This window comes from Ctenopharyngodon idella, chromosome 19, assembly GCF_019924925.1.
Source record: "Ctenopharyngodon idella isolate HZGC_01 chromosome 19, HZGC01, whole genome shotgun sequence".
Lineage (NCBI taxonomy): Eukaryota > Metazoa > Chordata > Actinopteri > Cypriniformes > Xenocyprididae > Ctenopharyngodon > Ctenopharyngodon idella.
This window is the reverse complement of record NC_067238.1, coordinates 19016563-19118888: the sequence shown is the minus strand read 5'-3', so window position 1 is coordinate 19118888 and position 102326 is coordinate 19016563. Positions and strand designations below refer to the sequence as shown.

General features: G+C 35.8%; 3 protein-coding genes, 1 long non-coding RNA gene and 2 other non-coding genes across 18 annotated transcripts; 4 read left to right on the top strand and 2 right to left on the bottom strand.

Moving 5' to 3' along the window:
* Nucleotides 1-3891: 3891 nt before the first annotated feature.
* On the top strand, nucleotides 3892-4082 carry LOC127501706 (U2 spliceosomal RNA). The gene has a single exon (XR_007926687.1). It is a non-coding gene; the product is annotated as a U2 spliceosomal RNA (small nuclear RNA).
* Nucleotides 4083-7266: 3184 nt separating this feature from the next.
* LOC127501704 (U1 spliceosomal RNA) lies at nucleotides 7267-7430 on the top strand. The gene has a single exon (XR_007926685.1). It is a non-coding gene; the product is annotated as a U1 spliceosomal RNA (small nuclear RNA).
* Nucleotides 7431-8395: 965 nt separating this feature from the next.
* Nucleotides 8396-28030, bottom strand: LOC127500461 (glutathione S-transferase A-like). Of its 6 annotated transcripts, none has more exons than XM_051871541.1 (6): nucleotides 27776-28022; nucleotides 12261-12326; nucleotides 10582-10687; nucleotides 9429-9547; nucleotides 8988-9076; nucleotides 8396-8876 (listed from the first exon to the last, which is right to left on the bottom strand). In XM_051871541.1, the coding sequence occupies exons 1-6, from the start codon at nucleotides 27941-27943 to the stop codon at nucleotides 8744-8746; spliced, it is 681 nt and encodes a 226-aa protein (XP_051727501.1). In that variant the 5' UTR covers nucleotides 27944-28022; the 3' UTR covers nucleotides 8396-8743. The 6 variants fall into 6 exon arrangements, with proteins under 6 accessions (XP_051727501.1, XP_051727500.1, XP_051727497.1 ...); XM_051871540.1 differs by lacking the exon at nucleotides 27776-28022 and adding an exon at nucleotides 19828-20051; XM_051871537.1 differs by lacking the exon at nucleotides 27776-28022 and adding an exon at nucleotides 12463-12728.
* Nucleotides 8501-16199, top strand: LOC127500463 (uncharacterized). The gene is made up of 2 exons (XR_007926346.1): nucleotides 8501-8749; nucleotides 16125-16199. It is a non-coding gene; the product is annotated as an uncharacterized LOC127500463 (long non-coding RNA).
* Nucleotides 28031-38193: 10163 nt separating the features above from the next.
* Nucleotides 38194-42238, top strand: gstr (glutathione S-transferase rho). Its single transcript, XM_051871543.1, has 6 exons — nucleotides 38194-38501; nucleotides 38655-38720; nucleotides 40086-40191; nucleotides 41205-41323; nucleotides 41559-41647; nucleotides 41754-42238. Exons 1-6 carry the CDS (start codon nucleotides 38334-38336, stop codon nucleotides 41884-41886), a joined length of 681 nt encoding a protein of 226 aa, XP_051727503.1. The 5' UTR covers nucleotides 38194-38333; the 3' UTR covers nucleotides 41887-42238.
* Nucleotides 42239-43502: 1264 nt separating this feature from the next.
* fhod3a (formin homology 2 domain containing 3a) lies at nucleotides 43503-102106 on the bottom strand. 8 transcript variants are annotated; one of them, XM_051871529.1, is made up of 29 exons: nucleotides 101686-102105; nucleotides 92678-92790; nucleotides 87884-87948; nucleotides 75308-75375; nucleotides 75070-75175; nucleotides 73755-73849; nucleotides 73563-73674; nucleotides 72262-72356; nucleotides 71893-72036; nucleotides 71604-71818; nucleotides 71075-71107; nucleotides 69113-69208; nucleotides 67381-67647; nucleotides 65977-66030; nucleotides 65738-65872; nucleotides 65596-65646; nucleotides 63354-63544; nucleotides 61766-62095; nucleotides 59618-60471; nucleotides 59350-59508; nucleotides 56801-56983; nucleotides 55869-55988; nucleotides 55525-55686; nucleotides 54012-54202; nucleotides 53667-53871; nucleotides 48203-48226; nucleotides 46864-47062; nucleotides 46616-46774; nucleotides 43503-46543 (listed from the first exon to the last, which is right to left on the bottom strand). In XM_051871529.1, exons 1-29 carry the CDS (start codon nucleotides 101848-101850, stop codon nucleotides 46464-46466), a joined length of 4671 nt encoding a protein of 1556 aa, XP_051727489.1. In that variant the 5' UTR covers nucleotides 101851-102105; the 3' UTR covers nucleotides 43503-46463. The 8 variants fall into 8 exon arrangements, with proteins under 8 accessions (XP_051727489.1, XP_051727488.1, XP_051727491.1 ...); XM_051871528.1 differs by having other exon boundaries at nucleotides 59618-60474; nucleotides 101686-102103; XM_051871531.1 differs by lacking the exon at nucleotides 48203-48226 and having other exon boundaries at nucleotides 101686-102106.
* Nucleotides 102107-102326: the final 220 nt, after the last annotated feature.

The following is a 102326-nucleotide window of genomic DNA, read 5'->3' as shown; positions in this document are numbered from 1 at the left end:
CAAAATGATCCCGTTCACACTGATCCGCGAAAAAGACTAAAATCGCTGTATTCTGCTGCCAGGCCACTAGATGGCGATGTCACTTTGTAAAGAGAAACATACGCCTATAGACTAAATACATAATATGCATGCACATGACGTCACCGTTTTCACAAATTCATGTTTTTTTAGTTTATATGGAGATAAAAACGTTATCGTTTTCAAAAACTTGCACTTTGAAACACGTTTTCAAAAGTTTGCATTTTCAGGCCACAAAAACGCTGTTGTGTAAATGAACGGCCAAATGCATAAAAAGTTGTTTTCTGTTTCTAGTTGAAAACAGTGTTGTGTAAACGGTCCCTTAATGCTAGTGTTACGAGCCCCTGCTCAATCTCTTGGACTACGTTCACACTGTCAGTCCAAATCCGATTTTTGTGCATATCCGATTGAAATCCGATCAGATTTATCAAGTGTGAACGGCAAAATATCTTATGAAATGCGATTTTTTTCAAATCCGTTTCGAGCTACATTCATCTATATTGCAAACCCCTCCATGTTGTGGCTGTTGTTGTTTTTGTGTATTACCAACACAACGCCTTTGCGTAAGAAAGCAATGCAGATATTCTGGAAAACAAAAGAGCGGCATAGGACACAAATCGGATCTGAACAGTTGCGATACACAATGTGGACAGTCAATTTTAGATAAACAAATAATCGGATTTGGCCTGACGGTGTGAAGGTAGCCTTTTTCTGAGCAGAGTTGTTTGATGGAGTTTAAGACTGATTATTTCACCTGAGGCCTCTAAAGTTTTGTATATGTTTTTAAGTTCTTTGTTTGGTTGGTTATTTTTACTGCCAATAAATTTGATCTTTTTCTTGCGATTTATTTTGCATTTTTTCTGAACGGCTTTTAGTGTAATCTGGGTCGCTTATTTCAAACGATTTCCATCCGTTCTTCGATGATATACTGTGGAACATCGTTATTTTGCTGTAGCCTAATTAGAAATTAAAGACATAAAGACACAATAATGGCGGTTTCCAACGTATGAAGATGTGATTTTCTGTAATATTTTACTAAATGTGTAGGCTAATTGAAGCGAACATATCGTCCACTCATTCATAACCTTAAATGTTTTTCCACACTTACTTGTCTTTTATTGTTCCTCGTCCTTCGTCAGTAACGAGTTTGAGGTGATTTTGAAACGTATCTGTATGTTACACGTTTGCAGTTTCTGTAAAGATACAAATTTTGTGTGTGTGTGTGTGTTTTAAGAGTCTTGTCCACAGATTTAAAGCTCTTATCGTCGTTTTTTGTGCTGTTCTGGTTTGAAACGTCAGTTGGATATACAGGTGCTGGTCATATAATTAGAATATCATCAAAAAGTTGATTTATTTCACTAATTCCATTAAAAAAGTGAAACTTGTATATTATATTCATTCATTACACACAGACTGATATATTTCAAATGTTTATTTCTTTTAATTTTGATGATTATAACTGACAACTAAGGAAAATCCCAAATTCAGTATCTCAGAAAATTAGAATATTGTGAAAAGGTTCAATATTGAAGACACCTGGTGCCACACTCTAATCAGCTAATTAACTCAAAACACCTGCAAAGGCCTTTAAATGGTCTCTCAGTCTAGTTCTGTAGGCTACACAATCATGGGGAAGACTGCTGACTTGACAGTTGTCCAACAGATGACCATTGACACCTTGCACAAGGAGGGCAAGACACAAAAGGTCATTGCAAAAGAGGCTGGCTGTTCACAGAGCTCTGTGTCCAAGCACATTAATAGAGAGGCGAAGGGAAGGAAAAGATGTGGTAGAAAAAAGTGTACAAGCAATAGGGATAACCGCACCCTGGAGAGGATTGTGAAACAAAACCCACTCAAAAATGTGGGGGAGATTCACAAAGAGTGGACTGCAGCTGGAGTCAGTGCTTCAAGAACCACTACGCACAGACGTATGCAAGACATGGGTTTCAGCTGTCGCATTCCTTGTGTCAAGCCACTCTTGAACAACAGACAGCGTCAGAAGCGTCTCGCCTGGGCTAAAGACAAAAAGGACTGGACTGCTGCTGAGTGGTCCAAAGTTATGTTCTCTGATGAAAGTCAATTTTGCATTTCCTTTGGAAATCAGGGTCCCAGAGTCTGGAGGAAGAGAGGAGAGGCACACAGTCCACGTTGCTTGAGGTCCAGTGTAAAGTTTCCACAGTCAGTGATGGTTTGGGGTGCCATGTCATCTGCTGGTGTTGGTCCACTGTGTTTTCTGAGGTCCAAGGTCAACGCAGCTGTATACCAGGAAGTTTTAGAGCACTTCATGCTTCCTGCTGCTGACCAACTTTATGGAGATGCAGATTTCATTTTCCAACAGGACTTGGCACCTGCACACAGTGCCAAAGCTACCAGTACCTGGTTTAAGGACCATGGTATCCCTGTTCTTAATTGGCCAGCAAACTCGCCTGACCTTAACCCCATAGAAAATCTATGGGGTATTGTGAAGAGGAAGATGCGATATGCCAGACCCAACAATGCAGAAGAGCTGAAGGCCACTATCAGAGCAACCTGGACTCTTATAACACCTGAGCAGTGCCACAGACTGATCGACTCCATGCCACGCCGCATTGCTGCAGTAATTCAGGCAAAAGGAGCCCCAACTAAGTATTGAGTGCTGTACATGCTCATACTTTCATGTTCATACTTTTCAGTTGGCCAAAATTTCTAAAAATCCTTTCTTTGTATTGGTCTTAAGTAATATTCTAATTTTCTGAGATACTGAATTTGGGATTTTCCTTAGTTGTCAGTTATAATCATCAAAATTAAAAGAAATAAACATTTGAAATATATCAGTCTGTGTGTAATGAATGAATATAATACACAAGTTTCACTTTTTGAATGGAATTAGTGTAATAAATCAACTTTTTGATGATATTCTAATTATATGACCAGCACCTGTACATGCCTCAGTATCACTTGGTAAACGTGCAGTACCGCGTTTAACCACATGAGGCGCATCAAGGGAATGAAAGTGTATTTTTATTTTAGTTGAATTTTTAGTAAATTTTTTCCCCCCATTTTATTAGTTATCGTTTTTTAATAGTTCTATATAGTTTTTATGAAATGTAATTACCCTCAGAGAGTAGTTGAGAAACTTGTATATCAAAATACGTTTTTTTTTAATTATTATTATTTTGGTCTGTGCAGCTGCCTAACCATAAAATATACAGGTAAAACATCACAGTCATGATAGACATTTCACACATTCTGCACTATGGAAGCACATTTCTACAAGTCATAATTATGACGTAAAAAGTTGAAATTGTGTGTGTGTGTGTGTGTGTGTGTGTTTTAAGAGTCTTGTCCACAGATTTAAAGCTCTTGTCGTCGTTTTTTGTGCTGTTTTGGTTTGAAGCGTCAGGTGGATTTAAACGCCTCAGTAACTCGATAAAAGTGCAGTACCGCGTTTAACCACACGAGGCGCATCAAGCGAATGAAAGTGTAAAAATCTTCGTTTCTTCTGCGTTATTTTCTGAATCTGGTGTCTGAACTCGAGCAGAAACACTTTCATGAATGTTTCGTTATTAACTGAGACTATTAACAGAGATAAATTAGTCTTTATTGTGCTCTAAATCTGTGCTCGTGTTTGATTGGACGATGGACTATAAGCTCGTGTTTGATTGGACGATGGTAAACTCGAGGTAACGGTTGAAGAAGAATCCGCATGATTTGAGGAGGTTTTCAGCTTCATACTTGTGAGAATCTCAGAGTTTCTCTCAGTCTCTGAGCGGGACATTATTTCTCGAGTGTGTGTTTGTAGTTTGAAGGGTTTCTCGTGATCTCAGACCGCGTGACCGTCATCGAGATGTGTAGCGGGCTGAGTGACTCCTTTAGCGCGGAACATTTCTCGGTATCGCTTCTCGGCCTTTTGGCTAAGATCAAGTGTAGTATCTGTTCTTATCAGTTTAATATCTGATACGTCCCCTACCCGGGGACCATATATTAAATTGATTTTTGGATCAGGGAGATGGAATAGGGGCTTGCTCCGTCCACTCCACGCATCGACCTGGTATTGCAGTACTTCCAGGAACGGTGCACCCCCACCGGGGAAAAACATGGTTAAAAAAAAGAAACGTGGAATAAAAGTTATGTGTTTAAGCGAATCTAAGTTATGTTTATTATAGAACTTTACTTATTAAACATAGTGATATATTAGAAGGATTGTGGAATATAATCCGCGGGAAATATCAAATTATAGAACAATGTAGATGTGTTTGTTGAGGAGCAGAAATGTCGCCAGCCTTTCTGTCAGCCTAAACAGAGTAAAAACCCACCGAAAAGGCATTACGGTTTTTTTTTTCCCCATAAAGAGCCTTACATTTTTTATTTTATTTATGCTGTTTTAAATTTTATTTGGATGAATTTAGCTGAGCTGGTTTATATGTAGTATGTGCATATCTCATTATTTAATCTGTATTGTGTAGCTCTTAAGGTACTAAATCTTTATATAAATACGTTTTTAAAAATTTTTTTTATATTTTTGAAGCTCTTTGCATGATGAATTATGTGAGATAAAATATTTTATTATATACTTATTTAAATATTTCATATATTTATTTTAAAATATATTAAATATTAATTAATGTTAAAACAATACATATATATCTGTTTAATAAACATGTTAAATATATTACAAATATATTTGATATTTTCATTTAATATATATTTAATATATTATATACATGTATTAAATAAATATATTTAATATATAAATTTCATATTAAAACAATACATATATATCTATATTTAATAAACATTAAGTAGATAATATATTTTATATTTTTATTTAGTTATATATTGTATATTTTCTCATACATTTTTATTTTAAAAAATATATATTAAAACTAAACAAGTAAATTAATAAATATATTAAAATATGTAACTTTATATTTTTGTTTGAAACATCACAGAGAGCAACTGTGACAGTGTTCTGTGTAGTTTTCATTAATTTTTATTTTAGTTTCATTTTTAGTAAAAAAAAAAAAATAATTTTCTTAGTTATTGTTTTTTAATGGTTCTATATAGTTTTTATTAATTGTTATTTTAGTTTCAGTTATTTTAATATCAAAAAAGTCTATCAAATGCATAAATGTAAATGTAATTACCCTCAGAGAGTAGTTGAGAAACTTGTATATCAAAATACAAATTTTTTTTTTTTTTTTTAATTATTTTGGTCTGTGCAGCTGCCTAACCATAAAATATACAGGTAAAACATCACAGTCATTATAGAAATTTCACACACAGTATGGAAGCACATTTCTACCACATACTAAGTCAAGATTATGACATAGAAAGTAGAGGTGCACCGATACTAAATTTCTCTGCCGATACCGATAGTTTGGTTTTTCTTAAGGAAAAAAAAATCTCTCCCAAATAATGTTGTAAACTATACAGGGAACCCTCTCATTTGGTACACTACAATATTAGAGGTTACAATTAACAACAAAGGTATTATATTCAGCTGCTGTTTATTTTCAGATATAATAATTACACTAAAAAAAACTGAAACGTTTGTATAAAACTTAGTATCACATCAGGTAGTTTTCATAAGCACTTGCTGTCTTCATGGCAAATTTACACAAACATAATTAACAGTAAATAAGCTCCTCTCTAGTGTTTGGGACTGTGAACATTGGAAAAAATTCCTGAGGTAAATGTGACATGATGCGACATATTGTTCACAAGCTGTTTTATTGACGTCTTTCCGCGGTTGAAACACAAATAAAGTGATTACATGAGACGTGATACATTCCGGTAAGTTGTACTATATCTTTCAACATACCTTTGATGTTCATGCATGTTTTTCGAGATATAACTTGTATTGAAGATGAAGAAAAGACTCGCGCTCTGAGCTGCCGCCTGAACTGAGGCATTACAGCGATCTGACACGTCACATTTAAGAGCGTCAAAACGGCATTTATTATTTGAATTTCATGATAAAATGGACAGAATTTGAAAACTGAAACTTTTGCGCAAAAAAAGCACAAAGCCTTTTGCGATTATTGGATGGGAGGCGCTACAAATAATATTTGATGTAGCAAAAAATAAAGATGCAGACCTGGCAACCCTGGCTTGAAATAGGGTGATTCACAGGGTCAAAAAGAGACTGCTTTAGCGTCACTATTTTTAAACTGTTAATGTGTTAAAATTCCACACAAAAGCTGATTTTTCCAACCGCCAAGAAGAAGAAGAAATTCAACACAAGAGAGATTTTCTTTACATACAGTATGAGTTCCACTCTGAACACGTTTTTCCACACCCTTTTGATTGACAGGACATAATCGGCCCTGATAATCGGCTGTTTTTAAACAATACCAATTTTTGGCCGATACATCCGTGCATCTCTAATAGAAAGTCATAATTATGATAAAAAGTACAAATTATGACCAAAAAAAAAAAAAAAAAACGAAATTGAGACACAAAAAGTCAGTTATTATATATAAACATGACATTCAAAGTTGAAATTGACGTTCAATGTCATAATTATGACGTAATTAAGTCATAATTACAGCATAAGTCAAAATTAAGTCAAAACTGATATACTAAGTAATAATAATGACAAAAAGGTGACTTTATGACAAAAAAACCTCTACATATTAAGTCCTAATTCTGACATTCAAAGTTAAAATTCGAGATCTGTTTGGTAACTGACATTCTTCCAAATATGTTTCTTTGTGTTCAGCAAAACAAAGAAATTAATACAGGTTTGGAACTATTTGAGGGTGAATAAATGACAGGATTTTCATTTTTGGATGAACTATCCCTTTAAAAATTCTGGTGTGGGCGAAACTCGCGTAAATCTCTAGCTTGTGACGTGACGTCAAACGCGTCTCTCCTTTCTTCTTTCAGGTTTTCAATTCATTGATCAATACACATTATTAGAAGGATTTTCCATCATGTATACAAATAAACTTTCGGCGGCTCTATACTTCTCAGAATCGCTGCTGGCAACACCGGGTTTATATTGTTGTCACGTCTCTCTAGATTGGCTGTGAAACTAAAATTTAAAGACGCGCTGCCGACGTCACATGTGACGTATTTCGTTATTTTTACACTTATGAAGCCTTGTATCGTTCCTGACATTCATCCGATTCACGACTCGGTGTAATTTAACTCGTTATAACTGGACTGTATGTTACTCGTGAATAACGTGTTGATGTTTGTTAGTCACCGTTGATGTGAACGGTGGCGCGCGGAATGAGCCTCTGATCGGATCTCTGAAGCTTCATACTTACCTGGCAGGGGTGACACCATGATCATGAAGGTGGTTTGCCTTGAGTGAGGATCAGTTATTGCACTTCGGCTGGTTTGACCTCAACGAATTCCCCAAATGTGGGAATCTCGACTGCATAATTTGTGATAGTGGGGGACTGCGTTCGCGCTCTCCCCTCATAGATTGGTTAAAGACAGAACAAAGAACTAAAGTAAAACAGAGTTTCAAACATAATTACCAAGAATGCAATGGTTACGTTTATTATAGTAAAATATAGTAACATGGGTTAATAATAGTAAAGGTGCATTAACTATATTTTACAATAGTAACAATGTAGTAACCATTGTTTTATTATAGTAAAAGTGTAGTAACCATAGTTAGTGTAGCAAAACCATGGTTAATTTGCCATCACCATGGTTTAACTATATTAACCATGTTATTTTATTATAATTTGTAGTAAAACCATGGTTAATAATATTATAATGCACATTATAATAAATAATGTGGATATTTGAACTTTATAATTCCACTATGGTTTATTTAAGAAATTAAAGCATATTTCTACTTTTATAACTGGATTGCAACAGATGAACCATTCAAAATGATATGTATTTGTCCCAGTTTCATCTCCACTTTAAACTCTTTTCTTTCTGTTCGGGGTAGATTCGTGTTTCTTTTCATAGTCGCTTCATCAGAATCAAAACCACAAAGAAAAAATTATATATATATATTTCCACAAACTAATTTTGTCTCTATTGATTAAAACATCTAATTCATACAATGACTTGAACACGGGTCTATGAACGTATTCAGCTTACAAATCATTTTTTATTTTTGGTGATAAATTATATTTGAATATGTTCAGTGAAATGGGACGTGTTTTTCACAAAGACTCTTTAATGATGATTTCTCCATACTTCAAAACTGGAACCAGCAAAAAAGTTTTAAATCAATTTTAAAGCAAAAGTTTTGTCATTGAATTCAGTTGCACACATGCATGAAACAAGATGTGAAACGTAACCTTTAATTTAATTTGAAATGAATCTGCTAAAATCTAAACAATTAAAGTCCTATTTCAATCTACTAATTTAAAACTGAACCATATTTTTATTTTTTGTAATGATGGTAAATATTTTCCTCATCTTGACTGAACAGGACAAAGCTTTATTAATCCCAAACAACATCTTCATCTTCCATTACAGACAATAACAATGAGCTTCATCTTTAGAAATTGTTCAAAATAAAGTGCACAAATTAAGCGTTTGCTGTATCAAAGTGACAGAAAAAATGCTAAAAACATCAGACATATTAAAGCTGCCGCAATCTAAACAAGACAAGAGTTGTGATTTAATAGCTGTAGGTGTAAATTGATTAGTAAGAAAGATGTCTGTGTTGGTTTCTTCATTAGGAAACACAGCATAGGCAATGACTGAATACATCAAAGCTGATTATTAATGTGATACAGCGGTGTTGGGGACGTCTCGATGTTCCTCACAGGTTCTTCAGCGTGTCTGGACCAACAGGATTGTCCAGCCATTCCAGAGGCCAGCTGGCTTTAATACTGGGACGATCCTTCAGCATTTCATAATACTCCATCAGTCGAGGACATTTCTCTTTAGGACAGCTGCCAAACAGAAACAGATCAAACATTAAACCAGCCTCTAATCCGAACCTTAACCTGACATTATGATCAAACATGGTGTCATGGAGAAGGATTGATTATTAATCCACTCACTGAAGTCGTGGGAAATATGCGATGACGGGGAAACAAACCACGTCCGCCATGGTGAAGTTCTTGCCAGCGAGGTACGACCCTTTACCCATCTATGAATGAGGAAAACAGAGGAAGGTTCAACAGACTGAGGTTCAATTTTTATCCTAACCAGACATGATGTAGGCATTCATAATCCATTTGTAATGCAATTAATCATAAGTTAATTGTGTAAATGCAAATGGGAAAAATAAAATAAAGGACGAGATTTTATCCATTGTGAGTTTTACTGCGTTACCTGCTGACAAGATCTTTTTAGAGCTGCTTTACAGCTGAATTTGTCTCATATTTGATGAAGTTTGCATCACTGATTCTGTTATTTTCCAGTTTATTACTGTGAATCTGCTTTGAAACATTCTGTATAAAGTGATATAGAGATGAAGCTGACTTGACTTAAAACACAACCTTCTCCAAGTATCCGTCCCACAGTTTCAGCTCGGTAATTAAATTCTCTTTATTCCTCTTCAGGGCCGATTCGTGTCGCTCTCCTTCAGGTACGTACCACTCATAGAAGGCCACGTCATCTGCACACACAAGAATTCAACACAAAATAACTGGCTGATCATCGTCTGCTCAGTGTGAAACAAAACTGCTTTTTCTAGACTGCTGATATGGGTCGTACAAATGTACTGTTGATTTCTTCTTTACCGTACAGAGCCACAGCTGAAACAGCGCTGGAAGATAATCAGTCATCCAGGATCTTATTACTTGTTACTTATTCTATGTAATTATAAATATTTTTATGCTTTGTGGCGTATGCTTATGTTCAGTAAAACACTCGGATCAGGAGGTTTGGAGAAGTTTTTGGACTTCTGATAAAAATGCTACCAAACTCCATAACTTTTGATTGATTTGAGATATCAGCACAAACTGTGGCCCAGAAGCAGTTAACATGACTGAACAAGCCCAAACTTGATTTTATGACCCGTCATATGTACTGTCTAGTCATCATGACAATCAAGAATAGTAACAAATCAATAAATTGCATCACTTTTTCTGGGGTTTTCTCAGCAGTGATGTAACATAAGAACCTCCAAACATGATCAAAATCTATTTTCTTCAAAAAAAAAATTCTATCAAACAAGACCATGTTTTTTTTTGTTGAGTTATGAAGTATGCCACTTGAAATCACATGAAATCATTAAAAATGCCTTCAGGGTGTAAGGGGTTCACAGTGACAGTCAACAGAGAGATTAAATATCACTTATATAAAGCTTGAATGATCAGGATCGGCCGATCATGATGACAAAAAGAATCAGTAGTTTGTCTCGGCTGCAAAAATCCTGACTGGAGCATCCCTAGTTATAATGTTGCATGTTCATTTATAACGTGTTATTTTGCCTTTTTATCAAATACAGAACGAATCATGTTATTTTAATGTTTTACATGTAAGAGACATAACGGTTGCAAACATCAGGCTGTCAGTTAATAAACACTTGTTGTCATGAACTATTATTTTCAATGGTCACATAAACCACGAGTGCTCGAGTAACTCTGGTATTGTAAGTTACAGACTAGGAGAAATCAGCTTTAAATGTTCATGATTTAAATCTCTTACACATTTTCTGCTGCAGGTTGTTGGTCTCAAACATCCGCTGGTAGACGAGCGCCTGTTCAGCTGGATCATCTGGGATCAGACGGGTTCCTTGAGACTTGAACGCACTCTAGAAACCACAAACATTTACGAGACGCTCATCTTTGTGTTTGAATCTGTTCATTTATTACGAAAAATCTATTATTATTACTATTACTCGAGCTTGAAATTCAATTTGAAAAGTCGTTTTGATATTTTTCTTGGAGTAAAACAATAAATCCATGTATAACCATTCTAAGATTGTAATGAAGAAAAGCACATCGAGACATCGAAGCACAAAAAAACTTCCCATCAAGCAATATAAACTCTTTATACATTTCTGTCCTGACAACTCTGAGATTTGAGAATGCATGCAAAAACATTGAAATATATATTTTTGTATATTATTGTTAACAAATGTTGATATGTTTGGTCTTGGCGGAATAGATCTGCTATGACTCTGCTGCTGTTATTGCTGCTGTTGGTTATTGCTGCTAATATTTCTGCTGCTTCTGTTATTGCTGCTGCAGAACAAGTACGGGACTTGCTACTGCCAATGCATACATGACACGCTGCTCTGAGCAAGAAAGACATGCTGCTGCTGCACAATATAGCTTACATGAATTACCCATAGCAGATCTATACAGGTGGAGCTGGGGAAGGTGGAGGGTTTCTGAAAGCGCGCTGAAGGTTGAGCACGCATGCTCACTGGCTTACTGATACAGCAGGAACCAATCAGCTGTGCCCTATAGAGAATGATGTGATTACAAGCAGGTTGAGTTTAGGACCTATCAGCCTGCGCCATCTAGAGTTTCATGACAGAACCTTGTATAACATATACATGCAATATAAGCATATATAAACATGGAAAGACTACATTGGAACGGATAAAATTCAATTTGAATTCTGAACAAATATAATTTAATTTGATGCACCCTTGAAAATAAGTACAAAGTGATTATTTGTAACTTTCCTATCCCAGTTTGATAGACAATATTAATATTATTGTTTATTTGGACTGTAATCCATTGGGTTGCTGCGAGATGTCGCTGACCGAAGAGAAACCGAGAGAAACAAATGAATCACTGATGTTTTCGTCATATTTTGTTTTTGTTATAGAGCCCCTAAACTGACACAGGGATTGAGAAATATGATGGGAGTTTAAAATATATTTTAACGTTTTTGAGTTCGGGTTCCGCTAGAAATTTTGCATTCACTCACAAAACCTTTGTGCTCTTTTGCGAGCGAACTCATTTCTTGGGGGAACACACAAGATTTGAGAATGTATGCAAAAACATTGAATTACATACTTTTTGTTAATGGCCTTTAACATAAAGAGCTGAAATTATGACATATTAAAAATTAGGACAAAAAGTCAGTTATGACGGAATCATAATTTCGACTTTTTGTCAATGTCTCATACCTTTTAATCATAATTATGATTTTTACTTTTTATCTCAATTATGATTTTGTACGTCATAATTATGTCTTTTTGTCATAATTTCTACTTACTGTATCATGATTTTGACTTGTGTGGTGGGAATGAGTTGACAGTCAGGCTTAATTTCCCCGCATGGATTGTGTGAGTTAAAATTGGGCACAGAATTATTTCTACGAACGCTTAACGATTCTCGCCACGCCTTTCTTTAATGACACAGTTTTACCTCCAGATACAGACACGCGGCGAAAGACTCGTTCACGATGAGATCTCCGTGCTTGAAAGTTGGAACCTGCAAATAAATAAAAGTGCAATATTAAAGCAAAAGTTTGACAAATGTTTTGTCGCTTCATTAAAGTTGCATATGTATAAAACACTTAATGCAATCATAGGAAATCACATCATTCTTGAAAAGCAGCTGAACGCACTTGAGCTCTGGGATTGAGAGCCTTCACTTCTGCACACTGGTGCTCTTTCTTTTCAAACGACAGATGTTTGTGTTTGTATCCCTGCAGCTTCTTCTCCTCCAGCGCGATCATGACCCTCCAGCACGGCGGAGAGCCCGAGACCCAGTAAAGCATCATATTCTGCGCCATGACTGTTAATGTCGAGTTTCAACCGTGAAATGTTGCTGTAACTGTGCGGACACTGGATTTTGCTCCGTCATCCGTCGTGGGCTGTGACTAAAATTCGCCATCTGCTGGCGGGAGATAGAAGGGTCATTCTACAGAAACGTCCACTTTTGGTATGACAAAATGTCTTAAAATGTATTTCTTTTTCTAACATTTAATCTTAGACCACATTATTATATTACACTTTGACTTTATGATGCAATCCTTTACATCTTAATTCTTGAGTGTAGCAGAATTCAGTGAATGTAAAATTATTACCATGTCACATATGACACATTTTATTTAATGTGACAGACAAAAAACAGACACAATGAATCACCAGTGACGTATACATAGGACCAAAGATCCTTATTCTTCAACTATAATTAAGTAGATGGGACTAAATTTTTACATTTGGTATACAATCAAAGACTTATCATTGACACTTATCAGTCAGTAAAAGATCATAAACAACATTTTAAAAATGTCTGTAAAATACGCTGTCTGTAAAGTCGTTGCTTCTCAGCTGCACTCAATTTAGCCATACCTGCCCAAAGGAGGATTAACAATGAGAAAGAAAAGTTAGAATCATGTAATCTTAGTGCTATTTTATGCAAAAGAACTTAATGAATAGCTTTAAATAAAGTTTATCTATAAATGGGTAACACCAGTGACAATTTTCATGAAAAATGCATTTTACAAAATGGCTGCTGCAAGGTATCAATCCACATGTTGTCAATCATGGTATATTCACTAAATTAAGTACTCCATTTATATTCTAGTTTTTTTTTACAAACCTGATTCCAAAAAAGTTGGGACACTGTACAAATTGTGAATAAAAAAGGAATGCAATGATGTGGAAGTTTCAAATTTCAAGATTTTATTCAGAATACAACATAGATGACATATCAAATGTTTAAACTGAGAAAATGTGTCATTTTAAGGGAAAAATAAGTTGATTTTAAATTTCATGGCATCAACACATCTCAAAAAAGTTGGGACAAGGCCATGTTTACCACTGTGTGGCATCCCCTCTTCTTTTTATAACAGTCTGCAAACGTCTGGGGACTGAGGAGACAAGTTGCTCAAGTTTAGGAATAGGAATGTTGTCCCATTCTTGTCTAATACAGGCTTCTAGTTGCTCAACTGTCTTAGGTCATCTTTGTCGCATCTTCCTCTTTATGATGCGCCAAATGTTTTCTATGGGTGAAAGATCTGGACTGCAGGCTGGCCATTTCAGTACCCGGATCCTTCTTCTACGCAGCCATGATGTTGTAATTAATGCAGTATGTGGTCTGGCATTGTCATGTTGGAAAATGCAAGGTCTTTCCTGAAAGAGACCACGTCTGGATGGGAGCATATGTTGTTCTAGAACTTGGATATACCTTTCAGCATTGATGGTGCCTTTCCAGATGTGTAAGCTGCCCATGCCACACGCACTCATGCAACCCCATACCATCAGAGATGCAGGCTTCTGAACTGAGTGCTGATAACAACTTGGGTTGTCCTTGTCCTCTTTAGTCCGGATGACATGGTGTCCCAGTTTTCCAAAAAGAACTTCACATTTTGATTCATCTGACCACAGAACAGTTTTCCACTTTGCCACAGTCCATTTTAAATGAGCCTTGGCCCAGAGAAAACGCCTGCGCTTCTGGATCATGTTTAGATATGGCTTCTTTTTTGACCTATAGAGTTTTAGCTGGCAACGGCGAATGGCACGGTGGATTGTGTTCACCGACAATGTTTTCTGGAAGTATTCCTGAGCCCATGTTGTGATTTCCATTACAGTAGCATTCCTGTATGTGATGCAGTGCCGTCTAAGGGCCCGAAGATCACAGGGCATCCAGTATGGTTTTCGGCCTTGACCCTTACGCACAGAGATTGTTCCAGATTCTCTGAATCTTTGGATGATATTATGCACTGTAGATGATGATAACTTCAAACTCTTTGCGATTTTTCTCTGAGAAACTCCTTTCTGATATTGCTCCACTATTTTTCGCCGCAGCATTGGGGGAATTGGTGATCCTCTGCCCATCTTGACTTCTGAGAGACACTGCCACTCTGAGAGGCTCTTTTTATACCCAATCATGTTGCCAATTGACCTAATTAGTTGCAAATTGGTCCTCCAGCTGTTCCTTATATGTACATTTAACTCTTATTGCTACCTGTCCCAACTTTTTTGGAATGTGTAGCTCTCATGAAATCCAAAATGAGCCAATATTTGGCATGACATTTCAAAATGTCTCACTTTCAACATTTGATGTGTTATCTATATTCTATTGTGAATAAAATATAAGTTTATGAGATTTGTAAATTATTGCATTCCTTTTTTATTCACAATTTGTACAGTGTCCCAACTTTTTTGGAATCGGGTTTGTAAATTCCCTAAAAATAAAGTAGGTCATACCAGTGACTTTAAGAAATTCTCTATCCTCTTGGTCTATTGTTGGTAGACTACAGCTGTTTAAAAAATTCTCCATAATTGAGGGGTCGTCAGTTGTATTACTAGTGTACAGTGATTCATAAAATTGTTTAAATCGATTGTTAATTTCTGTAGGGGATAATAAGCTCCGGTTTCTGATTTGATTCGATGAATTGTACGGTCACTTCCAGCTTTCGTAGCTGTCTAGATAAGTTTGTGTGGCTTGTCACCGAATTCAAAATATTTTTGTTTCATAAACATTAAAGATCTTGAAAACTTTTTAGATATAATCTGATTGTATTGGTATCTAAGATTTAATATTTTCATGTGCAATTCTAAAGAAGGTTTTATAGCATTCTCGTTATCTAATTTACTAAGCTGTCTTTCTAAAGGTTGTAAAGCAGCTATATGCTCAGTGAAATGGGACATGATGTGTTTTTGTTTCCTCTGGCAGACAATGACTCTTTAATGATGATTTCTCCATACTTGTAAGTTGGAACCAGCAAAAAAGTTCAATTTTAAAGCAAAAGTTTTGGCATTTGTCATTGAATTCAGTTGCACACATGCATGAACCAAGATGTGAAACGTAACCTTTAATTTGAAATGAATCTGCTAAAATCTAAACAATTAAAGTCCTATTTCAAACTACTAATTTAAAACTGAACCATATTTTTATTTCTTGTAATGATGGTAAATATTTTCCTCATCTTGACTGAACAGGACAAAGCTTTATTAATCCCAAACAACATCTTCATCTTCCATTACAGACAATAACAATGAGCTTCATCTTTAGAAATTGTTCAAAATAAAGTGCACAGATTATGCGGTCTGCTGTATCAACGATAAGTGACAGAAAAAAATGATAAAAACATCAGACATATTAAAGCTGCCGCAATCTAAACAAGACAAGAGTTGTGATTTAATAGCTGTAGATCTAAATTAAGAGAGAATGATTATTCTGAAACATTAGGAAACTGCATAGGCAATAACTGAATACATCAAAGCTGATTATTAATGTGATACAGTGGTGTTGGGGACGTCTCGATGTTCCTCACAGGTTCTTCAGCGTGTCTGGACCAACAGGATTGTCCAGCCATTCCAGAGGCCAGCTGGCTTTAATACTGGGACGATCCTTCAGCATTTCGTAATACTCCATCAGTCGAGGACATTTCTCTTTAGGACAGCTGCCAACAAGAATCAGATAAAACATTAAACCAGCCTCTGATCCGAACCTTAACCTGACATTATGATCAAACATGGTGTCATGGAGAAGGATTGATTTCCCACTCACTGAAGTCGTGGAAAAAATGCGATGACGGGGAAACAAACCACGTCCGCCATGGTGAAGTTCTTGCCAGCGAGGTACGACCCTTTACCCATCTATGAATGAGGAAAACAGAGGAAGGTTCAACAGACTGAGGTTCAATTTTTATCCTAACCAGACATGATGTAGGCATTCATAATCCATTTGTAATGCAATTAATCATAAGTTAATTGTGTAAATGCAAATGGGAAAAATAAAATAAAGGACGATATTTTATCCATTGTGAGTTTTACTGCGTTACCTGCTGACAAAATCTTTTTAGAGCTGCTTTACAGCTGAATTTGTCTCATATTTGATGAAGTTTGCATCACTGATTCTGTTATTTTCCAGTTTATAACTGTGAATCTGCTTTGAAACATTCTGTATAAAGTGATATAGAGATGAAGCTGACTTGACTTAAAACACAACCTTCTCCAAGTATCCGTCCCACAGTTTCAGCTCGGTAACTAAATTCTCTTTATTCCTCTTCAGGGCCGATTCGTGTCGCTCTCCTTCAGGTACGTACCACTCATAGAAGACCACGTCATCTGCACACACAAGAATTCAACACAAAATAACTGGCTGATCATCGTCCGCTCAGTGTGAAACAAAACTGCTTTTTCTAGACTGCTGATATGGGTCGTACAAATGTACTGTTGATTTCTTCTTTACCGTACAGAGCCACAGCTGAAACAGCGCTGGAAGATAATCAGTCATCCAGGATCTTATTACTTGTTACTTATTCTATGTAATTAGAAATATTTTTATGCTTTGTGGCGTATGCTTATGTTCAGTAAAACACTCGGATCAGGAGGTTTGGAGAAGTTTTTGGACTTCTGATAAAAATGCTACCATGGTTCCAAACTCCATAACTTTTGATTGATTTGAGATATCAGCACAAACTGTGGCCCAGAAGCAGTTAACATGACTGTGAACAAGCCCAAACTTGATTTTATGACCCGTCATATATACTGTCTAGTCATCATGACAAGCAAGAATAGTAACAAAATAAATCAATAAATTGCATCACTTGATCAAAATCCATTTCCTTTAACAATTTTAAAGGTTTTCTATCAAATGAGACAAAGTACTTGATGATACCTTGTTTTTTTTTTGTTGAGTTATGAAGTATGCCACTTGAAATCACGTGAAATCATTAAAAATGCCTTCAGGGTGTAAGGGGTTCACAGTGACAGTCAACAGAGAGATTAAATATCACTTATATAAAGCTTGAATGATCAGGATCGGCCGATCATGATGACAAAAAGAATCAGTAGTTTGTCTCGGCTGCAAAAATCCTGACTGGAGCATCCCTAGTTATAATGTTGCATGTTCATTTATAACGTGTTATTTTGCCTTTTTATCAAATACAGAACGAATCATGTTATTTTAATGTTTTACATGTAAGAGACATAACGGTTGCAAACATCAGGCTGTCAGTTAATAAACACTTGTTGTCATGAACTATTATTTTCAATGGTCACATAAACCACGAGTGCTCGAGTAACTCTGGTATTGTAAGTTACAGACTAGGAGAAATCAGCTTTAAATGTTCATGATTTAAATCTCTTACACATTTTCTGCTGCAGGTTGTTGGTCTCAAACATCCGCTGGTAGACGAGCGCCTGTTCAGCTGGATCATCTGGGATCAGACGGGTTCCTTGAGACTTGAACGCACTCTAGAAACCACAAACATTTACGAGACGCTCATCTTTGTGTTTGGATCTGTTCATTTATTACGAAAAATCAATTATTATTACTATTACTCGAGCTTGAAATTCAATTTGAAAAGTCGTTTTGATATTTTTCTTGGAGTAAAACAATAAATCCATGTATAACCATTCTAAGATTGTAATGAAGAAAAGCACATCGAGACATCGAAGCACAAAAAAACTTCCCATCAAGCAATATAAACTCTTTATACATTTCTGTCATGACAACTATCTGAGATTTGAGAATGCATGCAAAAACACTGAAATATATATTTTTGTATATTATTGTTAACAAATGTTGATATGTTTGGTCTTGGCGGAATAGATCTGCTATGACTCTGCTGCTGTTATTGCTGCTGTTGGTTATTGCTGCTAATATTTCTGCTGCTTCTGTTATTGCTGCTGCAGAACAAGTACGGGACTTGCTACTGCCAATGCATACATGACACGCTGCTCTGAGCAAGAAAGACATGCTGCTGCTGCACAATATAGCTTACATGAATTACCCATAGCAGATCTATACAGGTGGAGCTGGGGAAGGTGGAGGGTTTCTGAAAGCGCGCTGAAGGTTGAGCACGCATGCTCACTGGCTTACTGATACAGCAGGAACCAATTAGCTGTGCCCTATAGAGAATGATGTGATTACAAGCAGGTTGAGTTTAGGACCTATCAGCCTGCGCCATCTAGAGTTTCATGACAGAACCTTGTATAACATATACATGCAATATAAGCATATATAAACATGGAAAGACTACATTGGAACGGATAAAATTCAATTTGAATTCTGAACAAATATAATTTAATTTGATGCACCCTTGAAAATAAGTACAAAGTGATTATTTGTAACTTTCCTATCCCAGTTTGATAGACAATATTAATATTATTGTTTATTTGGACTGTAATCCATTGGGTTGCTGTGAGATGTCGCTGACCGAAGAGAAACCGAGAGAAACAAATGAATCACTGATGTTTTCGTCATATTTTGTTTTTGTTATAGAGCCCCTAAACTGACACAGGGATTGAGAAATATGATGGGAGTTTAAAATATATTTTAACGTTTTTGAGTTCGGGTTCCGCTAGAAATTTTGCATTCACTCACAAAACCTTTGTGCTCTTTTGCGAGCGAACTCATTTCTTGGGGGAACACACAAGATTTGAGAATGTATGCAAAAACATTGAATTACATACTTTTTGTTAATGGCCTTTAACATAAAGAGCTGAAATTATGACATATTAAAAATTAGGACAAAAAGTCAGTTATGACGGAATCATAATTTCGACTTTTGTCATAATGTCTCATACCTTTTAATCATAATTATGATTTTTACTTTTTATCTCAATTATGATTTTGTACGTCATAATTATGTCTTTTTGTCATAATTTCTACTTATTGTATCATGATTTTGACTTGTGTGGTGGGAATGAGTTGACAGTCAGGCTTAATTTCCCCGCATGGATTGTGTGAGTTAAAATTGGGCACAGAATTATTTCTACGAACGCTTAATGATTCTCGCCACGCCTTTCTTTAATGACACAGTTTTACCTCCAGATACAGACACGCGGCGAAAGACTCGTTCACGATGAGGTCTCCGTGCTTGAAAGTTGGAACCTGCAAATAAATAAAAGTGCAATATTAAAGCAAAAGTTTGACAAATGTTTTGTCGCTTCATTAAAGTTGCATATGTATAAAACACTTAATGCAATCATAGGAAATCACATCATTCTTGAAAAGCAGCTGAACGCACTTGAACTCTGGGATTGAGAGCCTTCACTTCTGCACACTGGTACTCTTTCTTGTCAAACGACAGATGTTTGTGTTTGTATCCCTGCAGCTTCTTCTCCTCCAGCGCGATCATGACCCTCCAGCACGGCGGAGAGCCCGAGATCCAGTAAAGCATCATATTCTGCGCCATGACTGTTAATGTCGAGTTCAGCCACTAACTGTTGCTGTTTCTGTGCGGACACTGGATTTTGCTCCGTCACACGTCGTGGGCTGTGACTAAAATTCCCCATCTGCTGGCGGGAGATAGAAGGGTCATTCTACAGAAACGTCCACTTTTGGTATGACAAAATGTCTTAAAATGTATTTCTTTTTCTAACATTTAATCTTAGACCACATTATTATATTACACTTTGACTTTATGAATACACATAAGTGACAGCTTAATGATTTTTTTTTTTGTGTGCATTTATTTAAAGACCGCATGTACCCATTTTTTTGTCACTGGTGTTACCTTACTTCTCTGGCATTTTTAAACGTTTTTATGAAATATTATTTCTCAATTTTTTCAGCACATGCAGTCAGAGTTACAGAATAATAATGATAATGCAAAAAATAAGGAGATTATGTGTTTTTTTTTTATTTTAATAAGGTTAGTTAAAAGTGTGATTGAATAATGTTAATTCAATTGCGCAACCATGTATTTGCTATAACAATGAAAATATTTGAAAAAACAAGTAATGATGCAATCCTTTACATCTTAATTCTTGAGTGTAGCAGAATTCAGTGAATGTAAAATTATTACCATGTCACATATGACACATTTTATTTAATGTGACAGACAAAAAACAGACACAATGAATCACCAGTGACGTATACATAGGACCAAAGATCCTTATTCTTCAACTATAATTAAGTAGATGGGACTAAATTTTTACATTTGGTATACAATCAAAGACTTATCATTGACACTTATCAGTCAGTAAAAGATCATAAACAACATTTTAAAAATGTCTGTAAAATACGCTGTCTGTAAAGTCGTTGCTTCTCAGCTGCACTCAATTTAGCCATACCTGCCCAAAGGAGGATTAACAATGAGAAAGAAAAGTTAGAATCATGTAATCTTAGTGCTATTTTATGCAAAAGAACTTAATGAATAGCTTTAAATAAAGTTTATCTATAAATTAGTAACACCAGTGACAATTTTCATGAAAAATGCATTTTACAAAATGGCTGCTGCAAGGTATCAATCCACATGTTGTCAATCATGGTATATTCACTAAATTAAGTACTCCATTTATATTCTAGTTTTTTTTTACAAACCTGATTCCAAAAAAGTTGGGACACTGTACAAATTGTGAATAAAAAAGGAATGCAATGATGTGGAAGTTTCAAATTTCAAGATTTTATTCAGAATACAACATAGATGACATATCAAATGTTTAAACTGAGAAAATGTGTCATTTTAAGGGAAAAATAAGTTGATTTTAAATTTCATGGCATCAACACATCTCAAAAAAGTTGGGAAAAGGCCATGTTTACCACTGTGTGGCATCCCCTCTTCTTTTTATAACAGTCTGCAAACGTCTGGGGACTGAGGAGACAAGTTGCTCAAGTTTAGGAATAGGAATGTTGTCCCATTCTTGTCTAATACAGGCTTCTAGTTGCTCAACTGTCTTAGGTCATCTTTGTCGCATCTTCCTCCTTATGATGCGCGAAATGTTTTCTATGGGTGAAAGATCTGGACTGCAGGCTGGCCATTTCAGTACCCGGATCCTTCTTCTACGCAGCCATGATGTTGTAATTAATGCAGTATGTGGTCTGGCATTGTCATGTTGGAAAATGCAAGGTCTTTCCTGAAAGAGACCACGTCTGGATGGGAGCATATGTTGTTCTAGAACTTGGATATACCTTTCAGCATTGATGGTGCCTTTCCAGATGTGTAAGCTGCCCATGTCACACGCACTCATGCAACCCCATACCATCAGAGATGCAGGCTTCTGAACTGAGCGCTGATAACAACTTGGGTTGTCCTTGTCCTCTTTAGTCCGGATGACATGGCGTCCCAGTTTTCCAAAAAGAACTTCAAATTTTGATTCATCTGACCACAGAACAGTTTTCCACTTTGCCACAGTCCATTTTAACTGAGCCTTGGCCCAGAGAAAACGCCTGCGCTTCTGGATCATGTTTAGATATGGCTTCTTTTTTGACCTATAGAGTTTTAGCCGGCAACGGTGGATTGTGTTCACCGACAATGTTTTCTGGAAGTATTCCTGAGCCCATGTTGTGATTTCCATTACAGTAGCATTCCTGTATGTGATGCAGTGCCGTCTAAGGGCCCGAAGATCACTGGCATCCAGTATGGTTTTCCGGCCTTGACCCTTACGCACAGAGATTGTTCCAGATTCTCTGAATCTTTGGATGATATTATGCACTGTAGATGATGATAACTTCAAACTCTTTGCGATTTTTCTCTGAGAAACTCCTTTCTGATATTGCTCCACTATTTTTCGCCGCAGCATTGGGGGAATTGGTGATCCTCTGCCCATCTTGACTTCTGAGAGACACTGCCACTCTGAGAGGCTCTTTTTATACCCAATCATGTTGCCAATTGACCTAATTAGTTGCAAATTGGTCCTCCAGCTGTTCCTTATATGTACATTTAACTCTTATTGCTACCTGTCCCAACTTTTTTGGAATGTGTAGCTCTCATGAAATCCAAAATGAGCCAATATTTGGCATGACATTTCAAAATGTCTCACTTTCAACATTTGATGTGTTATCTATATTCTATTGTGAATAAAATATAAGTTTATGAGATTTGTAAATTATTGCATTCCTTTTTTATTCACAATTTGTACAGTGTCCCAACTTTTTTGGAATCGGGTTTGTAAATTCCCTAAAAATAAAGTAGGTCATACCAGTGACTTTAAGAAATTCTCTATCCTCTTGGTCTATTGTTGGTAGACTACAGCTGTTTAAAAAATTCTCCATAATTGAGGGGTCGTCAGTTGTATTACTAGTGTACAGTGATTCATAAAATTGTTTAAATCGATTGTTAATTTCTGTAGGGGATAATAAGCGCCGGTTTCTGATTTGATTCGATGAATTGTACGGTCACTTCCAGCTTTCGTAGCTGTCTAGATAAGTTTGTGTGGCTTGTCACCGAATTCAAAATATTTTTGTTTCATAAACATTAAAGATCTTGAAAACTTTTTATATATAATCTGATTGTATTGGTATCCAAGATTTAATATTTTCATGTGCAATTCTAAAGAAGGTTTTATAGCTTTCTCATTATCTAATTTACTAAGCTGTCTTTCTAAAGGTTGTAAAGCAGCTATATGCTCAGTGAAATGGGACATGATGTGTTTTTGTTTCCTCTGGCAGACAATGACTCTTTAATGATGATTTCTCCATACTTGTAAGTTGGAACCAGCAAAAAAGTTCAATTTTAAAGCAAAAGTTTTGGCATTTGTCATTGAATTCAGTTGCACACATGCATGAACCAAGATGTGAAACGTAACCTTTAATTTGAAATGAATCTGCTAAAATCTAAACAATTAAAGTCCTATTTCAAACTACTAATTTAAAACTGAACCATATTTTTATTTCTTGTAATGATGGTAAATATTTTCCTCATCTTGACTGAACAGGACAAAGCTTTATTAATCCCAAACAACATCTTCATCTTCCATTACAGACAATAACAATGAGCTTCATCTTTAGAAATTGTTCAAAATAAAGTGCACAGATTATGCGGTCTGCTGTATCAACGATAAGTGACAGAAAAAAATGATAAAAACATCAGACATATTAAAGCTGCCGCAATCTAAACAAGACAAGAGTTGTGATTTAATAGCTGTAGATCTAAATTAAGAGAGAATGATTATTCTGAAACATTAGGAAACTGCATAGGCAATAACTGAATACATCAAAGCTGATTATTAATGTGATACAGTGGTGTTGGGGACGTCTCGATGTTCCTCACAGGTTCTTCAGCGTGTCTGGACCAACAGGATCTTCCAGCCATTCCGGAGGCCAGCTGGCTTTAATACTGGGACGATCCTTCACCATTTCGTAATACTCCATCAGTTGAGGACATTTCTCTTTAGGACAGCTGCCAAACAGAAACAGATCAAACATTAAACCAGCCTCTGATCCGAACCTTAACCTGACATTATGATCAAACATGGTGTCATGGAGAAGGATTGATTATTAATCCACTCACTGAAGTCGTGGGAAATATGCGATGACGGGGAAACAAACCACGTCCGCCATGGTGAAGTTCTTGCCAGCGAGGTACGACCCTTTACCCATCTACGAATGAGGAAAACAGAGGAAGGTTCAATGATGTAGGCATTCATAATCCATTTTGCTTTTGTAATGCAATTAATCACAAGTTAATCGTGTAAATGCAAATGGAAAATAAAATAAAGGAGGATATTTAATGCTTTACAGCTGAATTTGTCTCATATTTGATGAAGTTTGCATCACTGATTCTGTTATTTTCCAGTTTATTACTGTGAATCTGCTTTGAAACATTCTGTATAAAGTGATATAGAGATGAAGCTGACTTGACTTAAAACACAACCTTCTCCAAGTATCCGTCCCACAGTTTCAGCTCGGTAATTAAATTCTCTTTATTCCTCTTCAGGGCCGATTCATGTCGCTCTCCTTCAGGTACGTACCACTCATAGAAGGCCACGTCATCTGCACACACAAGAATTCAACACAAAATAAAAGAAGTTTTTGGACTTCTGATAAAAATGCTACCATGGTTTTAAATGCCATAACTTTTGATTGATTTGAGATATCAGCACAAACTGTGGCCCAGAAGCAGTTAACATGACTGAACAAGCCCAAACTTGACTTTATGACCCGTCATATTTACTGTCTAGCCATCATGACAAGCAAGAATAGTAACAAAATAAATCAATAAATTGCATCACTTGATCAAAATCCATTTCCTTTAACAATTTTAAAGGTTTTCTATCAAATGAGACAAAGTACTTGATGATACCTTGTTTTTTTTTTTGTTGAGTTATGAAGTATGCCACTTGAAATCACATGAAATCATTAAAAATGCCTTCAGGGTGTAAGGGGTTCACAGTGACAGTCAACAGAGAGATTAAATATCACTTATATAAAGCTTGAATGATCAGGATCGGCCGATCATGATGACAAAAAGAATCAGTAGTTTGTCTCGGCTGCAAAAATCCTGACTGGAGCATCCCTAGTTATAATGTTGCATGTTCATTTATAACGTGTTATTTTGCCTTTTTATCAAATACAGAACGAATCATGTTATTTTAATGTTTTACATGTAAGAGACATAACGGTTGCAAACATCAGGCTGTCAGTTAATAAACACTTGTTGTCATGAACTATTATTTTCAATGGTCACATAAACCACGAGTGCTCGAGTAACTCTGGTATTGTAAGTTACAGACTAGGAGAAATCAGCTTTAAATGTTCATGATTTAAATCTCTTACACATTTTCTGCTGCAGGTTGTTGGTCTCAAACATCCGCTGGTAGACGAGCGCCTGTTCAGCTGGATCATCTGGGATCAGACGGGTTCCTTGAGACTTGAACGCACTCTAGAAACCACAAACATTTACGAGACGCTCATCTTTGTGTTTGGATCTGTTCATTTATTACGAAAAATCTATTATTATTACTATTACTCGAGCTTGAAATTCAATTTGAAAAGTCGTTTTGATATTTTTCTTGGAGTAAAACAATAAATCCATGTATAACCATTCTAAGATTGTAATGAAGAAAAGCACATCGAGACATCGAAGCACAAAAAAACTTCCCATCAAGCAATATAAACTCTTTATACATTTCTGTCCTGACAACTCTGAGATTTGAGAATGCATGCAAAAACATTGAAATATATTTTTGTATATTATTGTTAACAAATGTTGATATGTTTGGTCTTGGCGGAATAGATCTGCTATGACTCTGCTGCTGTTATTGCTGCTGTTGGTTATTGCTGCTACTGTTGCTTATATTTCTGCTGCTTCTATTATTGCTGCTGCTGTATTCCTGCTGCTGCTGGTTATTGTTGCTACTTTTGCTGCTGTTATCACTGCTTCTGTTATTGCTGCTGCTGTTGGTTATTGTTGCTGCTGTTATTTCTGCTTCTATTATTGCTTCTGCTGTATTCCTGCTGCTGCTGTTGGTTATTTTTGCTATTGCTGCTTATATTGCTGCTGTTATTACTGCTTCTGTTATTGCTGCTGCTGCTGTTGGTTATTTTTGCTATTACTGCTTCTGTTATTGCTGCTGCTGCTGTTGGTTATTGTTGCTACTGTTGCTAATATTGCTGCTGCCTGTATTGCTGCTGTTGGTCATTGTTGCTACTGTTGCTTATATTGCTGCTGCTGTTATTCCTGCTGCTGCTGTTGGTTATTGCTGTTACTGTTGCTTATATTGCTGCTGCTGTCATTGATGCTTCTGTTATTGTTGCTCATATTTCTGCTGCTTCTGTTGCTTATATTGCTGCTGTTATTACTGCTTCTGTTATTGCTGCTGCTATTATCATTGCTACTGCTGTTATTGTTGCTGCTGCTGCTATTATCATTGCTACTGCTGTTATTGTTGCTGCTGCTGCTGTTGGTTATTGCTGCAACTGTTGCTAATATTGCTGCTGCTGCTATTGCTGATGTTGGTCATTGTTGCTACTGTTGCTTATATTGCTGCTGTCATTGATTCTTCTGTTATTGTTGCTACTGTTGCTCATATTTCTGCTGCTGCTATTATTGCTGCTGCTGCTGTTATTATTGCTGCTGTTGGTTATTGTTGCTGATGTTGCTTATACTTCTGCTGCTTCTGTTATTGCTGCTGCTGTATTCCTGCTGCTGCGGTTGGTTATTGCTGCTGCTGGTCATTGCTGCTGCTGCAGAACAAGTACGGGACTTGCTACTGCCAATGCATACATGACACTCTGCTCTGAGCAAGAAATACATGCTGCTGCTGTACAATATAGCTTACATGAATTACCCATAGCAGATCTATACAGGTGGAGCTGGGCAAGGTGGAGGGTTTCTGAAAGCGCGCTGCGACTTCTACAGAAAACGCTAACCAAGTATTTAAAGTATTTGAATCAGCTGTGCCCTATAGAGAATGATGTGATTACAAGCAGGTTGAGTTTAGGACCTATCAGCCTGCGCCATCTAGAGTTTCATGACAGAACCTTGTATAACATATACATGCAATTTAAGCATATATAAACATGGAAAGCCTACAATGGAAAGGATCAAATCCAATATCTACTCTGAACCGGAATATAATTTAATTTGATGCGTTTAGCTTTTTTTAAACCCTTGAAAATGAGTACAAGGTGATTATTTTTTAACTCACCTATCCCAGTTTGATAGACAAAATTCTATCATAAAAAGCCAAAACTATGACATGAAAAGTTTGTTTATTATGACAGAACCATAATTTTGACTTTTTGTCATAAAATGACAATTATGACTTAGCATGTTATTATTTAGTATGATTTAGTATGTCATAATTATGACTTTTTGTCATAATTTCTACTTTCTACTATTTTATCATGATTTTGACTTAAGTATGGCATCGTATGTCATAATTTCGACTTTTATATCATAACTTTGACTTTTTTTGTCATTAAGATTTGCCAAAGAGTGATGGATTCTAGGATTGTTTTGGATTGTGTGAGGGAAAATTGGGCACAGATTTAATTCTACAAACGCTTAACTAACATTGGATTCTCGCCACGCCCTTCTAACAAATGACAGTTTTACCTCCAGATACAGACACGCGGCGAAAGACTCGTTCACGATGAGATCTCCGTGCTTGAAAGTTGGAAGCTGCAAATAAATAAATAAAAGTGCAATATTTTGGCAAATGTTTTGTCGCTTCATTAAAGTTGCATAAATAGAAAACACGTAATGCAATCATAGGAAATCACACACAACGTAATGAAGCTGAACACACTTGAACTCTGGGATTGAGAGCCTTCACTTCTGCACACTGGTGCTCTTTCTTGTCAAACGACAGATGTTTGTGTTTGTATCCCTGCAGCTTCTTCTCCTCCAGCGCGATCATGACCCTCCAGCACGGCGGAGAGCCCGAGCCCCAGTAAAGCATCATATTCTGCGCCATGACTGTTAATGTCGAGTTTAGCCACTAACTGTTGCTATTTCTGTGCGGACACTGGATTTTGCTCCGTCACACGGATGGCTGTGACGAAAATTCCCCATCTGCTGGCCGGAGGTAGAACTGCTGCTCGCGAAATAAAATAACGAATAATAATAATGCTAATAAAAATAAACAAATAACAATAATTAATCAATAAAAAACAAAAATTATCTATTTTGCACCTTTGACATAGCCTACTGACAAACACCATGACAAAGTAAGAAAGATAATGTCGAGTATGTCTTTATTATTGATTAACATTATCAAGTGAAATAAATTACATTCAATCTATTTTTATTATGCACTATATCGTAAGCTATACATATTTTAAATTAATAACGTTTGTATGTACTTAGTAGGCCTATAATCATTAACTGATAGTTAGAGACACAATTTCGAGGGAGGACCCGATTTGTCATAACACCGGAAGCCAGTGAGTTTATATAGTTTTAAATATGGATGTTTTTCTTACAAAAACCCATCGCTTCACTTCAGAATTAACCCACTGTAGTCGTATGGATTACTTTTATGATGGAATGCACTTATGGAGTTTCAAGAAGTCACTATTTAAAGGTGCACTATGTAGTTTTTCCATCTGCTAGGGGGCGCCTATTCAAAACAAAGGCGTGGCTTGATTTGTGTAGCCAAGTTTGAGCGCGGAATCTTGGGACATGTGGTCTTCATTTCACAGCCGGTGGAAATAAATCGGGATATGACTCATGTTCATGGATGCGATTATTAACCTTACTGTAGTATGAAGCCGAGCAGGACCGAGTGTTGTGGGAGCTGAACGATCATATTAGATACATTTGAGTGTGTTGAAAATGACACTTGTTTGAGACACACTGCAGTAAGATTTTAGAATATCATATTAAATGCTGGATGGCTTGTGTTGATAAATGGCATGCAATTAATTTTAAAACGTATTGTATGATGGAGAAAATGCTGTATTACTGTTACTAAAAATAAAGCTGCATCTGATTATGCTATGTTAGCTACTTGACAAAATAGTGTTTTTTCTGAGGCGTGGTAAAGCATGGTACTCACAAAAAATCAAGAAAATTAGATTTAAACAATAAGACTAAACATGTTGAGCTATATAACAATAATTTGTTTTCTGTCTATAAACATAACCAAACAGTTGTCTATTAAAACATGTAATATATTAAAGCGTCTTTGGTGTTTCCATGGTTTCTACAAAATAAAACCGGAAACCGAGGGTAACGCAGGGTATGACGCAATTGACAGGCGACTCCTCACACGCCCCGGAGCCTTGGTTAAAATTGCTCACTATTTACAAATAGTTGGAAACATTTGAGATATTGTAAGTACTCAACTGAACAAAATATAAAACACTGGCTTAGTGGTTTTGGGATATTTTACAGCAAAAAAAAATTCATATTGCACCTTTAATGCCATATTATTCAATATAACTCCGATTGTGTTCGGCTGAAAGATGAAAGTCATATACACCTAGGATAGCTTGAGGGTGCGTAAATTATGGGGTAATTTTTAATTTTGTGTGAACTATGCCTTTAAGAACCTACGTGATCTTCACCGTTTAGGCGCGCGTCTTCACATGGACTGCGCATGCTCCCTGCACCATGAGTTTGAGAACAAACCACGCCCACGTGTTTTCAGACTCGAAACGCCAAGTGTTTATTCTGACGCAGCAAAAATCTGGTGTCCACACACACAGTTACAGCCACATTTCCTGATTAAACTCGACATTAACAGTCATGGCGCAGAATATGATGCTTTACTGGGGCTCGGGCTCTCCGCCGTGCTGGAGGGTCATGATCGCGCTGGAGGAGAAGAAGCTGCAGGGATACAAACACAAACTTCTGTTCAGATGCTCAGCAAAAACTCCTTGACCATGAGAGTTGTTGAAGTCATAATTGAGATTTAAAAAGTTGAAATTATGACTCATAACTGACTTTTTAATGACTTTTTTCTTCTCATAATTATTAGTTAGTTTGTCATCATTTTGACTTTTTATGTCATAATTATTATTTACAAAAGTTTTTTCTTATGTGGCAAAAATGGGCTTTCATACTAGTCAGCTAAGGGCAGTCCACAAAAATATAAAAAATATGTATTTCAATGTTTTTGCATGCATTCTCAAATCTCAGATAGTTGTCATGACAGAAATGTATAAAGAGTTTATATTGCTTGATGGGAAGTTTTTTTGTGCTTCAATGTCTCTGTGTTTTTCTTTATTACCATCTTAGAATAGTTACACATGAATATTTTTTTTACTTAAAACTCCAAGAAAAATATCAAAACAACTTTTGAAAACGAAACTGAATTTGTGCTTTTCAAGGGAGAGTAGTAGTAATAATAATAGATTTTTTTCGTAATAAATGAACAGATCCAAACACAAAGATGAGCGTCTCGTAAATGTTTGTGGTTTCTAGAGTGCGTTCAAGTCTCAAGGAACCCGTCTGATCCCAGATGATCCAGCTGAACAGGCGCTCGTCTACCAGCGGATGTTTGAGACCAACAACCTGCATCAGAAAATGGTGAAAGAGATTTAAATCATGAATATTTAAAGCTGATTTCTCCTAGTCTGTTACTTCAAAACAATACCAGAGTTACTCGAGCACTCGTGGTGTATGTGACCATTGAAAAAATGAGCATAGAACATTATAACTAGGGATGCTCCAATCAGGATTTTTGCAGCTGAGACAAACTACTGATTCTTTTTCGGCCGATCCCGATCATTCAAGCGTTATATAAGTGATATTTAATCTCTCTATTGACTGTCACTGTTGACCCCTAGGCACCTATTGTAATAGCTGGCGTTCTTCTTATTCCGTTTCCACTCTGAATGTCTATAGCAGCCCATAAAACAGCTTGCGGTAAAGTTATGAAATTTGGCAGTCTGACCTGTCAACAAATTTGGAGTCTCTAACTCAATTCCTCTAGCGCCACCAACTGTCCAAAGTTTCACTCACGTTTATGCTAATAACTTTTGAACCGTAAGGGCTAGAAACAAAATAATTTTTTTTCGCCGTTTTGAATTTTCCGAAAAACCTACTTTTTCTAACTCCCCCTTAGGCCGTTGCTACGATTTCACGAAAATTGTACCAGATCATCTTCAGACCATGACGACAAAAAGTTATGGAATTCAAGTCGATTTCTCAAACCGTTTTCGAAAAACGCGTGACCGAATTTTACGCAGTGCTTGTGAAAATAGACATAAGGCTGTATCTCCACAATGCTTTACTTGGTAAATGTCATCACAAGCATGACCCGAGGCAACATGCAGCGTTTCGGCGCAGCGCCACCTACTGGTCCGGAGATACGAATAATTGCTGTTTTTACTTATAACTTCTTGTTAGGTTCTCGTTAGATTCGGGGCAACATGCTGAGTCGAATGATATCCATTTTGGCCATTTTGAATTTTGTGCTAAAATGCTGTATTTTATGAATGCATTAACGTATCGTTATGAAACTCGAATTTTGTGCTAAAATGCTGTATTTTATGAACGCATTAGTGTATCATTATGAAACTCAGTATGGGTCATCAGCACGATGCCCTTAAGGAGCCTGAGAAGTTTCGGACCAGCGCCACCTAGTGGAGGAAAAAAATCATTTATATGCTTATAACTTTGGATGTGGTTGACTTTTCAATGGAGTCATCTCCTTAGACTCCTGAATCCTTGCCGAGTCCAACGATCCCAAACATGCTAAGATTCACCTTATGCTTTGTGCAACATAGTAATTTAGTGCTTAAAAAACTTTTGCGAATATCTTCGAAAGCGTTAGTCCAATCGAGATGAAACCAGAGTAGGAAACACAGAACCATAGTTGGTTAACTACATGTTAAAGCCAAAATGTCAAAACTTTGATAGGAAGTGACAAAAAAAATCATATCAAAGTTGCCCATAGGTCATTTTTTATGCGCTCATACACATAAATGTCTATAACTCCAAAATGAAAAGAGATATTTTCACCAAATTTGACACAGACATGTATGGGCTCACTCTGAGGACACATAAAAAAAGTAGTGGGATTGTGCCTCTTGGTGGCGCTATAATTGAACAAAACATGAAATTGCCATTAACTACAATACAGTATTATGATATAAAATGTATCGATGTACCATTACGAAACTCAGTATGTGCCATTTTACCATAGTCAGCCAAACTTCCTGTCCGCTATTTTGATTTTTTTTTAAAATCATACTTTTTCAAACTACTCCTGGACCGATGGTCCAATTTTCACCAAAATTGAATCGTATCATCTTCAGACCATGCCGGCAATATATATTTTAATGTCATATGCCCCCCCCCATATGACATTAAAAAACACTGTCATGATCGTGACATGATCGGATCCTGGAAGTCCTATAGCTTTAGCGAAGCAGCATGTCAATGTCCCTCTGTGAGGATTTTCTCAAGATCTACGCATCATGTTATGTTGTGTGTGGGCTCGTTTGAATCAAGACAAACTGCTTCAAATAAATATGTGTGATTTACTATGGTTTACTAATGATTTAATATTTGGCATTAATATATAAACTATGATTTAATATTTCGCAAAGTTACAAAATGGAATGTGGCGCAAAACGCTCATTATACTGTTTACAATTTTTATGCTTTTACATCATCAAATTGCGTTCAATTTGTGAGATCGGCCAAATTTATCGAGTCATAGAATGTGATTATTGGCAATGCTTCTATCACTTTCTGCTTCTTCTTCACCCGTGTTTTGATCCGGATTGACTGAAAAGACTTCCAACTGGATCGTTCATGGCACAATGATTCTCTTGTTTGTCAGTGCAGTTGAGAAAATCAGTGCTGGCTTTAAATTAGTTTAATCTCTCACAGAGACATTTGTGTTCTTCGCTGAATTCAAGTGTTTCTCACAGCGTTGTTTAGTGGTCACATGATCGAGACAGATCTGATAAGCACGTGCTGCACTGCCGTTTGAGGCGAGTGGATAAATGGTCCGTGTGGCGAACGTTTATCGAACTTTTGTTAAAATTGTATTGAGGAAAATTATAGGGGACAGTGATCAGCCAAATAAATTTTGTGTTGAATTCTTGTGTGTGCAGATGACGTGGCCTTCTATGAGTGGTACGTACCTGAAGGAGAGCGACACGAATCGGCCCTGAAGAGGAATAAAGAGAATTTAGTTACAGAGCTGAAACTGTGGGACGGATACTTGGAGAAGGTTGTGTTTTAAGTCAAGTCAGCTTTATTTCTATATCACTTTATACAGAATGTTTCAAAGCAGATTCACAGTTATAAACTGGAAAATAACAGAATCAGTGATGCAAACTTCATCAAATATGAGATTTAGTTCAATTTAGTTGTAGTTTTATTCTCATCTGATAGTGTCAGTGCAGTCAAATCAATAATATTACTGAATGTCATTTGTTTATCAGATGGGTAAAGGGTCGTACCTCGCCGGCAAGAACTTCACCATGGCGGATGTGGTTTGTTTCCCCATCATCGCATATTTCCCACGATTTCAGTGAGTGGATTAAAAAATCAATCCTTCTCTATGACGGCATGTTTGATCATAACGTCAGGTTAAGGTTCGGATTAGAGGCGGGTTTAATGTTTGATCTGTTTCCGTTTGGCAGCTGTCCTAAAGAGAAATGTCCTCGACTGATGGAGTATTACGAAATGCTGAAGGATCGTCCCAGTATTAAAGCCAGCTGGCCTCCACACTGGCTGGAAAATCCTGTTGGTCAGGACACGCTGAAGAACTTGTGAGGAACACGAGATGTCTCCAACTTCCAAAAACTGTACATTTATTAGTATTTTAGTGTAAAATAATATGAAATGTAAGGTTAGTTTCAAAGGTAAGTGACAGAACGGATGCTGAAAACGTCAGACATATTAAAGGTGCCGCAATGTAAACAAGTTTTAATAGCTGTAGGTGTAAATTGATCAGTAAAACACATGTTTGTGTTGGTTTCTTCTGAAACATTAGGAAATATAGCATAGGCAATAACTGAATACATCAGAGCTGATTATTAATGTGATCCAGCGGCATTGGGGACGTCTCAATCTTCCTCACAGGTTCTTCAGCATGTCTGGACCCTCAGGATTGTCCATTATAAGAGAAGCGAACAGCTGAAACAGTGCTGGAAGATCATCTCTCATCCAGGATCTTATTGTTACTTATTCTATGTAATTATAAATATTTTTATGCTTTGTGGCGTATGCTTATGTTCAGTAAAACACTCAGATCAGGAGGTTTGGAGAAGTTTTTGGACTTCTGATAAAAATGCTACCATGGTTTTAAATGCCATAACTTTTGATTGATTTGAGATATCAGCACAAACTGTGGCCCAGAAGCAGTTAACATGACTGTGAACAAGCCCAAACTTGATTTTATGACCTGTCACATGTACTGTCTAGTCATCATGACAAGCAAGAATAGTAACAAAATTAATCAATAAATTGCATCACTTTTTCTCTGGTTTTCTCAGCAATGATGTAACATAAGAACCTCCAAACATGATCAAAATATATTTTTTTCAAAAATGTAAAGGTTTTCTATCAAACGAGACCATGTTTTTTTGGAGAGTTATTAAATATGCAACTTGAAATCACATGAAATCATTAAAAATGCCTTCAGGGTGTAAGGGGTTCACAGTGACAGTCAACAGAGAGATTAAATATCACTTATATAAAGCTTGAATGATCAGCCACCGGAAGGCAAGCCTACAACCTTTAGCCAAAAAAGCCTAACAGCTAATGCTAACGCCCCGCCCCTGGTGGTACGCAAGGAAGAGGCTGTTTTTTGAATGGATGTCAATGGATGAGAGGCTTCACTATGCTGATTAAACAGCTTTTGTGGGGAAATAGCTAATCATTTAATTAATTGACAGCCTGTTTGCTAATCTTCAGCATGTTTTACACTAAACAATACTTTCGTTGGGAACTATATGTAGATTTTAGCTTGATAAAAATGTATTTTTTCAAGAGAAGGCAGACTAGGGAATGTTGCGACTGATGTCACTGCCATTACATGATAGGCTGAGAGGAGCCGCACGTGATTAAGTTAGCCGTTACGCTTTCCCCAATAGTAAAAGATATACAGGTGCTGGTCATATAATTAGAATATCATCAAAAAGTTAATTTTTTTATTATAAATTATTTTTAAAAATGAAACTTTCATATATTCTAGATTCCCTACATGTAAAGTAAAACATTTCAAAAGTTTTTTTTTAAATTTTGATTATTAGAGCGTACAGCTCATGAAAGTCCAAAATCCAGTATTTCAAAATATTAGAATATTTCCTAAGATCAATCAAAAAATGGATTTGCAAAACAGAAAAGTTCAAGTTCTTTAAAGTATGTTCTTTTGTGCACTCAATACTTGATCGGCAGGACATATTACAGCAAATGACTTGCTCCTAGCACAAATTACTGCATCAGTGAAGTGTGGCATGGAAGTGATCAGCCTGTGGCACTGCTGAGGCACTATTGAGCCTTCAGATCATCTGTATATTGTTGGATCGACTGTTTCTCATCTTTCTCTTGAAAATATCCCATAGATTCAGGTCAGGCATATTGGCTGGCCAATAAAGCACAGTAATATCATGGTCAGCAAACCACTTGGAAGTGGTTTTTGCACTGTGGGCAGGTGCTAAAGTCCTGCTGGAAAAGGAAATCAGCACCTCCATAAAGCTTGTCAGCAGATAGAAGCATAAAGTGCTCCAAAATCTCCTGGAAGATGGCTGCATTGACTTTGCACTTGATAAAACACAATGGACCAACACCAGCAGACGTCACGCCCCCCCCAAATCATTATTGACTTCAGAAACTTCACACTAGACTTCAAGCAGCTTGGATTCTGTGCCTCTCCAGTCTTCCTTCAGACTCTGGGACCATGATTTCAACATGAAATGCAAAATTTACTTTTATCTGAAAAGAGGACTTTCGACCACTGTTCACTGTCCAGTTCTTTTTCTCCTTAGCCCAGGTAAGATGCTTCTGACATTGTCTCTGGTTCAGAAGTGGCTTGGTAGTCCTTTTCCTGAAGATGTCTGAGTGTGGTGACTCTTGATGCGCTGACTCCGGCTTCATTCTACTCAATGTGAAGCTCTCCCAAGTGTTTGAATCGGCTTTACTTGACAGTATTCTCAAGCTTGCGGTCATCCCTGTTGCTTGTGCACCTTTGCCTACCCAATTTCTTCCTTCCAGTCAACTTTGCATTTAATATGCTTTGATATACACTCTGTAAACAGCCACCCCATTCAGTAATGACCTTCTGTGACTTACTCTCTTTGTGGAGGGTGTCAATGATTGTCTCCTGGACCATTGCCAAGTCAGCAGTCTTCCCCATTAGTGTGGTTTCAAAGAACAAAAGATACCCGGAATTTATACTGTAGGGATTGTCATTTAATGAAACTCAAATGTAAATATTCTAATATTTTGAGATACTGGATTTTGGACTTTCATTAGCTGTACGCTCTAATCAACAAATTTTAAAAAAAAAAAACTTTTGAAATGTTTTACTTTACATGTAGGGAATCTAGAATATATGAAAGTTTCATTTTTTAAAATAATTTACAATAAAAAAAACTTTTTCACGATATTCTAATTATATGACCAGCACCTGTAGACCCTCTTATCTCCCTATTGTATACAATCTGCTTGTGTCGAGCATAAATGGGCGTGCCAGATGAAGCCCCAATTCGAGGCTTGTGTTGGTAATGTAGAAATCACGTGACCAATGACAAACGAAGCCTCACTTTCTGTCCAATCACGTGCGCGATTCACTTTGAGTGTCGGAAAGTTCGAACCCTCAGATCTTACTTTCATGTGTAGGTTTTCATTTAGACTTATTCAATTACATTTTTAAATAATCAGTCATACAAGTAATATGAAGAAAACAAATTATTTCAGGAAAATAAAATATTTGCCATATGCAATTCATATACATGTACATTTATTCTTCTGTTACATCATACTGATATTCATACTGGCATTAAATGCCACAGTTTAATGGGTACATTAATTTATCACAGAGACAAATTCAACATGCGCACGCACTATTAGGCTTTATTTGAGCACGTAACATGAAACAGAGGTGGTTGCTTCGTCCGACGAAGCTTCTTTCACAGGGTTTTGCCTGCTTTATTTTTTAATAAACACCAGATGGCGCTGTTTTCGACACTCTTGAAGCTTTGAGCTTGCTGCTTAGTTGGGGACACTTGACATTTGATATTCAACAGTGCTTTGATCTGCCTGCATTGACACTATTCTTTTAAGAGCTGCTGTGCAGCCAAATAATGTACCAGTTATCAATGTAAAGCTGCTTTGACACAATCTACATTGTAAAAAGCGCTATATAAATAAAGGTGACTTGACTTGACTTTGAATCTTTTCCCGAAACAATGAGGGGAAAGCCTCAGTGCTTCATGAGGCTTCATTTGCCCATCACTATCCACAGCACGAAGAGAAACATGAATCTATACTGAAGATAAAGAAAATATTGAGTTTAAAGCGGAGATAAAACCGGGTCAAAGTTTCTTTATAAGCCAAAACATACTACAATTTACTCACCATGTTAACCACTGTTTAACCATTATTGCCTATAACTCCAACTATAAAAAAACACTTCTCAAGAATCCATGTATCTTCTTATTAACCAGTATACGAGGGAAAAGCGCAAACGCAGTCCCCCAATCTCACCAATTATGCAGTCGAAATTCCCACATTTGGGGAATTCGTTGAGGTCAAACCAATCCAAGTGCAATGACTTGGATGCACTATATAGTAAGCTATATACATATTTTAAATTAATATCGGTTGTATGTACTTAGTAGTATAATCATTAACTGATAGTTAGAGACCCGATTTCGAGGGAGGACCCGATTTGTCATAACACCGGAAGCCAGTGATAGTTTATAAACTTTTAAATATGGATATTTTTCTTACAAACACCCATCGCTTCACTTCAGAATTAACCCACTGTAGTCGTATGGGTTACTTTTATGACGGAATGGATGCACTTTTGGAGTTTTAAAAAGTCGGACACTATTAAATGCCATTAAAAAGCAAGAGCCAGGGTATTATTTAATATAACTCCGATTCTGAAAGATGAAAGTCATATACACCTAGGATGCCTTGAGGGTGAGTAAATTATGGGGTAATTTTCAATTTTGTGTGAACTATTCCTTTAAGAACCAACGTGATCTTCACCGTTTAGGCGCGCGTCTTCACATGGACTGCGCATGCTCCCTGCACCATGAGTTTGAGAACAAACCACGCCCACGTGTTTTCAGACTCGAAACGCCAAGTGTTTATTCTGACGCAGCAAAAATCTGGTGTCCACACACAGTTACAGCCACATTTCCTGATTAAACTCGACATTAACAGTCATGGCGCAGAATATGATGCTTTACTGGGGCTCGGGCTCTCCGCCGTGCTGGAGGGTCATGATCGCGCTGGAGGAGAAGAAGCTGCAGGGATACAAACACAAACTTCTGTCGTTTGACAAGAAAGAGCATCAGAGTGCAGAAGTGAAGGCTCTCAATCCCAGAGCTCAGGTGTGTTCAGCTGCTTTACAAACGCGTGTTTGAATTGTGCGAATTCCTATGTTTGCATTAAATGTTTACTATGTATGCAGCTTTAATGAAACGACAAAACACTTGCCAAACTTTTGTTTTAATATTGCACTTTTATTCTATTTATTTTTACAGCTTCCAACTTTCAAGCACGGAGATCTCATCGTGAACGAGTCTTTCGCCGCGTGTCTGTATCTGGAGGTAAAACTGTGTCATTAAAGAAAGGCGTGGCGAGAATCGTTAAGCGTTCGTAGAAATAATTCTGTGCCCAATTTTAACTCACACAATCCGAAAGCGTCATTTAGTCTTATAAGAAAATAAGATGCTCAGCAAAACCTCACTTGTCAGCCCATTCCCGCCACATAAGAATCACAGTTTGGTAAATCTTAATAACAAAAAAGTCAAAGTTGTGATATAAAAGTAGAAATTATGACATACTAGCCATACATAAAAAGTCAAAGTCGAAAATCAAATTATGACAGTCATCATAATTATGACATACTAAATCAGATATGAGATAAAAAGTAGAAGTCATAACATGACAAGTCGTAACAGATTTAAAAAACAAAATTGACAAAAAGTTGAAATTATGACTCAATAATAATCATTATGATGTCATAACTGACATGTCGTTATTATGAAAAAATCAAAGTTTTGACTATTCATCTCATAATTATGAATTAGCATCTCATCATTTTGGCTTATGTCATAATTATGATTTACAAAAGCATGTTTTTTCTTGAGCGGCGAAAATTGGCTTTCATACTTGATAGTTAAGGGCCGTTCACAAAAATATAAAAAAATATTAGTAGTATACGTTCCCCCGAGAAACTTTAGAAAGTGTTCGCTCGCAGAAGAACGCAAAGTTTTTGTGAGCGAATGCAAATCGTCTCACGGAACCCGAAAGCAAAAACATTAAAATATATTTTAAACTCGCATCATATCTTTCCATCACTATGTCAGTTTAGGGGCTCAATTACAAAAATAAAATATGATTAAAAAAAAAGAGAGCGATTAATTAGTTTCTCCTGGTTTTATACAAACACAGTGCACTGCGTTTGAGTCAGCGACATCTCGCTGGATTACAGTCCAAATAAACGACAATAATATTAATATTGTCTATCAAACTGGGATAGGTGAGTTAAAATAATCACTCTGTACTAGTTTTCAAGGGTTTAAGACAAGCTAATGGCATCAAATTAAATGATATTTTATTCCAATTCAGAGTAGATATTGAATTTTATCCATTCCATTATGACCAAACATCAACATGACCATGCCAAACACTCTTGAGTTGTCATGACAGAAATGTATTAAGAGTTTATATTGCTTGTTGGGAAGGTTTTTGTGCTTCGATGTCTCGATGTGCTTTTCTTCATTACCAGAATATTTACACATGGATTTTTTACTTAAAACTCCAAGAAAAATATCAAAACGTTTTTTTGGAATTGAAATTAGATCCATGCTTTTCAAGCTCGAGTAATAGTAATAATAATAGATTTTTTGTAATAAATGAACAGATCCAAACACAAAGATGAGCGTCTCGTAAATGTTTGTGGTTTCTAGAGTGCGTTCAAGTCTCAAGGAACCCGTCTGATCCCAGATGATCCAGCTGAACAGGCGCTCGTCTACCAGCGGATGTTTGAGACCAACAACCTGCAGCAGAAAATGTGTAAGAGATTTAAATCATGAACATTTAAAGCTGATTTCTCCTAGTCTGTAACTTACAATACCAGAGTTACTCGAGCACTCGTGGTTTATGTGACCATTGAAAATAATAGTTCATGACAACAAGTGTTTATTAACTGACAGCCTGATGTTTGCAACGTTATGTCTCTTACATGTAAAACATTAAAATAACAGCATTCGTTCTGTATTAATCATAAACACAAAATAACACGTTATAAATGGACATGCAACATTATAACTAGGGATGCTCCAATCAGGATTTTTGCAGCCGAGACAAACTACTGATTCTTTTTGTCATCATGATCGGCCGATCCTGATCATTCAAGCTTTATATAAGTGATATTTAATCTCTCTGTTGACTGTCACTGTGAACCCCTTACACCCTGAAGGCATTTTTAATGATTTCATGTGATTTCAAGTGGCATACTTCATAACTCAACAAAAAAAAACATGGTCTTGTTTGATAGAAAACCTTTAACACAAAACACAAAGCATAAAAATATTTATAATTACATAGAATAAGTAACAAGTAATAAGATCCTGGTTGATTGTTGTTTGAGATCCTAGTTGTACACATCGTCCCTACCCGCCACACCTGAGATCCAGTTGAGATCCTGTGTAAATCCATGGTAAATGATGGTGATTTGTTGATTGAAAAGACTTCCAACTGGATCGTTCATGGCACAATGTTTCTCTTGTTTGTCAGTGCAGTTGAGAATATCAGCGCTGGCTTTAAACTAGTTTAAATCACCGAGACATTCGTGATCTTCACTGAATTCAAGCGTTTCTCACCAGATCTCACAGCGTTTTTAGTGGTCGCGTGATCGAGACAAATCTGATAAGCTTGTGCTGCACTGCCGCTTGAGGCGAGCGGATAAATGGTCCGTGTGGCGAACGTTTATCAAACTTCTGTTAAAATTGTATCGTGGAAAGTTATAGGGGACAGTGATCAGCCAAATAAACCAGCTATTTTGTGTTGAATTCTTGTGTGTGCAGATGACGTGGCCTTCTATAAGTGGCATGTACCTGAAGGAGAGCAACAAGAATCGGCCCTGAAGAGGAATAAAGAGAATTTAGTTACCGAGCTGAAACTGTGGGACGGATACTTGGAGAAGGTTGTGTTTTAAGTCAAGTCAGCTTCATCTCTATATCACTTTATACGATTGTTTCAAAGCAGATTCACAGTTATAAACTGGAAAATAACAGAATCAGTGATGCAAACTTCATCAAATATGAGACAAATTCAGCTGTAAATCAGATCAATTCAGTTGTAGTTTTATTCTCATCTGATAGTGTCAGTGCAGTCAAATCAATAATATTACTGAATGTCGTTTGTCATTTGTTCATCAGATGGGTAAAGGGTCGTACCTCGCCGGCAAGAACTTCACCATGGCGGACGTGGTTTGTTTCCCCATTATTGCATATTTCCCACGACTTCAGTGAGTGGATTAATAATCAATCCTTCTCCATGACACCATGTTTTAACATCAGGTTAAGGTTCGGATCAGAGGCTGGTTTAATGTTTGATCTGTTTCTGTTTGGCAGCTGTCCTAAAGAGAAATGTTCTCGACTGATGGAGTATTATGAAATGGTGAAGGATCGTCCCAGTATTAAAGCCAGCTGGCCTCCACACTGGCTGGACAATCCTGTTGGTCCAGACACGCTGAAGAACCTGTGAGGAACATCGAGACGTCCCCAACACCGCTGGATCACATTAATAATCAGCTTTGATGTATTCAGTCATTGCCTATGCTGTGTTTCCTAATGAAGAAACCAACACAAACATCTTTCTTACTAATCAATTTACACCTACAGCTATTAAATCACAACTCTTGTCTTGTTTAGATTGCGGCAGCTTTAATATGTCTGATGTTTTTATCATTTTTTTCTGTCACTTATCGTTGATACAGCAGACCGCATAATCTGTGCACTTTATTTTGAACAATTTCTAAAGATGAAGCTCATTGTTATTGTCTGTAATGGAAGATTAACATGTTTGGGATTAATAAAGCTTTGTCCTGTTCAGTCAAGATGAGAAAAATATTTACCATCATTACAAGAAATAAAAATATGGTTCAGTTTTAAATTAGTAGCACAAAATATTAGTAGTTTGAAATAGAATTTTAATTGTTTACATTTTAGCAGATTCATTTCAAATTAAAGGATTATGTTTCACATCTTCAGTGTTTTAAAAAAAGGAAGCGTTGGTTCATGCATGTGTGCAACTTTGAATTAAAACAACAAATGCCAAATGTTTGCTTAAAAATTAAAAAAAAAATTTCTTGCTGGTTCCAACTATGGAGAAATCTTTATGAAACAAATACAAAACCGAAATGTACATAAATGTTAACAAAAACCAAAACAATTACAGTTAAAAACATCAAATGTGAAGTGTCACAGAATTGCGGTAATGTAAGTTTCCAGTTTTTCACTGTAAATTATAAGATGATTTGTTCTTTTTTCACTTCCAAAAACAGTACATTTATTATTATTTTACTGTAAAATGACATGTAGGGTTAGAGCTATTATAGTTTTCCTTGTATATAGTACCAAAGACTTATATAGATATACAAAGATGATGCACTCGTATAACTTATGGAGGTAAAATAAAAATAAAAAACTTACCTTATTCTAAGCAAGCAAGGCTGTGAGGGATAGACTTGCCGTGTTTTAAATGGCATCCGATGTAAAAAGCTGTATATTATAAAGCTCCTAGATCACTTATAATTGTCTACAATTGGAGTTTTTTGTCTGCTGAATTTTCTTGGAAAAGATGGCGTTGCTATGTGCACCGCTCAATATGACGTAAAAAGTCCCGCCTTCTATATAAAAGAGCCAATCGCGTCACTGCAGCTGCCGTTAGAAGCTCCGGTTGCAATAAAAACGCGCGCAAAGGACTGCACATGCGCATGGGCTGCTCTTGCCTACGAAATAAGCTTTTCAATGCCATTTGAGCATAAGAAATAAAATTTATGGGACATTTTATGTCAGATTTTGTTGCTGATTTGAAATATATTTAAATGCGAATTTGTCAAGCAGTTTTTAAGATTTCAGGATTCGCACATTGAAGTAGATAGGACTTGTTCTAAAGGACTTTGATAGTACTTACTGTTTACCAATTAACAGGTTTTTACTTCAGCATTTTTTAACAGTTACAATTACAATCATTTCTTAAAGTGAACAAATAAATAAAAAAATATATATATTCATACAAAGTTCATATGATCTCAATAACACTGCAGTTGATTTTTCACCCTCTTCAGGTGTCAGAAACAAACAAACACAGAAAGCGTCTTACTTCAGAAAGGGTTTATTGCCAGCTGTGAACACATGCGGATCAAAGTGGAAAAATGTTACAGTACAAGGCTTTCAATTCTGCAAAGTGAGTTCCCTACTAAACATTACAGGCTTTAACAAGGTAAAACAGAGTGGTGTGGATCGTGCAAGTCTGTGTTTTGTGTTCTGAAAAACTCAAGTTTCTGTTCAAACACTGTAAACTAAAAGCTAGGTTTTTTTTTTTGCTGACAACATCTGAGCACGTCCTCTAACACTGTGTGGCGTTCATGGCTTCAGTTGTCTTTCTTAAATTAACATGTACAGGAAAAACTATCAGACAGCAATCTACAAAATAATAAAACAAAAGGGCATTAACATTTTTACAGTCTTGTTCATCGTCAAAAACAGTTTGACCGTTCTGTACATTTAGAATAATTTTTGGAGATAGAATGCATCTGCTGTAGATTTCATAAAAATCTTTAGTTATTTATATAAGTCTTGTTTTCTCATAAAAACCCCATATTAATGGATGTTAAGGTGCAACATGATGGTTCTCATTACAGCTTGAACCAACAAAAACATCTTGCAAACACAGACAATCAGAAGCAGGACCTGGAGAATGTAAGAATATACCATAGAGCTGCACGATTCTGGATAAATTGAGAATCATGATTATTTTGTTCCAAATAGAGATCATGATTCTGAACAGACAGCTAAATAAAATAACAAATTACTAGAGGTTCTGATAAAATATTAATTGCTGCAGTCTATTTAAAAATGTTTACTTAATTAGAATGAATATTTTAAAAAATTGGTTTGAATGAATGATTCAATCCTTCACTTGTTTCATTACTGGATGAATCAGCGTTTCTGAATGAATTTCTTGAGCAAATGATTCAATGACTCACTCATAAATACTTGTTTCATTACTGGATGAATCAGTGTTTCTGAATGAATTTCTTGAGCAAATAATTCAATGACTCACTCATATAGACTTCACTTGTTTCATTACTGGATGAATCAGCGTGTTTGAAGGAATCTCTTGAGTGAATTATTCAATGACTCACTCATAAATACTTGTTTCATTACTGGATGAATCAGCATTTCTGAATGAATTTCTTGAGCGAATGATTCAATGACTCACTCATATAGACTTCACTTGTTTCATTACTGGATGAATCAGCGTGTTTGAAGGAATCTCTTGAGTGAATGATTCAATGACTCACTCATAAATACTTGTTTCATTACTGGATGAATCAGCGTGTTTGAAGGAATCTCTTGAGTGAATTATTCAATGACTCACTCATAAAGCCCACTTATTACTGAAAGAATCAGTGTTTTTGAATGAATCTCTTGAGTGAATGATTCAATGACTCATTAAGACTTAACTTGTTTCATTACTGAATGAAACAGCGTTTTTGAACAAATCTCTTGCGTGAATGATTCAGTGACTCACTCATAAATACTTCATTTGTTTTATTACTGTAAGAATCAGTGTTTTTGAAAGAATCTCGAGTGAATGATTCAATGACTCACTCATAAATACTTGTTTCATTACTGAAAGAATCAGCGTTTTTTAACAAATCTCTTGTGTAAATGATTCAATGACTCACTCATAAATACTTGTTTCATTACTGAAAGAATCAGCGTTTTTTAACAAATCTCTTGAGTGAATGATTCAATGACTCATAAATACTTCACTTGTTTCATTACTGGATGAATCAGCATTTTTGAACGAATCTCTTGAGTGAATGATTCAATGACAGATACATTTTTAACAGTCACTTGTCGCCACCTACTGGTGTACTGATGTTATCGATACAATCTTTATTTGAAGCGCCAAGTTACTTTCAAAAGGTGATTTGCTCTATTTTAATTGCTACCGTAGACATCAGTGTTTATCCGAACTATAAACTTTTACCCCGTTTCTGTGATCATTTGAATTATTGTGAGAGAAATAATGACACTGTGTGTTTGAAAAGACTGTTTATGAAGCTGAAACATGACAACGGCTCTCTCTGGCTGAATGTTTGATGTGATTTTATCAAAGGTTTAATAGACACAGCAGAATCATTGTCATTTAGGAATCAGATGGCATGGGTGTTTGAATCAAGATCGCAATCTTTTAATTATTAATCGTGCAGCTCTACCGTACGATGCAACGAATCCTTAGATTTGGCCAAACCACATGAATGAGTTTATTATTCTAGTTCCTTCTGTGTCAAAGGCACATTGAAATCTACTATAACACACTCTCAACCGAAAGACGCCTACAGAAACCGGAAGACCAAAACAAGAAACGCCAGCAGTGGATTCGTAGCATTTTGCTGTCATGAAACGGGTCATTTTTCAAAAAGCACAGACCCACGTCATTTAAACATACCAGAATATGGCAAAATATGGCAAAAGATATAAAACTTTTATAAAATCCGATGGTGGAAACGTCTGAGTCTGTGTGTGTCTTAAAGCTGTTTCACGGTCCGAAACCGGAAAAATAAACATATTTAATGCTCTCATCTTATACATTTTACAATAAATAAACCAAAGTATCAGACCACAGCCTGATTAAAACAATTTTACTGATCTGACTGATGCAAACAAAGTGATTTAAAGCTTCATTTCATCACTCTTCTGTGTTTTCTATTTGAGACGAGTTTTAAATAAAAATAATTAAAATACAGTCAAAACCCTGAGTTAGTGTTCAGTCGGGGGTAAAAACATATTCTCACCTTTTGTTTGACGTCTTTTTTAAAAAGTCACAGTGCAGGCCTGTGATTGGCTGGTGAGGTGTGATGTAATGAGAGGGCGTGGCTTAGAATGAAATGCATATAAAGAAGGCGGAGCAGAGGGAGTGTAGCTCTATATAAGATCAGCTGTTTCATTAGACAGATGTTACTCTGGTATCTTGGGTATTCTGTTGTCCTGAGGTGAGTTCTGCTGAAGGCAAAAGCGTCAGTGTGGTTCAGTCGGGACGTCCCGTTACACCGGCATCTCTGACGTGTCGAATCCCAGTGCCTGGGCTTCTTCTGGGGTCAGACCGCCCTTCAGAGTCCTTCTCACTGAGACACAAGAACAACCACAATTAGTTTTAGTTAATAACAGTTGCTACAGTAATTAAGAGATTAACATACATGATTTTCGGTTTGCCCGCGAGCGTCGTCGTTCACGGGGTTGCGCTCTTTCTCTAGGACTCTGAGTTGCTGAACGCACAATCCTCTCCATGATCTCATCGGCAGCGTCGTCTGTCACACACTGGGATTCTTCGTTTGCAGCAGCTAATGGAGTTCGGCCTACAGAGAGAGAGAGACGCACATGAGGATGCAGGTCTGTTTTATCTGAGCGTGATAATGCTGATGTGATTCCTCCGTGTGCCGCTCACCTCTGCTGGCTCGTGTGCGTGTGCGCGTCCGCAGGCCCGGCACCACGGTGCTGTCGCTGTCGCTGCTCTGTAGGCTGGTCTTCAGCACGGCCTTCATCTGCTCGTGTTCGGCCGCTTCTTCAGCGTGACTCAAACTCTGCGGCTCCGTCTGCGGCCCTACAGGAGGAGTGCTGCTGCTGCTCACACACACACGACCTGCCTGAACACACACACACACACATCAGTCAGACACACTGACCCGAGTGAAGAACATATTTAGACATGATTACAGCTGCCTGATGTTTTGGAAAAATGAGAATCCTTCCTGTAATATTTAACAGCGTTTCCCAAACTGGGGTTCGTGAGGTGATGAAAATAGTTAATAAAATCATAAAAATGTCAAGTTAAAAATAAACAATTTTAAAATAAAAGCAATCAAAAGACTTGGAAAAAATTGATAAAATCATGAAAAATTATAAATAAATAATGATAAAATAAAAAAACTAATTAACATAAATAAATCACATTAAAATAAAAACAATAAAACACTTAGTAAAATGAATAAAATCATAAAAATGTTAAGTTAAAATAATTTATAAATTACATTACAAAAAAATATCAAAAATCAAATTAAAATAAAAAAGCAATAAAAGTACATTAATAATAAAGAAAAGAATAATAAAAAAAATAAACATCAAAAACAATCAAAATAAAACACTTAATAAAAATTAATTGCATCACAAAAAATAAAATAAATAAGTAGTTAAAATAAACAATAAAAGTAAATTAATAATTCTAAATCAAAAACAATCAAAATAAAACACTAAAAAATATATATACTTTATTAGTTTACCTACATGTCATGTGACCATTAACTAACATCAGGAAACCATGAACATGTGAATGTGTTGATAAATAAATATTAATTTAAAATCTTAGCATGGCTTCAAGAAAATATTATAGGTCAAAGGGGTTTGGCTGACAAAACCCCCTGACTGGAAATTTCTGTTATAAATAATCTGTTCTGTAAATAATCATTTGCACAGATAGACTGCAGTTTACAATCTATAATCTACACAACAGACAGAGGTTTTGTCATAAACCTAAAACTCTCAAGATAAGACACACACACACACACACACACACACACACACACACACACACACACACACACACACGGCGCGCGCCAGACCAAATCAAGACTAAAACACTGCAGAGCATTTCCAGGTTAGCAAATCTGTACAGGGTTATACAGAGAGACTCAATCAGTGACGCTGTGAGCTTTAACAAGCATCAAGTTATTAAGACATTAATGGTTAATATCTGCCAGACAGAGAGCAGAACAAACACACCCTCATACCTCACTGTCCTCTTCATCATCCGTCTGTGTGAGAAAGAGAGAAATGAAGAATGAACAGACGCCTTACACTCTCAGGTAGTGTTGATTCTGGCTGACCACTGAATCATCAGAACATTAGCTCCACCCACACCAATAATCAGAACATTAGCTCCACCCACACCAATAATCAGAACATTAGCTCCACCCACACCAATAATCAGAACATTAACTCCACCCACACCAATAATCAGAACATTAGCTCCACCCACACCAATAATCAGAACATTAGCTCCACCCACACCAATAATCAGAACATTAGCTCCACCCACACCAATAATCAGAACATTAGCTCCACCCACACCAATAATCAGAACATTAACTCCACCCACACCAATAATCAGAACATTAGCTCCACCCACACCAATAATCAGAACATTAGCTCCACCCACACCAATAATCAGAACATTAGCTCCACCCACACCAATAATCAGAACATTAACTCCACCCACACCAATAATCAGAACATTAGCTCCACCCACACCAATAATCAGAACATTAGCTCCACCCACACCAATAATCAGAACATTAGCTCCACCCACACCAATAATCAGAACATTAGCTCCACCCACACCAATAATCAGAACATTAGCTCCACCCACACCAATAATCAGAACATTAGCTCCACCCACACCAATAATCAGAACATTAACTCCACCCACACCAATAATCAGAACATTAGCTCCACCCACACCAATAATCAGAACATTAGCTCCACCCACACCAATAATCAGAACATTAGCTCCACCCACACCAATAATCAGAACATTAACTCCACCCACACCAATAATCAGAACATTAGCTCCACCCACACCAATAATCAGAACATTAGCTCCACCCACACCAATAATCAGAACATTAGCTCCACCCACACCAATAATCAGAACATTAGCTCCACCCACACCAATAATCAGAACATTAACTCCACCCACACCAATAATCAGAACATTAGCTCCACCCACACCAATAATCAGAACATTAGCTCCACCCATGGCAATAATCAGAACATTAACTCCACCCACACTAATAATCAGAACATTAACTCCACCCACACCAATAATCAGAACATTAGCTCCACCCACACCAATAATCAGAACATTAGCTCCACCCACACCAATAATCAGAACATAAGCTCCACCCACACCAATAATCAGAACATTAGCTCCACCCACACCAATAATCAGAACATTAGCTCCACCCACACCAATAATCAGAACATTAGCTCCACCCACACCAATAATCAGAACATTAGCTCCACCCACACCAATAATCAGAACATTAGCTCCACCCACACCAATAATCAGAACATTAACTCCACCCACACCAATAATCAGAACATTAGCTCCACCCACACCAATAATCAGAACATTAGCTCCACCCACACCAATAATCAGAACATTAGCTCCACCCACACCAATAATCAGAACATTAACTCCACCCACACCAATAATCAGAACATTAGCTCCACCCACACCAATAATCAGAACATTAGCTCCACCCATGGCAATAATCAGAACATTAACTCCACCCACACCAATAATCAGAACATTAACTCCACCCACACCAATAATCAGAACATTAGCTCCACCCACACCAATAATCAGAACATTAGCTCCACCCACACCAATAATCAGAACATTAGCTCCACCCACACCAATAATCAGAACATTAGCTCCACCCACACCAATAATCAGAACATTAACTCCACCCACACCAATAATCAGAACATTAGCTCCACCCACACCAATAATCAGAACATTAGCTCCACCCATGGCAATAATCAGAACATTAACTCCACCCACACCAATAATCAGAACATTAACTCCACCCACACCAATAATCAGAACATTAGCTCCACCCACACCAATAATCAGAACATTAGCTCCACCCACACCAATAATCAGAACATTAGCTCCACCCACACCAATAATCAGAACATTAGCTCCACCCACACCAATAATCAGAACATTAACTCCACCCACACCAATAATCAGAACATTAGCTCCACCCACACCAATAATCAGAACATTAGCTCCACCCATGGCAATAATCAGAACATTAACTCCACCCACACTAATAATCAGAACATTAACTCCACCCACACCAATAATCAGAACATTAGCTCCACCCACACCAATAATCAGAACATAAGCTCCACCCACACCAATAATCAGAACATTAGCTCCACCCACGGCAATAATCAGAACATTAGCTCCACCCACACCAATAATCAGAACATTAGCTCCACCCACACCAATAATCAGAACATTAGCTCCACCCACACCAATAATCAGAACATTAGCTCCACCCACACCAATAATCAGAACATTAGCTCCACCCACACCAATAATCAGAACATTAGCTCCACCCACACCAATAATCAGAACATTAGCTCCACCCACACCAATAATCAGAACATTAACTCCACCCACACCAATAATCAGAACATTAGCTCCACCCACACCAATAATCAGAACATTAGCTCCACCCATGGCAATAATCAGAACATTAACTCCACCCACACTAATAATCAGAACATTAACTCCACCCACACCAATAATCAGAACATTAGCTCCACCCACACCAATAATCAGAACATTAGCTCCACCCACACCAATAATCAGAACATAAGCTCCACCCACACCAATAATCAGAACATTAGCTCCACCCACGGCAATAATCAGAACATTAGCTCCACCCACACCAATAATCAGAACATTAGCTCCACCCACACCAATAATCAGAACATAAGCTCCACCCACACCAATAATCAGAACATTAGCTCCACCCACGGCAATAATCAGAACATTAACTCCACCCACACCAATAATCAGAACATAAGCTCCACCCACACCAATAATCAGAACATTAGCTCCACCCACAGCAATAATCAGAACATTAACTCCACCCACACCAATAATCAGAACATTAGCTCCACCCATGGCAATAATCAGAACATTAGCTCCACCCATGGCAATAATCAGAACATTAACTCCACCCACACCAATAATCAGAACATTAGCTCCACCCACACCAATAATCAGAACATTAGCTCCACCCACGGCAATAATCAGAACATTAACTCCACCCACACCAATAATCAGAACATTAGCTCCACCCACACCAATAATCAGAACATTAGCTCCACCCATGGCAAAAATCAGAACATTAACTCCACCCACACTAATAATCAGAACATTAGCTCCACCCACACCAATAATCAGAACATTAGCTCCACCCACACCAATAATCAGAACATTAGCTCCACCCACACCAATAATCAGAACATTAGCTCCACCCACACCAATAATCAGAACATAAGCTCCACCCACACCAATAATCAGAACATTACCTCCACCCACACTAATAATCAGAACATTAACTCCACCCACACCAATTATCAGAACATTAGCTCCACCCACACCAATAATCAGAACATTAACTCCACCTACACCAATTATCAGAACATTAGCTCCACCCACACTAATATTCAGAACATTAGCTCCACCCACACAATAATCAGAACAATAGCTCCACCCACACCGATAATCAGAACATTAGCTCCACCCACACAATAATCAGAACGCTAGCTCCACCTACACCGATAATCAGAACATTACCTCCACCCACACCAATAATCAAAACACTAGCTACACCCACATTGCTAAATAACCCAAACTCTAGCCCCGCCCACCTCACTGAATAGTCAGAACTCTAGCCCTGCCCACATCACAGAATAATCAGAACTATAGCCCCACCCACATCACTGAATAATCAGAACTCTAGCCCTGCCCACATCACTGAATAGTCAGAACTCTAACCCCACCCACATCACTGAATAATCAGAACTCTAGCCCCGCCCACATCACTGAATAGTCAGAACTCTAGCCCCACCCACATCACTGAATAATCAGAACTCTAGCCCCGCCCACCTCACTGAATAGTCAGCTGTCACATGATTCAGAGCTCATTATGCACAGCAGCTCTGTCTCTCTCCTCTCATCACAATCCAACATTTGTTCCCAATTATGGGTTTTGCCCATTTCAGGGACCTTTAACTCGCTGAAGTGAAGCAAACGCAGAGGTTAAACTGAAAGGAGCTGCTCAGAGACACCGAACACAGCGCTGTTCCTCCATGTGACACGCATGATTGTTATTTCAGTGCCGACTCGCTCAAGTGAAGCCGGGTTAAGTCATATCTCATTTGGGATCTGAGCCCACGAGTCTGCGGTTAAACCATCAGCCGTCTCCACCGCTAGAAACCACTGAAATGTCAAAGTGTGAATCGAGCGGCGAGTGAATAATGAGCTGAAGAGGCCCAGAATAAACGCTGTGAATAATCACTGTACAGCTTCAACATTACAGTAACTGACAGGAGAAGTGTGAACTGTTACACAGACATTATATTCCCCTGACACAGGATCAGGATCACTGCTCCTGCTATCAACACTCAACACACGAAAGAAAACACTTCTAATCTGAAGTGACAGGGTTTAGGGTGGGGTTTTGAAGAGGGTTCATGAGCTGATCAAATTATAATAATCAATGACATCATAAAACAATAAAAACTTATTAAAATGTATTAAAATCATAAAATTAAATAATTTTAAAATAAAAAAACAATCAAAATAAATAAGAATGCAAATGAAAATAAATCATTTTAAATTTAAAACAATAAAAATAGATAATTAAATCATAAAAAAAAATCCTTTTAAAATAAAAACCTTCGAAGTAAAACACTTACTAAAATTAATTTAAATAATATGGTTGTAAATAAAAAATAAATTATTTTAAATGAAAAACAATAAAAATAGAACAATTACTAAAACATATTTAAAATAATATTATTAAAAATGAATCCTTTTAAAATAAAACAAACAAAATAAAACACTTAGTAAAATTAATTAAAATCATAAGAATGTAAATTAAAAAGAAAATTAAAAACAATAAAAATAGAACAATTACTAAAAAATAATTAAATTTATATAAATAAAAAATAAATCCTTTAAAAACAAAAACAATCAAAATAGAACAATTAATAAAACATAATAAAAATAATATTAATAAAAATAAATCCTCTTAAAATAAAAACAAAATAAAATACTTAGTAAAAAAAAAAAATGATTAAAATCATATAAATAAAAATAAATCATTTTAAATTATAAACAACCAAATTTAAACTAATAAATTAATTAAAAGCACAGAAATGTAAAATAAAAATAAATCATTTAAAAATAAAAATCACAATAAAAAACTACATACTAAAATTCATACAATTAAAATAAATTAATTAATTAAAAGAATAAAAACAATCAGAACAAAACACTTGATGAAATACGTTATTTGTTTTCCTGCAGGTCATGTGACCATTAACTGCCATCATGTGAATGACTGCAGTCTGAAGGTAAACCCGTGGTCTGACGCTCACCTGTGTGTTGATGTCCGTGATCATCTTGCCGCGCGTCTTGTTCCTCTCTCTGTGGTCGGCCCGTTTCTGTTTCTGCTGCAGGACGCGGTCGCGTGTGGTCCGGTACTCCAGCGCGAACTCGCTGATGATCTTGCTGAAGCGGGTCACGCTGATTTCCCGAACGCTGTAGGCCGGATGACCCAGGAACAGCAGGAACGAATGAAACCTGGTGCGGAAGCAACAGCATTCAGAATCACTGTGGTTCAGACTGTTATTTACTCAGATTTTATATTTCGCACATCAAACGTATAGCTAACATAACACTAGAATTGTTTCTCCGGTGACCTACGACCTCTCACAGTTCACCTGTTCATGATTCTGCGGTGGACTATTTTGAGGATGATGATCCTCTCGGCGCAGTCCTTCAGGAAGTCCGACATCTTCTGCTTCAGCGCCGGCTTCATCTCGTGCTTTGCGATGACTTTCAGATGGTCCCATGATGCTTTGCAGCGCCACTCCATCTGAGTCAGGCTCTCCTGCAGCTGCTCAAAATCCACCTGCAGACAAACACACATCAACCAACACATCAAACACACAGTTCGGTTAGTTTAGGCATAAATTAACTCAGATCCGCACCAGAACAATCGCTCCGAGATGGTCTGAACGAGGTGAAAACGAACTCTGGAACGGTTCGGTTGAGGTTCGGTTGAGGTTCGGATGAGGTTCGGTTGAGGTGAGAACGCAATCTGACCCAGCAATTTAAATTATAATTAAATATATATAATTTTTGCTACAGATAAAGCTATGATAATCTCATGGAAACAAACTTGTCAATCATCTTGAAGGATGACGCAGAGGAAACTCTGACCAATAAGAGGACAGTTTTACTCACATGTGACTTGCATAAACACATTTTGTTACGCTTTGAAATGTTGCTATGTGAAAGCGAACAAAACCAAGAAGAAAACGCAACATTGCAACAAATGAAGTCCCTGTTTCCTGTTCCGGAACAAAGCAAACAATCTGAAAACGCCTTTAATGTTAGTTAAAGTTTTTGTAATTTTGTTGTTTTTTGTCATTTTTATTTTTTTGAAATATGTCTATATAGTTTTAGTAATTTCTACTTGTATAACAGTTTTTATTAATATTTTTAAATATTTTATATATTAAAATTTTAGTTCATGTTTAATAATTTTGTTGTTTATGTCATTTTATTACTTTTTTTTAAATAAATTGTCTATATATATATATATATTTTTTTTTTTCAATTTTTTTTTTTTTGGTACTTCAATTTAAGACAGTGTTAGTGTTATTTTATTATTATTATTGAGACACTATTATAGTTTTTATTAATATTTTGAATTAGTGTTTTATATATAAATTTTATCTGTGTCATTTTAATTTTTGGTAAAGGTTTTAGTAATTTTGTTATATTTATTACTTTTTTTACTATTTTTTTTTTTTTACTTTTTTATTACTTAGTTTGTATTAATTTTTATTTCAATTTCAACTTAAACTAAATGAAAATGAGAAATGTTAAATAATTTTATATTTTATTTTATATGTTAATTAGAGTTTATTTTATTTTAGTTTTAGTTAATTTATTTTATAGTTTTCGTTAAGTAGAGAGAGGAACAAGACGCGCGCACAAGTTTTTGTATATATTATTTTATTTAAGTTAATGTTTATTTTATTTAAAGTCACGAATATGTATATATATATATATATATGTATATACACACACATATATATTTTTTAATGGTTTTAATTTTATTTAAGAATAAGACCATCAGACAGCAGAACATTCATCACAGGTTAATAAACACACGTTAAACTGTCAGTAAAACAGTTTAGATCTGAAATCCCGCTGTCCTCGTACCTTGGCGGAGCGCGTGACGGCTCCGATCTCCGAGTACAGGTCCGTGCTCTCGGGGAAGTTCTCCACCACGAGACTGCAGACGTGATGCAGGAGAGACTGTTTATGGACCGTGTCCTTCACTTCAGGAACCTTCTCCAGATAGCTCAGATCGAAGCCTTTAGCCTGCGCAAACATGCGTTCATCATCTGTCTGTATATCAAAACACCCAGCTGACAGGGAACGATCTGGCATTATGTTATGAACAAATGTTCTTCCAGTAACATTAGTAATATAATGATATATTTTTAGGGAATTTAAACCAAACTGCATGAAATATTTCAGTCTGTGTGTTGTGATAAAATTACGTTTGTGCCGTTCAGGAAGTTTCCAATCGCCAGCAGAGTGGACAGGATAAACCGCAGTGTTTTGTTTTTCTCCAGCTGATCCATGCCCTCCTTCAGGTCCTGTAGTGGCTCAGCCACTTCCTGTCAAAGCAGAAACATCGCATCATTAATTAATTGACCTATTAAATGCCAGCTCCTCTGACAGAGGATGGTGTGACATCGAAGACGAAGCGCTGAATGACAGGACGAGATCGAGGCACAGGTGACTGAACCAGCTCTCTGTGTCTGCAGGATCTGAGATGGAGGGAAAACAAATGTGCTTCTCGTTATTGGATTCTTTTGTTTGAAGCACAGGATGTTCCCCTTCATTAGGACAACTGAAAACATCTCCTGCGTCAGAGGAGAGATAAAACACAGAAAACCTGAGGAATGCTGTAAACTTTAATGGAAAAAGACAGAGAGAGAGAGACGGGGGATGTTATTTGTTAAAGGTGTTTGGCAGTCGTCACTAACACCTGCAAACGTTTTCTACCTTTGTAGGTAAAAGAGGGTATGTAAAGATGATGCGAAAGTTGATTTCACTGTGACAATTTCAAAACATCGATCTGTTTGTTTGATTATTTCGACTGGGGTCACGCTCTGAAAACTTTTAACCACTGTTATTTTACTATCATGATTTACTATGATGAGTAATGATGCTGAAAATTCAGCTTTGATCACAGGAATAAATTACACTTTACTATATATTCACATAGAAAACAGCTGCTTTAGACTGTAATAATATTTCATTTTCTGTATTTTTGATCAAATAAATGCAGCTTTGATGAGCAGAAGAATCTTATCGACCCCAAACGTTTGAACCTGATATATGCTGGTGCCACTTTTATTACATCACTTTTATTGCAATCAGTTTCCTGTGACGTTCTGACGTTGACACACGAGCGATCGCTCACCTTCTCCGTGGCTTCATAGTCGAGTTTGAAGGCCCAGAGCTGCAGACGCGCCGAGAGCTCGCTGATGGAGGACAGCGTCAGGAGGAACTGCTCCGCGCTGCCCAGCGGAATGTCAGGACTCGCCAGCTGAGCTTCCTGGATCTTCTGCGTCTCTTCTTCTGTGGGAATCATCGTCAGGATTTTCTACAGCAGAGAGAGAGAGAGCTTTCACAAACACATTTTTGTGTTTCAAAATCAGATGAGAATGACTTAAATGTTTCCCACACAATATTGTTTCACTCAGAAGTGTAACATTCTAACTTTTAAATATTCAGTTTCACTCAGAAATGTTACATTCTATATATTCTGTTTCACTCAGAAATGTTACATTCTATATATTCTGATTCACTCAAATGTAACATTCTATATATTCTGATTCACTCAGAAATGTAACATTCTATATATTCTGTTTCACTCAGAAATGTTACATTCTATATATTCTGATTCACTCAGAAATGTTACATTCTATATATTCTGTTTCACTCAGAAATGTAACATTCTATATATTCTGTTTCACTCAGAAATGTTACATTCTATATATTCTGTTTCACTCAGAAATGTTACATTCTATATATTCTGTTTCACTCAAACGTAACATTCTATATATTCTGATTCACTCAGAAATGTTACATTCTATATATTCTGTTTCACTCAAATGTAACATTCTATATATTCTGTTTCACTCAAATGTAACATTCTATATATTCTGATTCACTCAGAAATGTTACATTCTATATATTCTGTTTCACTCAGAAATGTTACATTCTATATATTCTGATTCACTCAGAAATGTTACATTCTATATATTCTGTTTCACTCAGAAATGTTACATTCTATATATTCTGTTTCACTCAGAAATGTTACATTCTATATATTCTGTTTCACTCAAATGTAACATTCTATATATTCTGTTTCACTCAAATGTAACATTCTATATATTCTGTTTCACTCAGAAATGTTACATTCTATATATTCTGTTTCACTCAGAAATGTTACATTCTATATATTCTGATTCACTCAAATGTAACATTCTATATATTCTGTTTCACTCAGAAATGTAACATTCTATATATTCTGATTCACTCAGAAATGTAACATTCTATATATTCTGTTTCACTCAGAAATGTAACATTCTATATATTCTGTTTCACTCAGAAATGTAACATTCTATATATTCTGTTTCACTCAAACGTAACATTCTATATATTCTGTTTCACTCAAATGTAACATTCTATATATTCTGTTTCACTCAGAAATGTTACATTCTATATATTCTGTTTCACTCAAACGTAACATTCTATATATTCTGATTCACTCAGAAATGTTACATTCTATATATTCTGTTTCACTCAGAAATGTTACATTCTATATATTCTGTTTCACTCAGAAATGTAACATTCTATATATTCTGTTTCACTCAGAAATGTAACATTCTATATATTCTGTTTCACTCAAACGTAACATTCTATATATTCTGTTTCACTCAAATGTAACATTCTATATATTCTGTTTCACTCAGAAATGTTACATTCTATATATTCTGTTTCACTCAAACGTAACATTCTATATATTCTGATTCACTCAGAAATGTTATTCTATATATTCTGTTTCACTCAGAAATGTAACATTCTATATATTCTGTTTCACTCAGAAATGTTACATTCTATATATTCTGTTTCACTCAAACGTAACATTCTATATATTCTGTTTCACTCAGAAATGTTACATTCTATATATTCTGTTTCACTCAGAAATGTTACATTCTATATATTCTGTTTCACTCAAACGTAACATTCTATATATTCTGATTCACTCAGAAATGTTACATTCTATATATTCTGTTTCACTCAAATGTAACATTCTATATATTCTGTTTCACTCAGAAATGTTACATTCTATATATTCTGTTTCACTCAAATGTAACATTCTATATATTCTGATTCACTCAAATGTAACATTCTATATATTCTGATTCACTCAGAAATGTAACATTCTATATATTCTGTTTCACTCAGAAATGTTACATTCTATATATTCTGATTCACTCAGAAATGTTACATTCTATATATTCTGTTTCACTCAAATGTAACATTCTATATATTCTGATTCACTCAGAAATGTTACATTCTATATATTCTGTTTCACTCAGAAATGTTACATTCTATATATTCTGTTTCACTCAGAAATGTTACATTCTATATATTCTGTTTCACTCAAATGTAACATTCTATATATTCTGTTTCACTCAGAAATGTTACATTCTATATATTCTGATTCACTCAGAAATGTTACATTCTATATATTCTGATTCACTCAGAAATGTTACATTCTATATATTCTGTTTCACTCAGAAATGTTACATTCTATATATTCTGTTTCACTCAAATGTAACATTCTATATATTCTGTTTCACTCAGAAATGTAACATTCTATATATTCTGTTTCACTCAGAAACGTAACATTCTAACATTGTAAAATGTACGATGTAACAAATGTATCAGTTTTTGCACCTCGATGCCCTCTTTGTTGAGTGCATACTCATCAAAGTTCAGTATGGCGGTTTTGATGGTGCGCGGCGGCGGAAGAACCGTCAGGCCGATGTTGATGGAGTTGCTGCGCTTGGAATCCAGAACAATAATCTCCTGGCGCTTCCCATCTGCTGCGGTTTTCTGTTCAAGACACAAATATCATCATCTGAAATATTACAGCTCAACAAATGAGAGTCAAACACCTGTGAATAATCATTGACTGTATTGTGATGGTGCTATTACTGCTCACCTTAGCCGTGGGCATCTCCTTGGATTTGCTCTCAAACAGATGCTCAAGTTTAGAGGTGTCAAGTTTGACAGGTTCAAGTCTGGACCAGAGCGACTCTTGGCTCCGTTTGTGGTTGCGGAAGATCCAGTCGGCGGGCCGGACTTCGCTCCAGAACAGCCTGATGGTCTTCTTCTTCTTCTGGAAGAGCGGCGGTTGCTCCGCCTGCTGCTGAGGAGGGGGCGGAGCCTGGTTGGAGAAGCACGGAGGGGGCGGAGGCATGCGGATGCTGAAGACGGGAGGGGGCGGAGGGCAGGCGAACATTGGGGGCGGGGCCGGGAGGTTAAATGGACAGGGTGGAGGAGGGGGCGGAGCCAGCAGATCTCCAGAACTCAATAAACTTCCGGAATCCAGGACGTCCTGATCGTCCTCGTCTCCGAGGTCGGTGAAGTCGATGTCGCCGATGCGCAGATCCCGCGGACTCGCCATCAGCTGGTCCCATATGCAGTCTGACTCCTTTTTCGGAGGTGGCGGAGGAGGTTGTGGAGGAGGTTCCTGCGTTTCTATCGGTGGAGAAGTGAGACCCTTCACCAGATCTCCAAAGCGCTCGGCGAACGCCCGTACGTTGCTCTGGTTCTCCACTTTCTTGTCTCCTTCAGTCGTACAGACGCTCTCTTCCTGTGCCGTCGTGTCCTGCGTCGACACAGACGAATCCTCAGCCTGCTCTTTCTCCCTTCCGTCTCGCTCTTTGTCCTCGCCCAGCTCCTCTTCTTCCTCGTCTTCCTCCGAGGGTTTTTTGCTCTGTGAGTAGAGCATGTCCAGCATGAAGAGTTTGCTGTCGAGGATCTTGTTTCGCTGGTCATTCACAGGCCACTGACCTGCTGCAAACACACCGACAGACGGACATCACACACACGTGAGTTATGACACAGAGACTGAGTGCATCTCTGACCCTCGTTTATTCAATATTTCTGTTAATTTGATCATGTTTTCAGCGACCAATAAGAGTGCAGTGCTCACATTTTATCATGTTTAAATACATTTAGCCACTTTTTTCTCAAAATCAGAGTAGAAACGGTGAAAAAAGTCAATTATATTTAATGGTGTATATATATATATATATATATATATATATATATATAAAATAGCTAATTTACATTTTTTTAAATTTACGTATAACAATTTATATATGTTTTAATATTTATGTATTATATCACATTTAATAATATTTATTATTTTAACTTTTTTTTTAATATTTCATATTTTTTATGAACTTTAAATTTTAATTCAGTTTTATTTGAAGCATTAATTTTTATAGTTTAGCATTTTCAAATATCTTTTTATTTAAATATAAAAAAAATATTATTTAATTTATTTAATTTATATTTAATATATATTTAATATTTAAATTTATTATAATATTTTTAATTTTTTAAAATACATTTAATAATATTTAATATTTATTATATTTATTTCTTTATATTTATTTAAAGAAATAAATATTAATAAATATTTATTTCTTATTTAATTAATCTATATATATATAATTATATAATTATTTAATAATATTTAATATTTAAATTTTTAATTTTACATTAGATTATATATACAGTAAATATAATTCAAAATGTTACATTTAACATTTAACATAATACATTTAATCATATTTAATATTTTATTTTACTTTAATATTTTAATATTTCAGATTTTTAATTAACTTTAAATTTTAGATTGGCTTTAGTTGCAGAAATAATTTTTATAGGTTGGTTAATGTATTTTTATTTGAATATTTTATTTTTTTCATATTTCATTTTATATTATTTTATATATAAATACAATTATATATATATATATATATATATAAAGTTTATTATGTATAATATTAAATATAATACCATTTTTATATTTTATTTTAATATTAAAAGATTAACAAAAATTAATATAAAAATGAAATATATATTCTTTTAAATTATATTTAATAAATATACATAATGTTTATTAGGTAGTATATTAAACATAATACCATTTTTATATTTTATTTAAAAAAATTTTTTTATCAACTCTAAAGTTCAGTTTTCAAGGACACTTTCCATAATGTTATACATAAAATCAGTATAAAAATATTCTCATTATTTTCAGATGTAGTAATAAGCACCTGTATAACAGTCTCACCTGTCTCTGCACCTGCACTGAGTCGATCTTCCCTTTCTAGTGTACTACTGGCTGAAGATATGCTGGAGGCGGAGCAGTTATCCTTCTCGTTCACTTCTTCGTTCTGTCGTTCTTTATCACTCAAGATCCCGCTGTCCTCCGCTTCTCCATCCGGCGCTTCCCGTTCAGACCCCTCCTCTTCCTCTTCCTCTGCAACCTGCTCCTCGGCTCCGCCCACTTCCTGTTCCGCACTTATCTCCTCCACTTCCTCTTCCGGTTCTTCTCTGGGTTCTGTAAGCTTCTCCTCCGGTTCTAGACTCGCCTCCACATCCGGTTCTACATCATTGGTGTCTGTGGAGAAGGTAATTGAGACTTAAAATCAGCTGCGTTCGAAATAACACACTACTCCTGCAGTATATACTGTACACTAGTGTTCGGAATAATTCAGATTTCTTTTTTTTCTTTTTTTTAAAGTCTCTTCTGCTCAACAAGTCTGCATTTATTGGATCAAAAATACAGTAAAAACAGTGCTCAAAAGCATCAAATCATCATATTAGAATGATTTCTGAAGGATCATGTGACACTGAAGACTGGAGTAATGATGCTGGAAATTCAGCTTTGATCACTGGATATAAATTACATTTTACAATATATTCACATAGAAAACAGCTGATTTACATTGTAATAATATTTCAGATTTTTTCTGTATTTTTGATCAAATAAATGCAGTCTTGGTGAGCAGAAGAGACTTTAAAAAACATTAAAAATCATAATTATTCCACACTTTTGATCGGTAAGTGTGGTGTATATAGTGTTTCTGTGTGGCTGTAAGGGCCTCACGGATATGAACCGGAAACACACCTGTTTGTGTCAACACACACACACACACACACCTCCTCTGAGAAATAACACACCGTCTGTTTCAGAGCAAGTGTGTGTGTGTGAGGTGATAGAGAGGTTACATATCAGAGCTCATGACTGACTCCTTTTAAACCAGTTAAACAAAGACACACTGACTTCAGAACAGTTGTTTTCGCTTTGCTTTTTCCAAACATGTTCTCTCACGCGAACTCACAGTCACGACCCACCACCTCATTACACGTCTGTGTGTGTGTGTGTGTGTGTGTGTATATATATAGTCTTTTGTCACCACTAAAAAGTTAATAAAGTAAATATATGACAAAAAATATATTTTGTTCCCTTCGTTACTTGATATAAAAATGTGATATAACGTCAAAACAACACAGAATAACTCCAAAGTGACTGTTTCTCACAGCAAAACACTGTAGAAGAATTAACCGTCACGCGTGGCACATGTTTAAATCATTTGGTGTTGCACATGTGCAAAATTCATGTCACTGTGAAACACATCAGCAGCTGCTGCGACGATTCTGGATGACAGAAAACATCCTGAAAACATTTACCTGCTTCTAACGCTTGACGTGAATCCAAACTCTCTTCTAGTGATCTTCTATCGTGTATTTATTTAATTTTTTTCTCTAAAATTATAAATGAATCTTGCTTGAAGCATGCATGATTTAATATCTGTACAATATTTCACTTACATTCATTGATTCAGTTAGTGTCAGTGTCTGTCAGGTGGATTTACCTGGTTCAGAGGGCAGGTACGACGTGACAGGTGTGTCCTGCTCATCCTGTGATGTCACAGGGGAGGGCGTGTCGCTGCGGGATGATTGACAGGTATCTGTCGGGCTCAGAGTGAGGCTGAGACCTCGAGGTGCTGAACGCAGTCGCTCTCGCTCGAACTCCTCCGCGGCCAGTCGCTCCGCCGTCTTAAACCTGAGAGACACACATCCGTCAGAGAAAACACACGGGAAACACTGTAAACTCTGGACTCTCCTCTCTTCTCTGCTAAGGCTCTCAGTCGCAGCTTCATGCTCTCGGTCTGAAGGACACATTCTCATGCTGCGTGTTTTCAGTCAAACAGGAGGGGAATGTTTGGAAGCGAGAGGAGGAGGAAAAATGTGTTTGGATTTGAGGAGAAGTGGGTTAAAAAAAAGGTTGAGCAGGGAAATCAGTCTAAACCTGTTCAAGATGTGACATCAGTCAGCACACACACACACACACACATACTCTCACACTCACACATATATATATAATTTTAAAATACAATAATATTTTACTAAAATAATATAATATATAGCTGCAAGCAGCCATTAAGGGGCCAAGCACAAAGAAGGTACAGGATGTACAAAGAAGGTCTGAAGATGATCTGACTTTAATTTAGTGAAACAGTCTAGGAGGAGTTGGAAAAAGTAGGTTTTCAAAGAAAATCAAAATGGTGGAGAGGAAGCTTGGCCAGCTGTGACAACACTGGTATCTATGTTCTCACCATGACCCAAGGAATCTATTAAGACCAGTCTCATGAAAATATGATTAAATTAATCAAAAGCTATTAGCATTTAAAAAAAAAAAATCATTATAACTTTTGACCACAAAGTGGCGCTATCTTGAAACTTTTGGCACATACAGAGTTTCATAATGATACACCAATGCATTTGTAAAATATAGCAATTTATATCATAATACTGTATTAGTAGTTAGTGGCAATTTCATGTTTTGTTCAACTATAGCGCCATCAAGTGACACAATCCCACCAAGTTTTTGTGTGTCCTCAGAGCGTGCCCATACATTTTGGTGAAAGTACCTAATTTTGTTTAAGAGTTATAGACATTTATATGTATGAGAACATAAAAAATGACCCATGCATAACTTTTATTGCATTTTTTGCCAATTTTTTCCGATTTTCCTACGGTGGTTTAGTCTTGATCGGACTAACGGTTTTCAAGATATTCGCAAAAGTTTTTTAAGCGCTAAATCACCATGTTTGGTATTGTTGAACTCGGCAAGGATTCAGGAATCTACGGAGATGACTGCTGTGAAAATAAGTCAACCACATCCAAACTTATAAGCATGTGAATATTTGATTTTACCACTAGGTGGCGCTGGCTCAAAACTTCTTAGGTTCCTTCAGGGCATTGTGCTGATAATCCATACTGAGTTTCGCAACGATACGCTAATGCGTTCATAAAATACAGTTTACTGCTACAAAATTCTAAATGGCCGACGCCCAAAATGGCCGATATGGGAAAATTGTATATCATTGGACTCAGCATGATGCCCTGAATCTAAACTCTGTTATGATTTTTGGGCAAACCGTTCAGAAGTTATAAGCAAAAATAGCCATTTTTCGTATTTCTGGACCAGCAGGTAGCCTCAGGTCATGCTTGTGATGACATGTACCAAGGTCTGAATATGATAAAGCGTTGCGGAGATACAGCTTTGCGTCTGTTTTCGCAAATGCTACGTAAAATTTGTTTGCGCGTTATTCAAGAACACTTTTACGCGTCAACTTGAATACCATACAAAGTCCAACTTTTTGTCAATATGGTCTGAAGATAATCTGGTTAAATTTTTGTGAAAAACGGAGCAAGTTCGAAAAAGTAGGAAAATCCAAAATGGCGGAAAAAATGTAAAGACGGAAAATGACGTCATAGGGTGCAATCGAATTGTCTTGAGCCAAAGAATCAGAGGGAAAAAATTTTGAAAGAGTTTTGTTTCTAGCCCTTACGATTCAAAAGTTATTAGCATAAATGTGAGTGCAACTTTAGACAGTTGGTGGCGCTAGAGGGATTGAGTTAGAAACTCCAAATTTGCTATAGTGACATTTTTGACTGTCCTCTATCTGTGTGCCAAATTTCATAACTTTCCTGCAAGCGGATCTATGGGCTGACATAGACTCCCAGAGCGGAAGAAGAAGAAGAACGGCAACGGATACGACAGGATACCACAGTGCTTGGCCCCTAAATATATTAAATGAATAAACTCACCTCTCCTCTCGAGCGTGTCTGGCCTCCTCCATGTTCGACACATAGTCCCGACTGCAAACACACACACACACACACACACACACACACAGTGAAGAACAGGTCATTTGCTTTATAAGTGAGGCGAGAGGATTTTGAGCTGAACCTCTGTCGATTGCGCTCCTCTCTCTCGATCCTCTGCAGTCGCTCCTCTCGCTCCACGCGCCGTCTCTCTCTCTCCGCGGCCAGAGACTCCTGATGCTGCCGGTACGAGGAGGAGATGAGGCCGCCGAGAGCAGGCCTGACACACACACACATCCAATATTACTAACCTGCATTGTGCACTTGTTTATTTCATGCTGAACTTGAGATTTTAAGATAATATTTCAATAACTGTGATCTCACCGTTCGTTCTGTTGTTTGTTTGGTGTAGATGGAGAACTCACAGCAGAAAAAGACCTGAGAGACACAGACAGATGAAGTCATTTGAGCTCATAAAGCGCCGTCAGACTTCAGCTGATTCACGACTGATGTGACACTGTTCACCTGAAGCGTTAACATCAACATTATTCCACAGCGAACAGGGAACGTTCTCAGAACGTTCTGTCAAAGTTATGATCAAATGCTCTTCCAGTAACATTAACAGAATGTTTGTTCAAAGTTATCTGGACTTCTGTTCTGAAAAACATTATTGATGGAACATTTTGTTGGACGTTCGTTTAACGTTTTTTAAAGGCACACTATGTAGATTTTCGCCACTAGTGGTCGCCTATTGAAAACAAAGGCGTAGCTTGATAACGCAGAGATTGAGTCTTGGGAATCTTGGGAGATGTCGTCTTCACCTCACCGCCAGAGGAAAAGAATCGGGACGGGACTCGGGAAGAAATCACGGTACTCGCAGTAAATCAAGAAAACGGGACACGCTGGTTAAAACTGCTTATTTCTCTGGATTTAAACATTCTCGGAAACATTTGGGATAATGTAAGTACACAAGTCAACAAAATATATAACACCGTTCTAGTGGTTTTTGGATATTATAATCCAAAAATCTTACGTAGTGTGCCTTTAAATGTTACTGATTGTTTCAGAACGTTTAGAAAACATTCCAAAGAAACGTTCCCATAATGTTTGAAGAATGATAAAATTCCTTAACGTTCACATAATCAAAAAAACATTCTTTTAAACATTTAAAAAAGTTGACATTAAGAGAACATTCAGAAATAACATTTTCATAACTTAATGAGAACGTTTGCAAAACGTTCTCAGAACATGTTTTTGTTTGTTGGGACGACATTCACAACACATTTCACAAGTGAAACAGAAGAACACTGCAATAAAAATGATGTTTTTCCTCAGTGTTTCTGTCTTGATTTCCAGCACAAACATCTAAACATTGTCAAGAACAAACATCTGTCAGCGAGGTCAGAAAAATAAACTTAATTTAAAGGGGAAACAAGTGTATTTTTCTGAGCCCACTGGCAGATATCTGTTCTTGTTTTAAGCACAAACACACTTCATTTTTCATGCATTTTTCAGTAAACAAGTCTTAATATCTTCAGTCATTGTGCTTCTCCAGTAACTGTATCTTGATTTCAGAATGTTTAGATGTTTGCACTGGAAACACAAACATCATGTTTCTGCAGTGAAGTGACAGTATCAGGCAGAGGAGGAAGAGTTTGGTGAATCTGTGGGAAGTGAATCAGGCAGAACTCGCTGCGACGGGTTCAGAGACACGCGTGAGCAGGTGCAGGAGGAGGTGATGTAGTTATAGACTGTTGCATCATGGGACACGTGGCTGAAGCCTTCTACCTGCTGTTCTTCTCCGCTGGTTTCTCCTCCTCTACATCGTAGGAGAAGAGGAAGAACGGCGAGTGCGGCAGGTACGGCAGACGGGCGGAGCCTCGCAGCGGAGGGCTGATCTCATTGGACGCCGGGACGCTGACGGACGACTTGCGGCGCACGAGCAGACTGGCCAGGAGAGACGGCTGGGCGGAGTCAGGAGGGGGCGGGGCCTTCCTCTCCTCCTCTTCCTCAGGTGTGTGTTTGTCACAGTGCTCTGATTTACTGTCGGCGGCGCTGAAGACGGGCAGCATGGGTAAAATACAGTGACTAGCGTTTTATAATGGAATATACGCTCCGGGAAACAGTGTTAAAACACATCCAACCCCACCACAAACCTGTTAATAACATCTGATTAAAAAGCATTTCTTGTTATCCTGTTGGTTAATCAGGTAATGAATAATACTGATAATATTTAAAAGAATAATATAATAATATATATGTAAACAAATGTACGTAAATTATACATAATACTGATAATATATAAGTAATTATAATATATATGTAAATAAATGTATGTAAATTATTCATAATACTGATAATATATAAGTAATTATAATATATGTAAATAAATATATGTAAATTATTCATAATACTGATAATATATAAGTAATTATAATATATATGTAAATAAATGTATGTAAATTATTCATAATACTGATAATATAATAAAATAGTATATATAAAATAAAATAATATATCAAATAGTAATATAATAAATAATACATATTTATGTAAATAATACATAATACTGATCATATATAAAATTATAATATATTAAATAATAATAAAATATTTTTATGTAAATAATACAAAATATTGATAATGTATTAAATTATAAAATATAATAATAATAATACTATGTAAATAAATGTATGTAATGTATGCAAATTATTCATAATACTGATCATATAATAAACTGATAATATATAAAAGAGTAATTTAATAAACAGTAATATATATTTTTGTAAATAATACATAATATTGATAATATATTTACTTTATAAAATATAATAATAATAATATATGTAAATAGATGTATGTAAATAATACATATTACTGACAATATATAAAATAATAATTATTAATTTAACTGATAATATAATACTGATAATATATATATTATATTTATAATGTATTTATGCAAATAATACATAATACTGATAATACTAATTATATATAAAATAGTAATATAATAAACAATAATATATATTTATGTAAATAATACATAATATTGATAATATATAACATTTTAAAATATAATAATAATATTATATGTAAATAATGCAATAAATAAAACAATAATATAATATAATATAATTGTTATGAAAACACAAGGATAGAGAAACTGAATTTGACCAGTTATATGAGTTGATATACACAAGACATCAATCATTAAAACGACATTTATCAGCAAGAAATATAGGATTTATAATTAGGCACGTATTAGCCATCACAGTCGTTTAGGATCCTGAAGGAGGATTTAATGGTGGAGGACGAGTTTCCCTTGTCAGCGGTATTTAGCGGTTAGTATTCAGCGGTGTGTGACACAGAGAGGTCGAGTTTAAGGGTTTCAGGACTCGAGGTCAGAGGTGAAGGACATTACTAGACTTCACAGGTAAAGCTGCAGTGTGAAATCTGACTGTACTGAGACTCCAGAATGAACACACGTGGAAACCTCTCTCTCTCTGCACTAAAATACCTGATGATACTGTGATTAGAAGGGTTAATTTCCCCCTCATCATCATCATCATCATCACCCGACTCTGTGACGGGAGTTTCCTCCTCATCCTCCTCTCTGCAGCCGGACAGACAGAGAGAACCACAAACAGCAATCAAGCAAAACAAAGCAGAGGGAAAGAAACGATGAGACGGTGAACACATCTGTGCATGTGTGTGACATCATCATCATCATCATCATCATCATCACAGGCCGCTTTAGTATGAAAACATGTGACTCGGCTGGTTATGACAGCAGCTCAAAGTGCTGAGCATGAGCAACACACGTGAAATGAGTCTGATACCGTCTGCTAATAATAAATACAAATAAAATATTAATAAAAACCATGAATGATACTAAAATAAGACTGAACTGAGGTGACCTGAATGAGTCACATGTCCAGTGAAGAACACAGGTGATCAGTTTGTGTCGTTAGTGATAACAACCACAGCAGAGTTCAGATACTGAACCACCACAGACGCCCCTAATAACACCCTGGAGTAATGGGTATTTATATAACTTATTAATATAATTTATTTATTTATAGACTCCCATTTTACTCTGGTGCGTAGGTTCAAAAATCCCTCATCTAACTTTAAAAAGAGCATAAATACATGTAAATAAAACATAATACTGATAATATATAATATGTAAAATGTATATAATATGTAAAATAACAATATAATAAATAATAATATATAATTATATTAATACGCATATAATATTGAGAATATAATAATACTGAGAATATATAAAATAACAATATAGTTTAAAATACTATAAAAATACTGGTAATAAAATACTGATAATAAATCAAATAAAAATATAATAAATAATAATATATATGCAAATAAATATAATATAATATAATATAATAATACTGAGAATATATAAAATAACAATATAGCATAAAATACTATAAAAATACTGGTAATAAAATACTGATAATAAATCAAATAAAAATATAATAAATAATAATATATATGCAAATAAATATAATATAATATAATATAATAATACTGAGAATATATAAAATAACAATATAGTATAAAATACTATAAAAATACTGGTAATAAAATACTGATAATAAATCAAATAAAAATATAATAAATAATAATATATATGCGAATAAATATAATATAATATAATATAATATAATATAATATAATATAATAATACTGAGAATATATAAAATAACAATATAGTATAAAATACTATAAAAATACTGGTAATAAAATACTGATAATAAATAAAATAAAAATATAATATAATAAATAATAATATATATGAAAATAAATGTAATATAATATAATATAATATAATATAATAATACTGAGAATATATAAAATAACAATATAGTATAAAATACTATAAAAATACTGGTAATAAAATACTGATAATAAATAAAATAAAAATATAATATAATAAATAATAATATATATGAAAATAAATGTAATATAATATAATATAATATAATATAATAATACTGAGAATATATAAAATAACAATATAGTACAAAATACTATAAAAAATACTGGTAATAAATTACTGATAATAAATAAAATAAAAATATAATAAATAATAATATATATGGGAATAAATATAATATAATATTTATCCCATATCAAATTCTTAATTTACTACGAAACCATTAAAAATGGCAAAAGTGCTCAGTGCAAAATCAAAACATCTTCAGTCTCTAAATAATAAATCGACTGCTTTTCTAATGTATATAAAGCATAATACTAATAAACATATAAAACATTTAGTGTAACTAATATATTAATAAAATAGGGTTGACTGATTGGGACACTTTGTGCCATTGAGACGACTAGGAAAAAGTGTCCCAATCAACCTGAAATCCTCCCTATTTTCCCACAGGATGTTCTGTGCGCTGCAGCAGCTGTTGTTAGGGGCGCCTGATGGAGCTGCAGACAGACTTACATCACCGGGAGACATTCATGAGTCACATGAGCTCTGGAGCAAAAACATCAGAAAATATTGAGAATATCCCGTCACACTCTGAAATCATGTGACTTTATCTGCGTTCTAAACCCTAGCGAACTGCACCACTTTCTACATAGACAGCTCCCTTCTTAGGGAACATCCTCACTGAATAGGAATGTCATAAATCACTGATCTGAAAACACTTTTTCTCAGTAACACTCACTCACACAGAGCCCTATGAAATCCATCACATAATGTCCAAAATTACTGTACATTTCACTTCTTCCAGAATTCTGTGTTTTTTAATTTTTCTAGATTCTGTTTTATCTGATTAATAAGAGTGAAATCAAAATCAAATAATCATGCCTAACTAAATTCTAACTTTTTTAATTGATAATAAATGTAAAATCTTCAACTGTACAATTTTTATCTTGTAAAATTATCATAATTTTATATAATTTGCATAATTTTGCAGCTGACTCCTTTGGCATAAAGTGTTGGTGATGACGCGTCAGGTGTCTCTCACCTCTCGTTGATCTCCTGTCCGTTAAACTTCGAGCGGTGTGGGGAGGCGGGGCTGAGCGGGGAGGCGTGTCCTGACCTGCCCAATGAATGCCTGCGACTGCGGCGTCTCTCCAAGCCCCGCCTCTCTCCTGGGCCGACGCTGGACCGCCGTCTGTCCCGCCGAGCGCAGGACGGAGGCAAACCGTCCTCATCACCGTCCTCGTGACGAAGAGTCGCCTGTGGGTCAGTCAGAGTGTTAATCAGTATAATAACTGTAATTATCACAGTAATTAATAACTATGCTGTCAGACCTCATAGATGTTGAGCTGCTCCAGCAGGTCCAGGTCGGTTCCCTTGCGGCCCAGATAGCGCTGGGACACGCTCTCCATGCCCTGCTCCTCCAGAACATCCACCATGTCATAGAAGGAGTCCTGATCGGGCAGCGCCGCCAGCGTCTGACACACACAACAGCGTTATTTCTGAATGATCTCTGAACGTTCTGAAACTGTAGTAACGTTTAAAAACGAAAATGTTCCATGAATGATGCATAAACAATAAAAAATTTCACAGCAGAAACATCACAAAAATGCAGCAAATATCGCCATCATTTTTTAGAAAACCAGCAGCAAATTCAGTCATTTTAAGCCACAAAAATAAAGTGGTTCATCTGGTTTATTTACCTTGTTGATGAGGGTCATCACATACACCAGCAGCTCTGTGTCCACACCGTCTTTCTCCGCTAAAATCTCCATCGCGTTTGACCACTGCTTACAGCCTGACCATCACACACACACACACACACACCCCTCATAACTTAGCAAAATCATTCAAAACTCACAACCTGGTGTAGTGCAGCTGTCATCAGTGTGAAATGAAGCAGAAACTGTACGATCAACCGTATCAAGAACATGCAATTCACCCCAAAATCAAAGACATAAATAAGAAATTATATTTTGGATAAGGAATTATTGCATTGTAACATTATTTCCAATACAATTAAAAATTTCCCCCCAAAATCTTCATTACTATAACACAAAAAAAGATAATAATAATAATTATTATTATTATAAAGATAATTATTTATTATATGTTTTTTATCATAATAATGTATAAAATAAATATAATTATAATTATTAATAATTATATAATTAATTATAATAAATAATACATTGATTATAATTGCTTTAGAATTATTCTTTAAATATTTATTAATTAATTACTTATTATTTTAAAAATGCATTCATCATGGTATGGTAGTATTTTGCATGGCTTTAAAATGATTAATAATTCTTAATTATTATTTATAAATAATTGTTACTTTATAACTATAAATCATTTATAAACCATCCATACTTAACTTTTGTTTTAATTATTTATTAATTGTTCATTTATTATTTAAAGAATTCATGCATCATGGTAGTATTTGGTGTGGCTAATTTAAATGAAAAATTATATTATATTTATATTATAGTTATATTAATTTATATATACAGTTATATTATTTAATACATAAAATTATATTACAGTAATGTTAATCATTGTTATTATAATTTTAAAATAACTATACAATGCCAAAACAAATCTCAAAATAATTCCAGTAATGAGAATGAGAATTTTGGAATTACAGTGAATTTGAGGAGAAAATAATGTTGACTTAAGCCTAGTCCACATGTACACGGGTATTTTTATAAATAATATAAAATAAAAATTGCTTCCACATGAAAACGCAAAAACTATCTATGAAGCGGATAATGCGTTTGCGTGAGGACAAACAGCTAAACCGCATAGAAAAAGCTGCAGTTTTGAAAATACCCATGTTCGTGTGGAAGGGGCCTTATTTTCATGTGACTTAGACATGTTTTCAATGGTTCCTATTGATATTATTTGCATTGCATTGTGGGATACAGTACTCCTTTGCTCTTATATATTGCTCAGGTCATGTGCAGAGACAGTATGGTACCATGTGACCTCTCTCACACACCTCTCTGAGTGTCCACAGCGCTGATGGCCTGGATGAGCAGCGCTGCGTTGGACTCTGAATACTCCACAAACACCAGCAGCAGCTTCAGACACGTCTTCACCACCAGACGAAACTGAAACAAACAAACACTCTCATTCGGATCCTCATCTACATCATCATATACACTGATCTATGAACAGAACAGCAGGTCACCTTTGAGCCGATGAGCAGGTAGAGCCACTCGATGGTCTCGGGGTGACCTATGACCCCATTCATCCCGTCCACATACAGCATGATCTGACCGAGCGCTAGAGAGAGAGATGGTAATTAGCATAAAATTGAAGTTTCAGAAAGTGGGTGGAGCTTAACAGCCTGGACAGTGTCTGATTGGTCAGATATAACAGATTATTCTGACACTCTTCAATGTGTGTTTTTATTTTAACGTCTGTTGAAGTTGCTGTCACATGATACATGTTACTTTCTTCAGCGCTGCTTCGGACGGACCAATCACAGTCATTTCTAATTACGGGAGAAGGATTTTTGAAAAATTTAAAAAATTTAATTTAATCTTTGGTAAAAACAAACAAACAAACAAATAAAAAAACAACAACAACAACTTATATTTAAATGATTACAGTCTTTAAAGTACTGAAACTCCCCTGGATATAAAATCAAATAAAATAAAATAATAAAACAAAATAAAATAAAATAATAAAATAATTTATGGAAGCTTGTTTCCACTGTAAAAAATAAAAATAAAAAAGGTAGTTGCAACTTTTTATCTCACAATTCTGATCGAAATTTGGACTTTATCACTTGCAGTTGAAAGTTTATAATTCACAATTCTGAGAAAAAAGTGATATAAGAAATATAAAAGAGATATTAACTTGAAATTGTGAGAAAAAAGTATTTTTTATTCCATTTATTAGCAATTTTTTTTTATTATTTTATATTTTATTCCATTTATAGCAAGTAACATTTATAAAACAATATTAAAGACAGTTAATTATAAAAAAGTGTATTAAAAAACAGGATAAGTAATAAAAAATAGCAACCAAAAGATGGCGCTGTTCTTCCTCAAACACAAAAGCCGTGGTCAGCAAACGCCATATAGTGATGAAAATACAATAACACAAAATTATCATCTACAAAACATCAAATACTTCATGTTTCTGTGACTCTCAGAAGTTAAAATGAGAGTGAGAAATCTGTGTTATTTGTGTTCATATCTGCTAAATTCAACAATAACGCACTGAAGATATTAAGATGATATAAATATTACCATTATGATTTTCTGTAAAGCTGCATTTTATGTGTATTGTCAAACTTGCTATATGAATAAATCTGACTTGACTTGAAACACACACACATCTTTTTATATCTAAACCCATTCAGGCCATTTAAACTTACAATATCACTCATTTCACATGCAAAGATATTAGCCAGTCATTTCCATATAGAAGTCTTAAAGGTACAGTAGCACAAAAAGTATCTGTTGAATAATAAGGGTCAGAATATGAACGTGAACCTCTGAGGATGTAGTTCTGGTAGTTCTGATCCGCTTCAGCGCCGACCTTGATCAAACACGTGAGACCTTCAGCCATCACGAACTCATGCACCAGGTCCTTATCGTCCTGCACACACACACACACACACACACACACACACACACACACACACACACACACACACACACACACACACACACAGTCACATCACAGTCAGTGCTCTCACATTTAGATTTAAGTAAAAAACGTGTTTTTTACCTGGAATATCTGCTTGAGGGAAAACAGCGCCCTCCTCAGGTCACGGCCATTTGAGTTATACAGCTTCTCTGGAGAGAGAGAGTGAGAGAGAGAGAGAGAGTTTCAGGGTCTGTATGTCATGGAAACACAACAGGAACTGCTGGAATGTTCTGATGAAGATGCCAGAAGAACGAAACCCCTCAGAATAAACATCCATCATCATCCACAGCAGATTATTCAGATACTTCTGATCTTTGATTCACAAGCTGAGATTCCACACGGCCTTAATGTGGGATGAGCTGCGGAAAAAACAACGCTGGACGAGAGACTGGAGTAAACATGAGGAGTGACGGCACATCAGTCAGACACTAATTAAAGTCACTCGTGCTGAAAAATGAAACGTTTTCAGACCGCAAATCTCTTCAGATGATCTATAAAAGAGAAGAAAGCTCTACGGCTGAGAGAGAAGAAGGAAACTGAGTGGAGTCTGAGGTCACAAACTGGTTCAGTCTGATCCGGACTGGACTGATCCCGCATGAGTTCAGTGTCCTGATCACCTTCCCACAGGCACAACACCGATCAATCCACCGATCGATCGCCAACATCCGCTCATTAATCCTGAGAACATGATGATGAGTTCATACACTCGTTATTAACCTGATGATTGACATCCATCCGTCACACTGCTGTTTTCATCAATTTCAACACGTGTGTTCAATACAAGCTCAAATACAGTTCAGCTTAAACACACACACACACACACACACACACACACACACACACACACACACACACAATGACCTGCCAAATATTTCCATACTGTAATCACATGATATTGTTTGACATGATTAATGGAAAAGGAGGCACATGTTTCTTTTTAACTGAAACTAAAATTGTGAATTGGTGAAAAATAAATTATATATATATATATATATATATATATATATATATATATAAAATATAAAATAAATATAAATATTAGATGAAAACTGTGAACTTACCCTAAACAAAAATTAGAAATGTTGCTGAAATAAAGTTTTAGTGATTCAATAAGTTGAATTACCAAAATGACTAAAACTAAAATAAAAAGCTAAATAGAAATATTAAAAAAAAAACCTAATAAAAATGACCAAAGCACATAACAAAATTACTAAAACACAAGATGAAAACTGAAAATAAAAAAGTTATATTATTAGTTTATATTATATTATATTTTTTACATTACATTATTATTATTATATTAGTATATTATTTTTCTAGTATAGCATTAGTATAATTATATATTAAATAACAGTGTATAAATAATACTAAAATATCACATACTGTAGTACGGCATTATATTTTATTATATTATATTTAGTTTTTTTATAATATATTATCATATTTTAACCTTGTATATGTATTTATTTTCATGCATTCCTTTTCTGTTAATTTTTTAGCTTGTATCACCAATAAAACCTCCTCTTTGTGTTTTTCTGTTCTTTTATCATGTTTGTGATGAACGGCTGAGCATGAGCTCGAGCTCAGACTGACCTGACACTGACCGCCGTCCACCAGCTTCAGCTGAACTGTAGTTTCACACTGTTTCCTGTCTCTAACAGACACACTTCCTGCTGAGAGCCATTTAAACCTCAGCTTTCCTTCTGTACAGAGCGTCTGTAATCTGTCTGACTGACCGTCACATGACAGCTGCATTCATACGCCACATGTGTGTTCAGTACATGATCGTGTGTGTTCACTGTCCTTCCTGTGTGTGTTTCTACGCATGTAATCCAGCAGGTCTCTGTCCAGATCCAAATCAGATTATGTGTGACCCCCGCGGTCATTAATCTCAGCAGAGTAATCTGGACACACCAACAGAGACCAGTTCATTCAGACACAAACACTCAAAACATTTCTTTACTTTAAAAGTCTAGTGTCATTTAGCAGATTTACAACAATAATAATTATTATTTCAATTTATAAACGCTTATCATTGCAAATATTAAATGCTTTATAAATTGAAAAAAAATCATTATTGATAAAATTTGCAGTACATTTTATAAAAATAAATAGAATAAAATAAAAAAGTTATTTTTACTATTAAAAATTATTATTATTGTTGTTATAATAAATTATTATTATTTTAATTTATAAAACACTTTGCATTGCAAATAGTAAAGCGCTTTATAAATTGAAAAAAATAATACAAATAAAATAATAAATAATAATTATTATTGAATAATAAAAATAATAAAATAAAAACGTCTATATTTTTATTTTAATAATAAAAACAGTTAATATTAATAAAAATAATAATAAATAACTATTTCAATTTATAAAGTGCTTATCATTGTAAATCTTAAATGCTTTATAAATTGAAAAAAATCATTATTGAAAAATAAAAATAATAAAATAAACACTTTAAAGTTATTATTTTTAGTATTACAAATTATTATTATTGGTAAGTATTAATAAATTATAACACTTTGCACTGCATCTTAAAGCACTTCATAAATTGAAAAATAATAAAAATAAAAATTATAAATTATTACTGAATAATAAATATAAAATAAAAATATTATATTATATTTTATATTTATTTTACTAATAATAAAAACTATTAATAATAATAATAATAATAAATATTTCAATTTATAAAGTGCTTATTGCAAATCTTAAAACACTTTTTGAATTAAAGTTGAATTTGAAATTATTATTATTATTGAATAAAACTAATAACCTAAAAACTTATATATATAATATAATAATAATAAAAAATTGTAATTTCAATTAATAAATGCTTACTGCAATCTTATAGTGCTTTATAAATTGAAATAAATTATCATTGTTATTATTATAAATTATTTTTTTAATTTATAAAATCAAATCTCTCTCAAGACGCTGTACAATATATCCTGTACTGTAACTCTTATTACAGATTCAGAGGGTCTGCAGTAACCTGAGGTTCAGTGACCTTTGACCTCTTCAGCAGCTGTTGTCCGTCAGACGGGGTCACAAAGGTCATGACTAATGACCAGCGTCACAGTCTCATGTTCACAGTACATCAATGCTTTGTGGCTCCTAAAGTGCCTGCTAGGGGGTTGCTAGGGTATTTTTAGGTGGTTGCTAGGGTGTTCTGGATTGAAAGTATATCATGAACGTCTCATGCTATTATCATCATGACTGTACTATGGTGTTGTCAGGGTAAGGGAAGTCACGGCTCACATGTGGTTTGACGGGCAGAGGACGGACTCTCGTTTGGTTGACCTGAAACACTGCTGTGAACTTTCATTGGCTCTGCTGGGCTCTGCTTACTCACGGTGCTCACGATGAAACGCTCCAGAACAAAAAAAGAATCAGAAATTATAGAATGAACCCAGAGGAGCTGCTGACGAGAGGCTGCAAACAGAGAAAAGACCAAACAGTCTAAAAATAGAGGACAGACTTGTACAGTTTATGAGTCCAAGTGAGCAGGAGCTGAGACTGTACACGGCTGTGTGTCTGCATTAAAAACAACCAGTGCTATCATCAGGAGGAAAAATCCCTCAGATGAGCACTGAAGAAATATTTTAGCTCTCTTTATACTTGGACTAGTAAAAACATCTAGAGAGCACATATAACACCTTAGTAACGGAATAGCAATGCAGTAAAACACTCTGAAACCTTTAACATCCACATAGCGACACCCTAGCAACCATCCACAACAATCTAACTAAAGAGCAATGTAGTAGAAACCACTCTAAAAACCCTTACAACTACATAGCAACACCCTAGCAACCACCCACAACACTCTAACCAAATAGCAATGCAGTAAAACACTCTGAAACCTTTAACATCCACATAGCGACACCCTAGCAACCATCCACAACAATCTAACTAAAGAGCAATGTAGTAGAAACCACTCTAAAAACCCTTACAACTACATAGCAACACCCTAGCAACCACCCACAACACTCTAACCAAATAGCAATGCAGAAAAACATGCTGAAACCTTTAACATCCACATAGCAACACCCTAGCAACCACCCACAACACTCTAACTAAATAGCAATGCAGTAAAAACCACTCTGAAAACCCTTACAACTACATAGCAACACCCTAGCAACCACCCACAACACTCAAACCAAATAGCAATGCATTAAAAAACTGTGAAACCTTAAACATCCTCATAGCAACACCCTAGCAACCAACCACAACACTCTCTAACCAAAAAGCAATGCATTAAAAAACCCTGAAACCTTTAACATCCACATAGCAACACCCTAGCAACCACCCACAACACTCTAACCAAATAACAATGCAGTAAACACTCTGCAACCTTTAACATCAGCATAGCAACACCGTATCAACCACCCACAACACTCTAACTAAATAGCAATGCAGTAAAAACACTCTGAGAACCCCAACAACCACACAGTAACACCCTAGCAACCACCCGCAACACTCTAATCAAATAGCAACACAGTAAAACACTCTGAAATCTTTAACATCCACATAGCAACACCCTAGCAACCACTCACAACACTCTAACTAAATAGCAATACAGTAAAACTCTTTGAAACCTTTAACATCCACATAGCAACACCCTAGCAATCACCCACAACACTCTAACCAAACAACAATGCAGTAAACACTCTGAAACCTTTAACATCCACATAGCAACACCCTAGCAACCACTCAACACTCTAACTAAATAGCAATACAGTAAAACTCTTTGAAACCTTTAACATCCACATAGCAACACCCTATCAACCACTCACAACACTCTAACCAAATAGAAATGCAGTAAACACTCTGAAACCTTTAACATCCACATAGCAACACCCTAGCAACCACTCACAACACTCTAACCAAACAACAATGCAGTAAAACTCTCTGAAACCTTAAACATCCACACAGTAACACCCTAGCAACCACCCATAACACTCTAACAGAATAGCAATGTAATAAAAACACACTGAAACCTTTTTAAACTGCATAGCAACACCATAGAAACCACCCACAACGCTCTAGAATCTCCGGGGCAGGTTTTGTGCAGGCAAACACAACACACACTGTCTTTAAATAAATGTTAAGAGAGTTCAAATCTTCCTTCTGACCTCCTTCAGAACTGACAAATGTTTTGGGATGATATGGAAGTAATACTACAAGAACTCTAAAAAAAGACGTGGAAATGAAGTCCAGAGCATGAAGAAAACAGATGGTGAACTGCAGCTCAAACATTTATGAACTCGAAGGGCCAAAAGCAAAACAGGGAAATAATAAGTTGAGTGCAGAAACACCCAAAATAAGCTGCTGAATGTGATCCAGCACACGCGGCGTCGGCGTCCGACAGCAGCTGTAGGTCTGTGGTCGAGTTAAATGTGTCTGGGAATGAGATGTTACATGACTTTCTCCAGTTGTGTCCAGAGAAAAACAAGCATAAATCCACTTTAAAAGAGCCGTTTGAGCTGATGTGGGTTACAGATGAGACAAACACAAACCTGACAGCGTCCGCACCGCAGAGAGACAAACATACTGCATTATTATTGTAATATATCACATGACACAATCAAAACTCACTTTCTACAATGCATTACAGGCTTAACTTGCTACTCGTATTACAATCATAAATCATAATGTGGATTATAAGGCATTATGAATAAATGTACAATGCACAGTTTAATAAAAGCAGTTTCTGAGTCAGGAAAGAGAATTGCTGTTGGTTTGATCAGACCGATATCTGACCCTCGGCCGAGAGAGTATTTATATCTGCAGCTCGTGTGTCTGAAACTGATGCAGTCGCTGACAAACGCCATGACATGCTTCACACCGCTTTAATAGCGCAAACTTCTTCCTGTTTCCAACAGTGACATCACCAGTCCGAATGCTACTGTTTCTGTGGCGACAGCGATTTGTAAAAGTCTGACCTCATGCGTCGGGGGTCACTTAAACACACATACACTAAGAATCTGCAGGCGTTTTTCCCGCCAAATCAGTGCAGAATTGCTGAGAGAAAGTGATTCTGCGCAGAATCTGTAAATGTGAGATTTATACATGTGCAAAAAGATAATGTGAGATTGAGTGCAACAGGTTTATCAGCAAAGTTGTGGTCATTTACAGGCCTTAGAAGTTCATGTATCACATATGATACAGTGGGCTTTATAGGCTTTATATTATAACATCCCATAGGGCACTTCATGTGCTGATGATGTGGCGTCACATGCCTCTGGAGCGGTAAAAATAACACGTATAGATAACAGAGCTACACACACACACACACACACACACACACTCATTCTCCTCTCTGTTCTGCTGTAGATCAACCACTAAAGTTCCCAGACTTCACACCTCGAAGCATGTTGTGACCCAATGATGTCATTATATCCCAAAATGCCCAGTAAATGGCAGCTCTATCCATCTGAGAACAAACACACACACACACACACACACACTGTATGCTAATGATCAGGTGGTTCCTGTGGAAGTGTGACTTCGATTTAGTAACTAAACTTTATAATGTAAAGCCACTGTGAGATGATGGTCGTCACGTAACCATGACAACCTGATGCTGAAAGAGGAAACACACCTCTGTAGTTGCAGATAAAAGTGGGCGATTTAAACACAAAGAGGGTCATAAACTGATTAACACACAGACAGAAACACAACGGTGGAGTGAAACAATCAGCTGTGTAAACTACATTTAATATGAAACCCTAACCCTAACTATACATAAAAATAAAAAATAAATAAATGTATAAAATATAAAATACAACTGTAAATATAAATATTAAAAAATGTTTTAAAAAAAAACAATCTATAAAATAATTTATTGTATATAAAATTGTTTTTGTAGTGTAAATATATAAAATATAAACTATATAATCACTTATTGTATATAAAACATTTGTAGTGTAAACTACAAAATTTACCATAAAATTATATATAAAAATACACACATCTAAAATATGAAAATATATACGAAATAAAAAAATAAAAATAAATGTAAAAATATAAAAATTATTTTATTGTAGTGTAAACTACAAAATTTCAAATTATATGTCAGTCTTAAGGGTCAATTTTTTGAAATTATACTTCATCTGAAAGTTGAATAAATAATCTTTCCATTGATGTGTGGTTTGTTAGGATAGGACATTATTGGTCGAGATACAATTATTTGAAAATCTGGAATCTGAGGGTGCAAAAAAATCAAAATATTGAGAAAATCGCCTTTAAAGTTGTCCAAATGAAGACCTTAGCATTGCATATCCACTCACAAAAATTATTTTTTGATATATTTACAGTAGGAAATTTACAAAATAACTTCATGGAACATTATCTTTACTTAATATCCTAATGATTTTTGGCATAAAAGAAAAATCGACAATTTTGACCCATACAATGTATTGTTGGCTATCGCTACAAATATACCCCTGTGACTTATGACTGGTTTTGTGGTCCAGGGTCACATATATAAAAATAAATACACAAACATATATTCTGGCAGATATTTGTGTGTGTTTGTGTACATTTACTGGCATTTACGAGTGTTTTTCAGCCACACTGGCAGGTGTGTGTGTGTGTGTGTGTGTGTTTTCTGAGGTTATGAGTTTAACATCAGTGTGTTTCTGCTCACAGACTGTAAAGCCATCAGCCTCTGTTTACAACACGACACACACACACACACACACTCACGTTGGGTTTTAATGTTGTACTTGGACTCTCCATAGACATAATGATTTTTATACTGTACAAACTGTATATTTTGTCCCCTAACCCTAAACCTACCCATCACAGAGAACTTTCTGTAATTTTACATTTTTGAAAAACATCACTTAGAATGATTTACTAAGTTACACACACACACACACACACACACTGCAGTTTGAACGGAGTATCAATGAATCCCTCAGAAGTTGCGATCTGAACGATGATGAAACACTGACTGCTGCTGTTTCAAGGACATTATTCGACTCACAGCGTCTGACGTTTGCTGGTTCTTTATTGTTGTAAGAAAAAACCTCAGTACATTTTGTTAGATATTTTTTGTAGTGTAAACATGAATACAGACAATAATAATATTCAGTTTGATATTTGAATCCTAAATCTGTCTTAGTTTTCAGACTCTATTTTGTACATGATTTATTGAAACAGTCTTGTGTAATCTGTGTAATTAGACTTTATCTTTTCTCGACCTCTCTCTCGACCTGCAGTCTCTCTTTCACATGTTTCTGTCTTGTCAACGCTTTCTAAAGATATCGCAGTGACGCTGGTATTTCTCTGGGCTCATGGCATCCAAAACATCAACCCCTGCTAAAATTAACCCAGCGCTCCTCAAGTTATATCGGTTTACAGACACACATCGGCTCTGATATCAGAGCACCTGATTTCATTACAGCCCTGAACACTGGAGCCAGAACCTCATCACATGTCACAATAGTTATTTTGGCTAAAAATTGAACAAAAATAGTAAATATATATTCAATAATCTTGTGATGAATGGCAATTTAAATAAAGGCTGCTTTATTTTCTTTTTATTTGAATCTTGACTGATCCAGATGATTCATATCAAATGAAAGAATCAGTGTGTGAAAACAGATTCATATGAATCACTTGAGTTCAAAACTAAAGACTCAAAACACTGAAACTAGTGTTAGAAAACAGATTCTAATTGGATGAACAGTGACGGCATCAGCGTAAAGAAACTCATATTAGAGACGTTACATAATCAACTCCTGTGAAAATACTTCTCTCAAATATCGCTGTCATGACGGATTATCAATCACAACTAGACATCTCTCAAAACTCAGCGTCATCGTAATGCTTTGATGTTTATTTTTAAATGCACTCACAGCCAATCAGGATGCAGCGTTTCTGCATCCACTCATCATCTAGCATCTGTGACCAACGTCCATTCCTGACCAATCAGAGATCAGACAATGGCTGCATTCTAATTCTTTATTATACTAGATTATAATGTACTATGATCCTAATTCTAATTTTGAATATTATATCACGGATTACCAACTTTTTTGTCAACCAAACCACTTAGAGCTAAAATAGTTACTTCATGAGTATAAGTTAAAATTTCAATAATTGGTAATAGTTTACAATAAGGTTCTATTGGTTAACATTAGTTAACATTAGTTCAATCATGACAACTCTCCAAATACTTTTAGCATGTTGATGAATATGACAATCTTGGTGGACTACATCTGCTATGCTGCTGCTGCTACGGCTAATTATTGCTGCTGTTGATTACTGCTGCAGCTGGTACTGCTAATTATTGCTGCAGCTGCTACGGCTAATTATTGCTGCTGCTGCTACTGCTAATTATTGCTGCTGCTGCTGTTGATTATTGCTGCAGCTGGTACTGCTAATTATTGCTGCTGCTGCTGCTGTTGATTATTGCTGCTGCTGCTGTTGGTTATTGCTGCAGCTGGTACTGCAAATTATTGCTGCTGCTGCTACGGCTAATTATTGCTGCTGCTGCTGTTGATTATTGCTGCAGCTGGTACTGCTAATTATTGCTGCTGCTGCTGCTGCTGTTGATTATTGCTGCTGCTGCTGTTGGTTATTGCTGCAGCTGGTACTGCTAATTATTGCTGCTGCTGCTGTTGATTATTGCTGCAGCTGCTACGGCTAATTATTGCTGCTGCTGCTGCTGTTGCTTATTGCTGCAGCTGGTACTGCTAATTATTGCTGCTGCTGCTGTTGATTATTGCTGCTGCTGCTACGGCTAATTATTACAGCTGCTGCTGTTGATTATTGGTGCTGCTGCTGTTGATTACTGCTGATGCTGCTGCTACAGCTAATTATTGCTGCTGCTGCTGCTGTTGATTACTGCTGCTGCTGCTGCTACGGCTAATTATTGCTGCTGCTGCTGCTGATTATTGGTGCTGCTGCTAATTATTGCTGCTGCTGCTGTTGATTATTGTTGCTGTTGATTATTGCTGCTGTTGATTATTGCTGCTGCTGCTGTTGATTATTGCTGCTGCTGCTGTTGATTATTGTTGCTGCTCTGGTTATTGCTGCTGCTGCTGCTGCAGTTTATTATTGCTGCTGCTGTTGTTGATTATTGCTGCCGCTGTTGATTATTGCTGCTGCTGATTATTTCTGATGATGATTATTACTGTTGCTGCTGTTGATTATTGCTGCTGCTGATTATTTTTGATGATGATTATTACTGTTGCTGCTGTTGCTTATTGCTACTGCTGTTGATTATTGCTGCTGCTGCTGTTGATTAATGCTTCTGCTGTTGATTATTGCTGCTTATATTACTGATTATTGCTGCTGTTGATCATTGCTTCTGCTACTGGTATTGATTATTGCTGCTGCTACTGCTGATTATTGCTGCTGCTGCTGTTGATTAATGCTTCTGCTGTTGATTATTGCTGCTTATATTACTGATTATTGCTGCTGTTGATCATTGCTTCTGCTACTGGTATTGATTATTGCTGCTGCTACTGCTGATTATTGCTGCTGCTGCTGTTGATTGTTGCTGCTGCTTCTGCTGTTGATTATTGCTGCTGCTGTAGATTATTGCAGCTGATGATGATTATTATTGCTGCTGTTGATTATTGCTGTCGCTATTGATTAATGCTTCTGCTGTTGATTATTGCTGTTGCTGCTGCTGATTAATGCTTCTGCTACTGGTGTTGATTATTGCTGCTGCTGATGATGATTATTGCTGCTGCTGATTAATGCTTCTGCTGCTGATTATTGCTGCTTCTGCACAGATACACAGACATACTGCTGTGAGCATGTAAAATATGCTGCTGCTTCATAAATATACATACATAAATGCCGTAGCAGATCTAGGCAGGTGGAGCTGAGGGAGGTGGAGGGTTTCAGAGGAGCTCTGATAGTGCGCTACAGGGCCAACTTACAGCAAACACTGAACCAGACTATTTAAATGTTGATCAAGCAACCTCACAGGCTGCAGGATCAGCAGAGCCAATCAGCTTGTGCCATGTGGTAATGATGTGATTGCTTGCAGATTGCATGCAAAGGACTTCTAGAGTTTCATGACTGGATATTTAACTAACAATGAAAAAACTATAGCATTTATTGATCTTAGTTAATTTAAACATTTACTAATACATTATTAAAATCAAAAGTTCAAATTTTGATTTGAACCCTAACCCATGCAGGTAAACAAAATATTTAAGTGCTTATTTTGATTGTTTTTGTTTAAAAATTTTTCATGATTTAATGAATGATTATCTTTTCATCAACTCCCTGCAGGAAACACTGCCATACAGGTAGGATAGACTGAATTTAATTCAACAAATGTCTACAAAATAAATTGTAAAAGTCTACATTCACAATTACTGATTAATTCTAAACCAACTCCAGTCAGATTCCGCCGTGATTCTTTAACTGAGGAGAATAGAAAGGCATTAATATAATCCGGTTTATACAGTAAACACAGTCATTCTGACATGGTACAAGTTACCATCCCACATGCCATTAAGGCCATTGCCATGGAAACCAGACAATCACAGCCTCAAAATCTGCTGTTTCGACACCGATCACAGTAAATCTGCAGTCTTACGCTGTTTAATTCTGAGATTTATCCACACACACTGAAGCAGATCTCATCGGGTCCGGTGAGGATTAAGACATTCCTGACAATGAAATTAGTGCAGCTTAGAGGAATAAAACGGCTCCTTCCTGACGCTTAAGAAATAAAAGCCACAATCACACTGGATTTGATCCTCCAAGGAAAATTTAATGCAATCCAAAACACTAGTAAACAGCACACAGAATTTCTTAAAAATACTTAAAGCTGTTAAAGTTTCATGAATTCAATTGATGAGACTTTTTTTTTATTATTAAAATTTAATTAAACCATTAAAATGCAGTTCAGAAAAATTTAAAACAGAAAAAACGGAATCCAAAAAGTGGGAAAAAACAATAAAACAGATTTCAAAAGGCTCTAGTATAGTCATATTATACTGCATGTGCACACAAAATATAGCAATAAAGACCATGTTTCAGTGATTTTAACAACAGAGCACAGTAAATCCAAGGGTTTGGGGGGATTCGAGGCGGAAGCAGGTGGTTGGAGACTTAAAACTCATCATCTGTCCACTTAAAGCCTTACACACACACACACACACACACACACACACACACACACACACACAAACCATCAAGCTACCAAATGTCCTGCTGTGCTGACACAGGAAATGCCAACTACATACAAAGGCATTCTGGGAAGTCAAGTGTGAATTTTAATGAACATGATGAAAGCCCCGCCCCTGATCTCTAACGACAACAGCCAATGGGACACTTGACCCGCAATCCAGGAATAGACACACTATCAGTGCAAAAGACCAACACAAGCATGACGGAGAGACACAGACGGTAATTTAAAGCTTGGAGATCCGTTTGTAATGATTTCAGCCGTGACTCACTCGCACTAGTTAACTCAAACCAGAGTCTGACGGCATGTAAGTGTGTGTCTGAAAAACCAAAGATCAAAAAATTAATTCATTAAATAGTTGCATCACTTTTGCACACAATATTTCAGCATAATTACCTGATTTACTGCTTTATTTGTACACTACGGTTCATACATTTTTGGGGTCAGTCACTTGTGTTTGATCACATGTTTGTTCTGAGACTCACCGATACACGCGTGAACACGGACGCTCAGCTGAGTCCGTAAAATCACACTGTGCTTCTTCCCCCTCCTAGAGACAGACAGAAAATGAAGCAATAATGTTTATCACAGAAGTTAATAGCAATAAAACAGAGATGTCATAGAGACTGACCAGTAATGACACACACACACACACACTCCAGCGCTCATGCAGCTCTCCTGCTATCAGTGTTAAAGCTCTTCTGGGAAACGGCGCTCAATATTAACATGCCATTGATAAGAACATGATTCTGCTGCCCTCATTTCATTCCTCCATTCAGACTTTCCTCCATCATGTTCTTTTATCCTTTACTTGTTTAGTTACAATTCGAATGAAATGCGTTATGACAATGTAGGCGGGGAAAAAATCCAAGATAGAAGAATGTTAAAAATATATTTGGGTCAATGACGTGACGGGTCATTTTTTTGTCCAAAGGCCTCAATAATAATAATAAAAAAACAAAGATATGACATCCAAAGTATGTAAGGTAGTACAACTAGATCTCTTTTATTGAATCTAAAAGGTTTTAATTATATTTTGTTACATATAAATGTATCTTAAAGATTTTGAAGTGTCAAAAGGTCATTCGGTTTAACCGTCCAAAGGCCAATACAGCCACTTCATTTGTGATTAAAATATCTTAAAATGTAATAAATGTATATATTTTTTATTCTGGCATGATTTTATAACATCATATATCAACATAGTGCAAAATGGTATTAAAATTATGTGTAGAAGTCATTGCTTTGTTATGAGAAAGAATGTCCGGAAAAATGAATTTCATTGACATCATTCGGAGTAACCAATATAAAGGGACCATTTTGGATCAAGTCATGCGGTCAATATCATGTGACAGGATGTGACATCATTCAGACACCTGCAAAGGACCACATGGTCATGAAGTAAAGTAACTAACTCTCTCTTAACTATTTGAAAAATTCATGTTTTCACTTGATCATACGCATGTCCCGAAACATCAGGTCATTCGGTACAACTGCTATAAAACATGGAAAATGTTGTAATATTTTTAATATAAAATATTTGATTGTCCTTTTGCTAGATATCAGCCTGTTAGCATATTGTCATTTGGAGTAACCAAAAGTGTCATTCGGTAAAACTGAAATTGTGGTTAAACCGAATGACTTTTTGGGTGACAAGTTTTGTCCATCTTGTAAAAAATGACAAAATCAGTGTTAATTGATTATAAAAACCACATAATCTCATTGTTAACACTTAATAAAACTTCAAAATTAATTATATCTCCGTTATGTTTTACACTTTTAAAAACCTTATTTGTCAATGATCCAGCTACTGTTCAAAAGTTTGGTAAGATTTTGCTCACTAAAGCTGCATTTATTTGATCAAAAATACAGTAAAAATAGTGAAATATTATTATGATGTAAATCAGCTGTTTTCTATGTGAATATATAGTAAAATGTAATTTATATCATGTGATCAAAGCTGAATTGTCAGCATCATTACTCCAGTCTTCAGTGTCACATGATCCTTCAGAAATCATTCTGATATGATGATTTGATGATCAAGAAACATTTATGATTGTTATCAGTGTTGAAAACAGTATTTTTGAGGATATATTTTATTTTTCAGGATTCTTTGGTGAACAGAAAGTTCAAAAGAACAGCATTTATTTGAAATAGAAATCTTGTTTATATTATAATTGCCTCTTTGACTTATTTGAGATCAATTTCCCATGATTCCATCAGTATCTTGTACACAAAGCTCAACTGAAATGCACATCATGTGTACGATTATCAGTCTCTGAATATAAACGTTGAAGAATCTTCTCTCTTCCGATACGAACCACAGGAGGTACGGACTTACACCGGCGCTGACCTCTGACCCCTCAATGCAAACAATAATAAATACAGGAGAGACGGAGGATAAACTCATTCAGCCGCTCGCCGTCTCTGCCACTTCATCACCATGGAGGTTTTTGGGTGTCAGACTTTTGTTTACAGTAACCAGTTAGCCAACATCCTACAGTCCAGCTAACACACACACACACACACATACACACACACGTCTGTTTGACAGCAGAGATATTCACATGTCAATCAGCTGTCAGACGGACGTCAGAACACACACACAGAACAAACAGAAGCCTGAGCGTCTGCTGTCAATCACAGCATGAGCGACGGACCGTTTCCCAAACACAAACACAACAGAGCGACAGCGGCTCTCTGAACACGCGGAGAACTCGAAGGATGCCATCCGACAGCACGGTTACTGAGAGACTGACCCGACACACAAACACACCGTCTTACTGCGTGGAGATGCTTTGATCGACTGCCAGGAGATTCTCAATGTCTAATACTGTAATCTAGGACAGGGGTTCCCTAACTGGGGTTTATGAGTTGATGAACTGATAATAATTAATTGAATCATGTCAAATTAAAATAAATCATTTTAGAGTAAAAACAATCCAAATAAAACAATTACCAAAAATGTATTAAATCATAGAAATGTTAAAATAAAAATTCAAATAAATAATTTTAAATGAAAACAATCAAAATAAACAATTAATTAAAATATATTAAATCATACAAATGTAAAATGAAAATAATTTAAAACAAAAACAATCAAACTAAAAACCTAAAAATTGATTAAAACACAAAAATGTAAAATTAAAATAATTTAATAATAAAAAACAATCAAAATTAAACTTACTAAATATTATTTAATCATACAACTGTAAAAATTCAAATAAATAATTTTAAATAAAAAAAATCAAAATAAACAATTACTTAAAATATATCATAAAAATGCATTTTATTAAATTAAAATAAATTATTTTAAATAAAACCAATAAAAATAAAACAATTACTAAAAACACCAAAAAAAAGTATTTTATTTGTTTAGCTGCATTATTGAAATTTAAAATATTTACTTGAAGTCCCTGATATTTGAACTCACAGGGGTTCGGCTGACAAATTGTGAGTAACAAAGCAGAAAGAATACACACAAGTGTCTCAGTTTACATGAATTCACACTATAGATGAAACGGCGTCAGCTGATATATCAGTCATTCACTATATCAACAACTAATAGAAGCCTCACACAGGAGCGTCACACACTGATATAGACCATCACACACACACACACACACACACACACACACACACACACACACACACACCGCATCTGAATCATTCAAGCTAATTTAACTCAGTGACGTATGGAAAATAGCTCACGGATCACAGGACATCCCACAAATCTGCCAACATGGGATCTGATGTTCAGCCAGAACATCTACTGACAGTAAACCGCAGGAACCGTCAGGACTATGAGCTCATTAATATACATGAGCGCCTGCATTTACATATCAACACCTCATCAACTACACCGGCAGATCAAGGCCATTTACACGGAGTCTGTGTGAAAAACTTAAACCTAAAAGAGTGATTCTCTTTCACAACATTCCCTGAAGTCAAAACATCTTTTAAACTGCAGTTTATGCCAGATCCGAGCTCTTCGTCCGGGGGCCGTATTTACTGACCCTCCAACAGATAGGAGTCGTTCGTTTCCCAGACTCCTCATTCTTTCCATGAACTCACCTTTCCTAGAATCATGGATACGAGAAAGACAAAAAACAAGACACAAGGGAGAGAAGGAGAGCAGCGCAGCTTAAAACCTTCCAGAAACTTCCAGAGATCCCACAATAAACTCCAGCTTTAAATGGGGAAATAATCACCGTTTCCCCTCCGAAAACTGATCACATCAACACCCAATCAACAACCAACGGAAGTCCCGCCCTACATTTGTTCTTTTTCGATAATCAATTACACTCAGATGTTCACTACTGATCAACAGCTTAGAATAATCATAATTTTTTTTATGTTATTTGATCAAAAATACAGTAAAAACAGTGAAATATTATTACAATTTAAAATAAATGTTTTCTATTGAAATATATTGTAAAATGTCATTTATTTCTGTGATACAAAGCTGAATTTTCAGCATTCAAAAGACAAAAAAATCAATACTTATATTCATCAAGGATGAATTAAATTAATCAAAAATGACAGTAAAGACATTACAAAAGATTCTATTTCAAATAAATGCTGAACATTCTATTCATCAAAGAATTCTGAAAAATAAAAATAAAAAAATAAATCGTCATATTAAAATGATTTCTGAAGGATCATGTGACACTGAAGACTGGAGTAATGATGCTGAAAATTCAGCTTTGATCACAGGAATAAATTACACTTTACTATATATTCACATAGAAAACAGCTGATTTACATTGTAATATTTTTTCACAATTTTACTGTATTTTTGATCAAATAAATGCAGCCTTGGTGAGCAGAAGAGACTCTTTCAAAAACATTAAAAAATCATAATTATTCCACACAGTTGACCAGTCGTGTGCATCACAGTATGGAAGAAAAGAAAATTTAGAGAAAAGACTTTTAAATTCTTTTGAGTCTCTAACATTTTGAAAAAACACATGTTTTCATATCACATGAGCTGTAACAGTATTTCTCTGCTATCTTCGCAGGTGCAGTGAGGAGAGCAGCTATTCCACACGGAGAGACGATAAATCACACTGAGTGCACTTAGAATACTGCATACAAGTCCCCCTCTCTCTCTCTCCCTCTCTCTCTCTCTCTCTCTCTCTCAGGAAATCTGTTAAGGTGATTTGTGTGAGAGCTGCTGTCACTGCAGTGAGGAGATCTGCTCATATCACACACACACACACACACACACACACACACACACACACACACAGTGCAGTATGTACTCTAGTGTGTCTCACCCTCCGCAGTCTTCCTGCTGAAATCCCTCCAGTTCATCTCTCTGCTCGTCCAGCGTCGACTCCAGATCCAGATACACACCGGTGTGTGAGAGCTGCAGAGCGCAGTCATCGAGCTGCACACACACACACACACACACACTGTCATTAGCTTTCTTTCATATTTTCAATTTATATTATCTGTTTTCATTTTAATTTCAGTTAAAGTTTTAGTCATTTTTTGTGTTTTTGTCATTTTTTTTAATGTCTATTTTGCCCTCTGGTGCTCTTCGTTCATTCTTGACCAAAAAATTTACATTTTGTCTTTTTTGTCTTCATCGGAATGGTACAAAACTTGGTAAAGGTTTTGGCACTTGCTATGTGAACACACAAAAAATAGTGACACTTGTGCTCCTCGTGGTCAAAAATGAGTGCATTGGAAATGAATGGGAGACGAATTTCATCTAGTGGAAACTTTTGGTACTGCGGCCAAACAAAATCTTACTAAAAGCTCATTTTTTGAGATATCAAGCTCAAATATGGAACACAACTTGTTTAGATTTATGGCTTTGATTTTCTTGCAGTTTTAGAGTAAAACATGTTTTTGAAAATATATATTTCATATAAAAACTGAAAATAGTATTTCTGTGCATTTTTTATAACAATAAGCATAAAATTATGTAACTTTTTAAACTTTTTTCCACTTCAGCAATAATCTGTCAATGTGCTCTAAAGTATTCAAGATTTATGACAGTTTAAGTTGGAGATTTCATTTTATTGACTCAAAAAGTGAATAAATAGATTATGACTACAGCGTAAATATAATTTAGTAGCATAAAATTCCCTAAAAATACAAAATATTAAATAAAAAACATTATCAAACTAAAATATAGTACATTAATTTCATTGAAATAATAAAAAAGCACGAAGTTCACTAGAGGGTTAGTGCTTATTAATGTTCATTTAATTTTTAGTTAATTTAGTACAGCAACTAAAACTAAATGGAAATGAGAAATGGTGCATTTACAACTAGAGATGGGCACTTTTAAAAAACCTTTATGAATCATCAGTGATTCAGAGCTCGTATCAAACTGCTAAAGTCATGTGATTTCAGTAAACAAGGCTTTGTTACGTCACAACTGGTTCTAAATGTTTCGAAATATCAGTAGTTCTTGGTCAACCCATGAGCCAGTGTCTGTATGGTTTTTACCTGATCTCACATCAGTTTTATAGACATTTCTATAGACATATTTCTATAACAAAAAGTAAGAGTTGTATCTAAAAGTCTCTCACTGATCTGATTAACCAGCTCTCCATTAAACAAACAAAACAAGCCCTATGATTTAATAAATTAACACATATTATACAGACACTTCGTAATTAATTATATTATATAATTTGCTAATTGCATTTAATAGAGGACACTTTCAACAAAACATTTGATATTGTTTTATAAAAGGTGTTTTTATGCATATTTGTTTGCTGCATTCTGACCAGCGTGTGGCGTTATGAACGCTTCGAAACAGTGAATCATTTTTGCGAATCAATTGCCTCTGTTACAGAGACACATCACAGGTAACCAGCAGGGGATTGTGGGTAACTGACCACCCTTTCAAACAACTGACAGTGCTGAAATAAAAGTATTTTGTGAGCATCAGCCATAAAACAAAAGACTGTAAGAGACGTGTCATGTTAGAGCAGCGTTTCCCTGTTTCAGACATTACAGAGCAGTAAATGCAATTACCGCCGGTCATAAAGCACAGGAACACGCGCCACACGCCACACTCACACACACACACACTCACACACACATGTGCTTTCACTTCAACTTCACTGCGCTCCTGGGAAACACACGCCAGTATGAACTACATTCAGGGCGCGTGGCGATGGATTTGTAGCTTTGATCAACAATCACACAGGCGGTCGGTCGTCAGGCTAATTTGGCAGATTCGACCTGCAGCTTCCAGCGTCTGCTGTAACAGACATCGACCTCCACACACACATCACACACACGTGCTGAAGGGTTCACACGCTAAAATGTTAGTATGCATGACCAAAGAGTGTGAAGACCATCTGCTCGTGTCAAACACAGGTGTGCATATAAATTAAACCATAATGTGCACAGACACACGAAACCTTTACTTCTATTTTCATTATATGTTATTTACACCATAGAAAAATCTGGGGTCAGTAAAAAAATGTTTGCACATGCGATCCCATGACCTTGGCAAATATGACTATAAATATTATAACATTTGGTAAAATGCTCCAAAATGTGCATCAGAGTCATATGGAAGCTTGTTTCCGCCTCTAAATAAAAAAATTAAAAAGGTAATTGCTACTTTTTATCTCGCAATTCTGACTTTATAACTCGCAATTCCGACTTTATATCTCGCAATTCCGACTTTATAACTCGCAATTCCGACTTTATATCTCACAATTCTGACTTTATAACTCGCAATTCCGACTTTATATCTCGCAATTCTGACTTTATAACTCGCAATTCCGACTTTATAACTCGCAATTCTGACTTTATAACTCGCAATTCCGACTTTATATCTTGCAATTCCGACTTTATATCTCTCAATTCCGTTTTTATATCTCGCAATTCCGTTTTTATATCTCGCAATTCCGACTTTATATCTCGCAATTCTGACTTTATAACTCGCAATTCCGACTTTATAACTCGCAATTCTGACTTTATAACTCGCAATTCCGACTTTATATCTTGCAATTCCGACTTTATATCTCTCAATTCCGTTTTTATATCTCGCAATTCCGTTTTTATATCTCGCAATTCCGACTTTATATCTCGCAATTTCGACTTTATATCTCGCAATTCCAACGTTATATCTCGCAATTCCGACTTTATATCTCGCAATTCCGACGTTATATCTCGCAATTCCGACTTTATATCTCGCAATTCCAACGTTATATCTCGCAATTCCGACTTTATATCTCGCAATTCCGACGTTATATCTCGCAATTCCGACTTTATAGCTCACAATTCCGACTTTATATCTCGCAATTCTGACTTTATAACTCGCAATTCTGACTTTATATCTCGCAATTCTGACTTTATAACTCGCAATTCCAACATTATATCGTGCAAATCTGACTTTATCTCGCAATTCCGACTTTATAACTCGCAATTCTGACTTTATATCTTGCAATTATGACTTTATATCTCACAATTGTGAGAAAAAAAGTCAGAATTATGAGATAAAGGTCACAATTACATTTTTTATTTTTTATTTCATGGTGGAAACAAGCTTCCATACAGTCAGCTTGTATTTTCAGGAAACAACTAACAAAATCAGCACAGTGTATAATGTTAGTTATCATCAGCCCATATGTAGTATGTGTAAAGGCACAGAACATTTTAACTAACATTTGATCAGCGTGTTTCTGGTTCACCCGAAGCTGAGAGAGCATGAGTGCTGACGTTCATTGGGTTTGGCATCTCCGAGGTCGTAACACCTGCGTCTCCATCGAGTCTGAACTCAGCCAAACCCTAATCAAACACTCGCTTTCCAGCTCAAGACTTCAGCTGTGATTTAGGGTCAACAAACTCATTGCATTCAAGAATGTGTCGCACAACTGGCTGACGGACGGACACACAGATGAATCATACACTACACCTGCTGAAAGAAGAGAGACGGCATGAGTGAGATCTGCCTGTTTCTATTTACAATCAACAGTAAAAGTGATGCACCATTAAATCAATGATCAAATGATGCTTTGAGAGGATCTACAGCAAACCATAGATCAGAGGAAACATCTAGAACTGACGGCACACTGATGAGTCAGATGCAAAGTTTAATCAACCGTTCACTACAACAACACAAACACTCCACCTGCTAACAACCGCATCTCACACACACACACACACACACTGATTTGAGCTCTTAAATGTGGACTAGAGCTGCATGATTCTGATACATTTTTTTTTTTTTTTTTTTTTTTTTAAACAGAGATCGCAATTCTCCCATGATTAGACAACTAAACAAAATAACATGTAATTTACTAGAGGTTCTGACAAAATGTCAATTGCTGCAGTTTGTAATTTAAAGTTTTTTAAAACTCTTGAGTGAATGATTCAATGACTCACTCATTAAGACTTCACTTGTTTCATTACTGAAAGGATCATTATTTTTGAACGAATCTCTTGAGTAAATGATTCAATGACAAATACATTTTTTAACAGTCACTTGTCGCCACCTACTGGCGTAACAATGTAATCGATACAATTTTTATTTGAAGTGGCAAGTTACTTTCAAAAGGTCATTTTGATCGCTACCGTAGACATCAGTGTTTATATTCGAACTATAAACTTTTATCTCAGTACTTCTGTGATAATACGAATTATTATGACGCAGAAATAATGATACTGTGTGTTTGAAAAGACTGTTTGTGAAGCTGTTTCATACCTATACATGACAACGGCTCTGAATGTTCGCTGTGATCAGACTTGTCATAAGTTTAATAGACATAAAGCCAAATCGCTGTTGGATAAAAATCGGATAAAACTGGAATATCACATAAAACATTTGCAAATAAAGCAGCGTCTCCATCCCAGGTGTTCAAGAGAACAAAACTGTGACACTTCCTGGGAAATTGGCACAAAATATCAGTAATAAAAATGGAAGTTGCTGCAGTCGGGGAAGAAACTGCTCTTTTTTCCTCCATCATAAAAGGGATCTTTTCACCTGTTGATTTGCACACTTAAGTTTACTGTTTAATCAATATTGCTAAATATGTTTCTCAAGTCAAATTTATTTATAACCATTAGATTTAGCTATTATGAATATATAAATAATAATGCTTATTATTAATATATAAATATAAATGTTACAGAAATAACAGATTTTTTAATGCAGACTTGAATCTTTGCAAATCTGAGCGGCGTTTTGAGATACTGTTGAGACGTAAGACTTCCCCTCAAGAAATATAATACTACAGAGATCTCAGTGGTGATTTGTCTTTCCGTTGGGAAGCGTGTGGCGTTAGGGTTAAGTGTTTTGCGCTGCAGTAAAGGACAGTCGGACAGTCGCTGGAACTTCACTAACTACCACTTACACTGTGGATGAGATTCAGCCCATCTATTTATAACCCAGAATGTGAGACAGATGCTGAAGTCCATGCAGAAGATCTTGGACTGGAGTTCAGCTCTCTGTATTACAGGAATGAGCTTCACTGGGCTCCATGGAAACATATTTAGTCATATTTATCATCGATAAATCCAATTTGTTTCAACTAATTGAATATTGATTGTTTCACAGCTTGTCATTTTAACCATGTTCACACTTTTCAACTGAATAAATGTCATTGTTTTCACAATAAACACATTTATGCTGATTCTAATCAATTTGAATAAAAGCATTTTGAAAATATGATTATTTAAATACAATTAAATAGATGCAAATAGTTAATAATAATAAACTATGCCTTGATTTTTAAGTGCAGAAATCTATGACTGACAAATATGCATCACATGAAGTTTATTAGTTTATGTCAAAACTGCGTGACACAAATGGATGGAAATTTTATATGCAAATACACAAAGGCCTAATTATTTTTTTATGTGTAAAAATTTAATATTTATGTAATATTTAATACTTTAATATTTACAGCGCTACACTCTTACTGAGTGAAAACTACTGACTGAGAGTGTTGATGTGGTGTTGAACAGGTAATAATAGGTAGGAAAAAGAAGAATTTGGGTGTTTTGAGGAAAGACCTCACAATATTTTGAGGCAGATACATCATCATCATCATCATCATCATCACGTGTGTTTGTGAGATGACGGGATCCCACTGCGGCATTCTGGGAGCAGCCCTGACCTCTATTTTATTTCACAGATTTGACTGAAACTGCCAATTACTGCCCATGACTTTCCCTCCAATGACAGACTGACACAGAAAAACACAATGTCACAAGAAAACAGAGAGAAACCAGAGAGAACGAGAGCAGAAAACAAGTGGATATACAGATCTATCAAACTAATGAAGAAAAACACATGATTTAAATCAGTGTTTACAATCCAGTATTGCCAAATTTAACATAAAAATGTGTGATTTCAACAGCCGAAACAGAATGTATAATATGTATAATAATATTCATAAACAATAACAATGTGCTAATGTGCTGTTGACCCAGTTTCGTTGTATTGCCTTTTATATACATTTGTTTAAGCTGGTCTTTTGTTTCTGCGTGTTCTTTCTCATTATGAATAAAAAGACTGTGTTTTGCATCCAGCAGCGTCACCATCACTGATGCACAGATGAGATCTGACAAACATGCAAAGTCATGTAAATATGGCCTGGGAAACACTGTTAAGGCACGCAAATATTTTCGTGCATTTAGTGTGAATAAAAGACTTAATTGAGCTCATCTGAACGCAAGATCCTCAGAGAACATGTGATTAAAGAGTGCAGTATTTACTGATCAGACACACTACATGATCAAGTGCACTATAATCTCTGTGTGTGACATTAAATGTCCTTTAAGACCTAATAATCTGTGGCTTTAACCCTTAACCTCCACAAACGCTCAACATCTTGATGTGCTGAAAAATGTTTTGTTCACAAACACTATAAAACATGAATTTCTAAGGACTGAAAATGATCAAATCTCCTCCAGTCCTTCTGTCGTCTGATTGATAGTGTAGACTGTTTTATCCAGTAAAAGTCTTTTAGTACAATTGTACAAACGTCCTTCAGCTCGTGCTTCACGTGTCTTTCTGCTGTCAATTCTGCGCTGATATTTATTAGGGACGCACGATATATCAGCCACCATATCGGTATTGGCCGATATATGTTCATTTTTAATGTTATCATTATCGGCCCAATAAGAAAATTTGGTCGATATATATTAAAGCCGATAAATAATGGATTATTTCCTTCAGCTGAGACACTTCAGATGCACACTGTTCACCATGATGGTTTTTAATTGCTTGAAATATGATTGAAATCACTTCAAAAAGGAAAATACAGTTAAGTAAAATATACAGCACAAGTCTGTCATGTAGGGTACATAATATTATAATGAGAACATTATAATTGTGTGTTTGGGACATGGCTTTTAATGGTGAAATTTTTGTTTTTGTAATCAGGCTGTCAAAAATGATATAAAAATTTGGATTTAGATATAACAGCCAATATATCGTTATTAGCTTTCAAATATAAAGAATTATCGGTTATCGGTATCGGCCGATATATGTTCGTTTTTAATGTTATCGTTAATGACCTGATAAAAAAATTTGCCCTATATATATTTAAGACGATAAATAATGGATTATTTCCTTCAGCTGAGACACTTCAGATGCACACTGTTCACCATGATGGTTTTGAATTGCTTGAAATATGATTGGAATCACTTCAAAAAGGGAAATACAGTTAAGTACAATGCAAATCTGTCATATAAACTACATAATATTATAATGAGAACATTATAATTGTGTGCTTGGGACATGGCTTTTAATAGTGAGTCTTTTGTTTTTTGTAACCAGGCTCTCAAAAATTGTCTAAAAATTTGGATCTAGATATATCGGCCAATATATCGGTTATCGGCTTTCAAATATAAAGAATTATCGGTTTCTGCCAAAATTTTCATATTGGTGCATCCCTAGTTTTTATCAAGTAAACATAAGAATAACTTTGATATTGTTAGTAATATTTCAACTGGACTGAATCAGCTTTATTTGATTATTCAGACATCATTTATTATAAAAATCATGAGTATCAAATATGATCTTCTTTTGAGGAAGGTTTATTGTAGGGATGCACGACATATCGGACACAAATCGATATCGGCCGATATATGTTCATTTTTAATGTTATCGTTATCGATCCAATAAGAAAATTTGGCTGATATATTAAAGCCGATAAATAATGGATTATTTCCTTCAGCTGAGACACTTCAGATGCACACTGTTCACCATGATGGTTTTGAATTGCTTGAAATATGATTGAAATCACTTAAAAAAGGAAAATACAGTTAAGTGCAACATGTGCAGCACAAGTTCGTCATATATTATAATGAGACCATTATAATTGTGTGCTTGTGACATGGCTTTTAATAGTGAGACGTTTGTTTTTGTAATCAGGCTCTCAAAAATTATATAAAAATTTTGATTTTGATTTAGATTGGTTATCGGCTTTCAAATATAAAGAATTACCGGTTTCGGACAAAATTTTCATATTGGTGCATCCCTAGTTTTTATCAAGTAAACGTAAGAATAACTTTGATATTGTTAGTAATATTTCAACTGGACTGAAGCAGGTTTACTTGATTATCCAGACATCATTTATTGTAAAAATCATGAGTATCAAATATGATTGTTAGGTTTATTTGTTCATCTCTCAGTCATCATTGTATACCATGGCATTATATGTTTTAGATTTGAAAACTAAGCATTTAAATCATCTTACTAAGGACATTATTGGCAGATATTGATATTTATTTGCATTTTATGTCAGTATCTGCAATACTGTTATAAAGATCTCATTGATTTATATTACGAGCTTCAGAATTTCATCACTTTTTGTTCATATAAATATCAGCATCTGCACCAAATTGCATATTTTTGATGTTTTTTCCTCCATTTTCTCACTATATCAGACTACATGAGCCATAAAAGCCTTATGGATGATACAAAACATAAAACAAATATTTTTAGATTTTCTTTTATATTGTGTGTAAAAAAAAAAAAGACAATTATTTCATATGTCAGGCTAGTTGCTCATAAACACTGTCTGTCAGAGTGAATGAATGAGCGGCTCTAAAAGCGGCTCAGTGCCGCACCTGTCGCGCTTTAAAATGACCATCACAAATCAAACTCATTTAACTGACCTCTTCAAATTTTGAAACAAATCATATTAAAGAACACTAAAAATTATTTTAAATAGGCTTTAAGTTTATTAGACATTTTTTTTAAAATCATATATTAGTACTGTGAGTAGAGAGAGATTTAAATAAACATTAATACACTATATTTTAGTGAACTAATAACTTTCTGCGGCGGTCTGACCTTGTGAGGAGCTTTGAGGAGTCTGTGGACTCCTGCGATCTGATTGATGAGAGGAATATCTTCTCTGAAGGTGTAGAGAGGAGGTCTGGTCGGTTCCGGGAAATTGGTGCTGTTGAACGGATCGGTGTCGTCTAAGAACTGAACCCGGCACACAAACGAAGACATGATGCATCCATGCACGGGCCGCTGTAACTATCGCGGCCGTTTCCAAGCGCGTCGGTAACGACAACAAGTCACAATCAGCGGGACCTTCGGCGGATCCGCGGAATAAGAGAGACCTGGGAAATGCAGAAGCTGCGCGCGCCCGTTACTGTGCTGTGCTGAGCGCGAGTGTCCGTCCGTGTCACAGGCGCGTGAAGGTGCGGGACAGCCGGACGCCCCCCGCGGATTAAGCGCTTTAACAGCGGGACCCTGTGACCGCGAGAGGTGAAACAGCGACCTCTAGCGGACAGAGCGAAGAATACATCTGTTCCTCAGGCATTTACCATAGTAACCACAGCAGACAACACGGGCTGAGATTTAACCCTCACGCGGTGTTCCGGTCATTTTGACCCGAGAGGGTTTTCTTATTCCCGAAAATGATCGTTAATTGGACTAAAACTTACTGACTTTGCTCACACAGGGTGTAGCTGCGAAAACAA

What these genes read in the sequence shown, in the direction of transcription:
- gstr (XM_051871543.1), top strand. Translation starts at nt 38,334, where the DNA reads ATGGCGCAGAATATGATGCTTTACTGGGGCTCGGGCTCTCCGCCGTGC. An exon ending in GGGACGGATACTTGGAGAAG is followed by an intron (nt 41,324 to 41,558) that starts GTTGTGTTTTAA and finishes TTTGTTCATCAG; the next exon opens with ATGGGTAAAGGGTCGTACCT. An exon ending in GCATATTTCCCACGACTTCA is followed by an intron (nt 41,648 to 41,753) that starts GTGAGTGGATTA and finishes TCTGTTTGGCAG; the next exon opens with CTGTCCTAAAGAGAAATGTT.
- fhod3a (XM_051871528.1), bottom strand. Translation starts at nt 101,850, where the DNA reads ATGTCTTCGTTTGTGTGCCGGGTTCAGTTCTTAGACGACACCGATCCG. An exon ending in CCCTCAAGCAGATATTCCAG is followed by an intron (nt 75,176 to 75,307) that starts GTAAAAAACACG and finishes GTGTGTGTGCAG; the next exon opens with GACGATAAGGACCTGGTGCA. An exon ending in ATGATGAAGAGGACAGTGAG is followed by an intron (nt 47,063 to 48,202) that starts GTATGAGGGTGT and finishes GTGTGTGTTCAG; the next exon opens with GCAGGTCGTGTGTGTGTGAG.
- LOC127500461 (XM_051871539.1), bottom strand. Translation starts at nt 27,943, where the DNA reads ATGGCGCAGAATATGATGCTTTACTGGGGCTCGGGCTCTCCGCCGTGC. An exon ending in CCGCGTGTCTGTATCTGGAG is followed by an intron (nt 25,405 to 27,582) that starts GTAAAACTGTCA and finishes TGTGGTTTCTAG; the next exon opens with AGTGCGTTCAAGTCTCAAGG. An exon ending in GCATATTTCCCACGACTTCA is followed by an intron (nt 23,923 to 24,033) that starts GTGAGTGGATTA and finishes TCTGTTTGGCAG; the next exon opens with CTGTCCTAAAGAGAAATGTC.